The sequence below is a fragment of the Stegodyphus dumicola genome, chromosome 10 (assembly GCF_044657685.1).
Source record: "Stegodyphus dumicola isolate Sdum_Otavi_A_Nest chromosome 10, ASM4465768v1".
In the NCBI taxonomy this organism is placed as follows: domain Eukaryota; kingdom Metazoa; phylum Arthropoda; class Arachnida; order Araneae; family Eresidae; genus Stegodyphus; species Stegodyphus dumicola.
Window position 1 is genome coordinate 87,241,559 of NC_140777.1, and position 144,179 is coordinate 87,385,737.

Here is a 144,179-nt window from a genome sequence, read left to right on the forward strand (position 1 = left end):
CAAGATAAGTATTAATTACAAGCAGACGTTAAGAAATGCTTCAGCTTTGATACTTACATCAGCAACACGAAATGAAAACAATCGATTCAAACATGCAACATGTTTACGTATCAGCATAATGAAACCTAACGGAATATATACCAAGGTTACGGAGTATAAAGACCAAGGTTCTCCGTGACCAAGGCAAAGAATAGACTTTTTTTGACCAAGGTTCACAACAAGGAGGTTAGAATAGAAGGAGGGAAGGTTCAACTCAAACGGTGAAGCTTGGCGGCCATCTTCCTGTTATCACCTTGACTTGTGCAAGGAAGGCTGTCATTGCAACATTTTTTTCTTTTCTTTTTGAAGCATGTCAGCTTGTATTGCATATGGATGCACAAATAGATTCTCGAAAAAAATTCCGGGCATTATTTTTCACACGTAAGTATTAATTTTCTTTTTTTATGTAATATGACAACTATGTCAAAAAATATCACAATGTCATGTGGTTTTCTTTCCAGATGTGAAAAAAAAGGACTTAAAATAGGTTATTTAATATAACTATAATCAAATTATATTAAATACATTTTAATGTTTCTGTTTATAGCTGGTATCTTCGTTCTTTAAGATACAATGCTATATGGTAGGATTTAAATTGTATAATTTGAACGTTTTAGTTAATTCGTTTTATAACTTTCATGAAAAGTAAGAAATCAATTGTTACTATTTTTATTAATTGTAAAGGAAGCAATGCTTTTCTTTATATATTAATTATTATTCATTTTTTAAGTTAAGATAAACTGTTCTGTTGTTAAAAATTTTTTGCATAAACTTACAAATTTCTGGGCAATATAGTGATAAAATTAAGTAAAATATTTACACAATTGAACATGTGGAAAGATGTATCCAAAAACTTATATAGGTGTATTTCTGTAATTCAACTAATCAAAGGCAGTTTCTTTGAGATTAATAAATATGAAATGCGCATAAACTGAAATCAATGAATTCACATAAATCTGTTTTATTTTATTAAGATTTATTTTCTAACCTAAGCAAATCCGTGAAATATGCAGAAACATCATTTTTTAAAGGCTTTAATGTTATGCGCATGCATTTAGATTTCGAACTATTTCTTAATAATTTTCTGTACATAGTAAATTATGGATATCATCTTTATTACTTTAAAACAAAAATTCAACAATAGCGAGGGATTTCATTATAAATTTAACATATTTTTACTGGAAAATAAATGCACGGAACAGCTTAGAAACACGTACATGTCACTGCCGTAATGCAATGTTTTGAAGTCACAAACATGGACGCCGCTTGTTCGGCGGAGTTTCATTCCCCGATAGTGGAGGAAACTGCGAACCCTCCCTCCTTCTATTCTAACCTCCTTGGTTCACAAGTGCTTTTATTTTTCTAGACTTACGGCTGGTTTTGTTTTGCAGTTACTAAGTCTTTTTGCTCAGATATAAAGAGCCAGATAAGTAAATAGTTATTAAACTTCATTTCGTGACTCATTAATTAAGAATTTTCATTTCGTGACTCATTAAAGATTTTCTTCCTTTAGAAAATATATTTTCAATTTTTTTTCTAGTATTTGTACTAATGAATTATGTTTTTAATGAATTACCGCTAGGTTCTCAGCCATTTCACTTAAATTGCTTGCTTACATGTCAAGTCGAAAGTGCGTCTGCATCTGTAAACTTGTGATAGTTTGCATGCAGGGCATAGGTCGTTTTCGATTAGTGAGTCTCGCTGTTTAAATGCCCCTCTGTGACACAGTTTACATTTTAACGAAAAAATGGGAGAATATTTGCGGCAGTTTATCTCTTTATTTATTTCGGATAAGTGTTTCAACGAATTTTTCGTCAAGTTTAATATTTTAGACGGTAAAGCATACCATTAATTTATTAGTTTTGAAAGTTGTTTAACTTGTGAATTAAGAAGACATGTTACTAAATCGTAATTTTTTCCCAATCTGCGTTTAATACCGTTTTGTTTATGCACGTTCACTAAGAAAACCCAATTTTAAAATTTATAAATTTGAAACTTCTTTTTTTTTTTCATGTGTGTGCATACTGGTAACCCACTTTCGAATGTGTATATAGGAATGTTGTATACTTACAAAGTTTATATATACTTTCGAATTTTTATTTTGGGTATTTATTTGAGAAATGCTTTAGGATTTAAGTATAAGTTACTTTATTTTACTAATTTGAAGAGAAAAGTGACTCTTGAAAAAGCAAAAGGAGGATTAAATATTCAACTTTGTACAATCGCATTAGTATTGTATAACTTATGCAATGTATAACTTATTTTTCGTTCTTTTAGCGGATTGTCTGAAACAGACTATCAGCAAGGCTTTAGGAACTGGCATAATTCTTGGCTCTACATTAGGTATCTAAGTTGTTTTATTTATTAAAATTAAAATATGTTTATGGTGAGTTTCTTAGTTCTGTATGCATAAATCAGAGCCAAATGTGTGGCAATGGCAATTTTTATTACTGTATTTTGAAACTGTTTTCTTTCAGTAAAATTTCCACAAATTCTAAAAATCTGGAATGCAAAGAGTGCCGAGGGTATCAGTTTTCTTGGGGTTTTACTAGAGCTTATTGCTGTAACTTCTGCTGCTTCTTACAGTTTTGCAAAAGGATATCCTTTTAGGTATGCATTAATATAATTTTAAATTACATATTACATTTCTTATAATTAATGTAAATTTTATCATAGTGCAAGTTTCTGTGATGATTTTCATGAATTTTAAGGAATATTCTGAAATTTAAATTATTAATACTAAATGCATATTTATATTTTAAAGTCTCTTTATTATTTCATATGTTCAGGCCCGCGCCAATAATAGGTGCATGGTCATGCGGCGCACGACGGCCCCGGGTCAAAAAGGAACTGTGCAATCATTAAAACAAGCAGTTCATCTCACTGCCTGTCTGAACAGGAAAGTTCTTGTCTTATTTGAACGCTCCTCCGGGGATCGACTTGAGTAAAACCTGGGAAGTTACTGATTGGGATCTGTACCTAGGCAGTCTCGGCCATGGGTGTTAAAATCAGTCTCCACAGGACTGGAGTCATTGCTAGTGATGGCTGTTTCAAGCTTGGCAGAGACCATATGGTGTTCTCGTCTGGTTGTGGTTGAGCTATATAGTCAGATATTCATGGTTATCTGGGGCGAAACACCCCTGTCAGTGGAGTTAGCGAATTCTGCGAGCCTTTAAACTGCTTGAGGTTTCCAGTGGGTGCCTGGAGCCTCAATACCGCATATTCATATTCTTCCATGATTTCTCCCTGGAGGTGCCTAAAGCCGTCATCTGCATATGTTGACATAGTGTTAGTAGGCTGGATTGGTCTGTCTGACAGTGTTTAAGTGACTTCATTCTGCTGTCCGGCATTGGGGTCTCTGTTGATGGCAGATGTTTTTACCGTCCCTCCAGAACGGAGTCATGGAATGTGAGTTGCTAAGTATTCCTGTCGACTCAGCTTAGCCTTAGCTCGTCTGCTCGACTGACAGGTAAGCGGCCTCTTGGATCGCCTCTAGGGGTTGGGGCGTTTAACTGTGTTAAGGCAGCCTCAAGCTTACCAGATCTGAATGCCCCTTCCTCCTAGCACACTGTCTTATTTGACCGAAAGTTATAACCAGGGCAGGAGTTTGTCTCTGGTGTTCTCTTCTGTCTTATGTGAACGTGAAAATACGTGATGCCAATGTGTATGTAAGGGTACATGCATTCGACAAATTGCTTAATCCTTATTTTGTGTCTACTGTTGCAAACATAGTAATTTGTGCAATATTTATATTTTTTGTGATTGCTTGTTATTGTTTTTCTACATAAAAAAAAAAAGTAAGTGCAGTTGCATATTATGTTAAACTTAGGTTAACTTTTTAATTCAGAAAATCAACAGTTTGAGCATAATTATTCAGAAACTGTTTACCTCTCATGTTTGAACCATTTTCTTATTCTTGGCCGTATAAATTGCTAATATCTAAACCATTTTCCTCTAAAGTCTTTAATAAGAATGTTGTTTGTCTTTCACCTGTCATATCTGTTGAAACGCAAAATAATAAAAACCTTTCTTCCAAACTCATGTCTGTATTTTCTAAGTTAAGATACCTCATACAAATTAATAACTGCTCTTGATGGGGTACAGTCAAGTAAAATAGAAAAATACTTTGCCTGTTTGACATTACTTAAAATAATTTGCTTTATATTATTTCCTACTCAGCTAATTGTTTCATTTTGGATTTTATCTTCAAGGTAATGAAGCATATTTTTTTTTAGATTGAATTTTATTAATATACAATATAGTGTCAAATTTTGTGATCATTTCTATACATTTTAAAAATTATTAATTCTTTTGAATAACTTGTTACCGGAACCACGGAAAGCTAAGATTTGTTTGGCTAAAAACTGAATGGTGTAGATAATTCTTTCAATAACACTGTACCAATACTTAGTCTCTTAATAAATTTTGAAATTCCAAATGAACAGGTTTATTCTTTCGTAATCGTTCTAAGAAATCGGACCAAAGATGTAGATTTCAGAAATGCATTTTACGGTTGATCTTTGGATTATGGTAACTTGGCGATTTTTTGGGCGAAAATTTGGTGACCAACTCTGCTACAGCAACCCTCTATTTTTTTTTTTTTTTTTTTTTTTGCCGCCATTTTGTTTTCACGAAGTAAAGACATGTTTCTTTTCTTTTTATTTACTGAATACTTTTTCCAACAATCTACTAGCCGAATTACACTTATGCTAGAAATTTTATGTAACAAAACTGCTTAATCATGACAAATATTCACTGCAAAATTGGGAAAAAGTGCACAATCGCAAACTCCATGCACATTTTTCAGAATAGCACATACACATAAACCATGTACACGTCGACTTATTTTTACTTAAAAAAAATCCCAGAATTGCACAAAAAAGGCATTGCGCACACTCTTCACTATATCCATGTACACTGCTTTTTTCTAATAAATTAGAAAAATTTCATGAAAATGCACGATAATTTTCTGAATCTTTAAACCCAGTAAAAAAAACATATATGAAATTACCTGATCGCGAAAAAGTATATACCCTTTCCAAATATGAATATTTCCACGAATAAAATAAATAAAATATCCAAAAAATTTTACCTCTAAATTATCTATTATATTATAAACGTCACCAACAAATTCATACTGCAAACATTACAAATACTTAGTGTCAAATATTTAAATTATTTTCATGCACGTTTACTTCAACTGAAACGTATACCAAATTCCTACAAACATAAAATTCACAAAATAACTATAATTTGATTAAAATATCACTAAACCATGTACAGGTTGACTTATTTTTACTTAAAAAAACAGCCCAGAATTGCACAAAAATGGCATTGCGCACACTCTTCACTATATCCATGTACACTATTTCTCATAAATTAGAAAAATTTCACGAAAATGCAAGACAATTTTCTGAATCTTTAAACCCGGTAAAAAGAACATATATCAAATTACCTGATCGCCAAAAAGTATATACCCTTTCCAAATATGAACATTTCCACGAATAAAATAAATAAAATATCCAAAAACTTTTACCTCTACATTATCTATTATATTACAAACGTCACCAACTAATTAACTGCAAACATTACAACCGCAAACATTACAAATGGTTACAAATACTTAGTGTCAAATATTTAAATTATTTCCATGCACGTTTACTTCCACTGTAACGTATACCGAATTCCTACAAACATATAATTCACAAAATAACTATCATTTAATTAAAATATAATTAAATTCAAAAACACTACTTAAAATATAAATAAGCACATTAAATTAATAAAAATTAGCTTACAATCCTAATTACTTTAAACTAAATCATTGCTAATAACAATTTTCCAATAATACCAAATTCCTTTATTTCCTCCTTACATTTAGAACAATGCATAAAAATAATATCCTCAAATAATTAAAAATACTAACTTACCTAATCTTCTTCAGAATCTTCCTTACGTAGTGGATACACTTTTATAATTGATTCAATAAAATTATTGAAAGATTTTTTCTGCGAGTTTTTCCTCCACACTTCCTCCGCTAAATAAAAGGCAAAATTCTCTTTATCACAATGCCTCGGAATGGCGCTTTTTATAGCACTTCACATGCCCTCTATTGTATTGGTATGTGCACCTGTTTCAAGATCTTTAAAATAATATTTATGGTTCACAGCAAGATGTTTAAAACCTTCATCCTCCAAACATTCGTACGATTTTCAGCAATCAGAAATAATTATAGTACCCGGTAGAATATATTCTTTAATAAAACGTAATAAACAATCTTGACTTCTATCTCGCACAACCTTAAAAAAACACTTATTACTACCCCTTTCAATCCCACCAAACACCCATTTTCCTTCCACTCTCCTACCTCTCTGATACTTCTGCTTCCCAAACCTACTTTCATCAATTTCCACAATAACATTCATACCACCGAGCATACCCATATCATTTTCGCAAAATTCCATGCACACTTCCCTACAAAAAGAATTCCAATGAGCTGCAGTACTACTGCTAATTTCTAAATCCGAAATCCAGTAGTCAACTGGCAATCTATTCACCCAATAATAAGAAATGAATAAAATTTCACCCATACTCAAGCGACTTTCAGCAAACCACGTACCCTTCCTTACACTCTGTTTCACAAAATGTCCATTTTCACCAGATTTCTTGCACCGCCATTCAAACTTATCAGTAATATCCTTCCTTTCACACAATCTCATTTCTTCCCATGTTTTGGACGTTCATACTTATCCGCAATTAAACCTACACTCCTGCACCATTCAACCAATTCTTTGAATTATCAGATAAACGCATTAAAAATCTAGAATTCACTTTAGACAGCGCCATACTATCCGAAAATTAATCAACACTACTTCACACAACACACAATGAAGCTTAATACAAAATAACATACTGCCACAGATATTTTTCTAAATTTCCCCCCTTTTCCGATTAAAAAACTGTAATTCGTCCATTAATATCACATGACATATCTCATGATCTCTGATTTCCCTCACACAAAATAATGCGTAATCGGAACTGAGTACTGCTCACATTATTACCAAAGTCCTAGGTAGTAACCTTTATCGCCTCCAAAATGTCGCCAAACTACCTGTTACCATATTCCAAAGATCAGCCCATTTTACTTTTTTTCATGAAGTTTTAAGTGGTCATTTAAGTGGTTCCAGTCATTAAATTCAGAACTACTCAGTTTTACATTGTTGAAAGTGTTAAAAATTTTGCAGCAAAAACAATAAACAGAATTTAGCAGCTAATCCCTTTTAACTCTTTCATTGTTTGGCAAGATTCGACAGAAGTACATCTAAAAAAACTTACGTCTATTTTTCTCTTTTGGGAAACTGAAATTCAAAACCAGGTTATCCAGGACCATTTTCTATTAAGGCTTGAACTTGGGATGGCAGTAATGGACTTGGGCATAATCTGGAATCATCAGGCACAGGCAAATGTGTATCTACTGCAGAAAGTGTAGATTTCACTACTATTTCATCTGTTTTTTCGACCGGCTGCATTGAAGTTAAAGGTCATTCTCGGGTGGAAACACTTTCTTATTAGGTTTTTTTTTTTTTTTTTGTAATTTCAGTGGTAGCTGAGACGCTGATGGACAACTAGTACTAATAGCGTCACCTTAGGTACTTATTCCCTGGGTTTTGAAAAAACTGAGTAATTTCAAAGTTATGGTTTATTAAGTCTTCCTCTCACTCTCTTTTTCTTCATTGCATTCTGATACTCGGACAGTTTTTTCTGTTTTTCTTCTGCCATCTAAAGAAAAAGGAAAACAGGGAAAAGCAGAAGTAAAAATAAAAGTGGAAAATAACTATCATAAGAACTATTGCGTAAAACACTTCTTCTTAAAAACACTCGGAAAGTCACTGTTTGAAATATTTTCCTATACTTCTGAAAAACCATTGCTATCTTAAACCATTGCTTGGAAAATATATTAACTATTAGATCAGTACCAAATAATTCAAGGAGGTGCTACTGCTCTTTTGTTTAGTAAAGTAAATAAATCAAATTAAAAGTATGTATTTAAGATGTAATGAAATAATGAAACATTTTCCTTTGGATTTCCAAATAGCTAAAAATCGGAGAATGGCCAATTTTTACTTTCAGAATATCTTGTTGAAATAATGAAACATTTTCCTTTGGTTTTCCAAATAGCTAAAAATCGGAGAATGGCCAATTTTTAATTTCAGAATACCTTGTATATTTTAACTTCTTCAAATCTCAAATAGGTATATTTTAAATACAGTGGTACTCTGTAAACATGTGAATCCTTTCTTCTGGAAAGATAATAGTTTTTAGTTTAATAAACAAATGGTTGATGTGGAAAAAAAAAATTTTTTTTTTGAGTAATTATGCTCAAATCATGGCTTTTCTGAATTAAAAAGCTGGTCTAAGTTTAACATAATATGTAACTGCCCTTACCTTTTTATGTAGAATTTCAATAACAACAAGCAGTCACTAAAACAAATCATAAAAAAAGATAAATGACGCACAAATTACTACCATTGCAACCGTAGACACAAAATAGGAACTAAGAAATTTGTCGATCGCGTCTACAGCGCTGGCCTGTACCCGTACATATGCATCTGCATCACGTACTTTCGTTCACATAGATTTACAAGATCAGCTCAACTTATGTCAAAAACTGCAAAAAGCATTAACTGATAAAAATCAAGGCAATATAAACAGTATATAGATCTTATGCATGAACTGCAGTTTTTGCAAACTTTTGGAGGAAATGTAGTATTGCCAGTTGAAACTCTAAGCTATATCATTGTCAACAACTGAGCGGTGTGCAAAAGAGTATTTTGGATATATATACCTAGATATCAACCTTAGAGCATTTTTTGTGCCCTTTTGTAATTGCAGTTCGAATCTTGCCGTAAACAATGCTGCGAAAAACAGTTTATTCAACTTATATCTAATAAGATAGATATTGCAAACTTATTAGATATCGAAATTTTTTTTTAATTTTAAGATAATAGTGTTCAGCAATATATTTGGTATCCGCTTAGGGTACTTTTCCGTTTCGCCGGCGCAAATCTCGCCAAGCAAACTTTATTGGCGACAACATACAGTATACACATAAAAAATGTTAGTTCTAAGAATTCTTTTAAAAAAAGAAGGCATAAACATTTTAATATCGCTTAAAATTTTATAAAAAGCCAATAAATACAATAAATTTGTAAAAAGATATTAATCTAAGAATTTACTATGCTTTCATGGTTTAACATCCTGATTCGCTGGTTCATATCACGTGACCCCAAGCGATCTCATCTCATGTAAATTACTCTACAAAAATCTAATGCTCTCAATAATTATCTACATTAATTTCAAATTAAATCTTAATTTGGAACACAAGTTTAAATGCAAGAAATATTTCAATTCGTACGAATAGCTTACTCAGAAATTATGTAAAACTGTAGTGCTTTACTTCGCTAATGCATTCTCATTAGAATGGATGAATTTAACACTTGATTTTACCTTTTCTATATTTTCGGCTTCAGGTAAGCGCTGTGATTGCATCCTAATTGACTTAATTACCGAAAATGGCCTTAGACATAAAACTGAACTATCTGATAAAAATTCTATGTAATTATATGCCAGTATTGAAAGAAACAATCAATCTGATAAGAAAAAGCTGCGACTTGTTTTGAAAATGAGGCGTAAAAGGTTACCAGCGAGAATATTCCGTTTGGCATCGGTTGTACCATTATTGGCGACTTTATCGCTTGCGCCGGCAAAACGGAAAAGTACCCCGCTTAGTATATTATTTCACTTAGCTTGCAGTGTTACATTTTTATAACATTGTTGTTGACTAATGCTCACTTGTCTGACCTACAGTCAGTCCATGCCCACGAAATTCCTCGTGGCTAGGAGCGCAAGCTTACGCCTGTCGTTGGCAACCGCCTTGAGCACCTCACAGGTGACAGTGCGATTTAGCTCAGTTTCACCCCCAATTTTGATGGAGAGCATAATGGGGTGGACGGGCCCGAGTGTCTCCCACTCCTCTCCCCCTACCGCAAACTTTTCGAGAGGAATTTCGTCTTGTATATTTACAGTGTTCCCATGCAGCACGGACACTATACATTTACAAACACCCATGCCTTCTTTGAGATTCGAACCAGTTCCCTTAAGCACTGCAGTCAGCAACGCTAACCACTATACCGGTTGGGCAGCTTTTTATAACATAAATGTATGTATAGTTCTTCAATAAATATGTTTGAGTGTGGGTTTTAACAAAGCACAAAATATTTGCATATTTAGACAAATTAAAAGTTAAAATGTAATTTAAAAAAATTTTTTTCATATTATTATGTTAATAATACTTCATTTTAAATGTTAACCATAAGCAAAAAGCGTCACTGCATAAAGGCACTCCCTAGACATTTGCACGACGGCGCCGATTAGACTTGGCGCGGGCCTGCATATCTTCGATAGCAAGTCTTTATTTTCCTAATGTGTACTTATTAAGCAGCGGAGCTGTTGAAATGTAGTGCAACTTTAAGAAATACATTTGTTTAGCCATGTCTTTTATTGTTTCAATTTAAAAATGTAATTACAAGTATGATGGGAAAAAAATAACTTTGTTTGATTCTTATTTTATTTCTTTTAGTTATAAGAGTTGTTATTAAAAACTAATTATTAACGAATAAAAAATTTGGTACTCTTCTGTTATCGGAACCAGATTCAGAAATGTATGCTTTCATTTATGCATGTATATATGTGTGTGCTATATACGTGTGTCTATACATGCACACATATATATATACATATGAATGCATGGTATGGAAATGGTCTGAGCATTTGAGAACCATTGAATGTTGATTTAAATTAAAAATTAGTTTCGAAAACAACGGTCTTGAATCTCGAATGTTTCGAAGGAACAAAACATGTATTCAGAACTCATTAATCAACTTGGCTTAGGGCAGCGATTCTCAACCTCTGTGGCACTTTTGTTTGCTGCCAAATTCTTAAAGTGTGCTGCCAAATTTTGAAATGCGTATAGTAAAAATTATAATGGGTTTACTCCTAGCATACAGTAGAATTGGTGAAATTTGGTTTCTAAGACATTGATAAGTACGCCAATTGTGGTAACCAAACCGATTTTGGTGCCGAAGACTTCTGTATTTGAATTAACTTTGAACAAAGAGAAACAACTAATTTTGCTGTCTAATAATTGAGATTTAGTTTTAAAATATTCGGAAGAATCAATTAATTCACTTTGGATTAACATTAGATGCGATTATGCCATGATGGCCAAAAAAGTTTTAAAAATATTATTACAGTTTTCTATATTTTATTTGTGCAAATTCAGAATTTTAGTATTAACCAACATAAAAATGAAAAAACGATCGAGACTGTTAAATGTAGAAAGCGGCATGAGAGCAGCATTGTCATTTTTACGATCAAATATGAATGAAATTATCAAAAACATCAAGCTCAAATTTCTCAATAAAAGTATTCTTATTATTAACTTGTAATTATTCTCTTAATAATAATAATTCTCTCTTAATAATACAGCTATTTTTGTAGTGCATATACATTATTTTATTTTACATTCAAAATCACTATCATAAACTATTTTAAACAGTGTATTATAGGTAAGTAAACAACTTTTAAATCTTATCTTTTTCTTTGTGTGCCGCTAAATTTTGAAATCGTTAAAAGTGTGCCATGGCAAAAAAAGGTTGACAATTACTGGTTTAGAGCGTCAAAGCACTTTTCCCTTGATAAGTTTTGTTTTAAGCATTAAACTGAGATTAATACTTCATTTTTATTTTATTGTGTAATACTTTCAGTATAGTATCAGTATTTGTAGTTTCATTTTTACTTGTACAACCATTGGGTTTGACTATCTTTGAAAACCAAAATGATTAGGGCCTTCATAGGAAAGAAATTGTTAACTTGCATTTAAGCTCTGACTATTCCTATTTTAATAATTATGTATATACACACACTTAAATACATAGATATATATTTTTTTCTGGTCCTGGTAACGGAAGAGTACCAGATTACTAAGATATCATAATTAAAGAAATCATTTAGCAATAAAATTCATCTCATATAAAAAGTGCTACCTGAGGTTACTGCCCCTATTTACTTATCTAACTGTGGTACAACTCATATAATTGAAAGCTATATTAATATTCTCAGATGTTTGTGAATGTGAGATTTGAAAAACCTGAGTACAAACTGTTTGGGTAAAAGGATGTTTATGGGTACCCTTTGGCGAAAATTCGCGATTTTTTGGTGGTACATGGATACTGAGTTTGTGCAATTCATTGACTTGTTACTTTGGCTTGTGTAGTGGCAATTTTTGCGCTAAAATTCGTCGCTACACAAAGCTAAAATAACAAGACAGAATTGCGCAAACTCTGTATCCATGTACACATAGACCTATTTTAACTTTAAAAAAATCCCAGAATTGCCCAAACTTGGCATTGCATACACCTTTGGCTTTATTCATGTACAAATCACCTATTTTCACTTAAAATATATCACAGAATTGCACAAACTAGGCATTGAGCACTCCTTTAACTTTGTCCATGTACACATCGACCTACATTCACTTAAAATGTTAAAGGAGCAGCTAACAAAAAATATATAATCTCAATAAACTACATTTTAAATCAAACAATGAAATAACATAAAAAAGAAATTCTTTTTTACACTACACAAAGGAAATATCCATTTACCTTATTTATCAATTAACATGTCTTCGGTCAAATAAAATTCCTTAACAGCATCCAAAAACTTCTAAAATTATCTGAACTAGAATCTGTATACTGGCATTGCCACATAAATTCACAAAGTAAGAGTCAAAAATATCCTTCGTAGCGTCGTATCGTCTGGCCATATGAATTTCCTTCCTACAAACAGGACACTTAATATAATGGCTACTAAGTGAACCTTCATTTACATATCAGTGAAGTAATGCTCTTTTCCCCTTTCTTTTCAAATCGTACAGACACTTCAAATTAATCTTGCCACATTCAGCTATTTTACCATCTAAACCACAAAACAAGCAGCGTCAATCCCTTACAAATTCACTGAAATCATGCAACTGATTATGTCATAATAGAGTTTCCATAACATTCAACTACTCAGGCTGCCATAAATAAACCACCACTTGGTGATATATGATACAACAACTTGGTGATAAATAAAACAACAACTTGGCGATAGTACAAGTGGTACCCTTTTCTCTACTCTAACCACTGTTTGCTTTAAACATTTAATTGCCTGTCGTAATATTTCCATTTACTCACATGGAAACATATTTTCTTTCCTCAAGAGCTTCATCGTTATCTTCTACATTTCTTCTTTCATAAGCCATGAAGGCTTCTTTCCACAATGGGACTTAATCAGTTTTTAACAGAACATTCCCTTGATGGTAAGTCTGGTGAATTCTGTGACTGTTCTAGAGGGTTTCTAGTCAACAATATTAGACAGTTTCTGAATTTGTTTTACTCTATATTGAATAAGAAATGACCAAGGTTTTTCGACCTGAATCCATTGTTAACTCTCTGATGGTTATGAGCGAGTTCAGCTCGCAATCGAAACCTGCTTCACAATGCATGCAAACGAGTTCCGCTCAGGAGCAAGATTTCGACTGAAATGGTTAGAAACGAGCACTACTCACATAGTGAAATATTTCCCCTATGCATGCTGATGAGCTGAGCTCCTTCGCCATTACTATTCTGCATTGATTATGTTACAAAGGAATCCTACTTGCAAAATTTATTTAGTTTTACTGTCTACAGATGGCAGTATGGTATTCATGAATTTCTTTTCATAATGAAGGGGGAATTTCTTTTTTTTACCTTGTTCTTTTAATGCATATTTTAGGGCGTTTGTAAAGTAAAATGGCTCAAAAGCGAAAGTTAGATAATTATGATGGTGATTATGATACAGAAAGCATTTCAAGTTTTGTGTCTGATGAAGACTTTGTTCACAGTATATCAAGGTCAGAAGACGATTCAAGCGACGAGGAAGATTTTTCGAGTGTTCGACTTGGTGTAAAATTGATTAAATTGTCAAGGTCTCATACTCCTAGCCAATTTAGTTCTACTGGCTAGTTTAGTTTTAAAGTATATCGCACACAAAAAGATGTTTAGGTAATTGCTGTATTTAAATGCTTCATAAAGTTCTAGTTGTATTTATTTAGTCCTTCCAATTTAATATTTGTCTTATACAGGGTGTTTCATAGATCATGGGACAAACTTGAAGGAATGGTTGAGCATACTAAAACGGGCATTTTTTTATAGGAATTTCGTTTCTAAAGTGACAGGTTAAGGCAAGAACGCAAAAAAAAAAAAAAAAAATGACACGAGAGGAAAATGTGTTTATGTACAAAATCAATTAAAAGTGCTTCTTTGTAGCAATACAGAATTCACAATAAATGTTCAATAAAGGAAATACGAACAGTAGTAGGAACTACAGCTGTGATTGACTGGCAATGCAGCGGTAGAGGTCAGTAGTGAGCCGGACAAACCACGACCCGATGCATCAGAGGATCATTTGCAACTCTGATGTCGAGGGTGATGGGTGAGTTTATGCACAGAGAAAAAGCTGACATGCATCTCATGTATAGTGCTGCTAATGGGAACAGCAGAGCAGCGCTTCATTTGTACCAGGAACGGTTTCCAAACAGGCGTATGCCGAAGCACAAAATGTTCGAGAGGTTGCATCGGTCTGTGTGTGAAAACGGGTCATTTGAAGCCACCTCTGACACTAGGAGTGGAAGAAAAGTGCACGACAACCTCTCATTGAAGAATCCATCTTGAACATTGTGCATGAATCACCTCAGATAAGTACAAGAGCTATTGCACGTCGTCTGCTGCTGAGTCATTCCACCGTTTGGAGAGTGTTGCATGAAAATGGTTTGCACCCATACCATTTGCACAGAGTCCAAGCCTTGCAAGAGACAGATTACCCTCTTCGAGTTCATTTCTGTCATTGGTTCTTGCAGCAGTGTGCAGTGCAGGCAGATTTCCCATCGGATGTGCTATTTACGGACGAGGCAACTTTCTCACAGGACGGCATCATCAGTAGCCACAAAATGCATGTGTGGGCAACTCATGCTGCCCTAATTGCTGCAGGATGTTCTGGCTGTCATTTGTGATCGCATGTGGTTCGAGCTCGTGTGCACCAGCTCATAACCAGGTGCGGGTCCGCAATTGCTTGGATGGGACATTTCTGAACCGATGGATTGGCCGTGGTGGACCCGTTCGATGGCCACCCTGTTCGCCAGATTTATCCAGCTTGGATTTTTTTTTATGGGGCCATCTGAAGAGCATCATTTACGAGACTCCCATTGACTCACTGGAGGACCTCGTTGCACGGCTATCCATTGCGGCTGCAAGCGTGCGCAAAATGCCTGTCGTTTTTCAAAATGTTTGTCAATCCCTTCTGCAACGTTACCAAGCATGTATTACTGCTGGTGGTCGCAATTTTTGAATGTTTATTGTGAATGCTGTATTGTACAAAATCAATGCAAAGTGCAGAGAAGCACTTTGCATTGATTTTGTACATAAACACATTTTCCTCTCATGTAGTTTTTTTTTTTGCATTCCTGCCGTAACCCGTCACTTTAGACCCTACATTCCTGTAAAAGAATGCATGTTTTAGTACGCTCCACCACCCCTTCAAGTTTGTCCCATGATCTATGAAACACCCTGTACCCTGTATTTATAATTAACTATTATTATTTATATAATTGATTATAACCTTTTATAATTTACTATTTAATAATTATCATTTATTAATAATTTTAAAGTATGTAAAAACTTTTATTTATGTACTACAAATACTTTAAGAAATTTTTAAAATGCGTGAGGCGAGCTATCTACGACATCGCCAGAGAAGGATGATATTTTCGGAAGAACGGCGGGGGAAAACAACTGCCACTTTTGTCTGCTGTTTACTCGTAATATTACACAAATTAAGTAAACAAAAACTGCTCATTTCCCTAACTGTCAAATGGTTAAGCAATGAAAGAATCTATCCTAAAACATTTTTTGATGTATTGAAAATTTAAAGCTCAGATCTCAAAGTTTGCAAAATGAGCAAGCCAACAGCTCCAACCTAACTACAGTCAAAAGTCGTTAATCCGGACTCGTCGGGACTTCAGCGATTCCGGATTATCGATTTTTCCGGATTATAGATCATCAGTTTAAATCTCGTAAGATGGCATGCAGAAATTCTAAAATTAAAAATATGAAACCGTAATTTATGAAATAAAGAACAATTATGATCTAAAGGGTATCAAAATTTTCAAAAAGAAAAAGCTTAATATTTATTTGTTTACTTAAATAAACATTTCTTTCAATGTAAGTTGTTTAAGTTTTGCTTCGTTTCATGTGATAATACTTTCTCTTTAATTCTATTAAACAGACATAATTTCTTGTTCAGTTACAAAGTTCCGCCGTTCAAGTCCTATAATTGCTGTGTCAAGAACACCGACTAATTTGTCAATCGAAATTTTTTTGTTTTCAATAACCTCTGTCACTTTTGTTCGCTATCGGAAGCGAATTATACTGACGAGGAACTTGTTTTAAATCATATCAAAGACGGAGCATATCGAGATGAAATACTACATTTGGTAAGGAAATACTACATTTGGAATACTACATTTGGTAAGGAATAAACAGATTTCGGATTTCAAAACATACTTTCGCTTTAGATCTTTTATATATTAACAAATATATATCGGAAATTCTATTTGATATAATCGAAAGTTTAAGCTTACTTTTATAAAATTGCTCTTACAGTCTGCAAAAAATAATAAGCCGGATGCAATTCGAAAATTAAGGAACAACGCAATCATCAACATTAACTGAAATAGATAATTAGATAATTTTAGCTTATACGTTCATTATACATAAAATGCGCACACGAAAACGTATTCTGCACTTGCGCACACTCATATGCGCAGTCGTAAAAGGTCTTACGCGCACGCGTGAACGCCTCTGCGCATGTGTCAACGCGGCGCATGCGCAGAAAGTTTTTAGTTTTGATGTCCGGATTATAGATCATTCCGAATTATGGGTGTCCGAATTAACGACTTTTGACTGTATTAATGTTTTCTTCAGTAGCCCTATTCTTATCTTAGCGTGTAACAAATGTACAGAAAATAGTTGATTATTTTAACTTCTGAAATAGAAAACTGATGTAAAGAAAGGCTGGTTAGAGTAGAAAGAAGGGTACCCCTTGTATTATCGCGAAGTTGCTGTTTCATTTATCGCCAAGTTCTCGTTTCATTTATGGTAGTTGAATGTTATGGAAACCCTATTATGACGTAACTGATTGAGTGATTGATGTAAATTCATAAGGGCTTGTGGTGTGTGTTAGTTAGGAAGTATATTGCTTGTTTTGTGGTTTAGACGGTAAAATGGCTGAATGTTGTATGATTAATTTGAAGCTTCTGTACAATTTGCAAAGAAAGGGGAAAAGAGCGTAACTTGTTTGTGTAAATGAAGGTTTACTTAGTAGCCATTATTAGGTGTCCTGTTTGTAGGAGGGAATGCATATTTGTGAATTTATGGGGCAACGCCAGTATACAGATTCTAGTTCACGTAATTTTAGGAAGTTTTTGGATGCTGTTAAGGAATTTTGTTTGATTGAAGACATGTTAATTCGTAAATAAGGTAAGTGTATATTTCCTTTGTGTAGTGCAAATATGAATTTCCTTTTTTATGTTATTTCATTGTTTGATTTAAAATGTAGTTTATTGCAATTATATATATTTTTGTTGGCTGCTGCTTTGACTTTTTAAGAGAGTATAGTTTGATGTGTACATTGGCAAAGTCAAGGGAGTGCACAGTGGCAAGCTTGTGCAATTCTCTGATGTTTTTTTAAGTGAAAATAAGTCAATGTGTACATGGATACCTAGCTTGTGCAATTCTGTGTCTTGATATTTTGGTTTTGTGTAGCAGCAATTTTCGGTGCAAAATTCACCACTACACAAGCCAAAATAACAAGAATTGCACAAACTCAGCATCCATGTACCACCAAAAATTGCCAATGTTCTCCAAGGGTTACCCATAAATATATTTTTACCAAAAGGCTAAATGCTGAATACATGAAGTTTGGTAGATAAATGATACTGCCTGACATGTACCTAGGAATTCACCCAAATTTCAACAGTTTATCAAACTAGTTCATGAATTTCTTAGTAAATTCTTTTGGTATCTCATCATATCAACTTAATTTCAGCTTGGGATATAGTGTCATAGGAAAAGAAAACTTCTGGAGTTGAAATCTTCTGAGAAACAGAAAGCGGAATTCATCTAGTCAATAGCTCTTCAAGTTTTGTTATAGTACTTATATGAACTTATATGACAAACAAGAAGTGTTCTTCCTTATTCTATTATTGTCTCAGGAAGAAGATTGTTCAGATCTGATTAGGAGTGAGATTTGAATAGGTAAACTCCTCTTCTCAAATATTCATGAAGCTACGTCTATAAAATTTTCAAGTTCATTTTTGAAGTCTATTGAGACAACGCGGTTATCAACATAGAAATACATTTTCAATGACATCTCTAATTTCAGGAGTTCCCTTCTCTAAGTTGTTTTGAATAAATATACCCAAGATAAAAGGATTATACATAACAGAAAACACTTATTTTCCATTTTAGTTGTGAAATCTGTTAGCATGTCTTAAGAGTTTTGTAAAAATGATCAATATTTTGTATATTTGCAACTATGTGTTCAGTCAGCATAAATTAATAACCTCCAAATTTTCAAATTAATGCACTCAGTTATACTGAAATATTCAATTCAAAGAAAAATTTCATTATAGCTCTTTACTAGATTTTTGCAAGACTTACTGGAAATTTCTGATTAAGGGACACTATTTGTTCCAAAGGTACAACTCTAATATACGCCCTAATTTCACCAAATGTAGCGATATGTGTTCTGCGCTGGTTTTTGGCACGATTGCGTGTTCTATGGCAACCCTGTTGATGTTGAAAAATCTCGTTGAGTTTGAGTTGAATCTCGTTGAGTCTCGAGCTCGTTGGTTCGCCTCTGTGTCTGAGAAGATGGGAGGGAAAGATAAAATGGTAGTTGTTGAATTGAAGTTCGGCAAAAGGAAATATGATTGTGGCTAACCTGTTGAGGGGTAGTGGGTATTTGAAAGTGTGGAAAGAGGGTCTGGGAGATTATTTTTAATGGCAGTGCATGATAGAAGTAGGGATTTGTGATTTTATTTATTTGTGAACCATAGTATAAATTTTCTGGATAGTGTGTCTGGCTGTTATGTAAATACGATAGTGATTACGTGGCGGCATGTTAAAGGCGGTATGAAATTTATATTTCTGCTATTCGAAAACGCATTAATTCATGGTAAGTGCATTTTATTTTATCCTTGTTTTTATTTTGTAGAATGCTATGTTCATTGGTTCTTTAGTATGGATTTCTGTCGTTATTGTTGTTTTTTTAAAGTGTTTGAAATTTATTTTAGTTTATTTTGTTGTTTAGTGTCTAGACTGTACAATTCGTAGATGTTTTTTAAAGTTGAAACAGAACGCTGTGTACATGGTATTATTTGAAATTTATTGTTGTTATGTTATTTTATTAAAGCGAGGAGTGCGTAGATCGTAGATTCCTTCCTTGCCTAAATTGTGCAATTCGTAGAATTTTTTTAAAGTTTAAACAGGATGCTGTGTACATGGTATTCTTTGAAATTTGTTGTTGTTATGTTAATTTATTAAAGCGAGGTGTGCGTAGTTTGTAGATTCGTTCGTTGCCTACGTTGTGCAATTCGTAGATGTTTTTTTAAGTTAAAACATGTAGCTGTGTACATGGATTCTTGTCAAATATTTTTAATTAGAAACTTTACGTTTTTGCTATCTAAATTTTTTGTTTTTTTTCGGATTTTAGCTAAATTGTGTGTTCAAAACGTAGTTTTTGCATGTGCGAAAACCGCGTTTTTGGAGACATTTTAGGCTGAAAGTTCAAAATGTAGACAAAAAATTTACATAGTAATATGGCAGCGTGAAGTTTCTCGCCAAAAGTATTTGGCGAGAAATTTGGCGACTTGAGGGCGCATATCAGAGTAGTTCCGTTCCAAATGTAAAATATTGGCACAGCAGCATCTGCTTTGTAAATCTTTCTTCTGATGGCACAATTTTTGGTTGCAGTGGCATTTCCAAAGTAAAGCATGGTTTTATTTTGTGATTTTTGAACCAGCTGTTAAAGCATGCATAATGTCTTCTTCTCGGAAGAATTTCATTGTGATAGCGTACCATTTGGTAACTGCCAAGATGCATGATCTATTTCAATGGGTTTTTTTTTAAGTGAGCACTTCAATAAAAAGCAATTGAAAATTTCTAAAAGAAAATAATTGGATCAAGTTCATTTTTTTTATTTGTCATGATATCACAACATAACTGTTCATGAGGTGAAACGGGTTACACTGAAGCAGGCACAGATGCATTTGTTTTCTGAAAATAAAGATACATATCCAACTAGTTTTAAGCTACCACTTTTTTTTTGATTGAGTGTTGCAATACATAAAAAAAAAATACATTTCCAAGTTTCTTTATTTATATACGGGGCCCATCAGTGGCCGAGCGGTAAAGTCGCTGAACAGTGGTAGTTCGGTCCGAGGTTCGAATCCCGCGAACGGGCTGGCTGCATGGGCGTTTTCGTGGTTTTCCCCATGTGTAACGTGAATACGAGCCAGTTTCCCTTAGAAAGTCCTCGACGAAGGCATCCCTCCCCTTAGGCAGATAGCCCTCAAGGCTTTGCCATAATCACACACACACACGCTTTATTTATATACCTTAATTATATCGAGCATTTTATGGGCAGATTGGTCGAGCATAGTCTGTTCACATTTAAAGCAGGCCAGAGATATTGAAAGGTGAACATTGTTAGCTTAGATGTGGTTCTCCTGATACATCATTGTTTTTTTTTTTTTATTTTAATGCAATGTATTTTCGGGATAATGCTGATTTTATTAACAATTTTTGTAATTTGAGATGAATGAGAAACAGCAGATATATGAAGGGACTTAAAACAGAGATTTAAGTCTCTTTATATATCTGCTGTTTAGATTTAAAAAAAAATCAGTACTTTCTGATTATTTGTACCCCCTTCCTGAAAAAATACTAACTGCTGGTGATAAATTTTTTGCCAAACTGAATAGGAAAAGCCAGCAGCTATTTTAAAAAATGGGGGGGCATACTAAGAATTACACAAAACATCAATCAATTAATAAAAAATAAAAATGCAAGAAACATCCATAATAAAACACTTACTCCCCCATTCTCCCTGTGTACACAGCAGTCTGTGTTTGCTTGAAAATATATCAGAGCTTTGCATAAATTGGGTATTGAACACGCTGTACACAACAATCTTTTCTTTTTTCGTAAAAAAACACCAGAGAATTCCACAAATTTTGTAAAATAAAATTCAATCATTTACAAAGTCCAACTTTATGGAAAGTGAGTTTTTGCATTATCTGCTGTTAGGAAAAACTTGATATATTTGAAGAAATACAACATTTTCTTTTTTCATCAGCCAGCAAAGTAACAGTTCCATTACAATACTTTAACTCCCCCTAAAAAAAGGAGCATTCAATGCACCAAAAACAAACACTAAATGGTCATGGTCATTGCGACAAAAATAAACATTAATGCCCATCAGTAAAATAAAAACAAACGTTAATGACCGTCATTTATCTGCTTGTGCATGCATACCAGGCTTGTCCTATAAATACATTTTGGCAACATGCTTTGCCTAATCAAATCACAGAGCACATTACCTTGTGAATGCTTTTCAGAAGCGTGCAGATAATCAGAAAGTAACAAATTTTCTGTTTGGCATTTGTGTAAGAGGGAAAACATGATGGTTATATATTTATGCATTTGTTGAAAAAATTAGGTTGTCAGTGTAAACTATCTACTGTGCTACTAAGTATATCTGTTGCATTACATTTAATAACAGAAATGTAAATTGGTTATATAATATAATTTCTAATACAGTCAAAAGTCGTTAATCCGGACTCGTCGGGACTTCGGTTATTCCGGATTATCGATTTTTCCGGATTATAGATCATCAGTGTAAATCGCGTAAGATGGCATGCAGAAATTATAAAATTAAAAATATGAAACCGTAATTTATGAAATAAAGAACAATTATGATCTAAAGAGTATCAAAATTTACAAAAAAAAAGCTTAATATTTATTTGTTTACTTTATTAAACATTTCTTTCAATGTAAGTTGTTTAAGTTGCTTCGTTTTATGTGATAATACTTTCTCTTTAATTCTATAAACAGACATAATTTCTTGTTCAGTTACAAAGTTCCACTGTTCAAGTCCCGTTAATTGCTGTGCCGAGAATACCGACTAACTTGTCAATCGAAATTTTTTCGTTTTCACTAACCTCTCTGTCACATTCTTCATGTCTTTATCCATTTTTTGCAGCAATTCCACTTTTTGTTTGATGGGCATCGAAACATACTTCGGTGCCCATCAAACAAAACGATCCTTTGGGAGCTACAGAATCTAAAATTCTATTTGACATAATCGAAATTTCAAGTTTACTTTTATAGTATTGATCTTACAGTCTGCAAAAAATAATAAGCCGGATCCAATTCGAAAATTAAGGAACAACGCAATCATCAACATTAACTGATTTAGATAATTAGATAATTTTAGCTTATACCGTCCGTTATACATAAAACGCGCACGCAAAAACGTATTCTGCGCTTGCGCACATGCAAATGCGCAGTCGTAACAGGTCTTACTCGCACGCGTAAACGCCTATGCGCATGTGTCAGCGCGGCGCATGCGCAGAAAGTTTTTAGCTTTGAGGTCCGGATTATAGATCATTCCGAATTATGGGTGTCCGGATTAACGACTTTTGACTGTATTTCCTTTGATAATTTTGACATATTTGATAAACGTCTTACTTAAACTTTCCATCATGCTTAAGCTCCATCACGCTTATTTTTCCATCATGCTTAACATAATTTATCTTCCAAAAAATAATAAATTTTAAATGAATAGCAATTACCAAATCTATGCCCATGACTTAGCTCATTAGTATTAGTTCTAGTTAATTTATTAATTTGTCATTCTTGAATTAATGTATTGTATTTTTGATTTTTTTTAAAAAAAGATATTTCAGAATTCATAATATTTTAAAAATTGAGTTTAACAGTTAGAGCAAAAGAAGTCATTAAATACCTTTTTTCACTGTATGCTTTAAGGCAAGCTGATTATTAAAATGTTGCATTTTATGTTTCTTGAATGTTCTTTCGCATTACTTGTTCAGTACAGTTTGAAATGTTCATAACTAGCTATAACATAGATCATTGTTTTAAGAAATATATTTCATATTATATTTATAATTACATTCTAATCAGTTTTTAATATTAGCTTAATTTTTTATCCACTTATAACTTTTTCAATGTTGAATTAAGGTACTTTCGGATTACCAGCACCTTCACCAAAATCCCGCGGAAAAAGTATTTAGGTAACTCACTATATCAGTAAAAATTATTTATATGGCAACCCACAATAGTAGCTCAAAAGTATTTATGTTGCAACCTTGGTATATGTTTAGCATACCCCCAGATGGTTTCTACTTTGTGCATTTTTGCAGATTATGATCCCTTCTACTGGAATTTCAGAATGCTAGCATAGCAGGAGACTTTGTACTGCAGTTTCCATTGTCTTCAGCAAAATCTTGGACTTAGTTTTTACAGACATTGAGCATAAATGGCTGGAGTGAAGACATCATGCAGCCCTGTTGTGGTTCTCTCTTTAAGATTTTGGTACAGAGATTGCACTATGAAGAGTTTGTGCAAGGTCTCTTTTTTTTTTTTTTAAGACAAAACAGATTGCTGTGTTGAGTCTTTTTTTTTTTTTTTTTTTTTTTTTTTTTTTTTTTAAGCTAAAACAAGTTGCTGTGTGCATGAGCATAACAGGTGTCATTAGATGTGTCACTGATATCGATGTAAATGTTTCTGTTCAGAGTCAGCAGTGAGTTTATGGCTTTATGGTAAGGGTGTGGACAATCTGAAAATAACTTAATTAATTTCTGAATGTTATTATATATTAACTAGCATTTTTCAAATATATTTTGATAATGGTTTTTTTTTTTTTTTTTTTTTTTTTACATTTTAGCTCATGGGGTGAATCCTGTTTTTTAATGATTGAAACTGCCATTATTGGCTTTTTAATTCTGTTGTATAGTAGTCGACTTCGGCAAGCCAATGCATTTGCCGCATTTTACAGTATTGCTATCTACATGTTATTTAATGGCCTCATTCCAATGTCAGTCTTGTGGAGTATGCAGATTGCAAATGTTCCAATTGTTGTATGTGGGAAAGTGAGTGAAATTTAAGCATCTTCTTTTTTGCTTTAATAATTGTTTTATTTTTACCTCTGTATATTGCATAAAATAAGTTGTGCAATTTAGATATGGCATAGAGTATCTTTCAAACAAGTAATTTATTAATGAAAATACTTAGTGCTCTATTAAGATTTAAAAATGTTTTCTACGAGTAATAAAACAGAAGGTTTAAAACTATACACTTCTTGTAGAATGAATAAGCACAGCAAAACATTTATTTTCAAAGAATACAAGTGTGTGTATTCATGAGGTGTATATTATGCAAATAAACAAATGACTCCATAATTTACTCTCTGACCTTTAATTAACTGAACACTGTTTACAAAATCAAGAACATCAAACAACAATCTACCACGTCACCAGAGCACAGAAGACTGTCTGTTTTCCCTGGTAAAGAGTTGAGCTGCAGAAAGGTCTTCTTGTGATATCAATTATTAATACTGATACAATTGCTACAGCATATCTCATCTGTGATTAAAGTAAACAAGACAAGACAAAATGATGCAAAAATTTGAAATTGTACAAAAATTTTGAATAAATATGCAAAAATAGAATTTTCATAGTTAAGCAGAGCCGGTGGTAAATATTTTGTCCCCCTCCCACTACAACCTTTGTGGGTCCTAAATTCTAAAAATTTTGCTGCCTCCCAGGTCCACTTGCTGTCCAGCAACTCCTTTGCCATCCCTAAATTTTGCTGTACATTAATGCTCCAAGTTCTAAAAATTTTGCCACCCAGTGCGACTGCACTAGCTCTTAATGCCATCCCTGGTGATAAATATCTTAGAAGAATGTACACATCATTTACTACATGTTCTGCATGGTGAGTCTGAATTCAGTGTATATGGATCACTTTTCATAACATATGGTGGATGACCAGCAATCAGAATTGGAGAATGTCAGTTCAGTCTACGTGTATGCAACTTTTAAACATTCAACTAACACTATCACATTTTTGTCATTTGTCCTTATCTTTTTCCTTTCTGTTTAGAACAGGATGTGGATAAATGTATGGGGGTATGAGTAATTTTATGACATCCATGCACAAAAACATGCAAGAGTATGTTTGTAATGAGAGATCAGATGAACTAATTTACACTGCTTGACAACTGCTAATGAACAGTTACATTTTTTGGAATGATTAATAATAGACATTGATTGAAGAAATGAAACTAAGTACATACTTAGACAGTATGCATTTATTGTTATGCAAATGGTATAGATATCATCACATCAAAAAATAAAAACAAAAATTATACTCCTTACACGATTCTCAAAGAACACAAAAAAATGGGTAAATGCTTGCCAGAATGGAAAAGATATGTGTACCTCAGTAAGATGTGTGACTACCTCGGACACTAATACATATTTTGCATCTGTGAATATTCCCCAAGGACTCTTCAATAGTTTAGTGGAATTCATGCTTTCCACTAAACTATTGAAGAGTCCTTGGGGAATATTGTGCCACTCCTCTCTCAAGGTGGTTTTTACTCTTGCCTGTTTCGGGGAGAGAGTGTTCTTTGAGAAACACATCTGGCAAGGGCATCTCAGGATATAGGATTTTGGTCAGGGGAGTAAGCAGGCTATTGCATATGGACAATATCTTCACTCTATAGTGTGTCCGATACCTCAGCACTCCTGTGTGGTCTCACATTATCATCCATAAGCAGAAAGTATGAACCTATCGCAACCTTAAAACGATGAATATGTTCCAGAATAATCTCCATGAAATATCGCTGGGATTTTACATTACCACGTTCAAAGATATGAAGTGACGTTTTGCCGTTATGTATGATGCCTGCCCACACCAGCATGCCTAGGCCATATCAATCACGTTTATGGTCATACTGTTGTGCATAACATGTTCGTCTCTCTCTCCACACTAACTGGTGGCTAGAATCACTCGTCACAGTGAAACGGGATCATTCTGGACCACTGTTGATAACCTCAACTAGTATGTTCCTTACATTAATGTAATCTTTCTCGATGGTGACACATTTGAAGCATGATGCATCAAACAGGCTCTCATGCATACAGACCAACTGCATTTTTAATCACTATGAGATGATTCTGACAGAAACAAATACGTATGCAACATATGGTGCTCTTTTGGTCTAGCACTTAATAGCATGAATTTTCGAATGAATTAAGAGCTTGTGTGCACTTCCTTTTATGCAGGTCCTGCTCTATCATGCCCTCTGCACTTGATTTTACTGGTAGGCTGTTGGGAATGCTACTTTGGATAAAGTGGTTGTTCCTTAGCAATTGTCCAGCAGTGTATTATGATGAGGAAATGTTAAAGTAGGTTTCAGAGATTGCATTAGTTGTCTTAGTTATGATACAAACTTTTCAAAGGTGATGATAAATTACTATGCAGATACAATATCAGAGTAATTTAAGATCTATTCTGTATACTAATTCTGCAGATGTAGCATTTATATCAAATTTCACTTCAGATCGATTGCCTAGTAACACAATGGAGATAGTCCATCTAGAATTACTATTGGCAATCAAAGTGCATTTAAGAAGACTATGAAAACCAAGGAGGGTGCAAACAATGAAATGTATCCTCCCAAATGTTTTCTTGCATCAAAAATTAAAAATTAAATGGGGAGGACATTATTTTGTTACTTTTTTTTTATTGAAAGTCTTTTTAAATTGCTTTGTGCTCTTTCTCTCTTAACTCACATAAGCCTATTAAGGCTTATCCCTATTATTCACTAAACAGTAGAAGAACATGTATTCTAATGATCAAGTTAGTGAACAGGTATTGTTCACGTTTATTAAAAGCACACTTGGGGATCTGATGAGATTAAACTAATGATCCAAATTTAACATATACAGTCAAAAGTCGTTAATCCGGACTCGTCGGGACTTCGGCGATTCCGGATTATCGATTTTTCCGGATTATAGATCATCAGTTTAAATCTCGTAAGATGGCATGCAGAAATTCTAAAATTAAAAATATGAAACCGTAATTTATGAAATAAAGAACAATTATGATCTAAAGGGTATCAAAATTTGTAAAAAGAAAAAGCTTAATATTTATTTGTTTACTTAAATAAACATTTCTTTCAATGTAAGTTGTTTAAGTTTTGCTTCGTTTCATGTGATAATACTTTCTCTTTAATTTTATTAAACAGACATAATTTCTTGTTCAGTTACAAAGTTCCGCTGTTCAAGTCCTATAATTGCTGTGTCAAGAACACCGACTAATTTGTCAATCGAAATTTTTTCGTTTTCAATAACCTCTGTTACTTTTCTTCGCTATCGGAAGCGAATTATAATGACGAGGAACTTGTTTTAAATCATATCAAAGACGGAGCATATCGAGTTGAAATACTACATTTGGTAAGGAATTATAAGCCAAATAAAATAAAAACATCTGATCTTCAATTATAAGCCAAATAAAATAAAAACATCTGCTCTGAAGATAAGGATAGTGCTGACAGATCAACTTCCAATTCATTACGCGCCCGCCGCGAGGCCTTTTCCCCGCCGAGCAGCGTGAAATTGATAAACAGATTTCGGATTTCAAAACATACTTTCGCTTTAGATCCTTTACATATTAACAAATATATATCGGAAATTCTATTTGATATAATCGAAAGTTTAAGCTTACTTTTATAAAATTGCTCTTACAGTCTGCAAAAAATAATAAGCCGGATCCAATTCGAAAATTAAGGAACAACGCAATCATCAACATTAACTGAAATAGATAATTAGATAATTTTAGCTTATACGTCCGTTATACATAAAACGCGCACGCGAAAACGTATTCTGCACTTGCGCACACTCATATGCGCATTCGTAAAAGGTCTTACGCGCACGCGTAAACGTCTATGCGCATGTGTCAACGCGGCGCATGCGCAGAAAGTTTTTAGTTTTGAGGTCCGGATTATAGATCATTCCGAATTATGGGTGTCCGAATTAACGACTTTTGACTGTATGGTAGGACACAGTGAGCTAGCTAGGGTCGTACTCCTAACTTGAGTTGAACCCCAAGCCCAGCTGAAATTTCCCTGGGGGGGGATAAGAAACAGGCAGATTGATTCCTTAGGATCCCAGCCCCTGTTATTTCAGTTCTGCTTTTAAAAATACTTTTGACTTGAATCCAGGTACTTCTACAAACCCTATAGCTGGAATTCAAATCTCTCTCCAAGATGAAAAATACAATGAATCAAATTTGGGAATTGTAAATTATCTGTTGAAGGGAAACTTGATTTTGTAGAAAATACTTGAGTCCAGCAACAAAATGCTTGTTTCAGAGGTCTTCATTTGGCAATGAAAATGTAAATTGAAGATTTAAATATACATTATTATTTGATTACACTTGGCCGACTTATTTTAAAATTAAAGATGGAGTATATTGTAAATATTGTGTAATATTTACTAAGAAATATGCAGACCAATCAAACATTCAAGCTTTAAGGCAATCAGTAAGCGAGTTTTTTGACAATTGAAGAAAATTTAAAATAACAGTTAGAGAAAAATTCTGTAATCATTAAGAGAAAAAATATAAAAATTCCTTATTATCTGCTGGTAGTTTAAAAAATATTATCATGGAAAAAGCAGTTCAAAAGTGTAAATAAAATTTGTATTGTCTGTCCCCATCAAGTTAACGAAATTTAAAAGAAAAGTTATTCAAAGATAAAACCAATGATCGTCAGTTGGAGAAAGGGATTTCCATTAAGAGTTCATTGTAATTCTGTGTAAATGAATGTTAATGATGGTATTGTTTAATCTCATCATAATGAAGGAAACTTTCACCAACTACTCAGGTTTCAAATAGATACAGGTATTAAAAAATTATTTAAAGTCATTAGCAGAAGGCAGCATATTTTTCACAAAAAATACAAAATTAAATCATAAATGCCTGAAATAAAATTATTGAAAAAGGTTGTTGCAAAAGTGAATGCAAACAAATGCTTTTCAGTTATAGTTGAAGAAACTACAAGCATTTCGTATCAAGAACGAGTATCTTATTTCCATAAGATAAGTAAAACTTCACATACCCACCCAAAAAAGGAAAATATTTTAATAGAAAATGTTTTAGAATGCATCCCCTTAGTGTCGATGTATGGAGATTTGGCTAATGCTAGAGGTAATTTTAGGTCAATAGCCTAAGATTTGAAATACACTCATGTCCATAAATTAAGGATAATGCAAAATCAGGCAAAGAAAGAGATAGAAGCAAAACAAATTTGACTTATTTGTAAAGCTTATTTATTAAACAAAAGGTAAAGAGCAAAAAAAGATGCTATATGTTTGATATTATTAAAAAAATTAGCGATTTTTTCTCCCTGGAGCAAATTACAAAAAAAAAAAAAAAAAAAAAAAAAACTATTTACAAAAACCAATATTATATGGTTGGTATGATTGTTAATACATTGTATGTCTCCCAGACGATGCAATACAGTCTGTACAATGCCTAGGCATGCTGAATATCAAATTATCGATCTGATCTTGGGGGATATTACACCACTCAAAAAGCAATGCTGTCCAAAGTTCCGGTAGACATGTAGGAGGAGGTTGACGGGCTGCAACTCGTTGGCCAAGCATGTCCCACACGTGCTCTACTGGATTCAAGTCCGGTGAGAATGCTGGCCAGTCCATACGGGTGATATCTTCCGATTGAGTGTCTGTGTGTGATTATATCAAAGCCTCGAGGGCTATCTGCCTAAGGGGAGGGATGCCTTCGTGGAGGACTTTCTAAGGGAAACTGGCTCGTATACATGTTACACACGGGGAAAACCACGAACACGCCCATGCAGCCAGCCCGTTCGCGGGATTCGAACCTCAGACCAAACTACCAGTGTTCAGCGACTTTACCGCTTGGCCGCTGGTGGGCCCCTATCCTCCGATTGAAGGCATTCGCTTAGGATGTTTGCACGGTGAGGACGGGCGTTGTCATCCATAAACACAAATTGTGCGCCCATGGCACCCCGAAACAAACGTACATGTTGTTCCAGAATGACGTCCCGATAGATTTGGCTTGTCATGGTTCCAATTTGAACATGCAGGTCAGTTCTGGAACCCAGAATAATTCCACCCCAAACGAGCACTCCTGAACCACCGTAACGGTGTCGTTCAATGATGTTTTCTTGGTGGTAACGGGTACCTGGAGCACTCCATATGGAAGTCCGGCGAGAATCAGACTGCAATCTGAACCTGGACTCGTCAGAAAGCATCACACAAGCCCACTGTTGCGATGTCCACAATGCATGCTCTCTACTCCAGGCTAACCGCAGGCGACAGTGAGTTGCAGTAAGTGGAACGCATCTGATAGGTCTACGAGCGTATAGATCAATCTGCCCTAAGCATCTGTACACGGTCTGCCTTGAAATTGTCGTACCAGTGGCTGAAGAGAGCCGACGAGACAGGTCTGAGGTTGTGCTCCACCTGTTTCTTTTGGCAGTAACTGCCAAATACCGGTCCTCATTCGTCGTTGTAACTCTGGGGCGACCTGTGCTGTAACGTCTACTCACATTAACATCATCTTGGAATTGTTGCCAAAGCCTGGAGATGACACTTTGGATGCCAAAGCCTGGAGATGACACATGTGTGTAGTGATTTTACAGGTGATATATTTATTTTAGAGTTCGATTTCCGCGTGACTCCGAATTATCCTTTATTTATGGGCATGAGTGTACATGAGAGGTCAAGGCTGTGACCACAGCCACAGCTGTGTGTAGGGTATTCAAGGGCATAGAGTATAAAGTGAGAAAAGTTTTTATTCTATGCATATTGTGCTTCTGATTTCCTCAATTTGGAAATTTCTGATGCTTGTCACTTTAAAGATATTCATAATTACATGAGAGTGATAGAAAAATATTCTTTTATGAATGCTCCAAAAAGAAATTCCATTTTACAAAAACGTATATCAAATTTGTGTCCTTCTTCAAGAAGACAGTCTCTGGAAAACATCGTTAAACTCACTGAACAGAGAGATTTAACTCTGTTAAGATTCTGGATAAATGATTTGAACCGAGATTTGTGGTTATCGTGAAACCTTTGGTTCATGAACTAGAAATTATAGAGAACTGGTGTGATGAGGAATCATCTTTTGAGCTCATGTGTTAGCGACTTCGCTGGAAATGTCCTGCTTTTGTGATTGCAAAAATATTTTCATATATGTTGCCAGTGAGTAAGATTTTACATTCAAAACAAACAAATCTCACAGCAGTATTTCATTTGTTTGATGATATTTTAAGACAACTGCAAGAAATTTGTTAAATTATGAAAAAAAATTTTAGTGCAATTTATTCTGAGTCTACCCCAGTTGGGAAGCAAATGTTGAGTTTGAAATTTATTTTCCATGTATTCCAAGCAAGCAAACGTGCCATTTTTATGTTGTAATTGAATCCATCAAATCCTATTTTCAAATATCAATTTTTAATCAATGCTTGGATGATGTGATTTTGCAGTTGAAAGAAAGTTTTATAAATATAAAGAAATAATGAATTCTTTTAATATTTTATTTTAACGCAAAATATCTTCGAATGCTTCCCGCCTCTTGGAATAGATTTTCTAGCGTAGAGGTAACCGACTACGGCTACGACCGAGGTATACGTTCGACTCATTTTTGTGGCGGTCGCTGCAGTCCATTGAATTTAGTCAACTTCCAACTTTCTTATGGCGCCAACCTTCTGGAAAATTGGGTTGATTCAGCATGTTAATATGAGATAGACGCGGCAAACAGTACAAGAACAGTATTCCATAGAAACACCCGTTTTGTGCACTCATGCGCAAAATCAAGAGAATTTGCACATTATGTCGAACTGCCAAAAAACTAATGGACATATTTTAAAGAATATACGTTTGTAACAAAGAAATGTGACATTCAAGAGTCATTTTATGTACGCATGATTATCAGAAAAGCTCATCAAGCAGGAATGTCCCAATATGCAGCATGTAATATCGAAATGAAAATGAATCTAGTATGAGGTATAGTCCTCTCTCACAGATAGATCTTCCAGCGTGACAGCATAATAGATAGGATGCAGTTGAGGAGTTCATGCAACAACGCAGTTTCAACTCTAAGATGGTTCTCGGAGGAGGATGGCGAGATAATACTGCCCTCCCAAGAACGTCTTAGACATTCTGTATAGGATTGACGTTAGGAGATTTGACTGACCAATTCATGCGGCGAATATCCTCATTTGCCAGGTAATCACCGACCAGCTGAGCCTTGTGTGGACGAGCGTTCCCGTCCATTAATGGGAACCCATGAACAACTGCGCCCCTGAGAAACTGAACGTAGTGCTCTACCATCTCCTTTCTATACAGCATAGTAGACAGGGAGCCTTTGTCAAACATATGCGCCCTTCCAACTTGAATGAATGCCTTCCCAAAACCATTACAGCTTCACCACCGTAATGATCCTTTTTCCTGATGATGAAGATAGTCCCAAGTTCCAAGCTCTCTCCATATACGGATACGCTGAGAATCAGTGTCCAGACTGAATCTGAGCTTATCTGTAAAAAGCGCGATGCGCCGCTGAAATCTGTTGTGAGATACATGTCTGTACCATGCTAAACGCGCTTTCTTGTGTGCTGCAGTGAGCCGGACTCAAACAGCGAGTCTTCTGGCATACAGCCTTATCTCATGAAGCGTTCAGGCAACTGTTAACCGTGAAACTCTGGTTCCAGTGGCAGCATGCAGCTCAAGTGAGAGCTGTGAAGCTGCAGCAGTCCTGTGTCGTTGCGCTGAAAGTGCCAAATAACTATCCTTGTTCTTCATTTTGGATCTTAGTCGACGTTGTCCAGGTTTTCTCGATATAGATTCAGTCTCCTGAAATCGTTCCCTCAAATTACTGACGACACTAAGCTTTACATTTATAGCCACCTGCGCTTGCATTGGGCTGCCTCCGACCCCCCCGGACAGTTCTCCATCTTATTCCATCATCTATACTTTCGTGGCTAATAATTTTACCTGATACCTTAAAAAATTTATCCAGCACTTGCGATAAACTCGTCAAATGTCGTGAAGGAGTAAGAGCGCACAAATTGCCGAAAATTCCTTGTGCTGTTATGTTCCCTTCACAATCAATCGGCGGCATAATTAGTACCTTTGTTTCAATACTTTTCATAAAAATAGACATGATTTGTAAGTTGTCTTAATTTTGCGCACGAGTGTACGGATTGACGTAAATGTTTCTAATTTGCACGTCGAGCTAGCTGCTTTTTGTCCTTTATTTAGAAGAATCTTTTGATAGTTGATGGCACTTTATTCCAGTGCATTAATAAAATCGTTTAATGAGGATGCTGCTTTCATTTGGTGGACTAGTGTAGTTATTTGAGTTATTTTCATTACCATTTCATTCGTATCATTTCTGATGGTGTTACTTATGCCTATTTATCTAACAGTAACATCAGCCCAAACCCACGAAATTCCTCATGGCACGGATCGCAAGATACTCCAGTCGTTTGGGCACTTTACAGGTGACAATGCAATTTAGCTCAGTTCTGCTCTTAATTTTGATGAAGGGAACCGCGGGGGCATAAGGCCGAGGGTCTTCCACCCCTCTTTCCTTCCACCAAGGACACTATACATTTACAAACACGCATGCCTTCTCCGGCATTCGAACCCAGGCCTTTCGGCACGGCAGTCAGCGACGCTTATACTGATTGGCGCCTGTAGTTGGCAAGAGCCTTGAGCTCCATACAGGTGACAGTGCGACTTTACTCAGTTAACGTTGCCCAGCACGAGGATCGACCCCTGGACCTGTGGTACTGCTGCGCGACGCGCTAGCCACTGCGCCACCGAATCAACTTTTCTGGTGTAATTTCATTGACATGTTCTATTAGAAAATTAAAATTTTCGAGTTCTTTGACCCACAATTAAGTATTTCGCTGAGAATCTGATGATAAAATTATTCATATTTAAGAATCTAATTATAATTTCATCAGTTATGTTTTTATAATTGCTATATGGATCCTTATTAGTGTCAGTTCATAAAAAAAATGTGTTAAAAGAAAAGAATTGTGTTTTTATTGTAGGGAACGTGTTCACATGGAAACTTGATTCTTAGGGTTTTTTATATCCGTGGGAAAAATGGGATTAAATATCCTCAGAGTATGTTAAAAACATTTTTTTTGATAGGAAATAAACAAAACTATTTTACTTTAGAAAATTACATTAGTATTGCAGATGTCTGTGTTTTAGAATAATTTACATTTAATATTTTTTCAGTTGCAAAAATGTACAGCACTAGTTTCTTTGCAAGATGTAATGTTATAAATGCGACGAATACCAAGAGTGAGTCAGTGTTTGAGTTTAGATAATTTGTGATGTATTTTTTTATGAATTATTTACTTCTTTGCTTTCCTCATACTTTTTTTCTTTCCATTTTTATGCAAATTCAAGTTTCATAAATTCCAAATGTTATACAAATTCATATTTTAGCATTATCTGCAGAACTTCTATTTTGCGTAAAATCTTGTATATCAAAAATTGAAGTAGTGTTGAATTATTTCGAAATCAATTAAATATTGAGTAAGTAAAGCTGTGAAGTATTTTAGTATTTTGGAAAGCATTTTCTAGCTCCCATGCCTTTCCTCAGAAATATGAAATGTAATATACCTTAAAAAAGCGATGTGGCTTCCTTCCTGTGAAACTTTTCTAAATGTGTATGTACACTGCTCAAAAAAAAAGGGGGGGGACAGTTCTATATTTCCCGTTCTACTGGGCCGATTGACGAAATTCAAATTCTTCATGTCTCGAAAGCGCGACTTAGGATATATATTAGATTGATATATAGCTCTACTCTAACATAGTTATTTTGACACGAAATCGGACTTTTTCTGAAATAACATACCAATTTTTTTCTATATTTCGATTCTACGACTCAAATTATGCCTAAATATTAAATTTTGTAAAATTTGATGCGAAATTTACTGAGAAATTCAACAATTTATGTTGGCGCTTTTTATTCAGTTTGCGCCAAAATTAGTTCACTTGGCGAACTTCTTAAAATATGGCAACCTACAGTAAGACCCCGCTTAACGCTGTTTCGTTTAGCGCTGTTTCGGTTTAGCGCTCTTTTATTTCAACCCGGGGATTCCACGAAATCGTTCGCAGCATACGGGGATTCCCCGAAATATTATGCAGCGATAGGTTTCAAATACATATCCGAAAGAGTGTACTTGTATTTCTTGTTCGGTGCGGTATTGTACAGACATATTTTGAAGGGGTAAATGTGGAAGATGTCGAAGAAATAATTCAAGAAGCAGCGGCTAGTCTTTCTAATGATGAGCTCAAGGAATTAACTGAACAAGAAGAAAACAAAAATGTTGACAGCAGTGATTCAGAAGAAGAGCAAAAAGAACTTTCGATGGCGTTTGTAAAAAGGAGTTTGTCTACCATAACTGAAATAATGGATCAATTCATTGAAAATGATCCGAATTTTGACAGGAGCTCAAAAGTAAGGCGTGGTGTTAGAGATGCTCTATCCGTTTATGAAGAACTTTTAAGAGAACAATGCAAAAGAAAAAGGCAAACAACATTGGATGCTTTTGTCACAAAAAGGCAGAACACTGAAAACGCGGAAGGCTAACTAAATATGACTGACTTAGAATTTTTTTTTTTTTTTTTAAGAATATTCGTTTTGTTATTTATATTTTGTTTTTATTTTTGCAAGAAATAATAATGTGGTATTAATTTGGGCTTTAAGAAATAAATGTTTGGTTTTATTTTTATTAAAAAAACATACTTTTTAAATTTAATACCTAACCAATTTCCTAGCCATCTTCCCCTAACCCCAATATTTACATGTAAAGATAGCCTCGTTTAGCGCTGTTTCGCATTACGCTCTACTTTGATGGAACGTATCCCCCGCGTTAAGCGGGGTCTTACTGTATTTTCATTTCCACTTTTACATATTGCGTGAGAGGAAAAAAAACCCAATCGTTCCTCTTTCAAATAATGTTCTTTATATTATATTTTTAATTATAATTGTTATTAATTTTAAGCAATTTTTTTCTTTTCCGAATTTCATTTTAATTGTTTAAGTTGCATGGTTTCTTTCGAATAACTGTTTCATACGCATTCAGAAAAAATTTAAATTTTGATGTGTTGTAAGATTATGCGATGTAAGCAGAAACTTGGTTCTAGCAGAAGAAAAGTCCCCATCCAATTTCGAAAATAATTTTATTATTGTTGTTACATGGCTGCATTTTCTAATCAGTCTGGTGTTTATCTGGTTTTATGTGGGTGGATGCAATATGCTGTACATATTTCACTATTATATAATATTTGTTTATTGATTAAATATGAGGGCTTTTCAAATATCCTCTCCGTTTCTCGAAGGAACGAAGGGGGGGGGAGGGGAATTTTCCAGTGCCAGTTTCGGCAGTGAATAATTGTTTAGTAATGTGTGTTTCCTAGATGACATATTCATTTTATTTTCTTGTTTACACGATCTTTTTCTTTTTCACTGTATCGAAATAATATATCATCGTCTGATGTATCTAGACCCTGCTCTCTGTTCTTTTCTGTATATATAATATAAACGAAACGTGACAGTCCCTACTACGGTCGCTGCTCTGAAAAGGATGACATATTATGATTTGTTGTCGCAATCAACTTTCTGTTATAAATGAATCTTCATTCCTCTGGACGGGAGTAAAAAAGTGCCATTATAAAATCAATTTTGAAATTTAAAAATTCCTTTAAATTCGTGGCAGGGTGGAAAAGGGGAAAGTTTTGAGGGAGGAGGAATAATGCAATTTTCTTCCCATGATGAATCGCTTGCAATCCCTTATTTTTGGTTTACGGATGACAATGATATTACCCGATAAGGTTCGTGCTGAGCGATTATAATGGATGTAGACAGCTAAACATGGTTGCGAGAAAAAGAACAAGCTTAGCTCTAAAATAACTATTCGATTTTGAAGGTTTGCGAAATCTAAATGTTAATGGAACTGAAATGGCAAAATTAATATGAGGTACCGTAAAATATATGACTATTTATGGCATGTGTTTTGACAGGAAAATTATTTTTAATCTTTTGCATTATGGAACCCTGCAAAATATACATTTGTAAAAACGTCTGAAAGTTTTCAGATTTTATATTACGTCCAAAGGGGCCCCCTTTTTTTTTTCTTTTCTTTCTTTTTTTTTTTTTTTAAACGTTTTGAGTGTTACCTTTATTTATTAACACGTTGAGGACGGCGCAGATTTTGCTATATCGTGCCACCGGACGGCAGTGCCTTTAGCTGAAGAACTTTTAGATAAATCAACGAAGTTATATGGTGCTGTAAAAGTAAATAGAAAATTTCTATCGGCAAAAGCAAAACTAAACAAAAATGAGGTATGACATTGTGAGTGTTGAAAATCCTAAAGGAGTTAAATTTTTTTAATGGACAGACAAGGTCACTAAATTTTTTAAATGGACAAACAAAAGATCACTTTGCACGTTAACCACTTGCAACAATCCTACTTGTACTATGATTAAAGGAACAAGTGGTAAACTAAAACCTGATGTTATTTTTGACTAAGGGCCCACCAGCGGCCGAGCGGTAAAGACGCTGAACACTGGTAGTTCGGTCCGAGGCTCGAATCCTGCGAACGGGTTGGCTGCTTGGGTGTTTTCGTGGTTTTCCCCAATGTGTAACGTGTATACGAGCCAGTTTCCTTAGAAAGTCCTCCACGAAGGCATCCCTCCCTTTAGGCAGATAGCCCTCGAGGCTTTGTCATAATCACACACACATACTATTTTTGACTAAAATAATGCGAAAAAGGACGTTGATATATCCGATCAAAGTGCATCATATTACAATTCCTTACGCAAAACTGTTTAAGTGGTATGGAAAACTTATCATAGAATTGATTTGCGCAACATCAATTGTCAATGCATGGTATATTCACAAGAGATGGGGTACCAAGCATTTTAATATTTTAAAATTTAAGGAAAATATTATTGATCGGCTCCTGGATGAAATGCCTACAGAACTACAAACACCTAAAAGAAGAACTAACAAACATTCTCTTTTCGTAAAAAGCAAATTTAAAGTTAATTAAATTTTAAATGAAATAGATTTACAAATAAATGATTAATTATTGCTGCGAACTAATGTACAATATTATTAAAATTTTGGGAGCATACGTAAATAAAAAACATGGGAATTTAAATGGTATTGCTAATTAAATTCACCAAAATTTAAATGAACTATTGTATTTAAACAGACACTGTAAGTAAAATTTAAATAAGGCTAAGTGCAAAAAATAATTCATAAACTAAAAACCAAACCATTAGAACTTGAAAGTGAAGTTTTGAAAAAAATTATCAGAGAAAATACTATGTAATTAGCGCTAAAAGCTGCTAAGTACAAATAAAATTGTTTCATAAGAATATAGTAAACTTAAATTACACATTTTCTTGAGAAGTATTTCGGAATTGCGAGAAAGTCGCGGAAACAATGAATGTTATAAATCCTTATCTGCTCGACGAGGTAGAAACATTGCTGTAAATAAATCGAAAGGGGTTACAACTTTTCGCCTGTTTTGCGCAGGTGAACCACCACTATGCCTAAAATATATTAAAAAAAAAAAAAGAAAAGAAAACAAATATGTAAATACATTAAATCTAACAAATATGTAAATACACTGGTGTGCAAAAATTAAGGACGAGACGGTTTTTTCAATATAACTTTGTACAAAAGCTTTCCAAATCAACACATTTAATACCGTAAGATCCCCAATACGTAAGGACATGAGTAATGTAAGCAACACTTACTAAAAGAGAAATCAGAGGGATAAAAAGAAGCTTTATTGAAAAAGTAGCATGGAGCGCAATGCGACTGAAGGCCGAAACATCCCTGTGATGGGTGTATGGGTGTCCAGCAAGAAACATCCGGTCTTTAATAGGGGATATGATCTCCCCTGACTGCTAGGCAGGTTTCACAGCGTCTGCCCATGCTGAGAATGAGGGTGTCCATGAGTTGTTGAGGCATTGCTGCCCATTCGTCTTGCAGCGCCAATCGAAGCTCCGGAATCGTTACTGGTGGTAAGGTACGAGCTGCCAAGCGTCTGCCTAGAAAATCCCATATATGCTCGATGGGATTGAGATCCGGAGATCGTGCCGGCCAATCCATACGTTCAATATCCTCACTCTCTAAGAGCTGTTCGGCAGCTACTGTGGGATGACATGGTCGTCCATGAAAAGGAACTGCGGACCTATAGCGCCTCTAAAAAGACGCACATATGGAAGAAGAATCTCGTTACAATAACGGGTCCCGTTACTGAACCTGCGTCGAAGATGTGAAGGTCTGTACGACTACCAAGCATGATGCCTCCCCAAACGAGAACACCGCCACCTCCATACCTGTCCCTTTCAATGATTGCGGCTTCCCCGCTCTCTCCAGATGAGTATGCGATGAGAATCGCTACTCAGACTGAATCTGCTCTCATCTGTAAAGAGTACTCGTCCCCATTCATTGTCTCTCCAATTCCGGTGTTCCCGGCACCACAGAGAACGCCTTCTCCGATGGGCAGGCGTTGGAGGTACACACCGTACAGGGCGTCGTGCAAACAGACCACCACCGTGCAGTCTTCTGGCCACGGTAAAACGCGATATCGGTCGTCCAGTCGCCTGTGTCGTGTGTCTAGCGATTTCTCCCGCTGTCTGCCGCCTGTTTCTTCTGGCCTGTAAGGCAATATATCGGTCATCCGCGGGTGTGGTTCCTCGTGGACGACCACTACTAAACCCACGGATAGCTGTTCCTGTAGTTTGAAATTGTCTCCAAAGTCGGGAAACGATGCTGTGAGCAATTCCGAACTCTGCAGCCACACTTGTCACACTGCGGCCTTCCTCCAACTTCCCAATGATTCGACCTCGGGTAAAAGCATCCAGATGTCATCTAACAGATTGATTATTCGCCATTTCTCGCTGAGGCAGCAACTCGGTGTGATTTTAACTGCTATACGGCGTGCAATCTCTTTGCCAGAAATACTGATCTTACACCGACAACATGCTTTATGCTACTCAGACACTCCCCCATTACGTCTACCTGCATATCTGCGCATGTGCTACCGTACATCACCTTACTTAATCTCCTGATTGGTCTTTCTTTCCGCTCTGCCTCTTCGTTCAGCTGATATGCTAATTTTTCGACTTCGTCCTTAATTTTTGCACATCAGTGTACATTAAATCTATTATAGTCTACCTATAAAGATAAGCTTTTCTATTTTTCAATAAAGTTATTTTCAACCACATGAAGTTTTTTTCATCTAATAAAACTGTGTTATAAAACTATGGCTTATGTGAGCCACTGGTGGTACACGCCGTCAGATGAACCATTCGCGTGTGAGCCACCCGTGATACATGCCGTCCTCAACGTGTTAAATATAATTTTCTTCACGCTTAAACCACAGAATTCAACTTTTTTTTTTTTTTTTTTTTCTGGTCGTACCATTGCTTTCTTTGAAATCGTTGAGTCTGTTAAACAATAATTCATTAAAGTTTTCCAAAATATAAAATCTCTACATATAATAAAAGAAAGAGTCTGTGTGTCTTTTCGTTCGTGCTGCGCGTAAGCTAATAGACCCAGTGCTACGAAATTTGGTAAACAGGTGCATCTAGACAACAGCCAGTGCACCTCGGAGCGATTTTTTTTTTTAAAAATTCGAATTAGATTTTATTATTATTATTACTATTTTTTATTTTATCGCATCATTTTGAATAGTTTCATTCTTTTCGAAACGTGGTTTTGGCAACAGTTTTTCATTCGGTGCTTTGTATACTGGACTGCTGACTGTTGAAAGTATGAGATAAAATGCTCCTTTTTTTCTTTTGATTTTTGGACACGCACATCACTATCTTCTTATTCTAACGCCCATGTGTCTCGCGAGGCACAGCAGAAAGAATTTCCTCCCCCCTCTCTCTTTATTAGCTAATATTAAAGAGGTTTGTATATTTTGAATTATGCTGTCTACAAAGCACAGTTTTGATTGGTTATTGCTTTTTCATTATAGTTTCATTCTTTTAGAAATGTGGTTTTTGTCAACAGTTTTTCATTCATTTCTTTGTATACTGGACTGCTGACTGTTTACTCTTGAAAATATGAGATTTATTGCTTATTTCATTGTAAATTTTTTATATTGTGTTTTAATTATATATAATTTTAATTATGTAAAATGTTTTGCACGATTTTTTAGGAAACAAAGTTCTTAACTTCTTTTATACCATTTGAATTCGTAAGATTTTGCAACGGGAAGTTGGTTAATTTATTTATTAGGATAATTAATATTCCTGTTAAGGGATATTGCTTATTTCAGTGCAATTTTGTTATATGTAATACATTATTTTTTGATAATGTTGTTCTGCAAAGTAAAATTCTGCGCAGGTTTTTAATTTAACGTTTGCTGTTCCTTTTAGGCATTTTCCAGGTACATTTAAAAGCCAGACGAAGACTGGCCGCGTAGCTGCTGGTAGGAAATAAAACAAATTCCAGATTCCAAATTTAGGCTCCCAGATGCTTATATTGGAGTGGAGGACTAGGTTATTCAGAATGTTATGTCTCTAGGTACCATTGTTTTTCCACAATGCGAGAAACATACATACATTCATGCAGATTCTTCGTTATTTAATTTCTTTAAATATAATGCAGGGCTCTAATATTCGGTGGCAACAATTTGAAAAGTGAAACGCCGTTTTATAGTGAACACAACGCAAAATGCCAAAACGAAATTAATAGCCTTTTTGTTCTTCACAGTTTTCAGTCACCTTTTAGTATTTATAGAAATACAAGCCGATTTTTATTTAAAATATTTTCCACACATGGGAAAATATTTTCCGTATATTTCGTCATGATGATGCTCTGTCGTGATTACTTCTTATTGCTCACTGTTAGCATTCGATTTCCATTGACGTGATTCTTTTAAACATACTATTATTAAAATGTCTCGAAACTGTACTTACGCTTTATTCCGAAGATCGGAGTTGTTTAGCGAGTTCTAGATGTGAATTCAATAATGAAACTTTTTAGAATTCCGATTTGCGGTTCATTAACTCGTGTGTAACAAATGATAAATTGCAAACCAAGCTCAAACGATTTCCCTTGTAAGTAGCACTTCCCACTTAACCAGTTGACTACGAATTAAAAAAATCTGAAAGTTTTCAGATTTTAAATTACGTCTAAAGAGGCGTTTTTTTTTAACGTTTTGTATGTTACCTTTATTTATTAAATATCATGTACTACGTACTCAAACCATAAAATTCAATTCAAGAGCAATTTCGCAAAATAATTTTAAAGTGAGAATATCTTTAGAATTCCTGATACAGAGTCTCGCGCGCTGGAGATCAGTTTTTTTCCAGTGTTGCCATTGCTCGCTTTGAAATCGTTGAGTTTTTTAATCAAAATTTCATTAAAGTGTTAGAAAATAGGAAATCGGTAATAAAACAAATTTTAAATTCAAATTAGGGCTTCCACATGCCCATATTCTATGGAAGATTACGTTATTCAAATTTCGATGGCGCTAGGTACCGTTGTGTTATCACAATGCGAGAAACATACATACATTCATGCAGATTCTTCATTATTTAATTTCTTTAAATATAATAAAGGGCGATAATATTTGGCGGCAACAATTTTAAAAGTTAAATCGCCGTTTATAGTTTTCAACGCAAAATGCCAAAATGAAATTAATAGTCCTTCAGGGCAAATTGCCCCTTTGGACTGAAAATTACCCCGGTTTCCAGCCAAGTGAACAAAACATATCGTAAATAAGGTAAATTTAGCATTTGGGATTTTTTTGACAAACGCTAATTTGTCACACATATGTCCCAGCCGTAGTTAATGGTGGGATAGATATGTCCCCACGGTTACAGCCGAAAACATCGCGGCAAAAACATCGCAGACGAAAATGTCGCGGAGAAAACAACGCAAGGCGAAAACGTCGTGCTACAAAACATCGTGGGAGAAAACATCGCAAAGAGAAAACATCGCAGTTCTAAAACATCGTGGTACAAAACATCGTCGTCGAAAATAAAGCGGTTCAAAAACATCCCAGTTTAAAAACATCGTCGTCGAAAATATCGTGGTAAAAAATAAAGTATCTACAAATCATCGCATGACGATAACATCGCAGACATGCTTTTTTCAGGCATGCTTTAATAAGTGTAAATGGATATTCCTATAATGATTTGTGAGCGCAAGATGGAAAGAAGGATAATTTTTACTTTCATATTTTTTATTAATTAATAAATTTTTGCTGAGAAAATAAAAAGGAAACTTAAGCATAAAAAATTAATGCAACTTATAGCACTTAATAGAATTTTAAACAGACATAGTTAACTAACAAAGGCCCTTAATAAATCATTTTTATAAAGTTTTTACTGGTAATATTTCATGAAAAGTATAAGTGACATTTAATTTTCTATGCTTAAGTTTCCTTCTTACGTTTTCAGTATAAATTTATTAGTTAATAAAATATGTGAAATTAAAATTTATCCTTCTTTACACCTTGCGCTCACAAATCATTATGGGAATATCCATTTACAATTATTAAAACCTGAAAAAAGCATGTCTGCGATATTATCGTCATGCGATGATTTGTAGATACTTTATTTTTTACCACGATATTTTCGACGACGATGTTTTTAAACTGCGATGTTTTTGAACCGCTTTATTTTCGACGACGATGTTTTGTACCACGATGTTTTAGAACTGCGATGTTTTCTCTTTGCGATGTTTTCTCCCACGATGTTTTGTAGCACGACGTTTTCACCTTGCGTTGTTTTCTCCGCGACGTTTTCGTCGACGATGTTTTTGCCGCGATGCTATCGGCGGACACCGTCCCCACCCCGTAGTGATCGACTTTCTGTAAGCACACCTCTTATTCTGGGAAACTTCATTACATGAAATAGATTTTACATTGTATGGTACAAGGTAAAGCATTCTTTGTATAACCCAACATTACACATTGAGCAACTCATATTTGTTCTTTCCTCTTTCTTCAACGAGCGCAGAAGCGTCTTGATTTTCCAGCTATTGGAAGATGGTCCCCAAAATTTAGGAAACTTAAGTAAGTTTTAAATTTTTTAGTTGGACATATATGTTCCGTTAGTAGTCAAAGGGTTAAATATATGCAAACATTTTGTTCTGTCTAAACCAGCAGAAAAATTTTGGGATAGTTTAATAGTTTGAACTTTGTACTGCAAATATTCTAATTCTCCACTTTTTTAAATATTTGTTCCTAGAAAATATTACAAATTTATTAGACTTCGTTGAACATCGCCTGGATATAGGCATTTAAGCATACTGAATCTATTAGTTGCATTCAACTGCGATTTGCAGCTGTTTTATGTTGTATACTCTATAATATAGTGACTTGTTTAAATTTATCTTCAGCGTTGTCTATGGTTTAGTCGTCACAGCTGAAAACGCTGTGACGTTACAGCTACTAGCACCCCCCCGCGGGCACAGGTGCTGAATTATAACTTCCTGTTTTGTTCGCGGATGGAATGGACCATACCTGCAAAAAGCAGGACTGCAGAAAAAAACCCCTGGGAGTTTCCGGACACAAGGAACTAATTATGTTTCTCTTCGCAGATAACAAAACGAGTGAAATCTTTGTGTAAGAGTTCTTCTTGTGATTTTGAGGTGGCAGGACGCCTCTTTTACGTTCTAAACCACGCCAGTGCTTTCTGTAGAACAATAGTTTTTTTTATGCTGTAACTACAGTAAAAAGGACGTCTTTTTGCGTCCAATCTGCGTTAGCGGATGATCAGTTTATTTTTATGTTTTAATCAAGAAATCTATTTTAGTTTATCAAATAAATAATTTAAAAGACAACCTGTCTTTCTTTCACCCGACACGGGTGTCCTGACGTTACAACGCGCTGTGTTGATTTAATGAAAGACACTTTTACTAACGGACATAATGTGGTTCCGTAAAGTGAGGTGATAGGGATTTATGAGTTCATAAAGCTCCGCATTTTCAGGCTTTGAGCAGACACTGAACATTTTTCAGACTTTTAAAGTTCAGTCAAAAGTATTCTTTTTTACATAAGCTTTCTTACAACTCTGCGAAGCCCCTGCGCATCCATTTCATGGTGTCTGAAACACTTTCTTTATCATCATATAATTTTGAAAGAAGTTCTGTTTGTGTCTTAGTAATGTAGCTTGATAAAATAAAATAGGTAGGCAGTATTTTCATTCTGGAGTCTTTTTGCATTTTCCCGTTATTTAGAAACTTCTGGTAGGGGCCATCTCGTGGCTAATGGACCATTTTTCTAAAATTTCAACGTACATGGTATAGCGAAATGTTCGTGAATTTTACACATGGGATCATCTTGAAGGGCAAACGTTTCGTAAGATCTGAAAAATATTGTCGTTAATAAATAACATCTCCCTTGCTTTGAGGACCCCTTGGTGAGACTCTACTGTTTTCGTATACGAACTAACGTTTAAAAATAGGGGATGGGGTGGCAAATTGGCTGCACTTAATTGCTCAGTGGCCGTGAAATGGAGTTAGGTTCAGATGTGAAAGGGAAAAAGTATAAAAGCGTTCGGTGATTATGCCTCCTTTCTTTTTATTTTAAGTTTCATCTCATCCCCCGCTGCATGGGCCGGCGTTATTCGTCCCAAACGTCTTTCATGTGCCAGGGAAATCTTTCCGCCGTCCTTTTGTTGTGTGTAAAGGATGAAAATTTGAAAGAGGCTTCCTTGTGCGTTGGGTTCCGTGGGCGCTTTTCCCGTCCCCAAATCCTTCTTTACTTCTCCTCCTCCTCCTCCTCTCTCTCCTTCTTCTGCTACTATATCCTTTCCCTTTTTCCTCATCTTCGTTCAGGACAACAAAAGAACGTTTTAAAACTGTTTTCCGCAGAAAAGAGGAAAGAGTAATGAAATAATGAACAGGATAATAACAATAATAACAACGGCGATGAAATATTAGTGAAGAAAAGTCTCCCCATTTTGCTATTGTGTTGTAGGAGGAAACAATTTTCTTGGCTGGTAGACAGCATCGTGAGCAGCAAGGCTTCGTTACAAACCGAGTCACGTTTCGCCAACGACTATCCAAATATTCCTAACGGCGAACAAAAATTAGTGTACGAGAATGTTTTGGTTTAGAATGGCTGGAGGTTTTGAAATTAACGTTGCTTGCTATATTATCGTCTGAGACTTCTCTCCGTTTCAAAGATTTGAAATAAATTCTCAATTTATAAACTTTATGTTATCCAATAACAAATCTACCGCTGTCTTCAGAATATCTAAGGTGTAGTATTGTTACTTTTTTTATTCTTCTGACACCAGTTGTTACGTTATTTTCTTCCTTCCCGTTCGTACAGGGTTCGTATGGATTTGGAATGAAAAATGACGACTCTTGATGAAGTATCGAAACACGCTTTATTTACCAATATTCATCAGGACAGCTCCACAACACTTTTACAGTCGTCGAAGATCTACTATACACTCGCTGGAACAATCAGCGACACAGCCTCCAGGTTATCAGGCTATCGCGGTGAAGACAGCTTCACGACAAAGCACTACAATACAGCTCCCAACTATGCTTGTTTGTTCTCGGAACTCCACGTACTCTCAAGACTCTCCACGCAATGCACTCGACGATACACAAGAGTATAGCTCTGCTAACTCAAAACTCGACGATGCACTAAAAGACTCTCTCGATGCACTCGACGACCAACTCGGCGCTAGATTTCGAGACACTCGCTCAATGACTGTCTATCAGCTCACTAGACGAGGCGCACACACACACCAACTGACTGCGGACCAGCAGGGTTTATATAGCTTTCGGCTTGTGTTCGAGAACATTCTGGGCTAAACCGGTAAGAATTCGTTCCAGAAGGTTCTCCAACCGTCCATGGTATATCGCCAATTTTGTCGCCAAATGGGCGATTTCTCTCCAAATATGGGAACCCTGCCTTCCCTTGACATTTTATGGCAACCCTAAAGCTGCTTTGCGGGGAAGCCATCTTACCGCGCCTGTACATTTCGTAACAATATCTTTTTGTGCCTAACGTTTAAGTTTTCTGATTATCTCCATTCCCGCATTCATGACTAATAAAAGCACTGAATAGTTTACGGCATAGTGGTGTTTTCGTCCATGGTTCACTTCCTCGAGAGAATAGTCTACGTAAATATTTTCAGTCCTTCATAATGTGCAACTTGACTTTCAGTGCTTTCGGTTTAAAAGTCAGTAGTCGAAGACTAAAGCTACGAAATACTAGATTCGGTTCTTATTGTCTGAATGGGCTAATTCCATGTGATATTCTAGGATTTTCTTCTTGGGTAACGTAAATGCGAGCCGGATTCCTTTAATAAGGTCTTCTCGAAGACATCTTTTCTATCAGGCACTTGAGTGCGTTACTTTAGGCAGTGAAATTAACTTAAGGGATCAGGTACTTTTAGCCCAAATTACAAAAGGGGGGCAATCTGTATCTCTCGTTCTACGGGGGGGGGGCAATTAACGAAATTCAACTTGCGTTTTTCATGTCTCGAAAGCGCAATTTAGGATTGTATTAGATTTATGTATAGCATTGTTCTAACATATGCAGTTAGACAAAAGAAAAAAAAAAAACTGATTTTCCCCCCATTTTCTTATTCTACCGCTCGAATTATGCCAAAGTGCCAAGTTTCGTAAAAGTTGCCCGAGTAATTTTTAAAAAATATGATATCAAAATTGTAGATTTTGAATGCTAATTGAATTTGGTATATACACTTATGCGCAAAATTAAAAGAATTTTCACATTATGTCTATTCTTACGAAAAGTATTCAACTAAACGTACTAATTATGCCGCCAAAGAATTATGCAAATATTCAGAGTGTAATATGTAAGCGTATACGTGTGTGGCTGCGAAGCTGTGATTGTAGTGGCTATATAAGCACACGAGGGATTTTAGGCGATTTGTGTGCTCGTACTCCACTATACTCGCCGTATTTCTCGCAAGAGTTGGGCTAATTTTCTACGATATCAAATAAAAAGAGTAGCCACGAACGTATTGATGACTGAATCAGATGGAGAATTACCGGAGCAGACCAATCACAAGCGCAGGTGGCTACAGCGCTCAGTATAACGCCCATTGTCGTCTGCAATTCATGGAAACATCTTCAGAACACTGGATCCGTTTCGAGAAGACCTGAACCAAGATCCACAACGACGAATGGGCATCATTATTTGGTACTTTCAGCGGGTCGACGCAGGACTGCTGCAGCTTTGCACCTCTCACGTGAGCTGTATGCTGGCATTAAAAGCCGAGTTGCACGGTCTACCGAGGCGCAGTTGGTCCTGAATTCCTGTTAATAGATGACCACCCTTGTCCACACAGGGTTTAGCTGATCGACGGTTACCTGGAACTTGAGGATATTTGCCGCATGGATTGACCAGCCAGTCTCTTGATCTGAACCGTGTAAAGCAAGTATGAGACGCTCTTAGGAGGGCAATATCATCTCGTCATTCCCTTCTTAAGACCATCCCAAAGTTGAAAACTGCTTTGTTGCAGGAGTGGGATCCATTGCCACACGGTCTCTGTCCAATATGCCATCACGCTGTGCGACTGGTCTGGATGTGAGGAGGGGACCATAACTCCATATTAGACTTATCTTCAGTTCGATAATCACTACGTGGATTTCGGACATCCCTACACTATGAGCTTTACCGACAATCTTGGGCATGTAAAATGACTTTTGAATGTAGGACATCTCTGTTAATATGTCCATTAGTTTCCGGAAATTCTCTTAATTTTGCAAACGAGTATATTCATTAATATTTTTTTTAATTAAACTTACTTGATTCTTTCTTTCAGAACTTGAAACTGGGGTTCAGTTAAAATAAAATTAGTCGTCGAGACGAGTTTCCGGGTGATCAAAGTATTATTTCGAAAGAAATGCTATGGAAATAAATAAAATGAAGTTTTTTTAAAAAAAATTATATAGATAAACATTCTTAAAATACACAATGCTAATGAATAAATAGAAATTTTGGAAGTAGCTACTTGAACTGTACTTCAACCATGTAACTCAAATAATTAAAAAGAAATTCTAAAATAACAGATATGATTAAAAAAGATACTATTAAGTAAAAATATATGCAAAAGGAGAAAAAAAAAAAAAAAAAAAAAAGAAAGAAATAGACGATACTTCTTTTCCGCTGGCGCACACAAAAAGAATGAAGGAGAACTAGGTTGCCGTAAACTGGGGGGGGGGGTTCGCCAAGTGAATGATTCTTGGAATTAAGTAAAAGTGCGCCAAGGTAAATTTTTGAATTACTGATTAAACTTGACACTAAATTTTAGAGAATTGGGTTTTTAGGCATAATTTGAAGTCTGAATAATTTGAGGAATGAATCGTAATTTGAATCGAAATATGGAAAAAAATTTGGCATGTCATTTCAGAAAATAACCAGTTTTGTGTCAAAATACGTATGTCAGAACAACGCTATGTACAAATTTAGTATAAATCCTAAGTAGCGCTTTCGAGATATGAAAAACGCAAGTTTAATTTTGTCAATCGGCCGAACGGAATGGATGGACGATACAGAAATGTCCCTCCTTTTACCCCCGACTGAGTGTACCTTTAAAACGTTAAAATATGTGATAAAAATTTTAACACACTTTTAAAACTCAATATCAATCAACTGACTGAATTATTATCAAAAGATTTTATACACATGTTTCGCTATCTTTTATTTGCTGTTTTCAGAAATTAAGATATTTTAAATGAAATAAAAATAATATACTGTCGTCATCATCGGCATAAAATTGTAATATGCTCTCCGCACTGCATAATGAATAAACAAATCACTGTATTTAGCTTTTTGCCCTTCAGATTAGAAAAGTAACGTATAAAAAATGACCTGTTTAAAGATGAACGAATTATATTTTCTTAAAAAGTAATTTTTTTTTTTTTAATTTGAGAATATAAAATCGACTTTATTTTTAACATACAATTAAACATAATTTCTAAAATTCCCAAGCTAGAAGCATAATAAGTCGGCATTTTTTACTCATCTAAGATTTAACAATTGATCAAAATATCTTGAAATTTTGACCAATGGCTTGAGAGAAATCATATGCACAAGCAGGAAAATTTGACTTTTGAGAGGTCTTATCCTGTAAATGCATGTTACTTCCTTAATATTTATGGAGAAAGGTAAAAATCTGCTTATCAGTTAAAATTTAAAATATGCATAATTATATTTAAACAACATCGCATACATAATCATCCTAATTTTGTGTGAAACAATGCAAAGTGGCGAAATTTTTATAGGACTTCAAATTTAAACATAGGAGTAATTCTCAAAGTTCTTATTTCAGAAGTGCAACAATGGACCATTTGTACAGCTAGAGTGTTCCCACAATTAATCAAAATACTTGATATTCTAATTAACCAGTTCAGAGAAATCATGCATGCAAGGAGGAAATTCACATTTTTATGAAATCTTAATAATTGACTAAATACCTTGGAATCTTGTAAACAGATACGTAGATAGATATGCTAATAAATTAACTTTTTATCTTGCACAACTGTGTAACTCTGTAAGCCGTGTACAGAAGAATTTAATCTATAGTTCAGTAAATTTAATACAAGAAATATGCTAAAATGCAAATGTAAACAACTAGCCATTTAAATTGCAGTAATTTAGAATTATTTTAACCATAATTTGGGTTCTAGATGTAATTTTTTACCTGGGGTTTGTTTTAAATGATTGGAAATAATCATATTTTAATATTAAACGCTTAAAAAGTTTGTTTTTTACTTCCTTGTACGAAGTAAAAAGGAAGTATTGTAATCACGAAAAGTTTCAGGCAGCATATTTCAACGAAAATATCCCATTTTGACCTCTTTCAAATGCAATTTAACGATGTATTTACGTGATATCTGTATGTAAGGACAGAATAAAACACTCTTTTCCTCCAAAAAAATTACAAAACTGCTTTAAAATGAATTCTTAAGAGAATTTTTCGTGGCGTCTGTACGAACGTATGTATCTCGCATAACTCAAAAACGAGTAGCCTCAGAACGTTGAAATTTTGTATATAGGATTGCTATAACATGTAGATGTGCACCTCGTATTTTGTTTGCAATTAGCCGCACCAAACTTATATAAATATATTTATATATTATATCCACTCTGTTACCCGGCTCAGTGATCTCAGTTTCTTTACTCTTATATGTTTGTAAATTGTACATTTTTTGCTTTAAAAATGATTGTATTATGTTGTTTTTATCTTCCGGTTAAGGTTTTTATGCCTTTAGTAAATCTGTATGCAATATTTTTAGAATTATCAACAATTTTAAAATTCTTTAATTGCCGCTAAGCCTAATAATGTTTTTGATGGCGGCCATTGCTCTTTTTTACATTTGAAAGAGCAGGGTGACGGATTTGTTGCCAATCTAGAGAATCTTAGCTACGCAACAACAAGGATAACGCCTTAATTTATCATTTAAATCATGCTTAATCCTTTCTGGAATTTTTTCCGAGGAAATAAGCGTTTAAGATTTACTTCGTAATTTTTAATACAGATATTTTGAGTTTTTATGTATTTTTGCCTTGTCGCGAAGTGAAAACTGAATTAATTGAATGAGAAATACTCAATCGTCTGTAAAAAAACTGTTTCTTTTTGTTTGTTTTTTTTTTTTTTTTTTTTTTTTTTTGTTTAATTTCTTTTATACATAGTTCTAGCTTTATTATAGTATTTGAACAGAACATGTGACAACGATTAGGTAATTCTTTAAATGATATAAGTTTTGTGCATTCTGAGTAATAATATGAACGAAATATAATACTGTTAAGTAAACCTAGCGCCAGAGTGTCGCTATGGTAAAGAAAGTGAATTTTAAAGAATGCATTCATTCTGTTGTGGTTTATGCGCTGTCGGCGAAGTAGGTTTAATTCAATCTAATAAGTTTAAATGAAATGCAAGAAAAAATGCGTATAATTTAATATTGCGTACAAGGAAGTCATGGGGTGTACACATCAAATTTTTTTTTAATCAGTAAAGATACCTGATTCCTTAAATCGTTTGTAAAACTTCACGAAAGTATCCCCTCTAGAATATATAACATTTGTCTTCTGCACCATAATTCAAAATCTAGATTTTTACTCATTCTTGGTATTTTTACTTATTTATGGACATGCAGAAAGGAACTGTGCCACTTGGTTAAGTTGAAAACAATTTCCCTAATTCTAGATTATAATTTTTTGTATATTTATTAATAAGATTATTGCGCTATGAATTGAAACTGAGCAATGAGACAGCTAACTTGTCATTTTCCTAAAAAATTGCTTTATGATGTGCATTTTTGGTACATTTTAATTTGTACAGAAGTCGTTCGTTAATCGCGATTTGCATCTCTAGCTTTTTCGTAGTTAAAGCGAGCAGTTTAATAATGATTTTATTTTGATAAAAATGAAGTCTAGGATTTTGGTTGACAGATATCGAAAGATTTCATGGAACATGTTTCATGAATTTAATACTCTGTTATTTATGATTGACGAATCGAATGAATGAAAAATTTAACTTTTCGTTAGAGTTTTTTAGTGTATTTGCTCTTTGAAAAAGAATGGTCTATCAGATATTAACCCTTTGGCCTATAACGAGTCAGACTCGTGGTAAAGAATTTGTGCCATAAACAAAAGCCACGAGTCTGACTCGTGGTAAAGAATTTATGTCATAAACAAAAGCCACGAGTCTCACTCGTGGTAAGAATTTGTGTCATAAACAAAAGCCACGAGTCTCACTCGTGGTAAGAATTTGTGTCATAAACAAAAGCCACGAGTCTCATTCGTGGTAAGAATTTGTGTCATAAACAAAAGCCACGAGTCTCACTCGTGGTAAGGAATTTGAGCATAAAATGCCGCGTATTATTATTAGAACAAGCGCTTGGAGTTATTCTACATCGAATATTTTTCCTTTGATTGTAACGTCAGTATTTTGTTTTTTTCAGTTGTTTCTGACGAAACTGAGTGATCTGTTACCTAAGTTCCCCGTACGGAACTTTAGTCTGTTACTTTAGTTTTCCGTACTGCTTCGGTACGTTCACATGTTTCAAATATAATTTCGTATATAGAATTAAAAAACTCTTATACCGATCATGCCAAGAAGAAGGAAATCTAATGTTGATGGTAGTTGAAAGATGTGTGGAACTATTGCCGATTCTGATTCCATAGATCCTGTTCAATACGATAGTGAGGACAATGATATTATGTTTCCTGTAAAGATGTTGTACCTAAACGTTGTTTATTATTTCACAGTTCCTTTTGTTACACTGAAATATTTCCGACCGACTTTCTTGTTTACCATAGCTCGCGCAATTGGCAGATATCGTGTAGGTCAAGGGGTTAATTCTGATTTTCAAAGTGATTTCTAAGGAAGAAAATCTGAATTAATTACGTATGTCGTTAATCTAATACTATAATGTTTATGGTGAATTTTCCATAACACTTTTAAAGAAAATATTGCAGGATATGAACAATATTACAGGCTTCTGGAATCTAAAAAGTGCTATTTATTGTTTACATTCTCCTTAGCACATACATGTCAAGATTGATAATAGAGTGCTGTGCCGTTTATTCTAAGGTAGTGCTTTTCGAACCTTTTCGTGTATGTAATTTTCATTCACATAACATAAGCAAATATATTATGCTGTTATGATACCGGGAATTTTATATTTGTATTTTTAGAATACATAATGCTCTAACTTGGAATTTAAATGTTTACAAAGGGGGAAAGGAGATAGATATCAGCACGCATAAGTAGTTAATGTTGATGCTAGAAACTTTTTCAAGTTCAGTGGATTTATATTTTTTTTCACATTTTTGATGGCTATTCGTGTTTAAGATTTGAAGCTAAGCTCAGTTTTATGTGTCATTCTCTTAAGCGTGGGCTTTAGCGTGGGGCTTATGAGCCCCACGCTAAACTTTCCGTTCAAGCCATTTGGTATTATCATTGTAAAATGAAGAGTTTTTTAAAATTTCATTATGCAGTCAGTTATGGGCATCTTAATACTACTGCTGATGCCCTCATATAATCGTGGGGCATGTGCGCCCCACGCGGCGTGATGGGCAATTTTTTTTTTTTCTCCGTAACTTGTTTCAACTGCATTCCTCGTATTTCGATCAGTCATTTATTCGCGTGTCGTTGATACACTTACTGCTTCACTGAAGCTGGGATTGATTTATAGTTCAGTGTGTTTCTTCAGTGTGTTAGACGAAGGAAATACGGTACGTACATATTATTTCAGTGTTATAAATTCGGATATTTTGCATTTAAAAATGGTTGCAATTTTTCCCGCCTCTTCTTCTTCAGACCTTTTCCAAATTTTACAACAATTACTCCTTATAAGCAGATATGGCATCACACAGAAACTGTTTTTCTAATGATGATTCTGACGACGAGGAAGGCCACTTTAATTCGATAAGAAGGCGCTGTAAAATTTGTTACGAAAGAAATGTTAAAAATTTGGGTTCCCAATCGGCAAGAAACTGTACTGTAAAAGTTGTGACTTTCTGCGATAGTTGTGTGGATAAACCATACTTATGTTTGCCATGTTTTAATAATAATGTTCATCGTAACATCCCTTTGTAATTGCATACAAACTTGAATTTAACTAAAATGTTATATTTAAAGCTGGTATACGTACGATAAAAAAAAATTATATGTGAAGATGCAACTTGCTTGGCATAGTAATGTTCAGCCAGGTATTTGTTAAACTAATTCCTAGAAAAATTAATTTATTGGTTGTGTTATGCATGTTAAACTATACAACCTTTCCTTAATAATTATGATTTTTGCGCTATTTTAATTATTGTAAGGCATACGCCAGAAACAAAATAATACAAATGCAAAGTCTTCAAAAAAAAAAAAAAAAAAAAAAAAAGCGCGGCCAAACGGGAAGTCTGTCAGGGAACGTGTTAAATTAAGCCTACCAGCAGGTAAAGTCTGTGAACACTGGTAGTTCAGTTCTGGTAGAACACTGGTGGTAGTTGGGTTCGGGGTTCGAATTTCAGCTGGCTCCATGGGCGTTTTCGTGGTTTTCCCCATGTGAAACGTGTTTATGGGTCAGTTTCCCTGACAAAGTCCTCTACGAAGACCTCCCTCCTCTTGGGCAGAGAGCCCTACCGTGTTTTGTCGTAACCAAAAAATTCAAACCAAACCAGACGTTCTATTAAATTTGTGTCTTCATGAAGTTTCAGAAGATATCTTGAAGAGTGGAATATATTTTGTTTGCTGTATGTAATATATTTATTTTCGCTTAGCCTCTGAATATATTATAGTAGACACTTCTCTGGTGGATTCAGTGCCGGCTGTTTCCAAAGCTTTGTACACTGCCAAGATGACATCCGTCCTAGGTTGAGCCATGCGGAATTGAATGTCACCCTAGGGAGAAATTTTATAAGAAAATAAGCTTGCATAATTTAGTTTAATATATATTTCACTATTATGTAGTCGCTAGATTGTGCTACTGTGTTTCCATCACGAAGATGAATTTCATAGTATTTTATTGTTTTTGCTTTTGTTAATCTATCATAAAAAGTAAGAACAAAGATTGTCTTTGCTCTTCCCCCCCCCTTTTTAGTCCAAAGGGGCTTTGTCCCTGAAGGACTATTGTTTTCGTTTTGCGATTTTGCGTCGGACTCATAAACGTCGGTTCACTTTTCAAACTGTTGCCACAAAATGTTAGAGTCCTGCATTATATTTGAAGAAATTAAATAATGAAAAATCTGCATAAATGATTGTCTATTTCTCGCATTGTGATAAAACAATGGTACATCGAATTTTGAATGACGAAATCCTACTGCGAATATGGGCATCTGAAATCCCAAATTTGGAATTTGTTTTATTATAGATTTTATATTTTGTAAAACTTTAACGAATTTTTGATTTACAAACTCAATGCTTTAAAAGCGAGAAATGGCAACGTTATATAGAAAAAAATACTTTTATCTCCAGCTCGCGAGACTGTGTATATCGGAAATTCTAAAGATATGCTTAATTTAAAATTATTTTGCGATATTGCTCTTGAACTGAATTTTATGGTTTAAGTGCAAAGAACATGATATTTAATAAATAAAGGTAACACTCAAAACGTTAAAAAAACGCCCCTTTGGACGTAATTTAAAATCTGAAACATTTCAGATTTTTTTTTTTTTTTTTTTTTTTTTTTCGCTGGACTTACACGTACGCGTCTTTTAAAAATAATCATCAACTATAACTTCTGATTTTGTAAAATAAATTTACGAATGATACGTGCTTTTCGAAAGGTTCTAAAGGATGTCATACTCAAAAGTAATGCGGTAAAAGTAAAAGCAAAACGAAGGAATTGCAGAATAATGCCAGTATCAGTATAAAATATGAATTTACGGCACATTACTTGACTCTATGATTAAAACTCGATTTTTGACAAAAGTTAAAAATTGGCAATAAAATAACGACTTTTTCAGGTAATATACAAAATATGTTTTTTTTTTTTGGATGTTGTGTAATTTCTAATTCAAAAATGTCTGATGCGTAAAAGTTTGTGATTTCTTTTGAAATGGTTATTTATTAATCAGATTTTAAAACTCGTGTGTTCGGTACATAGTTAAAAACAAATGAGTGTTTTGGTGTATTGCCCTTATGCGCATCAGCCACATCCAAATGACCTTTCATAACCTGTAAAGTGTTTTCGAGTGCAGCAAAATTAATTTCACCGTTTGAATGATTATGACAATGGGAATCATGTTTACTCCGTTTTTACTTATTTTCTATAAATTTCCTTGAAAGGAGGAGAAAAAATTTTTAATTTCGTGTAATTAAAAAAAATAATTATTAAAATAATTATAAATAATTACCATATATGGGTCTTGCAAATGCATGTTACTGTTATTATCAGAACGATTTAATGCTTTAAATTTCAAAATATAATTCAATAACAGTTAAAGTGAACCGGGTGTCATTGAAACAGACAACTGATGCGCCGCGACTAGGGAGTGATACCTTATCTAAAAAAAGATATTTTAAAGCTTTCAGACGTAAACAAAATTAATTTCCATTCATTATTGTAATGCCTAATATATTATCACCTGAAGCATTTTCTCGCTTTCGTGTTTTAGAGTCAGCTTGCCATAATATACACTCATGTGCACAAATTAAGGTTAATGCAAAATCAGGCAAAGGAAGAGTTAGAAGCAAAACAAATTTGACTAATTTGTAAAGCTTATTTATTAAACAAAAGTAAAGAGCAAAAAAAGATGCTATATGTTTGATATTATTAAAAAAAATTAGAGATTTTTTCTTCCTGGAGCAAATTACAAAAAAAAAAAAAAAAAAAAAAAAAAACCTATTTACAAAAACCAATATTACATGGTTGGTATGATTATTAATACATCGTATGTCTCCCAGACGATGGAATACAGTCCGTACAACGCCTAGGCATGCTGAGTATCAAATTATCGATCTGATCTTGGGGGATATTACACCACTCAAATAGCAATGCTCTCCGAAGTTCCGGTAGACATGTAGGAGGAGTTTGACGGGCTGCAACTCGTTGGCCAAGCATGTCCCACACGTACTCTACTGGATTCAAGTCCGGTGAGAATGCCGGCCAGTCCATACGGGTGATATCCGCCGATTGAAGGCATTCGCTTACGATGTTTGCACGGTGAGGACAGGCGTTGTCATCCATAAACACAAATTGTGCGCCCATGGCGTCCCGAAACAAACGTACATGTTGTTCCAGAATGACATCCCGATAGATTTGGCTTGTTCCAATTTGAACATGCAGGTCAGTTCTGGAACCCAGAATAATTCCACTCCAAACGACCACTCCTGCACCACCCTAACGGTGTCGTTCGATGGTGTTTTCTTGGTGGTAACGAGTACCTGGAGCTCTCCATATGAAAGTCCGGCGAGAATCAGACTGAAAGCTAAACCTGGAGTCGTCGGAAAACATCACACAAGCCCACTGTTGCGGTGTCCACTATGCATGCTCTCTCTTCCAGGCTAACCGCAGGCGACAGTGAGTTGCAGTAAGTGGAACGCGTCTGACAGGTCTACGAGTATATAGAACAATCTGCCCTAAGCGTCTGTACACGGTCTGCCTTGAAATTGTCGTACCAGTGGCTGAAGAGAGCTGACGAGACAGGTCTGAGGCTGTGCTCCGCCTGTTTCTTTTGGCAATAACTGCCAAATACCGGTCCTCATTCGGCGTTGTAACTCTGGGGTGACCTGTGCTGTAACGTCTATTGATATTACCATCATCTTGGAATCGTTGTCAAAGCCTGGACATGACACTCTGGGCAATTCCAAGTTCGTCTGATACTTCCAGTTGGGTACGCCCACATTCCAGACGGCCGATAATTCTACTACGTAAAAAATCATCCAAATGCGTCCTTTGTGTCCTAACTATTCGGTTATTGCACTGAAATGCGTATAAAGCGCCTGCGAACAATTTTACTTCTTTGCCTGTATTCCTTATATATCACTGTCTTACACTCTCGTCATTGTGACGTAACATTCGGTGTCATCTGGTTACTTCCTGAAATTTGCATATGATTCTTGAAGATGTGTGTAGTGATTTTACAGGTGATATATTTATTTTAGAGTTCGATTTCTGCGTGACTCCGAATTATCCTTAATTTATGGACATGAGTGTACTTTATTTAGTAGGCTTGATATTTACCTAATTCATATTGTACCATATTCTTCTGCGCGGATCTCTATTGCGGTTTTTCCTGTAGTCGAAAGGGGCAATTTACCCAGAAGGGCTGTTAATTTCGATATAGCATTTTGCGTTGATTTACTATAAACGGCGAATCACTTTTTAAATTGTTGCCACCAAATATAATCGCCCTGTGGCATATTTAAAGAAATTAAATAACGAAGAATCTGCATAAATGTAAGTTTCTCGCATTGTGATAAAACAACGGTATCTAGAGCCATGCAATTTTGAATATCGTACGTCTCCACCTGAATACGGGCATTTGGAAGCCCAAATTTGGAATTTGTTTTATTATTTATTCAAATTCTGTAAAGCATTTATGAGTTTTTGTTTAAGAAATTCAACGATTTCAAAGCGAGCAATGGCAGCACTGTACGGGGGGAAAAAAAAAAAAAAAATTACATCGTGCGCGCGAGATAGTGTATCGGAAATTCTAAAAATAAAATTATCTTGGGATAAAGTTGTTGAATTGAATTTTATGGTTTAAGTGCGAAGAACCTGATGTTTAATAAATAAAGATAACACGCAAAACGTTAAAAAAAAATCTGATGTGTACACCACATGACTTCCTTGTACGGAATATTAAATTATACGCATTTTTCTTGCATTTCATTTAAACTTATTGGATTGAATTAAATCTACTTCGCCGACATCGCATAAACCACAATAGAATAAATGCATTCTTTAAAATTCCCTGTAGTATGTGTTTACCATAGCGACATTCTGGCGCTAGATTCACTTAACAGTATTATATTTCGTTCATATTGTCACTCATAATGCACAAAATTTATATCATTTAAAGAATAGAATTATCTAATCGTTGCCACATGTTCTATTCAAATACTATAATAAAGCTAGAATGATGTATAAAAGAAATTAAGCAAACAAAACAAAAATGAAACAGTTCTTCACAGACGATTGAGTATTTCTCATTGAATCAATTCAGTTCTCACTTCGCGAGAAGGCAAAAATACATAAAAAGTGAAAATATCTATATTAAAAATTACGAAATAAATCTTAAACGCTTATTTCCTCGAACAAATTCCAGAAAGAATTAAGCATGATTTAATTGGCAATAATAAATGAAGGCGTTATCTTTGTTGTTGCGAAGCTAAGTTTCTCTAGATTGGCAACAAATCCACTAGTTTGCTGTTTCAAATGTAAACAATCAATGGCCGCCATGAAAATAAAGGCTTAGCGGCACTTAAACAGCTTTAAAATTGTTGATAATTGTAAAAATATTGCATACAGATTTACTAAAGGCATAAAAACCTTAAAAGGAAGATAAAAACAACATAATTCAATTATTTTTAAAGCAAAAAATGTACAATTGACAAACATATAAGAGTCAAGAAACTGAGATCACTGAGCCGGGTAACAGAGTGGATATATATATAAATATATTTATATAAGTTTGGTGCGGCTAATTGCAACCAAAATACGAGGTGCACATCTACATGTTATAGCAATCCTATATACAAAATTTCAACGTTCTGAGGCTACTCGTTTTTGAGTTATGCGAGATACGTACGTACGTTCGTACAGACGCCAAGAAAAATTCTCTTCAGAATTAATTTTAAAGAAGTTGTATAATTTTTTTTTGACGAAACGAGTATTTTATTCTGTCCTTACGTACAGATATCAAGCAAAAACATCGTTAAATTGCATTCGATAGCGGTCGAAATGGATATTTTCGTTGAAATATGCTGCCTGAAACTTTTCGCGATTACCATACTTCCTTTTTACATCGTACAAGGAAGTAAAAAAGTCCCTTTTGGCGTAATATAAAATCTGAAAGCTTTCAAACTTTTTACAATTTTTTTTTTCTTATCTTACCTTGTTTAGATTATGCAGAGCATACTAGAGCTACCTCCCGAAATGCTTTCATGAAGAGCTTTCTAAAGAGAACTGGTTTGTATTTAGGTTATACATAGGAAAACCCTGAAAATGCCCATGCAGCGAGCCCGTTCGCTACTATTTTATACCCGGATCGAACTACCGTGGTGGTTAAGCTTCTAGGGAATGTATTGAGCACAACTATTTCATTTCATTGAATTTATAGTCAGAACAGTATGAATTGAAATCTTGTCCTCAGAAGTTTTGGTTAATACTTCTAAGCTAAAATATATCAGAAATTTTGTATGTAAAATATATATGAGAAATCTAAATTTAGCCTTTCATAGTGCGTATGGATTTCACCCGAATGCTGTGCGCATTAAATAATTATTATTCAGACGTAAAAGTTTCTAAACTAGTAAAAATCGAGTTGTAAGAACTCATAATTTTAAAACAATGTCGATGCATTATTGCAGTCCCGGAAAATACCGTAACTACCCAATTGTGGAAAACCTTTTAACGTTAAGTGTTTTCATTCCCCAAATCTCTTATTTATATGCAGTAACATAAAACGTGAGATGATGGAGTTGGGGTGGGAGTGAACTAGGAACCGATGCAACTTGAGTCCTCAAGTGGAATTAATTTGTGTGTGCCCTTCTGCTTGTGGCAGACCCCACCCTCGGTAGTGAGGCGATGAGAGAGCGAATGCTTCTTAGGGAGGGAGGAGAATGCCTCCTGTTGATGACTATGTTTGACCTGAACAAGTGGCAATTTGGCAAGCGCACGTCTTTTCCCTAATTGCAGGCCCCGGCGAAGGGTGAAGAGATGCTGCGGTCACGCACGTCTGTTTACGCACCCCTTGTGGTCGACCCCCTTGGTTTTTCAAATGTGCATGCGGATAACATGTGGACAGTTCAATTGGTTGCCCGCTTCTTCGAAAAAGATCCCTAATTTGATAGTTCTGTATCTTCCTTTTAATATTGTCGGATTGATATTTATTAGAATTTTGTTGTACCTTTACAATTTTTTCGTTTTGGGTGGAATGTTTCTTATGAATAAAATTTGACCAAAGTTTATTAGTAAGTATTGATTTATAATTTATTTTGCATGGAAGTTGTACAGGAAATACTATTAACTCGTTATACATTTTGAATGTATTTTTTACATGGCACGTAAAAAAGATACGTGCGTGATAACATGGATCAAATGTTTTTGTCGTTTTTTACTTCCATGTACGAAGTAAAGGAAGTCTTGTAATTGTGAAAAATTCCGGGTATCATATTTCAACAAAAATTTGCCCGCTTTCAAATTTATTTCAGTGATGTTTTTGCATGACATCTGTACGTACGGACAGAGTGAAGGACTCTTTTTTTTTTTTTTTTTTTCCCAAAACGGATTGTAAAATGGATTTAAAATGTATTCAGAACAGATTTTTTTGTGACGTCTGTATGTACGTATCTCGCATAACTCAAAACCGAATGGCCTCAGAACGTTGAAATTCTGTATATGGGACTGCTATGGCATGTAGTTGTGCAACTTTTTTTTTGGTTGCAATCGGCCTCACCAAAGTATAAATTGTTACCCACTCTGTTACCCGGCTCGCTTAGCTCAGATATTTTTAGACTTTATATGTTGGTTGTGCAATTTTTGCTTTAAAAGTGATTGAATTATGTTGTTTTTATGTTCCTGTTAAGATTCTCATGCCTTTAATTAATCTGCATGCAGTACGTGTAGAATTATCAACAATTTAAAAGCTATTTATGTGCTATTAAGCCTAACAAAACCGTATTTTTAGTCCAAAGGGGCTTTGTCCCTGAAGGACTATTGTTTTTGTTTTGCGATTTTGCGTCGGACTCATAAACGTCGGTTCACTTTTCAAACTGTTGCCACAAAATGTTAGAGTCCTGCATTATATTTGAAGAAATTAAATAATGAAAAATCTGCATAAATGATTGTCTATTTCTCGCATTGTGATAAAACAATGGTACATAGATCCATCGAATTTTGAATGACGAAATCCTACTGCGAATATGGGCATCTGAAATCCCAAATTTGGAATTTGTTTTATTATAGATTTTATATTTTGTAAAACTTTAACGAATTTTTGATTTACAAACTCAATGCTTTAAAAGCGAGAAATGGCAACGTTATATAGAAAAAAAATACTTTTATCTCCAGCTCGCGAGACTGTGTATATCGGAAATTCTAAAGATATGCTTAATTTAACATTATTTTGCGATATTGCTCTTGAACTGAATTTTATGGTTTAAGTGCAAAGAACATGATATTTAATAAATAAAGGTAACACTCCAAATGTTAAAAAAACGCCCCTTTGGACGTAATTTAAAATCTGAAACATTTCAGATTTTTTTTTTTTTTTTTTTTTTTTTTTTTTTTTTTTTTTTCATTTGAAGCTATTAGTAGAATAGTGAATTAATTCAGTTTGTGCACCTCAGCAAAAGTAAACTTAAGTTTTGTGCAACGAAGAATCTGTCTTCATTCCCGCCGGCCGAATTGTTTGTTTTTGCGTAGAAACTCTAATTTTAATTGTAGAAACTTTTTTAACTATATTTGTTGCTTTATGTTTTTCTGTATTTTACTATTTTTAATGAAGATGTTTTGAGTTTTTGTGTGTTTTTGCCTTTCCGCGAAGTGAGAACTGAATTAATTGAATGAGAATTACATCTCTATTGAAATTCTCTATTGTTCGCGGAAAAGTACATCGAAGCACGTGTTTCTTCGGATTACTGTCAGGTGGCGTAGTGGCGTTAGAAGAACGCAAGACGGTCAATTCCGAATGGTACACGATCATTTGTTTTCCAGAAGTCGTCGGAGAAATTCTAAAAATGCAGAAGAGGGGATCATTTTTCATCATAGGACAATAAGAGCTCTCACACATCGGCTCAAAGGAATTTTTGACAGGCCAAAACATCGAGTTGCTGAGTCATCCGTCGTACAGCCCTGATTTGGCACCCAATGATTTTTTTTTTTATTCCCGCACATCAAATATAAAATTCGTAGTCAGCGATTTGCTACACCCGAAAAAGCGGTTGATGCATTCAAAACTCATGTTTTGGATTTACCTCTCAACAGGAGTTGGAAAAAGTGCTTCGAAAATTGGTTCAAACGCATGTAAAAGTGTATTCATTTTAATGGAGAATATTTTGAAAAACAATAAATCCAATTTCGATCATAAACATTTGTTTTTTCATTATTAGGCCAGAAATATAAATAGTAACCTGCGTATTACAGTGTCATTGCGGAGATGAGGAGTCCGATATACCACTGGATGCCAGTCCTGTGCAGTGCTACAGTAGGCGCCGTTTTAATGTGATTGCTTTTGTCCACCGCTATTTTAACAACCTTAAAAGATGAGGAAACACATCCTTTTAAATTGCAGTGGAATTTAATTAATTTAATATAATTATAACTAGAAAGGTATAAATAGATACTTTCGCAACACTTTGATTAGGAAAATGTAAATGTTTGTTTATGAACTATTCATAGCAAAAGTTTATATATGAACTGTTCTGGAAATTATTTGACCGATGCTGTACTTTTAATCTTAATACTCGGGGTTATGCCTCACTGGACGAGGATTGGCAGATGTAAAGTTTAAAATTAGTCAAAAAAGCAAAGTCTGAGGTAGATGTTTTCAAATAATTTCTATTCCAAGGGGAAAACTGCAGAATTTGTCTTTACTCCTGAAGAAGAAAGGCCTGTGTCTTATTCATTCTCAAAATTGATACGCTTTATTGAAAATCTACATCAAACTAAGTTGGTTAAGTTACTCAAGGTATTTTTCGGTACAATGTGATGCTTGTGTGTGGATGGATACCTACCTGTCTTAGCAGTCCAGAATTAATGCACTAATCGAATACATTCCATTCCAACTGTAGAAATATCTCCATGAAAACATCCTTCGCTTTACACAGATAACCCTGAATGTTTTGCTTCTCCCGCCTTCTTAGCGTGCCTTCGTGGTGTGGTGGTCTGCGCGCTGGGCGCGTTTTCCAGAGGTCCGTGGTTCGATTCTCGGCGAAGGCATTGCTCATTTTTCACTTCTTCCTGTTTCAAAAATAACCTAATATCTCTACAAATTAACCAATGAATCAACCGTTTTCATATAATGTGTTAAACTCTCATGTTTTCCATTCAATTCATAACGTACAAGCATAGGTCTTGTAGGGGTTAATTTGATGCTGAAGACGTGAAAGATAAGCAATACCCTCGCCGGGACTCGAACCTGGACCTCGCGATACGCGCCGAATGTGCTACCGTTACACTACGAAGACATGCAGAAAGGTGGGAGAAAATACCTTAGTTTTAAATTGGATTATTGCGATTAGAGTAAAGCTCTCGAAGACTATCTGCCTAAGGGAAAGGGTGCTTTTATGAAGGACTTTCTAAGAGAAACTGGCTGGTATTCACTTAGATGTGTGGAAAACCACGAAAACTCCCATGCATCCAGCCTATTTGCCATGATTTGAAAACCCGACCAAGTCTTAATTTCTATTTTTAAAAGTTGGTGTCAGGTTTAAACATGTACTGTGGAGTAAGCTTAATGAAAGATAATTTGTTTTATTACTAATATTAATTTTGTAGCTGTTTTTCTGGAGGGAAGAGTAAAATGCATTCTCTGCTTTGCGAAGGATACATCGTCCTTTGCAGGTTATATGACTTACCTCTGAAGAGATATCTTTCTACCATAGTAACCGGCACCATCTGCTTATAACTTTGTCCAATTTGGGGTAGAAGCCAACGGTGTGTGAAGGAACAAGACCTTATACATCATTATATTCAGGAAACGTGGTGAAGGCTTCTCCCTAATTAGTCGTCTTGGCATGCCGTTAAACTCTGAGCCCAGTCGGAGGATGACATCGACATATTTTCGATTGACTGCTTTTCGATTCGGGTCTTTTCAGATGAAGGGAGCTGGTGATTCTTTTGAAGTTCCGAACGCAATTAAATTATCGAACTTCGCTGAAAAGAGACTGACTCTACTCCGATGGACTGTGATCCTCTTTTTCCATCTGAAAAATGAATTTGTAGGAGGTAAGCCTAATATTATGCTACTTTCTCGAATGATGAGAGGACTACTTTTTGATGAATATTGCTAATATTGTTGTGGAATTCATTTGCGAGATTCTTGCTCAGGTCCCGTACTGTTTAGTGGTTGAAAGGTTTTAGAAATATTAATTACCGTATACACCCGCGTATAAGTCGAGATATTTTGGACAAAAAAAAAAAAAAAAAAAAAAAAAAAAAAGACTTCAAAGTGGGGGAGTCAACTTATACGCGGGGCCATAAAAAATTAAAAGAATCGGAAGCTCAAAAATTTCTTTATATAATGTAGTTGTTTTCTTCCCGCACTCAAATTGGACGACTTATCAAATAAGTCACTTACTTGAAGTAATTTCATGACTTAAATTATGTGACGAACTAATCACAGAGTTTCATACTTTAACTGGAGTAAGTTTCGATTAAACCAAAGAATTTTCGGCACCCGAACAACCGATCAATATCGAGCAATAAAAAAGTTTCGCCAACACTCCAAGAAAAGAGAAATGCAGATAGTTTTTACGCACGTATAAGTCTTTATAATAGTTATTGTTCATTCATGAAATACTTTTGTTAACAGGCGTGCAAGTCAAAAACACCTAAAACGACAGTGGCCATAATTCCGGGAGGATTCACATACGTCATTCAACCCCTAGATGTCTGCCTCAATAAGCCCTTCAAAGTAAATGTTAGAAAATATTGGTCAGAGTGGATTAGTTCCGGTCGACCAACATTTACAAAGGGAGGCAACATTAAAAAGCCCGATATTACATTAATTGCTCAGTGTGTTAAGGATGCTTGGAACGAAATACCGTCTGAAATGATTATAAAATCATTTAAAAAATGTTGTATTAGCAACGAACTGGACGGCACGGAAGATGATACTGTTTTTGAAAGTGAAAATGACGACGAAGGCTCTAGTAGTGATTGTAACAATACAGAGTTCGAGACTGAAAATATGTATGATGACGAGCCAATGACTACAGAAGAGTTCTATGGAATGTTTGGCGAATTTGACCATGAATCGGATGTTGAAGGATTTTGATTATTTACCAAGGTATTTTTTATCGTATATTTACTTTTTTTTCTCAGATGATTTTGAATAAATGTAGTACTTAAAAAAAATTTTCGAAGTTTCTCGATCGATTTCGGAAGTGGGGGGTCGACTTATACGCGAGTTTCTTATTTTCTACGAATTTTTTATGTCAAAGTGGGGGGGACGACTTATAGGCGGTATCGACTTATACGCGGGTATATACGGTATATTAAAAAATATTTAATGATAATAATCACGAGTAGCTTGTTTTTTTTTTTTTTTTTTTTTTTTTTTTTTTCCCGTTTTGATGTAAAGAGCATAAAGTCATGCGCTACATCTTTTAGTATCAGCATTTATACTGTATTGTGTTTAAGCACATTACATGTAATCAAAACGCACTTCAAGAAGCAAACCAACGAATTGTTTTTGACATTTTTCAGATTTTTACGTTTACTGGTACGAAGTAAAGGAAGTACTCTAATCGCGAAAATTTCCGGGTTCATTATTTCAACGAAAATATCCATTTTGACTGCTATAGAATGCAATTTAACGATGTTTTTGTATGACATCTGTACGTAAGAACAGAATAAAGAACTCTTTCCCAAAAGGCTAAAAGGGTTTAAAATGGATTCAGAGAAGATTTTTTTTTTTTTTCTTTTTTTTCCGTGACGTCTGTATGTACGTACGTTCGTATGTCTGTATGTATCTCATATAACTCAAACACGAGTTGCCTCAGAACGTTGAAATTTTGTATGCAGGACTGCTATAACGTAGTTGTGCACCTTTCTTTTTGGTTGCAATCGGCCTCTTCAAAAATATTGTTCTTATCTTTCAGGTTAAGGTTATTTATGCCTTTATTTAACCTGCGTGGAATAGTTATAGAAATAACAACAATTAAAAGTTGTTTATGTGCGGCTAACCGTAATTTTTATTACCACAGCAGCCATATTTCTTTACATTTGAAGCTTAGCAGAATAGTGAAATAAGTCAGCTTCTGCACCTGTATTGTCTTTTTGCCGAGTGGCACCAAAAGTAAACTTTCAGTTTTGCGCACCGAAAAATCTGCCTTCTTGCCCGCTGGCAGAATTGTTTGTTTTTGCGTAGAAACTCTAATTGTAAAAATTGTTTTTTAATTGTTTTAACTGTATTTGGTTTTTATATTTTTCAATTTTTAAGAGAGATATTTTTATGTTTATGTATTTTTGCCTTGTCGCTAAGTGAGAACTCATTTAATTGAATGAGAAATATATCTGTTATGAAATTCGAGGAAATAAGTTTAAATGAATTGCTGGAAAAAATGTATTTTATGTATTTTTGCCTTGTCGCTAAGTGAGAACTCATTTAATTGAATGAGAAATATATCTGTTATGAAATTCGAGGAAATAAGTTTAAATGAATTGCTGGAAAAAATGCTTATAATTTAATATTCCATACAAAGAATTATGTGGTGTACACATCAGATTTTTTTTAATATTAAGGTACACAAAAATGATATTTCTTCCCGTAACAAAATGTGGGCTATGCATTTTGTTTTACGCAAATTCAGAATAATTTCTTTGAAAGGTAATTTAACTGCAGTAAATATAAGACTAATATTGTATTTATAGTTTGGGGGCTTATGTAAATGAAAATAAATTTCTTTCGTGTAATTTTAAATTTTAATGGGTGGTATATTTTCTGTTTAGTTTTTAGGCTTGCGTAAGTATTAAAAATTAATTTCATTGTTAAACTGAAATCTAAAATATTTGTGTTTAGGCAAACAAATAATAATTTTATCATATGATTTTATCTAGTAAAACATATTCACTCTGCTTTATATTTTTTGTTTTACGAGAGAGACAATTTTGCTGTGTGATTTTTGTTGAAGTAAAATACAATAAACGAAAAAGTAAAATTTCCTTTCTTGTATGACAAATAAATATACGTATTTTAGCATACAAAAATAATGGGAACTTTGTAGCTGCATTGCTGGAATATTCGCATGGTTTGTAGAGTTTATTTCAGAACAGGAAATGCGAAAAATTAACTATATCCTCTTCGGAATATGAACCCGGAACTTCGGATTGCTAGCTGGACGTGCTACCATTTACACCACGAAGGCACGCTGTGGGGAAGATGAAAATTCCTTTTATTCTTTCCTAATTAGAAGGCGAATGGAAGAAACCGAGACCTAGTCGGCTAAGCCCAAATGGGGCATATTTTCGTAGACTAGATTTTAATCAAGCGCCTATTGTAGAACTGCTAGGTATTTGGATGGAGGACATAAAAATTTACTTATGCACCCGCAGAGATTAAAATTTCGGAATCTTTTGATTGCTAGCTGGACGTTCTATCAGTTAACCATTCAGGCACACAGTGGGATAGCTTTAAATTCCTTATAGTCTGAATATTTGGAATTTTACTGGATTATTTGGAATTTATTTTTTATTGGATAATTGAAAATGATTATAGCTCTTCACACTGGTACGAAAGCTAAACTTATTGTAATTTGTATTCACGGAAACAAAGAAAAATCCTAATTAGAAGTAAAGCTAGCTTAAGACTTACAACTGTAGTCATATCTACTCATTGTACCTTATTGTTTTTTGTAATGTTTTTTCACATTCTGTATTCGCTACTGCTGGTATTTCCACTGCTGCTTGACATAAAATAAATTAGGATTGCCCGTTTGGGAGGAGATGAAGAAATATTGCTGCTTTCACGTTCTTGTTGTAAACTGGAACTTCATTTTTACTTCCTAATACAAAGTAAAGGAAGTTTTGTAATCGCGAAGAATTTCGGGATACCCGATACCTTGATGTTTTTGCATAATATCTGTACGTACGGACAGAATAGACTCCCTTTTTTTTTTTTTTTTTTTTTTTTTTTTTTCAGAATAAAGGATTGCTATAACATGTAGTTGTGCACCTGCCTTTTTGGTTGCAATTGGCTGCACCAAACCATAAATATGCGTATATGTATACCCACTCTGTTTCTCGACTTATTGAGCTGTTTTTTTTTTTTTTTTTTTTTACTCTATATATGTTAGTAAATTATGCATTTCTTGTTTTAAAAGTGATTGAATTATGTTGTTCTTTATGTTCCGATTAATATATTTATGCCTTTAGTTAATCTGCGTGCAATAGTTGTAGGTGTTGGTGTGTTGGTGTATTGAATTATGGCAAAGCACACTAGGGCTATCTGCCTAAGGGGGGATGCCTTCGTGGAGGACTTTCTAATGGAAACTGGCTCGTATACACGTTACACATGGGGAAAACCACGAAAACATCCATGCAGCCAGCCCGTTCGCGGGATTCGAACCTCGCAATAGTTGTAGAATTATCAACAATTTAAATGTTATTTAAGTGGTACTAAGCCTAACTAATCCGCCATTTGTTTACATTTGAAACTCTTAGCAGAAAAGTGTATTAAGACAGTTATTGCACTAACTTCAATCTAATTTTGCCCAGTGAGACCGAAAGTTAACTTTCAATTTTGTGCATTGAAAATTTGGTCTTTCTGTCATTTGTGTGTAAATATCCGATACCTTTTGATCGCTTTCCACTCCATTCGAACGATATTTTTGCATGTTATCTGTACGTATGAATAGAATAAAGGGCTCTTTTTTCCCAAAACGATTGTAAAAGGGATTTAAACTGGATTCAGAAGAGATTTTTTTGTGACGTCTGTACGTAGGTGTAAATGTACGTATCTCGCGTAACTCAAAAACGAGTGGTCATTTGTTTCGGACGAACGGCTGTTTCACAGACAGCACATCCGTATGTTTCCGACGAACAACTATTTCAAAAAATTTTTCCACCCGGCTTATCATTTGGGAAGAAACGCGCAGTTTTTTCCCTTCTCTTAATATATATATATATATTTATATCAGCTATCAGCACCGAATCCCTCATTATCAGCTATTATTTGTAATAGAAAGTTTCCCCTGCTAACCCCAAAGTAATCTGTGATGATTTGTGATTTCATATCTTGCAACATTTGTTGCCTACATTGAAAAATAATGATAACCAGAAAAGTTGTACTTAATTGTACTAAACAGTTGTACATCCCAAATGTTTTGAATATATGATACGAACGTAGAAATCTACGTTTTGGAGTCTCTAGATTACTTTCAGGATACATTGAGTTTTATATTTCGAGTCTGGTCCCGAAACCTATACACTGAGTCCTTAAGCACTGTACACTGAGTCCTTAAAACTTAGCCGAAACAAAGGTTGGTTTTAGGAATTATTACACGAGTTGACGGTCGTTGTTCCCATATAAAAATTAATTTTCAGGTATTGATGAGTTTGCTTTGGTAGAATGAAAATATGTTGGATGCAGCGATGTTCCATGCTGAATTTGATTTATGGGTGCGAAAAAGTTTCCATCATCATACGTGGATTGTTCTATTTCGGAAAATAATTTCCTCTTTTTCATGGGTGGAGTATCTCTGTTGGATCTAAGCTCTGTTTCGTAGCTAGAAAGAGCTTCGCGTATCAACTGACTCAAAAAAGAGAGCGTCCTTTCGCTCGCAGTTTCTCATTAAAACTGAACTCCCTTCATGTCAGCCATGATGGATGCTTGCCTTAGCTCTTGGCGTTACAGAAAAATTTCCCGCCGAATACTGTTCCTACTCTTCCAGAGAGAAAAAAATTAGAAGGAAACAGGAATTGCTTTTTGCCACGTAGTTAGGGTGGTTTGTCAGTTGAATTAAAAAAGGGGGTTGCTTTCATCGAGTCGATAGTCTCAAATTCAGGCACCAATTTATTCATTGAGACCAGCAGTTTTTTTTAATTCTCTCGGAGAATAGTGTTAAACTCTGTTGCAGTTTCGGAATTTAATTCTGCAGGAAAAAATTTATTTTTTAAAATAGAACTGTGGTGTTTTTTTATTTTTATTCTTGTGGAAACTTTATGAAAAAGAATCCATTCATAAAACGTAATCTTCCGCACTTTTTTTTTTTTTTTTTCTCAAAAGTGGCAGATAGTAAAATGTCAAGTTCCAGGTTCTGTATATAGGGCTGTTATAACATGTAGTTGAGGTTCAAATCGGGCGCACCGTGTAAATATATATATACCCACTCCATTACTCGGCTCCTTGAGCTCAGTTTTTTGTATCCTTATGTTGGTAAATTGTGCATTAATTGTTATTATGTTCCGTTTAAGGTTTTTATGCCTTTAATTAATCTGCATGCAATAGTTGTAGAATTGTCAACAATTTAAAAGTTATTTAAGTGAGGATAAGCCTAATTTTTGTTTACCATAGCAGCCATATTTGTTTACATTTGAAACTTTGCAGAATAGTGAATTAAGCCAGTTTCTGCACTTTCATTGTCTTTTTGCCGAGTGGGTCCAAAATTAAACTCGAAAAATCTGCTTCCTTGCCCGCTGGCCGAATTGCTTGTTTTTGCGTAGAGATTCTGATTTTAATTGCAAAAAAAAAAAAAAAAAAAAATAATAATAATAATAATAATAATAATAATTTTTTTAACTGTATTTGGTGTTTATGTTTTTCTGCATTTTTCAATTTATAATTGAATGAGAAATGAGAATGTGGTGTCCACATCAGATTTTTTAGATTTAAGACCAACAATAAAGTTACCTGTATGAACTTTTAAGTAATTTGTTTATGGCCAGTTCGGTTCAAAAAGAACTCCGCTTTTGTATGACGATTTTTGGAATTGACGAAAATTGCCACATTTCATGGTTATTCAAATTGATAAAAGAATTACTGCGCGTTGAATGTAACAACCATATTATCAAAATTTTAATTTTGTATCATCTTATACGATATATCTTTATACGAAACTATGGACGCGGATCATTTCTAACTCGATACTGTAGCAGTATTCCGAAACCTTCGTCACTTTACTAGCGGAAAGTTCACACAACATTCTACGGCTGTTTTGCATGATGGTTCTAGAAATAAATGATTAATATCCAATCTCATTTGACCAGTTTCCCACCTAGTTTTTATCTTTGAAATTCGGTAAATAATACTGCATTTTTTTAAAGAAAACCTTCTGAGCTAGTTGAATTGAAGATTGCCATTGCGCGACATGTAAAGAATTTGAGTTGTATTTTTACTGTGATGCGTTTTTGAGTGAGTGTATGTGCGTGTCAGACCACTTTTTATGTTTTATCATTAACTTCTGTGTGTCTTGTAGTTGCTAACTGTTAAGCGCTGCAAGAAAAGCGAAGCTGTGTCGGAAAAATAAGACATCATAATTTTCTCCCTCCTTTTCCTCATGTCTTCGTCGTGTAATTGAAAGCATACTCGACGCGTATTCAAGTGGTCCAGGGTTCAAGTCCCGGAGAGGGCAATGCACAATTTTCACGTCTCCTACTTTCAGATTTTAAATTACGTCCAAAGGGGCATTAACATTTTTTCTGTTACCTTTATTTATTAAATATCACGTTCTTCGCGCTTAAATCATAAAATTCAGTTCAAGAGCACTATCGCAAAATAATTTTAAATTGAGCATATCTTTAGAATTTCCGATACAGTGTCTGGCGCGTTGGGGATAAAAATGTTTTTTCTGTACAACGTTGCCATTGCTCGTTTTGAAATCCTTGAGTTTGTTAATCAAAAATTCGTTAAAGTTTTACAAAATATGAAATCGATAATTAAACAAATTCCGAATTTGGGCTTCCACGTGCCCATATTCGTAGGAGGATTACGTCATTCAAAATTCGATGGCTCTATGTACCGTTGTTTTATCACAATGCGAGAAATATACATGTATATATGCAGATTTTTCATTATTTAATTTTTTCAAATATAATGCAGGACTCTAACATTGGGTGGCAACAGTTTGAAAAGTGAAACGGACATTTATAGTGAACCAACGCAAAATCGCAAAACGAAAACAATACTCCTTCAGGGACAAAGCTCCTTTGGACTAAAAAAAAAAAACCTAATGACTCTACAAGATAAATTGCTACTTCTCTAGACTGCCGAGATATCGCCAAGCTGGCGGTAGTTTTGGCGTCTAATTTTCATTGGCAAATTTGGTGAGAAATCTCCGTAAGTTGCCAGACTTGGTGATCATTTGGCGACATTTTGGTCCGCTCCGTATAAATTAAGTAAATGTAAATGTTGTAACATATTTTAATTTTATATAAAAGCAAAATAAGATTAAAATTTATTTGATTTTATTGCTAAATTTAACATTGCTTTATATACAAGTGTTATATGATTTGCCATTTCTACGTAGCTCGTCAAAATTAAAGAATAATCTGAAAAAAAAAAAAAGGTTCACTGATCAACGCTTTCAACCAATCGCCAACTGTGTGATAATTACAAGGGTTGGAACTTTAATAGTGGCAACTATTTATTTACAAGGAATACAAAAGTGATTCATGTCACCATGTTTTACAGTCCTTCAATATAGTCGCCAGCATTGTGTACAACCCGTTTCCAACGATGTGGAAGTCTCAGAATACCTGTAGCAGCGCCTGTTTTGTTGATAGTTTGAATGGAGCGGTCTACTGCCGCAAGAATCTCAGGAACAGTTTGGAAGCGAGTGCCACGAAATCGTTCCTTCATCTTAGGAATTAAGTCATAGTCACAAGGGCTTAGATCTGGGGAGTATGGGGGATGGTAAAGCACTTCCCAGCCCCATCGCTTGAACAAATCAGTTACAGCTTGCGCTGCATGCGGCCGAGCATTGTCATGCAAAATGAGAGGAGCGTTCTGCAGAAAGTGTTGCCATTTTTTTCTCAAAGCTGGTCGGAGATTGTGCTCCAAAAATGAGCAGTAATACTGCGCAGTGACAGTCTGCTGTGGGGGAACGGTATGCGTTAGGATGACGCCATCACAGTCGTACAGGAGAATCACCATAACTTTCACATTGCTGGGGTTCTGACGAAATTTCAAACGTCGTGGTGACCCGTGATGACGCCATTCGTTTGATTGGCATTTCAGTTCTGGCTGGTACGATCGGGCCCAAATCTCATCCAGCGTAATGATACGACGTAAAAAAGCATCTCCTTCGCACTCATAGCGCTCCAGGTGGGTTCGGGCAGCATCGTATCGTAGCCATTTCTGCATTTCCGTCAATTGATGTGGAACCCATCGTGAAGCAATTTTTCTCATGGACAGGCGTTCCTTCAGAATGTGCAGCACAGTCGTATGCGCTAATCCTGTTTGTCCGGCCAGCTGACGAATCGTTTGGCGGCAATCACTGTCCATTAGTGCGGCAACAGCTTGCACATCTGCACTCGGACGACCTGGCCGCAGTCCTTCATTGAATGCTTTCACCCATCTTGCTATGGTTCTGTAAGGCAATGCAGATTCCCCGCAAGCCTCTTGAAGCCCTTGATGACACTGTTCTGCTGTACGACCTCTGGCACATTCAGTTTTTATCCAACATCGTTGTTCTTGTTTTGAAAACATCCTAACAACACTTACTTTAGACCGCGAACTAATACAAGGATTCGTTCTTCGCGTCACTCCGCATGTGCATGACGTAAGCAGGACGAGTCTTTTTGCTAAGAGGTAAGGTAGGTATGTAGTTTACGTGTGGTATACGTGATATTCTTTGGTTTTGTTGCGTAGCGTTTTTTCAGCTGTGTTGCCACTATTAAAGTTCCAACCCTCGTATTTAGGGTAATTATCTGCAACTAAAGGAAAGTTAGACTTCTGTGCATTGGTTACCACATGAAATACATAAATTAGGATCGTCAGTATTGGCCGAGTGGTAAAGTTGTTGATTTAACAGTTCGCTGACAGTTCGATTTAGGTTGGAATCCCCTCTTTGCCATAAACAAATAAACCAAAAAATAAAAATGCGTAAATTAGTTGCGCGGTGGGCGTGTGTTGGAATTCGATACAAGTTAGTCTTGTTTAAAATCTGTGGGATTTCTGAGAGTAATCAGTATTCATTAGTCATGACTCAAAGGCATCATTTAAGTGAAGGCCAAAATGGCTGTAGATACAAATGGAGGTCGCCCAAGTTTGAATCTCTCTCAACATACCTTATCAAGAACTGTGAACGGCTTTTTAAGAAATGAATGAATAGACAGAGAATTTAAGGGCGGCCAAGAGCAATAACTGCATCAGATGACCGTTTTCTGAATTATCTCGAAGAACGTTCAACGACTACAAGGAAGTTTGTTTCGGACCTTGAAGGCTTCTTTGGAAACTGGAATCAGCCGTTCGCAAAGATGGACGTTTTGCAAGAAAACCAGTGGCTTGTCTTCCATCTTCCAAAGGGGCCATTTAAAGTCGTGTCATGCTCAAACAAATCAAGAAGAATGAGATCCTGTACTCTTTAGCGACGAATCCAGATATAGCCTGAATTGTAATTTTAGACGTGTTTTGTTGTGGACTAATTCGAAACTTGCATCCTCGTTTTCTGAAAGATCCCATTTCCACGGAAACGTTTCTATGATGTGGAGTGGAATCATCGAAAATGGCCACACCGTGTTGTATATCTTTGATGGAGCCTTTGTAATCGATCACAAATACAGGGTGATTATAATTAAAGTTTAAGTTTCAAAACGCTATAAAAAAAAGAACCACTCATGAAAATGACGTCAAATTTGAAAGGAATGTTATTGAAGAAGGCGGAAAGCGTATGGCAGAAGAAAAAATTTAGTTTCAAAAGTTAGCAACAGATGGCACTGCAAGCGGAAGAAGACGTAAATTAAAATTTTAGTTAAATTTCAGTGTTATAAAGCCGCCAGGTACCAGGCTGTTCCTCATTTCGCGTCTCAGACGTTCGCCATGGGTATTTCACTGCAGGATCGCGTCTGCTGGTAAAGCTGTATTACAAGAATGATGATTGTGCAAGAGTAGCTCTGCAAAAATTCAGGACACTGAAGGGTAAAAAAGAAGGCGTTGGTCCAATGAGTGTCGTAGGTCTAAAGAAAATGAGGCAAAAATTCGAAACAACAGGTTCGTTTGATGTGCAATCTGGTAGAGGGAGAAAACGAGTGCATTCGAAGGTAGTTGAAGAAGTGGCCACAGCATTACAAGAGGGGTCGGCCGGTGGTGTGCAACCGTGCAGTGCACGAGAAATTGCCTGAAGATTGGACAGGCCTACGAGCGCGGTGCTGAAAATTGTACGAAACATCCTGCAATGCTATCCGTACAAAATTGGCCATGTGCAGGAGTTGCTTCCGTCTGACTTGACAGCTAGGGAGACGTTTGCGTTAGAATTCCTGGCTCGCATGGAAGTGGATAATGAATGGCCGTGGAAAATTGTGTGGACAGATGAAGCCCATTTCCATCTGATAGGATACGTGAATACCCAGAATTGTCGAATATGGGCAACAGAAAATCCACTGGCAACGCACCCCGTACCACTTCATCCTGAAAAGGTCACGGTATGGTGCGGCTTTACGGCATCATTCATCCTACAACCATATTTTTTCGAGCAGACGGGTGCTTCCGGTCCTGTTATCGCAACCGTCACTGGTCAGAGGTATGCGTCGATTTTGCTCAACCACGTGATTCCAGCTCTGCAACAGCGTAGATGTGTGGATGAAATCATTTTTATGTAAGATGGCGCTCCTCCGCACATTGCACATCCCGTGAAGCAGCTGCTGAGGCGCCATTTCGGAAATGCTCGAATTATCAGCCGTCATTTCCCTACAGCCTGGCCGTCCCGATCGCCTGATCTTACTCCGTGTGATTTCTGGCTGAGGGGATATCTGAAGGATGTTGTGTTCCGTGCTCCAACTGCAAATTTAGCGGAATTAAAGGCACGCATTTCGCAACACATTCTGAACATCACCCCGGAGACATTGCGATCCGTTGTGGAACATGCTGTTTGTCGCTTTCAACTTGTTGCACACAACGGTGGACACCATATTGAACATGTTTTGCGCCAGTCTCGCGACAGTTCCGAACTGCTTTGATGAATGGTTCTTATGCGGTATGTCGCAGCAAAACTCTTGAAACCGATTTGTTCCTTTCGATGTAATATGTACAGTCATGCAAATAAAAATATTCAACAATTCTAATTTGTCAATGCGTTTTAATGTGTAACTTCCACCTTAGCCGTTGTTTTACGAATCATTTCTCGTTTCTCGTCGTGATTCTCCCGCTTACAGCGCCATCTGTTGCTAACTTTTGAAACTAAATTTTTTCTTCTGCCATACGCTTTCCGCCTTCTTCAATAACATTCCTTTCAAATTTCACATCATTTTCATCAGTGGTTCTTTTTTTATAGCGTTTTGAAACTTAAACTTTAATTATAATCACCCTGTATATGAACGAAGTCTTGGAAATATAATAATAAGAATGTTTAGGAAAGCTGTTGGCCTAGATTTTTTTTTCTAATAGATGATAGTGCTCCTCCGCCTCGTGTATTTCCGGTGTCAGAATATCTGGTGTCCGCCGATAACATCGCGGCAAAAACATCGCAGACGAAAACGTCGCAGCGAAAACAACGCAAGGCAAAAACGTCGTGCTGCAAAACATCGTGGGAAAAAACATCGCAAAGAGAAAACATAGCAGTTCTAAAACATCGTGGTACAAAACATCGTCGTCGAAAATAAAGCGGTTCAAAAACTTCGCAGTTTAAAAACATCGTCGTCGAAAATATCGTGGTAAAAAATAAAGTATCTACAAATCATCGCGTGACCATAACATCGCAGACATGCTTTTTTCAGACTTTAATAACTGTAAATAGATATTCCCATAATAATTTGTGAGCGCAAGATAGAAACAAGGATAATTTGTTTTTCATGTTTTATATTAACTAATAAATTTTTGCTGAGAAAATAAGAAGGAAACTTCAGCATAGAAAATTAATGCAACTTATAGCACTTAATAGAATTTTAAACCGACATAGTTAACTAACAAAGACCATTAATAAATATTTTTTATAAACTTTTTACTGGTAATTTTTCATAAAAAGTATAATCTAGAAGTTGCATTTAATTTTCTATGCTTAAGTTTCCTTCTTACGTTTTCACCAAAAATTTATTAGTTAATAAAAAATGTGAAAGTAAAAATTATCCTTCTTTACATCTTGCGCTCACAAATTATTATGGGAATATCTATTTACAGTTATTAAAGTCTGAAAAAAGCATGTCTGCGATGTTATCGTCACGCGATAATTTGTAGATACTTTATTTTTTACCACAATATTTTCGACGACGATGTTTTCAAATTGCGAAGTTTTTGAGCCGCTTTATTTTCGACGACGTTGTTTTGTACCACGATGTTTTAGAAATGCGATGTTTTCTCCCTCGATGTTTTGTAGCACGACGTTTTCGCCTTGCGTTGTTTTCTCTGCGACGTTTTCGTCCGCGATGTTTTTGCCGCGATGTTTTCGGCTGTAACCGAATATCTGGACAAAGAAGATATCTTTCGAATAGATTGGCCAGCTCATTTACCAGATTTGATTCCGATTAAGCATGTGTGGAATGCCTTGACCGCCGAATGACCATTCTGGGCTCTTCAGGATCGTAAAGAAGCATTTCCAGAAGAATAGTGGGCTGTTTCATAAGACTTAATCAACAATTTGATACATTTTATGCAATGAAAAATGTGAAGTTTGCATTTCTTAGTAATGACCATACATCATATTAACGAATGATTTGTTGGAAAACAGAAAAGATCATTTTTCTTTCATTTTCAAATTTATATATATGTATTCTTTTACTTAAAATTAAGTATTTTGAGATTAATCAAGCGGCAAACATGGTAATTTATATTAAATAGCACTCCTGCAACCTACAATTTATTTTTCATCATTTTTCAGTAAATACGTTTTTCAATAATAATTTTGACGAAACATTTGACGAATAATAGTTGACGCCAGTTTTGATTCTGACGTATAGTAAAAAGTTTTGTTTATGTAGTTATTGATGAAAAAGGTTTATTCGTTGGTATGTTTAGTTTATGAATATTTGGCTTAAGTTATCATTTCTGATATTTTACTTTATGTAGTTATTAATGCTATATTTTATACTTAAAGAGATTACTTTGATTCCCCCCCCCCACCGCTGAATATATTCTTTGCAATTATAAATTTTACTTTTAAAACTTTCTTTTACATTATTTTTAAATTTAGAAAATAGAATTTTTAAAAAAGAAATAAAAATGCAATTCGGACATTATATCACGATTATAAAAGGAAACGAAATTGAAATAACTGAAACCTGTATCTAATCAAAACTGAATTTGTTTAAAGGAAGTATTCTTACCCCCACCCCAAACTTTATACCTCTCGATAATTATAGGTATTATGAAAGCATGTTTGGAAATTATAATGCGTGTTTGGATTGTAATTTTGGAACATAATACGAAGTTTGGGATTATTGCTTATAATATTTTATGTTTTTATTTTAATTGAGCACGAAACAGAAAGTATTACAAAATGTTTATCGTTCGTGTGAAAGTTACCATCTGTAATGTTTAAACAAAATATTCTTGTCTGTCAAAATAGATTATAAGACAATATAAAGTCCCCCCCCCTAATATTGGATCTTCAATTATATGATCGTGTGCAAAGCCGGTGCGAAGCGGAATTTGGAGACGACAATTTTTTTTTAAATTTAATAAAGGTCCTAGCAACGAAATAAAGGAAGACAAAATTTTTAGAATTTAAGCGCTAGGCGCTGGTTACCGAACTTTAGGGGCGACAAAAATTTCTTACAATTAAGTGATGCTGCGGGCAGCAGAATTTAAGACCCTCAGCTATTGCACCGAGCGGCAAAATGTCTGGTGCCGGGCCTGGTCGGTATATCAATAATAAAATTTCAAGAAAATTGAAAAGAGCTCATTTCCCGGAAAGAATTTTCTCTTTTTCCGTTAGTTACATATACGATCAATAGATGGCGCTAGCAGTCTTATATGAGCTTTGTGCATTTCAGATTGTCTCTTCGGAAAATGATCTCGATCATTGTCGATTTAAGGAACCCAAGTTAAGTTTTATGATCTCTCCTCGCTGTCGTCCTCCAGAAAGATACAAGTGAAAAGCTTTGAAAATATATCATTGCTCCGTGTATTCTATGTGGAAAATAAGAAGAAAATCATTATTTCATTATAATTTTTTTTTTCAGAAATAGATCTTTTTCATATAATTAACAATAAAATTGAAGCAGACATTCTTTAAGTAATTATTTTAGATATTTTACGATCCTTGTGGTATTAAAAAATTCTTTCATATTTTGACTTTTACTTACGGAACCTATGGAGAATTGAAGACCATTGACATAACAGTGAAATAAATCTTAGTGAGACGATCATTAACCGTTCTAAATGATTTTTTTATTCTTGCAAAGAAAGTTTCCTCGAAAACCACAATTGTAGCTGAAATTCTCAGTATTATTTTCTCAGAACTATTAGTTATTTTTAAATGTGATCGTCTTAAAAGAGATAATCACTGCGAGAGGTTTCAAAGTGTGTAGATTTTAACTATTTTTATAATAATAATCAAATTATTTAATCTTTTACTTACATACATCGTAAATAAAAATATATTCAGAAAAATTGCTTGGTAGGAAATAAGTAACATTTTCTCACTTCGGAAATGTACAAATTTCATTCCAAAATAATTGGATTTGAAAAGGCAGCTTAAAAGTATTATTGACTGAAAATTATTGCGGTTTTTGATCCATCTCTGTTTTATACAACTTAAAGTATATGTGATTTAAAGTAATTTTCGGGGAGATTGAATCAACTGTTCGTTTCTTGAACAAATTCTCGAAAACCAAAAGTCTACAACTTTTTGCCTGTGCATGTATGCATGCCTGAAAATTTGATTGTTTTAAAAAACATGTATATGTTAACGCAACAAAGTAATAGGATTTTTTTTTATCTGTGTAAATTTCATTTTTCTGCAGTGTTAAGGCATCTTTGTACTTAAAATTATTTACTGTAACATTAAGTGTATACAGGCTTTTCAATAAAACTGGAATGGATGAAATAATTCAATTAAGGAAAGAGCTAACAAGACCTTTTTGTAGGAAACCAGTTAAATGATAGAGAATCTGAAAATCACGAACTATTTTTTTTTTTTTTTTACAGTTTACATTAAATGTAATTGTGAAATTTATTATCTGTTAATAAAAGTGAAATTAATTAGAATTTTAAATGTTACTGAGGTGAATGTTTATGCGTTCAGAATATATAAATATATTTTTTAAATCTGGAAATTACATTGTTGAAAATGCTAAAAAAATTCCAGTAAGTATTTAAGGGGGAAAAAAAAAAAAAAAACCTCCCTAATGCGTTAAACTTTGGGAATTGACGTAAGTAACTGACGCTTTAGTTACATAAAAGTTGAGTAAATAACGTAGTTTTCTATGATATATGTATTAAGAACAGAAATTTGACGTGAAATTGTTAACCTTAACAGTCTTCACTTTTTTATCACTCGTAAACCTGACTGGTCTTTCAGATCTGTCGCTGGTTGTATGTTTCGCATGAGAATTGTAATATCTTTGAACATATATTCATTTTATATCTGGTGTGTCAATCCTAGTTACTATAAATCTGCTGGTTCTTATTATACTTAGGTGGTGGCATTGCCTAAGTGTTTTCGTAATTAAGTGGCATGCAGCTGCATTGGTTAGTCATGCTCCTTTGTATTATGTGTAATATTTGTAATACCGTAATTTGTATATCATATTCGATACAGAGAAGATTAGCATGGCTCCTGCGCAAGGAAGACACGCGAAATCGTGAAGCGTTCCACGTTTTTTTATCCGAAACCGAGCAATAGACTTCTTTTGGATATATATATAAAAAAAAAAAAAAAAAAAAAAAAAAACATTTATAACAAAATAAGAGAAAAATGGTATATATTTTCATTGAGTCAAGGCACATATTGGTGTTACCGGGAATGAGAGGGCGGATATGCTAGCTAATGAAGCAGCCCTGGAAGACGGTGATATTTATGACGATAATTAATGATTCCATAAGAATTACCTTGAGAAAAATGAAAGCAAGTATAATTAAAAAATGGGCTCGGGAATGGAATGGTTCAAATAAAAATAAGGGTTACTTAAAAATTTTGACCATTAAAAGAAAAATGGATCTATTTAATAATATAGATACTATTCAAGTTATCACTGATCATGGTAGATTCCCGGCCTATTTAAAACGTTTTAATCTCCAGGGCAATGATCAATGCTTGGCTTGTGGGAAGTACGGAAATGCAGCTCACTTTATGGAAGAATGTAAACTGACCGAGAGTGTGAGGACGAGATTTGGAAAAATGAATGAACAGAATGTAATTGAAAAAAGAAAATTCTTGAATAGCTATGCAGCAGAAATGATGAGTATTGTGAATGAAAACAAAACTATCATAGGAATAGGACATTAAATATTTTAGTTTTTCTTTTGGTTACGAGTTTATGTTGGGTGAGTGAGTTACGTGTCGTTTTACTATTTTTTGTTTTCTAACCGATTATGCTTATGATTTTCCTTATTTGTATTGTGTGAGTGTATTATTAAAGATACACAATCTGTGTTAATCTGTATTTTAATCTTTTGTTTTTATCTTTTAACTGTATTTTTGCTTGTCTGCGTCGGGTATGCTGCACTATCCATAAGGCCGATTATTATCAGCAAGGAGGGTTGCAGCATACTCGTAAACTAAACTAAACCAAACCGTATTTGTAAATGTGAAGTCTGCAGATTCATTTTATCACTTGCTTATAAGTTTATTATGCGTTTAATTTTCGTCACAAAAATGAAAATAAACACAAATGAAACTTAGATACAAAAATTGAATTATCATTTTATTGTAACTAAAAAGTGAAATTTAACATAAAACTGCATTTAACATACAACAGTATTTGAATAAACGTTTGCAACTGCTCCAAAACTAAAATTCAAACAGAAAACTACCATATACAACCAAAATTCGAGCTGCCTGCGTTGATGTTTTTCGAGACGCATAACTTAAATACATTACATGATATACAACTAACTATTCTTCATCAAATCCAGTTGAACGCAATTATAAGTCGCTAGAATAGAATAAGGAAACCAAATCCAGCTGGAGCTACAATTCTAGCCTCAACCTCGTTACAATTAATCTTTTTTTTTATATCTGGCTTCCAAGACTGCTAATTAATTTGCATGCTTTAATTAGAGCGAGCGTTCTTGCATAAAAAATTAGAAAGAAGTAAACAGACGAAAAAGTGCTGGTTAATAATTTAGAGTAAACGAATTTTTTGTTAAAATAAAGCATGTTTACTTAATTTTACCTAAACACATGGTGGTTCTACCATTCAATTATAGCTTCCTTAAAAAATGCCTACAACATATCAAGTTCTTGCATGTTCCATGCCATATTCTACTTTTTTTTTTTTTTATAAAGAATCACCTTGAAGCAAGCAAAATCACCTATGAATAAAGGCATTTTGGGCCGATGTGTTACTTGCTTCCCAAGCTGGGGCACTAGATTGCATGGGCATCTTTTTTATAAGTCACATATAGTTGGAACCTGATTTAGATACTGAAGCTATTTATAGCGTTGTACATGCATAAGGCCTTATATTAAGTAAGCAGTTATTATGATATTTTTTTTTCCCTGTAGTCTCACTAGGGTGCAAATTAGTATTTCGTGTATTTAATTCGAAAGTTTGATTGTTAAAAGTCAGAGCTTCTGGCAACCTTGTATTGCTGTTACTTACTATGGTGACTGTGTCAAAATTTGAATGCATGTGTTACAAAAAATACTAAAAAATCATTAAATTTTAAAACGCCTAGCTTCAGATTTTTCGAGTTTTTAGCTTTTTTATTTTTTAAATATTTAAATTTTTGTTTACCTTTTTGAAACTTTAACGGTAAACATTTCGAGGTGTTATACTATAATCTGAAACCTCCAGACTGCAGTTTATTTATCTTGGCTTCCTTTGTTAATTCAGGTTGCAAAACGCTGTTATTTTTATTAGTCCAAAGGGCTTTGTCTCTGAAGGACTATTGTTTTCGTTTTGCGATTTTGCGTTGCTTCATTATAAATGTCAGTTTCACTTTTCAAACTGTTGCCACCAAGTGTTAGAGTCCTGCGTTATATTTGAAGAAATTAAATAATGAAAAATCAGCATCAATGTATGTATATTTCTCGCATTGTGATAAAACAACGGTACATAGAGTCATCGAATTTTGAACAACGTAATCCTCCTACGAATATAGGCATGTGGAAGACCAAATTTGGAATTTGTTTTATTATCGATTTCATATTTTGTAAAACTTTAACGAATTTTTGATTAACAAACTCATCGATTTAAAAGCGAGCAATGGCAACATTCTACGAGAGGGGGGGGGGAACCTTTTTATCTCCAGCGCGTGGAACTGTGTATCGGAAATTTTAAAGATAGGCTCATTTTAAAATTATTTTGCAACATTGCTGTTGAACTGAATTTAATGGTTTAAGTGCAAAGAACATGATATTTAATAAATAAAGGTAACACACGAAACGTAAAAAGAAATGCCTGTTTAGACATAATTTAAAATCTGAAACCTTTCAAATTTTTTTCCGTTTTCTTGGAAGATTAAAAACGCTGAAGTAGGATATATGTTCTTAAGTACTTAATAATGATGAGATAAAGTTTTTATTTTATTTTTAAAAATTATTTTATAGTCTTTGAAATGTTGCCTCTTACTATCAGTTTCCAAAATTTATTGCTATTTAGAAACGGTGAGAATCACTACCGAATAACTAAATTTTAGTCTTAACTATCCAAATGAGCTGATACTGAGAAATGATATAAGCAATAGAATTAAAATTTAAACTCAAAATCATCATGAGCAGCTGCTTGTTGTCACCCAACATAAAAGCAATATAAAAATCAACTTTAGCAAAACGTTAAAGTTAATTTTATAGAATAATTAAACTCGTGCAAAAATGTAAAATACTCGAAATCAAAAATAATTATTACTCATAACTAATAACTGAGCCACAACAGAATAAACATTCACTGAACTTTTATTCTGTTGTGGCTCAGTTATTAGTCCAACGTGTGTCCGATTTTTAAGAAAAACGTAACATAAATTCATGAAATTAACAAGCATTAGGGCTCGAGACTGCATGCACCTTGAATCTCTTACAAATGTATTAAATTTTAAATTATGCTTTTAGATTTTCAGAAGTTAGTGAAGACTGACCGTGAATGGAAAATTTCAAATTTGCATGTAGTAGTTTGCGTAAATTAATTCTGCTTCGTTACCATCTTAGTGTAAAAACTGGAAGCTACAATACTGAAGAATTTAAGAAACCTATTAGAAAAGGCCCGAAAATGGAGGCTTACAGCGACAACTAAATCTGTTGGCTTTGAGGGGCATAAAAGAAGATGTGGTAATTGAAAATAACTTCAAGCCAGACAGAAAATCTATCGTACAATTTGTGAAAATGTTTCTCTGTAAAATATATCGGACTGAAAATTGAAGAATCAGTTTGTAATATACATAATTTCTCAAGCTTTATTCCTATTACTAAAAGGAAAGGTACAGTGGCTAGCTAGAGAAATTCATTTATTATTAATGAAGCTACAATGAAATAATACTGCAGACAATACGGATCAATCAATAAAAGTGTTAAAAGCGTGATTAAGAAGTGTGTGAGTGTTGATATGATGTAGAAATGACTTACATAGTTCTATTATAGTTCTTCTCATTGCGTTGAAATTCGAGAAGCGGACACATAATTCACAATCTTCCACATATAAAAAAAAAGGTTTCATTATTACGTGGATTTAAATAACAATTTTCCACTGTGAGTTTTAATCAGAATTTTCTTTGACTAGTCTCTTTAACTCCACTGATCTTTTGTGCTTCGCGTGCCTATTTTTTTAACTCCCGTATCAGTCATAAGCTTTAGAAACATGACTAAAAATTATGAAAAGGCTGTTGATATGCTCAAGGATTTTATGCTTCCAAATAATGTGCTACTTAAAGTTTCTGACCTTTTACTACAAGAATTCAACAAAGGTTTGAGTTCTGCATGTTACAATGGACCAGTCGTTAAGATGCTTCCTACATTTGTTAGAGATGTTCCAGATGGTTCCGAAAGAGGAAAGTTTCTTGCCCTTGATTTGGGAGGAACTCGTTTTCGTGCTTTATGCATTGATTTGAAAGGAGACAAATGTACTATTAAGGCAACTATAAACTATGAAATTCCTGAGTCGATAATGGTTGGCTCAGGTGAGGAACTATTTGATTACATTGCTGACTGTCTAGGACGATTCTTGATTGCACTTGGTAATATGCACAGGACTTTACCTCTTGGATTCACATTTAGTTTTCCTTGTACACAGAAAGGTTTAGATAGTGCATTTCTTGTTAACTGGACCAAAGGATTTAATTGCTCTGGTGTTGAAGGAAAAGACGTAGTTCAATTACTGCGTGAGGCAGTTGAAAGAAAAGGAGGTAGCGTAGAAGTGGTGGCTGTTATAAATGATACTACTGGTACTTTGCTGTGGTGTGCTCATAAACATCGAGACTGCCGAGTGGGATTGATTGTTGGAACTGGAACAAACGCTTGTTATATGGAAAATTTAGATAATGTTGAAACTTGGTCAACTGATAGGGATGAACCTAATCAAGTCATCATTAACACCGAATGGGGAGCGTTTGGTGATAACGGATGCTTAGATTTTCTGAGAACTGAAATAGATCGCCAAATTGATGAAAATTCAATAAACAAAGGAAAGCAACTATTTGAGAAAATGATATCAGGAATGTATATGGGTGAAATAGTACGAAGAATTGTTGTTAAACTTGCAAATGAAGGTTTGATGTTTAAAGGAAATTTATCAGAAAAGTTCAAAACTCCCAATGCCTTTAAGGCTAAGTACGTTTCTCATGTTGACAGAGATCCAAAACATAAATTTACAGGAGCAAAGATTGTTCTAAACAAGATGGGTTCTGAAGCATCTGACGAAGATTGTGATATTCTCAAGCTTGTGTGTGAAAGAGTATCACTCCGAGCAGCAAATTTAGTTTCAGCTGGTGTAGCAACAATATTAACTAAAATGAAGCGGAATCAAACTACAATTGGAATTGATGGCTCTGTTTACCAGTATCATCCCCACTTTAAGGATCTAATGATTCGCAAAATTGAGGCGTTAACAGACCCTAGTTTTAAATTTGAACTTGTATCTGCTGAAGATGGAAGTGGCTATGGAGCTGCAATAGCAGCTGCTGTAGGTGTACGATGGAGTCGATAGATAATGCATCGATTATAATTAAAAAATATATAATGTAATCTATACGAAACGTCTACACTGAAAATATCAGATGTACTTCATTATGGAACGAGGAGCGCATTTAAGAGATCACTACATTATGTTATTGTTTTAAGACTGTCTTTCATATTATTCATCTTCTTTTAATAGATTTATACCATTTATTAAAAACTACTTGATTCATTAAGCATTTATTGTTTCAATATACGGTGCTACTTTGGTAGACGGTTGCACGGATTTTGGCGATTTTTCTTTGGCGAGTAGTGCAACTTATGGTAAACCCATTGCTGGATTAGTTATTTATGGTAACCGATACTTTGTTGTCATTTTATTTAAAAAATAATGCGTTTTATTGTGCATAAATTCCGTGTTTAAAATATTATTTATGGCTTTTAAATATTAAAAATCAATTTAATTTTGCATTTTTATTTGAAATAAAAATTTTATTGTTTATCATATTTTATGAAATTTTATGTTGTAGATGATGTAATCAATGACGTCACCTTACTTTAAAAGTAATTCGTTTTAATATTATAAATTTAATCTAATGTTTTAAACATTATTTATGGCTGTTCAATATTAAAATACAATTTAATTTTGCATTTTTTTAAAAAATGATTTTATTATGTATGAATTTTTAAATAATTTTAATTCTAGCCGTGATGTAATAAGCTCTCTGATTGGTTATAGAATATTTGTGCATTAACGAGCTGTAATCAGCTCCCTGATTGGTTACTGACAATTTGTGCATTTCCGCGCCGTTTTAAAATTTAATTTATATCTTCGAATTCCTTCAAAGATGTCTTCAAAGATGTTATCTAAATTATGATTCTGATTTTTTATTGTGGTACTTATCAATAAAGAACAGGTTAAACACTCAAAAAAATGTAAGTACATATTTTTCTTTTATTTTATAATTGTATACTTCAATTTTTGTTAAAAAAATTAATACACTATTTTCAGAAATTGCTGAGATAATTATTGTCCATATGTTTTAATGTTAATTATATTCTATATAACGTATTTTAAAGTATTTGAATTTAATAATATTCTAATTCTTTTAAATGTTGGTATGATGGTTTTTAATTCGATATTCAATTTCAGTAATATTTTAATCTAATTAAACGTTGGCTCAATGTTTTTATAGCGGTGTTTTTATTCTCTTCTTTGCTATATGAAAGTAATAATAACCTTACTTTAGTATTTTATACTCATAGTAAATGTATTTATTTACACTTGCCTGCCATCTTAAAAAACGAAATTTTCAACAAAAAATTAATCCATTACTTTTAACGATATTTATTTATTTATTTTTTAAGTTTTGAATACTTTACTATGCGTAAAAACAGCGTTTTTCAAGATGGCTGACGTTTGTAAAAATCGCGCCAACAATTCGGCCAACGTAAATCGCCAAAAATCCGTGCAACCGTCTACCAAAGTAGCACCCATCTTAACTCCAACCATGAAAATTCAATAATATGTGTTGTCAAAGGTGAATTAATGCTGCTAGATCTTGTGTTCAAAGCCTGGTAAGTGGAACTTACTGTGTGTTGAGACTTATTGAACTTTTTTTTTTTCGGGGGGGGGGGGGAGGAATCGGTAAAATCTTAATATATGTACGGCCTTGGTGCGATTTTGAAAATTGTCGCCAACACCAAAATGACGTGTTTGAATCCATCTGAATATATCATCAGTCGCCAAAAAATTGCCAAATTTCGTGTGTGCCGTATACTAAGATCAGACCAAAAAATCTAAGAAAAAGAAGAAGGGGCGCTGAAATGCTAAAAGTGCGCTTGGAAATTTCAAGCCATTTAGTTATACATTTCGATCATCGCTATGATCTTTCATCGACCAGGCTGAACTCCGGAAATTATCACTTTAAAAATCCTTACGCATTTGGTCTGCTTGGAACTTGTAATAGATCTATGTTGCCTGTGGCTCGATGAAGAACTAAAAGCAAAATTTCGCAGTATTTTTCAGTTGTTTCTTTAAAAATTTAGCAAACTCGATTTAGCGTCCTGCTGATAAATATTTACTTAATAAACTAAGCGTAATTTGAAATTGTTAAAGTAAACTACAGGTTACACACCACACATGGCCGACGAGTATGCTTTGAGGAATTAAAAATATCAATTAAAAAAAGGTAGGTGCTGATTATCGAGTGCGTTAATTTATTAATTAGATCCAATGTATTAGCAGCGTGCACACACATTCCGCTAATGACGCTGTACCAAAGAGGTATTTTTGTTTTTCGGTTTCTGTCAAAAACGGGTTTGCTGAAACTTCATCATTCGCAGACCATGTTTAATTACTTGCGAGCCACATTAACTGTGAAAATTATCTTTCGCTCCCTCCCTCCATCCATCCTCTTTTCGAATCCTCATCACGAAATGAATATTCAGATATATTTAATTGTATTTTTTCCCTCTCCTTTCTGGGTGGCATCACTGCTCGCCTTATTCATCAGCCACATATTTCCGATCCGTGAAATGTTGCTAGCTTGCGGATTTAGATATGGCCGCGTGTTTGTAAGCGTTCGGCGTTATTGATTGGCTGACGAGTGCAGGTAGGTAGGCTGGTTGCGATTTCTATTTTTTTTATTATATATATATATGTGTGTTGTGTGTGTATGGTTCTGCTTCGCATTAGTGGGAATGCTAATGAAGTATAAAAGGGGAGGGGGGTATTATCTTGGAGATATGTGATTGGTTCTTTATCTGTTGCTTTAATTAAAATTGAAGTGAGTAACTGTTGAAAATTAATGGAAAAGTAAAAATCGTAGCGAATATTGATTATGCTTTCCGACCGCGAAGTAACTCCTGTGCATTTTTTTTTTTTTTTAATAATTATTTTGTTCAGTTTTATTCCGGCTTTGCTGTCGTGCTTGTAATTTTTGACTTTTACTTCCTTCTGTCTGTCTTCATTGTTAAAATTATTTCGTAGATTCATTTCAGGAGCTCGCGGAGGGGGGACATTTATTCGTAAATGGCGTTTCTCCTGAGGAAAAAAAAAAAAAAAAAAAATGAATTACAAGTAATAAGCAGAGGCTCAGTTATTACCGTAGAAGCTTGAGAATACTTAGTGGTCAATGACCAGTTTGTAAATAAATCGAGTTTTCTCTAATTCTGTTGCTAACAAAGGGTATTTTACATCCGCTTCTTTTTAATATTATAAAGTACCCCCTGCGGACGGAGCCCGACCCAAAGGCGATTTTAATGGCCATAGGACTCCAATTCTTTATGACATAGAGCTTCAATCAGTAATATTATAAAGTATTTTCTCTCTCCTTTCCGGCATGACTTTGTGGTGTTTAGCACAGTCCGCGCGTATTCGAGTCCCAGCGAGCGAATTGCTCATTTTTCATGTCTCATTCATCAAAAATCCTAATGTCTCTGCAGTGGTTACCAAACTAAAAAAGTGGTGGTTAATTATTTTTTACCACCAGGATTTGGGTACCTTAATCCCCAATTGCCTTTTTAGAAGCCGTGCAGAAAGGAGGGAGAAAAATTTTTTTTTTTTTTTTTCCTCCCCTCCTTTCTGCATGCCTTCGTGGTTAACGGTTAGCACATTCGATGCGTTTTCGAAAGGTCCAGGATCGAGTCCCAGCGAGGGCATTGCTCATTTTTCATTTCTCCTTCTTCAAAAAAATCCTAATGTATCTACAGTATCATATCTGATATCTAGAACTATAAAGTTACTAATATCGTTAGTAACTTTATAGTTAGCTACTCGGTTTTCTAGTCTTCTTAGCTCAGAAGTGTAGGCCCACCAGTTGCCAAGGCGGCTATATGCGGTTAATTCCACCCGATTTCATATCTAGGTCAGATTATCAGGACTGGTATTCCTCTTTACTTGCTTTGGAAACATTAACTGTCCCGACTCGGAACAGGGAGCTTACTCAAGCTATGTTCGATAAATTGTGAAGTAGACAATACACACAGGAAGGGTATACGAAACCCTTTATTTTTCTTTCTTTACAGAGCTTTCCGGAACTTCGGAATACAGAGACCAACCACTTGTGGTCTGAACGTAAGAATATAAAAATACTAACTAAAACTCTAACTAAACTAACTTTGGATTAATAAACAAGTGCCTAACTCCAAGATTGGCCGTTAATTAACAAAAAGCCGTATGTAGTACAGACAGCTGCTAACACTACGATACGTTTAAAATTATCAAGAGGATTAAACCTCTGGCCTTGAAGGCAACCAGCAACCGAGTAAAACTACTATGGCAAGCGGCCTGCTTCTAATAACTCCTTCCTCTCCCTCGCTTGGCAAAAAGCCACAACTTAAGTACTTGCCGTTAGCAAGAGAAATTTGCATAAATAAGTTAAAGCTTTTAATTCTGTCCGGAAGTAGAAAATAGGAAGTGATAGTAAAGATTTAAAGTAAAATAAACGTTAGTAAAACTTGGGATCCTTACAAGATGAACTGGCTGATGATGTAGTTTCTTCAAGTGTAAAGTAAATGCGAAACATTTTCTCTTAAACAGTCCTTTACTAAGCCAGCCGGCCAGCCTTCAGGGAGATAGCCCTTATCCGCTTTGCCTTAGTCCAGTGAACTAAGTCTAACTGATTGGACAGCTAATTAGACCAATAACTTATTGTTATCGATTTACCGCCAACGCAGGACTTAGAACTTAAGATTATTTTAGAAGTAGAGAAATGTGCATAGCAAATGAAAGCAATTAAGATATTTATTAAAGTCTTTTGTCTGTGGAAAATAAAAACTGAAAGTAACTTCAAGTTCTTATTGCAAGACTTAAAGTGTCTGCAATAAATACTCGGTGCTAGAGTTCGGATTGTAATCGAAGGGAAGGCTAACTAAAAGACTATCATCAAAACTTGGTGTTTCAACTATCCATGAAATTATAACGAAATTAATTGCATATTCATTGATTATTCTATAATGGGTATTGTTAGACGCCATCGAGTAAGACAGTGATGGCGAACCTATGGCATGCGACTAAAATATTACTTTCTTAATCAATAATCACAGTAAAATGATACTATGTAATCTAAATAAGTGTTTTAGTCTGTTCTTGAATCTTTCACTTACTTATTTATCTTTACTTACGGCTTACTTTTCAGCTAGATTATTGCTGAACTTGGTGAAGCTGAACGGAAGGTGTGTATTGAAAGGAAATTGAGGAATTATAATTACCAGAAAGTTGGTTTTTGCAATAGCTTTCTAAAAGATATCATCTAACCAACGGCCAGCTTTTAAATTTCACTGTGCCTGGCAAAACATGGTAAACCGCTCTCCGATGGGGATTTAATCAAAGAGGTTTTGGGCACGCCGGCCCCCCAAAAAAAGGTTTTGGGCACGCGGCCCAAAAAGGTTCGCCACCATTGGACTAGGAACTCTGGTGATGCACCAATCGAACCACATTCAACTGTTGCAACTAGTAATCCTTTCAAGTTCGATGTGAACTTGTAAGTTAGATCATCTGCCAAGGAGTGTTGGGATGGTGAAAAATCGCGAGACTAATACAGTTCGCACTCCTGCTTGCTGTTTTGCGATATTTCGACACGCATTACGATATTTCGACACTCGCATGGCTAATTTGCATGTTTTTTGGGAGTTGGCGTTGAACTGTAGTCTAAGCAAAAGCTAGCGCAATTTAAAACTATTTATTTAAACTTGAAAATCTTATATAAGTGTGTATACATTTATGCGAATTGATGAAATGCACTTAAGAATACAAAATGCATTTTACGCATATGACGATCCCAACTTGCTGGCTGAACTGATCCCAACTGGCTGAACATATACAATCTTTCAGCCAGAACGTAGCCGCGTGTGTATGTGTGTGTGTATTTAATTATGGCAAAGCACGCTAGGGCTATCTGCCTAAGGGAAGGGATGCCTTCGTGGAGGACTTTCTAAGGGAAACTGACTCAGAACGTAGCCGCATAGAAATGTAATAGAAGCATTGTGAGTAGTGCAAACGTCTTTACTCGTAGCAGAAATAAGTTACACTGAAAGAAATTAAGTGTATTATTTAAATATGTTTAATATAATATCGAAGAAAAGGAATAGGAGCAAACCAAAACAGGATATAAAATAATTTGATAAAATACTAATTAAAATTTGATTTAAAAGAAAAAAAAAAAGCAATTTTAGCTTGGTGTATAACATTGACGGGTTTCTTTCCCATTTAAGACTGTTTTTATTCATTTGCATAATACAACCTTATGTAAATTAATAACTTAAAAAATTCACAAGCAGTAACTGGGAATATTCATTCCGTGTCATAGATTATATTATTAATTTTTAATGATTTTTTATGGATTTTTCTTGGATGAAAATACAAAAAGAACATTTTGTCATATTTTGTTATAATGTCTCGTAGACTTAGGTAGCATAAATTAACGGGACCTAGAAGATTGTGTGAAGAATTATCCTCAAGAGTAAGTTTAGCCTACAAGATACAGGATAAATTTAACGCGCAGAAAGGCTCTGACTCGTAAAAGTCGGCGTAAGCAAGCTTAATGACTAGAAAGACGCCACAGAAAATCTAATCGCTTGTAATTTAAGGTAGCAACGTGGCCTTTACGCAGGCACAACACGCTCTAAATTCACCTTCCAAAACCATCCCTTAAATACCACTTTTTTCTACCTCGTTTTGAATACACGCGCGCTAGCTTATTAACATTTGGCAAGGAAACGTGGATGAAAATAAGAATTAAAGGAAAGCTGTTTTAAAATAAAAAAATTAACTATTAGATAAATTAAATGAATCCCCACATCTTCTATTATTTAGTAAAACGTTAAAGAATTAAGTTACAAAGGATCAGCATTTGGCTGTGATTAATATGTGATTAGTTTATGCACATTTCCTGAACAGAAATTAAATTGCGTGAATTATGATTCATGTTAAATATTAGTAAAGGTTCTGGATGTCTTGATTTCAATCAAAACGATTTGTCAGCTCAGAAGTCTTACGCAGATGTCAGAAAGGTATTCTGTGTCTAACAATCACTTTTTAAATTTCCATTAATTTTTTTTTTTTTAACCTTTCGTAGGTTATGGGTAGAACTCACTATTTTAAGGTTAAATGAGATTTATATACATATATATAAACGGATGTATTGCACTGTTTGTTAAAAAATGCTCATAATAAATGTTTCAAGTTCATGCCCGCTGACTAAATGTTTAGTATGTATGCTATCACACGTGTAAGTTTTGAATATGCATTTTACAATTAACTTGTGAATCGTCACATAATGAGGTAAAGAGTAGCATTTATTATTGTAAACCTGAAAGCCGAATAACATATTGTATTCTCCAAGTTCCGGCTAGAGAACCTTAATTAGCATATTTTCTATGCACGCGTTTGATGGATTCGCCCTTATTGACTTTAGTATTCTCAGATTCTTAAAGATAGCTTTTTTGTATACTGTGGTTTGGTGGATTCGCCCATTTTCACCCTCAACACCTCGAGCAAGCATGCATATATTGCATGATATGCGAAATTTATGTTTATGGTTTATTTATTTATTATTTTTTCGCATAATTCTCTCACTTCGGAGAGTTTCTGTGCAATAAATGGTCACATTTTGAGATGTCAATACATATTTTACTTGTTTTCTTTAAAATTAAAGCGTCCATCTTAATTAACTCAGCAGTTTGTACAATTATTTTAAAGTCAGCATATCTTAAATTCATGGCGAAAATTAGGATATTTATTTGGATTACTGTGATACGGGGCTTCTTCGTTTTTGCAGATCCTTTGTCACTGATCTGACGCTGTGTCTGTTCTAGGGTAGTTCATATCTACTTATTTCCTCTTCTATCTCAATCCGTCTCCATATGGTTGTGAAGGGGCCACCGCGGTTCGCCCAGCCCCTGATTAGCGGCTGCACGGCGCCCCTCCCCGCGAATTAGGGCCGTCCTTTCATGTGGCCGCTGGTGCCTGCCACGGACATGGACCGTAAGGGGGTGTAGTAGTTGGGTGGGTAGGTGTTCTCCACATGACTCATTAAGCCCAGTTGTCGAGACCTCTCTTCAACTCTGTCGCTTCCCTGCGATGTCATCCCCTCTGCATCCTTGACACCCTCCCCTCCTCGTCGGTTGATTAGGCTTCGAAACTTATCGAGAACGTCAACCCGTTGCCGGAGTAGCCCTCTGTTTTGCAGGGCAGCAGCGGCGGTACATTTGTACTGACCGCATTTGCAGAGGCTTCTTGGATCGACGGAGGATGGCAATTGTGTGTGCGTAGGGCGATGATTATAGAACAGCATTGCGTCATCAAACCTATCCCGCAGACCGCCAATGTATCTCAAAGAGATAGCAAATGAATGTGCTTGATTACAGCCGATCCGGACAGTTGGAGGGCAGAATTTTGTAAATATTTCAGGTTTTCTCATCAAGATGAGTAAAGGTTACCGCCCGCTAGGCTTAACGTATACGCAGTTAATGAACATATCTGTTTAGAAATAGCAGATTTGTAAATTTTGTATCGTTAACAGGTGGGACAGAGGCAAAATATTTAATCAGCTTAACTTTCCTTTTTTTCGTTGCAAATATTCCGTTCAGTCGTTGGTATCTTATTGTACTGATCTAATACCTTAATAATAACTAATAAAGCTCATTAGTTTAAATTAAAAGTAAGATTTTAATTTCAATATGTGAGTCGTCTAATAGATTCTTTTATTTATACTTTTAATAATTTTGTAAATTATGAAATTCATTAATTATAATTAATTCTGCGGCTGCCATTTAAATTTCTCAGTAAGTTCTCTAGTGAATCCTTTCTTCAATCTTTTTAAACTCCTCTTCCAGAAAAGGATAAGGCAGAATGTCGTTAGATAGGAAAATAAATAAATAAAAATTATAAAAATAATTCTGAAAGCATTCAGATTTTAACGTCGCACCAGAGGATTCGTTAAGGTTTTTTTTATGCTGTCGCTTAGCATAGCAGTGCTGTTCTTGGACTCGTTCCTGCTGACAATCTGCTCTTGGACTCACTCCTGCTAGCAAACTTTTATTGTCATTTCAGCTTTATCATTAAGGGGGCTCATACACCTTAAACCCCTCATGAGCTTCGAATATGTGACTGTTGCAAGAATCGGGATATTTTATTTATTTTAAAAGCAATTACTTCCAACCTTTTACAGCTGACTACATAATATAGCTGCTTTGGAAACTAGTAACCAGAAAGTTTGTGTCGCCACAAATATTTTTGTAATTTAATCCTCTTTGTGACAAAATATTTCGCCATGTTTCCACCTTGCGCGCATGATATTTTAAAAATGGCTAATGGTACAATACTTGAAATTTGATGGAATTCTTTTTATGAGCACTATCTTCTAACTGAACCAAAAATCTGATAAATATTTTAATATTAAAAACTTTTATGGACGAAAATATTACAAATTTTTTTAATAAAATACATTTTATAAACTCGACTCCAAATAAAATAAAAATTTAACATGAAATTTTTAGAATTTTAGGTTCACAGTAGTTTCCAAATGTTATAAAAGCTATATATTAAATATGAAATTAAATTATGGGACAGAATATTTTAAACTTTGCGCGCAAGGTGGAAACATGATGAAAAATGTTGCCACAAAGCGGATTAAATTATAAAAACATTTGTGGCAACACACACTTTCTTATGACTATTTCAGAAAGCGGCTATATTATGTAGTCAGCTGTAAAAGGTTGGAAGTAATTGCTTTTAAAATAAATAAGTTATCCCAATTCTTGCAACAGTCACCTATTCGAAGATCTTATGGGTTTTAAGGTGTACGAGTCCCCTTAAGACTTGCAAAACTTTTTTTTTTTTTTTTTTTCATTATTTGCTTTCTATGTGTTTAACTTTATTTCTTGAATATCACGTTCTTCGTACTTACGTTGCGTAAAATTCAGCACCAAATAAAAAATATTTTAAAACAGCATATCTTTAGTATTCTCGATAAAGCGTTAGGAGTTGCCCATAGATTTCTTTGTGCTAGTTACATTATTTCTTTGAAAACGAGCTGCTCGCACAACCAGCCACCAAAACAGTAATCATAAAAAAAGTATTTAACGATTTTGAGTCCAACTAGTATAATATCATGAAAAATAATATTTCTGTTTGATATCTCATTTTATTTATTTAAATCAAACATATTGAAAAGTAGAAAAAATATTAAGAACTGTATTTATTGCTTTTAAATCGCTTAGTTTGTTACTCGGTGACCTTCCACATTAAATCTGAAAGTTAAGTATCTGAGGCTTAATTAATTGAATGGCAACTCTCTGAGGCTTGGAAAATAAAAATCTTTTATTTTCGCCAGAGGCAACACATTGCTTACGAATAGCTGCATTTGTTGATTAAAACTGAAAGATAAATATTTTACATTTTGCCGAGTGGAAATAGTCTGGTGCAGTGCAGATAAAAATGATTCATTTCGAACTGTGTTGTCACTTCTTGCTTTAAAATCGCTGAGTTTGTTAATCAAAAATTCATTAAATTCGTAGAAAATATGAAATAAATGAAAAAAAATTGAAATACAAAATACGGGCTTCAAAATGCACATGTTCGGGTGGAGGACTACATATATGAAAAATCTGATGTGTACACCACGATTTCCTTGTACCAAATATTAAATTATACGCATTTTTCTTGCATTTCATTTAAACTTATTGGATTGAATTAAATCTACTTCGCCGACAGCGCATAAACCACAATAGAATAAATGCATTCTTTAAAATTCACTCTAGTATTTGTTTACCATAGCGACACTCTGGCGCTAGATTCACTTAAAAATTATTACTGTAACTAAATTTGTATTACTCTCAGTTTGCGCGCAGTGCTTCAGTACAAATTTTAAATTTTCGAAAAGTACTGTTAGTTTCTTCTTTATAAAACAAATTCTTATACACTATTAAGTAAAAAAAATAAAGAAAGATAATCATCTATGTATAAAGATGACACACTGAAAATTTCATATATGTATGACAAAAACAATTTGACTTATTAAAACTCGAAAATCGGCTAAAATTCTCACTTTTTGTGTTGCGCAAAAGTGATGACTCCACTTCAGTATTATATTTCGTTCATATTATAACTCATAATGCACAAAATTTATATCATTTAAAGAATAGAATTATCTAATCGTTGCCACATGTTCTATTCAAATACTGTAATAAAGCTAGAATGATGTATAAAAGAAATTAAGCAAAAAAAACAAGAAAAGAAACAGTTTTTCACAGACGATTGTGTATTTCTCATTTAATTAATTCAGTTCTCACTTCGCGAGAAGGCAAAAATACATAAATACTCAAAATATCTATATTAAAAATTACGAAGTAAATCTTAAACGCTTAATTCCTCGAAAAAATCCAGAAAGGATTAAGCATGATTTAAATAATAAATGAAGGCGTTATCTTTGTTGTTGCGAAGCTAAGTTTTTCTAGATTGGCAACAAATCCACTAGTCTCCTATTTCAAATGTAAACATCAATGGCCGCCATTAAAAAAGGCTTAGCGGCAATTAAACAACTTTAAAATTGGTGATAATTCTAAAAATATTGCACACAGATTTACTAAAGGCATAAAATCCTTAACCGGAAGATAAAAACAACATAATTCAATCATTTTTAAAGCAAAAAATTTACCAACATGTAAGAGTAAAGAAACTGAGATCACTGAGCCGGGTAACAGAGTGGATATATATATAAATATATTTATATACGTTTGGTGCAGTCGATTGCAACCAAAATACGAGGTGCACATGTACATGTTATAGCAGTCCTATATACAAAATTTCAACGTTCTGAGGCTACTCGTTTTTGAGTTATGCGAGATACGTACTCACGAACGTACATACGTTCGTACAGACGCCACGAAAAATTCTCTTCAGAATTAATTTTAAAGCAGGTTTATAATTTTTTTTGAAGGAAAAGAGTATTTTATTCTGTCCTTACGTACAGATATCACGCAAAAACATCGTTAAATTGCATTCGATAGCGGTCAAAATGGATATTTTCGTTGAAATATGCTGCCTGAAACTTTTCGGGATTACAATACTTCCTTTTTACTTCGTACAAGAAAGTAAAAATACAGACAGATACAGGCAGAAAAATAGAGATTCTTCAATATTTAATTTAAAAAAAAAATAATAATATATGGCGATAACATTTAGTGGCAGCAATTCGAAAAGCGATTCGGACAAAAAGTGAGTTTTGAGAATAATAACACTCGTGGAGCTAATAAAGTAATAATAATAGCTAATGTTTTGGCAAATTGTATACAGTTTGACATGAATTTTGAATAAAGATAATAAATTTTGAATAATTTGATAAATTTATAAATTAAATAAATTTTGAATAAAGATATTTTTTCAGTGAATATTAATAATTTTATCACGATCATCATGAATTTAATTTTCAATGAAATAAAAATGGTGAAATGCGTTTTTTTTTTTTTTTTTTTAGTTCTCCTTGCGTGTATAATAGAAATCAAATTCGCTTAAGAAGGTTCCCATGCTAATCCTTTGTTTCTTAGGCAAACGATACTTGCATTATATGTTTGATAAAAAGTAAGTGGTCAGTTTTGATATTCAGTTAGCTCCACGGGAGAATATACTTTCGTACTCGGAAAAGTACTTGGTGTACTTACTGCTAGGTACTAAATGTAATTATATCGTTTCTTTTTCATCTTTTGAAACATTTCTACTGTTTTTATCTGCTATAATACTGTTCGCTGTTGTATTATTATTATGTTATGCACTACGAAAAAAAGGGGGCAGTTGTATATCTCTCGTTCTATTGGCCGATTGACGAAACTCAAATTGCGTTTTTCATGTCACGAAAACACGACTGGGGGTATGTATTAGATTTATATATAGCATTGTTTAAATATAGGTATTTTGACACAAAATCTGACTTCTTCTGAAATGAAATGCCAATTCTTTTCCATATTTCGATTCTTCAACTCAGATTTATGCCAAACTGCCCAAGTTTTGTAGAAATCGCGTGAGTAGTTTTTAAAAAATTAGCTTTCAAAATTTTAGCTCCTCCATGTTAATTGAATTTGATTTATATATTTATTAATATCTCTTTTTTTTTATTAAAATTACTTGATTCCTTTTTCTAGAAATCGAAATTTAGGCTTAATCCATATATAATTCGTACATTTTTTATGATTTATTTAAAAATATTATTTATAAATTTTTTAATAAAATTTGTGTGTAACCTGTAAAATTTTTAACATCGTCTTAAAGTAGATGTATTTCTAGTCAAACCTGCAAAAAATTAGTTTTTTTATTCAAAATTTTTTGTGAAATTATATATTAAAGCGTTTTGAAATTTGGCATACTTGTTCTAAGCGAATAATAACGCCAAATGTGCTTTACGCGCTTTATTAAAATTATGTGAAAGGATGAAGGATGGACCTTTTATCCCTCTTGTGCACAGAAAAAAAAAGGCAAAGGGAAATAAGTTGCTATAAATTAAGAAGTTCACAAAGTGAAATATTCTAGGCGCAAAGAAAAAATTGCGCCAAGATAATTTTGTAATTTCTCCGTAAATTTCGCACCAAATTGTACAAAAGAGTCGTAGAAACGAAATATGGCAAAAAAACTGGATGTCATTTCAGAAAAAGACCAATTTTGTGTCAAAATACCTATGTTATAACAATGCTATATATAAATCTAATACATATCTCAAGTCGCGCTTTCGAAACATAAAAACGCAGTTTGAATTTTGTCAATTGGTCCTGTAGAATGGGAAATATAGAACTGTCCCTTTTTTTTTTTTTTTTTTCTGCGCAGTGTACATCTATTATGATATTGTTTGCTGTCTGTTATCATATTGTTACGAATTTGGTATTTAAAAAGCTAATGTTAGTTCAATTATAAATTAAATGGTTTTATTTCTCGCGCAGTGCAGCGCGTGACGAATATTAAAAGAAAGCTAAGCCGGAAAATTGAAAATAAAAGAGCGCGTGCATTAAATAAATAAATATCTCTTTTTGATTTCGAGAAAGTACTGGAAAATTCTAGCGCGTGATTTTAAAATCTTATAAAAGGAGGAAAACATCTCAGTTTGTAGTAAGTGCTTAGTTTGTTGTTGTTTAGAAAACTACTGTTGTTGATTGTAGCGAATTCGCGGATTAGCGTTCTTTAGCTGTTTTGAATTGCGTTCTATTGGACATTTGAGTAGTTAAAAGAAAACTACTGTGAGATATTGTAATACTGCGTGATAATTTGAGAAAATTTAAGCATTTTTGTTGTGATAATAATAAATTTTTGTTGATTTTTTTTATCGGACTTGTGCATTCATTTCATAACGAACCCGTACGCACGCAACAATTTTTGGTGTCAGAAGTGGGATTTGAATGCCAATAACAAGAGCGATGGAAGAACAATTCAGGCAAATGATGACTGCATTTGCTGCTTTCCAAGAAAAGATGGAAGGAGCCGTCAACTCCGTTAAGGAAGATATAAAAGCTGTACAAGAAAAGACGGAAGCTGGCCAAACATCTTTTAAAGAAGAAATTAAAGAGAAAATGGATGCTGGTCAAATATCCGTTAAGGAAGAAATGAAATTGGGCCAGGAATCCGTTAAGAACGAAATGAAAGCCGTTCAAGCTGGTCAAGAAGAAATGAAAAGAGAAATTACTTGCATAATAGAAAATCAATTTGAAACTATGGAAGGCAGAATTGACGCAGTTGAAAATAAAGTTGGACATATTGAAGAAAAAGTTTCTTCCGTAAAAGATCATATTGAAGAAAGAGTTTCTTCGGTGAAAGAAGAAATAGAAGAAAGAGTTTCTTCTGTAAAAGAACATATAGAAGGAAGAGTTTCTGCTGTGGAGGAACGAATTGAAGGAAGAGTTTGTGCCGTCCAACACCAAATCGAACAACAAATTGATGAGAGAATTTCTGCAGTTGCCAAAGAAATGGATACTTTAAAGAAATTCGTAGCGTCGGCAGGGAGCAGGAGTGATGATTTTAAATTCTTACCAATGCCTGCTCGTCCACCTCTGAAGATATCCACATATGATGGGAAGACCTCCTGGCAAGTGTATAAAACACAATTTTCTATCGTTTCGGATGCGAATGGATGGGATTCCCAAGCTAAGGCCTGTCATCTCGCCGCTTCTCTAAGAGCCGACGCAGCGGATATCCTTCAGACTCTTCCCGAAAACAAAAGGTTAGATTTCGAAGCTCTGTCCGGCGCCTTGGAGTTGCGCTTTGGGGAGAAGTGTTTAAAAGACTACAGCAGGCTCCAATTAAAATCTCGTCAACAGAAGCCTACCGAAACACTTCAGGAGCTCGCCGCGGATGTTGAAAGGCTGTCCCATCTCGCCTTTTCGGAATGCCCGACAGAAACAAGGGAAATCCTGTCCTTGCAATACTTTATCGACGGCATCCGAGATACTGAAATACAGAAAGCTCTACGAATGGCGGATGTAAAAGATTTAAAAAGTGCTCTAGTGTACGCCATGAAATTTGAGGCAGCCCAGCAAGCCACTCGTCGAGACCGCCACCCAGTCAGAGCTGCTCAAGTCCAGGAGCCAGGGGATCAAGTCACCGCTCGACTTGACGATTTAACTAGACAACTGAACGCCTTGAGACGGAAAATTGGTGAGAAGAAACCGACCGTTAAATGCTGGAACTGCGGTACTGAAGGACACATACGACGAAACTGCAAAACACCCCAGGGTACTGATGTTAAGACCGCTCCTAGCAAGCAGCAGGGAAACTAATTAGTGGCCATCTCGCGGGGCGGATGTTGCCAGATAATGAAAAGACCCAGTTTAAAGCGCTTCAGATTTCTGCAGTGAGAGGCGGCAGTAATGGACTTTTCATAATAGGACATGTTAATGGAGTTCCCTGCAATATGACGATAGATACAGGAACCAACGTTACCATCATCCGAAAAGATTTGGCTCAACAACTAGGAAACAAACTTTTCTGGACGCCGCGCTGCTTTACACTCCAGACTGTGTCCGGTGAGAAGATCGACATCGATGGAAAAATAAACGTTAACATCACGTTTGGAAGTGCCGCTTACCATCACACGGCATATGTAGCAGAGATCACTGATTATTGCATACTCGGATTGGACTTTCTAAGGAAATACAATTTTTCCTTGGACTTTAAAAGTAACGAATTGCGTTCTACATCTGAGGACATAGCCCTATTCGGAATTAATGATGGAGTGAAATCTATCCACAAAATTGAATCTATAGCTCAAGATGATATCACGATATCCGCAAGAACCGAGTTTTTACTTCCTGGATCCATAGCCGAAAATAGAAATTTCCGCTACGGCATCATAGAATATCCCAATAACTGTAATATCCCAAAAGGAGTACTAGTAGCCTCAACACTCGTCGACCTATCCAGAACGGTTATCCCGGTGAGAGTCGCCAATGTAACTGAAAAGTCGAGAGTTATTAAGAAAGGTGAAGTGGTTGCAACATGTACTCCAGTAACCAGCGTTGAAAGAAAGAGTAACATCCCAGAATCCGTGTCCTCAGAGAGCATTACATCGGAGTTATTGCAGAATGCACAATTAAACGATAAAGAGAAAAATGCTGCCGATCGCGTCATTAAAGATCTTCAAGTTGTTTTCTCCCGCTCGTCTTCTGACGTGGGTCGAACTAGTTTGACACAACATAGAATAGATACTGGCGATCATCCCCCGATCAAGCAACATCCAAGACGTCTACCGTTTGCTAAACAGGAAGAGGTGCGAACACTGTTAAAAGATATGGAAGAAGGCGATGTCATCGAGCCTTCAGTAAGTCCATGGGCATCTCCCATCGTCCTAGTCAGAAAGAAAGACGGCTAAACAAGATTTTGCGTCGACTATCGCCGGTTATATGAGGTTACAAAGAAAGACAGTTCCCCTCTTCCTAGAATTGACGACATTCTAGACACTCTTTCTGGAAGCAAGTGGTTCTCAACACTTGATTTAAAGAGTGGGTATTGGCAGGTAGAAATACAGCCTGAAGACCGAGAAAAGACGGCATTTACTACGGGACAAGGGCTTTGGCAATTCAAGGTGATGCCGTTTGGACTGTGTAATGCGCCGGCAACATTCGAACGTCTTATGGAGACTGTTTTGAAAGGCCTTTCCTACGAAGCCTGCCTGATATACCTGGACGACATCATCATCGTCGGAAAGAGTTTTGAAGAACATTTAGAAAATCTTACTTAGGAAGGTGCTTAAGAAACTGAAAGAAGCCAATCTGAAGCTGAGTCTCGCTAAATGCAAATTGTTCCGAAAGGAAGTGACTTACCTGGGACATGTCATCTCTGCAGAAGGTGTGCGCACGGATCCTGAAAAAGTATCAGCGGTTAAATCCTGGAAACGTCCCGAAAATGTCCATCAGCTGAGAAGCTTCCTACTATATTCCTTGCACCTACTATAGGAGATTCGTGAAGGACTTTTCTTCCATCGCAAGACCCCTTCACAAGCTGACAGAGAGCAACCAAAAGTTCTTGTGGACAAAAGAATGCGAGGATGCATTTAACAACTTAAAGGAGGCTTTAAAATCTGCTCCAATCCTGCCGTATCCTCAGCACGACCGACCATTTATTCTCGATACCGACGCGAGCAATGAAAGTGTCGGTGCTGATTTGTCCCAAGAAATAGACGGCCAAGAACGTGTAGTAGCTTACTGGAGCAAGTGCCTGTCTAAACCGGAGAGGAATTACTGTGTCACAAGGAAAGAGTTGCTCGCCATAGTCAAAGCTGTAGAACATTTCCATCATTATCTATACGGGAGAAAATTCCTCCTTCGCACGGACCATGCCACGTTGGCCTGGCTTTTAAATTTCAAAAATCCTGAGGGTCAAAAAGCCAGGTGGATACAGAGACTCCAAGAATATGACATCACTATCCGTTATCGTAACGGATCATCACATGGAAACGCCGACGCCCTGTCTAGAAGACCTTGCCAAGAAAGCTGCCGATATTGTTCCAGGGTGGAAGCGAAATACGAGCTGCTGACTCCGGTCGCAAGACAAATTACAACATCAACATCGGCTGATCGAGACCCGTGGAGTGATGATGAAGTCAGGAAAGACCAGCTGGAAGACCGCGACATTAAACCCATACTTGATTTAATAGAGTCATCAAACAGAAAACCTACATGGCAGGACATTTCTATCTGTAGTCCTACAACAAAACAATCCTGGGCACTCTGGGATTCACTTCACATTCGAAACGGCGTCTTATACCGGAAATTCGAGTCGGATGATGGGAAGACGTTCCGATGGCAACTGATACTTCCAAGATCCCGGATTCCTGATGTCCTCAAAGAACTACATAACAGCCCTACAGGAGGTCACTTTGGAATTATGAAGACCTTACAGAGAGTTCGTGAGCGCTTTTACTGTAATAATGCAAAGAATGACGTGCAAAAGTGGTGCCGATCTTGCGATGCCTGTGCAGGTCGGAAAGGACCGAGGAAACGCAGCCGAGGCAGACTGCAACGTTACAACGTAGGTGCGCCTTTTGAACGTATCGCCTTTGACATCCTGGGACCTCTGCCACGAACTGCTGATGGCAACAAATACATACTCGTTGTCATTGATTACTTCACCAAGTGGCCTGAAGCTTATCCTATTCCTGATCAAGAGGCAGTCACAGTAGCTGAGGTAATGATACAGCACTGGATTTCCAGGTTCGGAGTGCCTCTTCAGTTACATTCCGATCAGGGAAGGAATTTTGCCTCGGCAGTAATCAAAGAACTATGCAAACTACTTGGCATTGACAAAACCCAAACGACGCCATTGCATCCCCAGTCGGACGGCATGGTAGAGAGGTTCAATCGAACCATCCTTAATAACCTCTCATTAGTGGTTTCCAGAAACCAACAGGACTGGGACAAGAAATTACCACTCTTTTTACTGGCTTACCGCAGTGCTGTCCACGAGACTACCGGCTATTCTCCATCACAGATGCTCTTCGGTCGTGACCTTCGTCTGCCTTGTGATCTATTGTTTGGCCGCCCTACGGATGCTCCTTCATCGTCTGAGGAATATATTCAAGATCTCCAGGCCCGGTTTGAAGTGATGCACAATTTTGCACGAGAGCGAGTCAACTTGGCGACGGAGAAGATGAAGACCCGATACGACACAAGAGCTAGTGAACATCAGTTCCACGAAGGAGACAAGGTGTGGTTGTGGAATCCGACTCGACGGAAAGGACTTTGTCCGAAATTACAGTCACCTTGGGATGGGCCGTACACAGTCCTAAACAGGCTGAATGACGTCGTGGTTCGGATTCGTAAGTCTTCGAACTCTAAACCTAAAGTCGTTCATTACGACAGGTTAGCTCATTACTATGGCCATAGTACATAATGTAAATAATTGTAAATAGTATAAGACCATGGTCCATTTTGTTTTTAAATGTGTATTTGATTTGTATTTGATAGCATTTGATTTGTTTTATGTATTGCATTTATTGTTCATGTTGTTTATTATTGTAATGTAATGCTTATTAATGCATTTATGCCACAGTTGTAAGTTTAGCTTCCTATCCATGGATTGTACTGCCCGGGACGTGCAGTCCTTGGGAAGGGGGCAGTGTTACGAATTTGGTATTTAAAAAGCTAATGTTAGTTCAATTATAAATTAAATGGTTTTATTTCTCGCGCAGTGCAGCGCGTGACGAATATTAAAAGAAAGCTAAGCCGGAAAATTGAAAATACAAGAGCGCGTGCATTAAATAAATAAATATCTCTTTTTGATTTCGAGAAAGTACTGGAAAATTCTAGCGCATGATTTTAAAATCTTATAAAAGGAGGAAAACATCTCAGTTTGTAGTAGTTGCTTAGATTGTTGTTGTTTAGAAAACTACTGTTGTTGATTGTAGCGAATTCGCGGATTAGCGTTCTTTAGCTGTTTTGAATTACGTTCTATTGGACATTTGAGTAGTTAAAAGAAAACTACTGTGAGATATTGTAATACTGCGTGATAATTTGAGAAAATTTAAGCATTTTTGTTGATAATAATAAATTTTTGTTCATTTTTTTTATCGGACTTGTGCATTCATTTCATAACGAACCCTGTCCAGGGATAGACACAAATAAAGACTCTCCAGGGACTGTCCAGGGATAGACACAAAGAAATAGAGCATGCAACAATATATTGAACTCTTTCTCTTAAATTTTCAAACTAGATTCATTTTGGTCCACAGTAGCTGAAACGTCAGAACAATTAAACCTTGAGTTCGATTTATGAAAGTGCTGTAACGTCTGATCACCCGTGTTGGGTGATGGTCGCTGGATGCAGCCACGACGCTGGTTGCGTCTTCTTCGAAGTCTTTCATTGCATAAAAAGCTCACACAAAACCCCATATCTTTCGATTTGTTAAATGTCTTGTCGGAAATACCTGGAATGGGGTAATTACTGAGTCCCTTATGTCCGGAAACCGCACCAGGGGATTTCCGCAACACCTTTCCTCAACGTTCTAACTGACAATTAGTCTCTGGACAAAACGGGAAGTTCTTCTCGTTAAGCAAATTTTCGACAGAGGTGCATATTGTCACTATGCACAGACATTTTGTGCATTTATACTTTCGTGTATAAGTGAGCTGATGAAATAAATGCCTAATAACCTTTTGAATACTTTTTAGTAGTCGTAGAAATCTACATATCAAAATCAGGTTTCAATTTTTTTTAATCATTTAATTTTTGTTTTTAATTTTTAATGTATGTATTATTACGTGTGTACGTGTTCGTAATGGCTTGAATGCACTCAGAACCGATGAAAACTTGATGAATTTCTTAAAAAAAAAAAAAAAAAAAAAACTTTATAGTTCTAGAACTTTTCAGACAAAAGTACAGCTTTTCTGAGTGTAATAGAGCACAATCAGTAGTAACCACTTTAAACTGCAAAGAACGTTGAACGCAAGCCAATGAAAAATACTTCAAATGCGTAAGCTTGCGCAGTGATCTCTCAATATGCTTTGAGCTGAATTGAAAACTGATGCACACAACGGTCTTATATAGTTTTCCCCTCCCGCCGAGAAAGTTTCAGTACTTTCGATTTCTCGAAATTGCTGGAAGGCATACACAGTTATATACGGCCGGATACAGTTACATACAGATCAGACCAGTTGCAGTTACATAGGGATTAGACCAAAATGTCGCTAAGAATTAGTAACCAAAACCGTTGCCAGTTTGGTACTTAATTATTTATCTCAATGTTAAATGGACTTACTCCTATAATCTTATTTTCCCGGTGATGAAACTTGTCCTGAGACCTTTTGTATTATATTATACTAATAATTCATGTTATATTATACAAAAGGTAATAAAATTTACATGTAATTTCACAAGAATTATTTACATATATACAAAATTCGTAACAATATGTATATATATAAACTTTTTTAAACTTTTAACTGTAAACTCTTTGAGATAAGAGATTATAATCTGAAGTTTTCAGATTCGTTTATGTATGTGGGGAGAGGATAATATTATACAACAGATTTCGCATTAATATTGTTACGTGGGTACGGGTTCTTAAGAGATTGAATGCACAAGTCCGATAATAGGTTAATAAAAATTAATATTTTTATCAAAAGAAATATTTCATAACTCTGAAATTTTTCACAGAGATATTCGTACAAGTGTTCACAGTATCACACAGTGTAATCAGCAGCTACACTTCAAAATACTGAGAACGTTAAACACAACGCAGTGCAAAATGCATCTAAAGAGAAAGCTAATCCGATCTCATGCTGAACTCGCAACAATAACAACAGCAGCTAACTAAACAACTGAGAGCAGATGCTCTCTATTTGGCCTTAAATAGTTTTCAACCGGCCGCGAGGTATTTCTAGTACTTTCTGCTTCTAATTACAGGAAAGCAATATGAGGGTGCAATTACAGTTACAGCTAACAGAGTAGTCAATTATTAATTTATTCAATTTCAATACAAATTACCGAGATACTTACTTACTCAAAGTTAATTGCACGCGCCTCTGTATTCTTACTTTTCCGGCACAGCTTTCTCATAAAATTTGTCTCACGCTACATTACACAGGGAAAAAATACAAGTCTACTAAAATGACCTATCTAAGTACAAAATTCGTAACAATATTTTCTTTAAAATGCATTAATTGTGGTGCAAGTGTTATCTTTAGTAAAGTGTTTGAACCTTCTTCTCTCCTTTTCAAAAACTGTGGAACTTTTCATTTATTTCTTACAAGGGTTCTTTGCATCTGACCTTCAATAAACCTAAAAAAATCACATGAAGGTGCAAAATGTTAAATTCCTTTTAAGCTTTCGTTCTTCAAATCCTCTAAAGCGTTTCATCTGCTTGAATGATGATGAGTGAGTCACGAGAAAATGAGAGTCACGAGACCATAGCTTGTATTTCTCTGCTGCGTGTCCAATGAACCTGGTAATTTCTCAAACGAAAAATTGAAATCTTAACGATTCGACTTTGAAAATTGCTCTATTTGGGACAAATTAAAAAAATTTTGCGAGTTTATGTACGTAAACACCCGCATAATTTACTCGAACTCCAAGATATATTTTTTTTAATCATTGTTTTCAATATTCTTATTTAGAAACCCTCAAGCATTACAGTTACTATTTTTCCTAACGTTTTGTCCATGTACCGCGCGAGAACTTCTTAATTATTTAAAATCTGTCTGAGACACTCCCCATCGAAAAAGCAGTGCCATAAACTCGGCTTTCAGTGATTAAAAAGTAAAATATTCACCGTGCAGAGTTGTAACTTTGTGTAGCGAGGGATATATATTAAAAAACACTTTTTTTGTAGCAAATTTCACCCATTTGTTTTTTTCTCATTGAAGAAAATTGAACATGAGAAATACGATTACCTCATTTCTCGTTGTAAGATGTCCAACTCAACCCTTTCCATGAAAAAAAAAAAAAAAAAGGGTAGACCAGGTAGTATTGCTATTTTGCCCGTCTTAAAGTCGGTAGGCGGTGCCGGATCTTGGTAAAAGATAGAAGTCTGAACTCCCTCCTGTTTAGGTCACGGAACTTTCTAGAAGGGATGATTTATGTGCAGTAGAAAGTATCGGACGCAAGTGTGCTCTTCTAGGTTGTGGCGGTTGCTGCTGTTGCCACGGATGCAGTCGAAATGCTGTGTAATTACTTAGAGTAACAAACAAATAAAACGGACGGTAGTTAGACCCTTTTTTTTTTAAGAAGAAGACAGTTGATTGTCCCGACTTCTCTTTTCCACCCATTGCTAAAAGGATCTTGTCTGAAATTTTTTGTTGTTGGTAGTTTCTCTTGGGGTTTTTGCTGTCATAGAGTGAGTCTTATGGGATGAAGCTTTGGTTGCTGAAGTTACTGGTTTTTCTGGAAATGGCGTCTGCGATATTTTTATGTATAACTCTTGTCAACGCTGATAAGATCTTCATTCCTGCGGCATTCTAGTTTTGTCCTTTGCTTGTCTTCTTCGGCGATGCATTGTAAGCTCTTAATTTTGGACAGCATTTTTCGATGCCAATGGGCTCGTTTTATTTCTTTAATCCTTTTTTTCGGCCATCCTATTTCTGCTTAGATTTAATTAAAATTTATGTTATTATTTTTTGGAACGTGTCTGTTTAGGATAGTCCGTCTTTCAGGTCTTTGTGCGCTATAAATATTTTAATTAATGTTTCTATAATTAAATATGGATTTTTAACTAGTTGATTAGATAGCAGATCACAGTATTGCAGTCTTTATATTATAGAACAATTCTGATTTTGTATAAGACAATGTGACCTAGTAAATAATTACCTTGTCAATATTCAGTAACAGTTATGAAACAAAGAAGCGTATGTATGTTTTGTTAGGTTAGGTTAGGTTATCTGAATATGGCAAAACGCACGAGGGCTATCTGCCTCAGGAGACGGATACCTTCATGAAGGACCTTTTAAAGAAAACTGGCTCCTATTGACGTTACACATGGGGGGAAAACATGGAAACCAACAATGCACTGAATTCGTTTGCTTGGGTTCGAATCCTGGTCGAGCTACCAGCATTCAGGGGCATTAATCACTCGGCCACTGGTGGGTCGATATGTACGAGACATTTTAATATATACAGGGTGATTCAAAAATGTCTGGCAAAGATGTAAAGGCAGGTAAAACAACCGAAATTAGTAAATTTTATAACTGAATGAATGTGTGGATGTGACGTGTTTGACGGATGTAGGTTAAAACGTCCTGCTGGCGTAAATCATTATTCCCTGCGTGAATTTCGAGCGGTGTACGTCGTTACACAAATACGTAGCTCGACGGTATGCATTTTATCCATAGAACTGTGCAGGGAAACGCAGCGGCTTCCCAAAGGAGGTTCTCGCAAATTGTTCATTTTATCTCCTCTGAACAGCTACTCTGCTTTAGCCGCGGTCCTTTAGATAAAATGCGAATTGGCAAGCTCCGCTTACGTGTAGCGATGCATATCACTGAGAATTCGCTCGAGAAATGACGATTTGCTCAAACAGAATGCTCTTAGCTACCACTCAACAACCCCCTCTGCCACCTCAATGCGCCATTTCCACATCATATTCCGTAATTAAATTTATTTCTTTTGGTCCCTTCTACCTGCTTTTTTTTTTTTTTTCCCTATATATATTTTTGAATTAGCTTGTAGATATACGTTATTTAAGCCTGTCTTATATAACTAAGTTATGTACTGTATAACCAAGTTATGTCTTATTTAATCAATTACATTGTTCAGAATCTTTGTTGAATTGTCAAGAATAATGTTCAGCGTAATGTGTTGCAAAGAATATATAGTGTATTAAGTGTGGCATTGAGTTGTAAATGTGCCTTAACCCCTTCGCGCCGACTGTCACGTATACGTGCCAGCAACGAACGCACTTACCTACCGGCTGACACGCAGGCGTGCCAGAGGATTGTTCCATTCTCTACCGACTGTCACGTATTTGTGCCAGTACTTTGGAACGTTTTTCAAACTATAATTTCTGCCACAAGATGGCACTGTGTGTCCATATGGTTTCAGTTACATTAGACCTTCTACTCGAAATGAGAGAAGCATGACTCACATACACGTGTTTTTGATTATATAAACAAACGGGGAAATAAATGTTTCCGAATGGCGTGATTTATGACGTCTCTTTAAATCGCACTTTATTCGCACGTGTTTACTATAAGTAGAGAAGTTTTATTTGCTCTAAAGCGTTGGGTATTTCGGTTTGCAGTTCAGTTTTTAGAAAATAATTAGATCTTGTTAGACGTGAATTCTTTGTTTTTACCGTTGCAATGTCGAAGCGTCGAAAATGTTTAACAGAGCATGAAATAGCAGAAATGATGCAAAATATTTCAGATATTGATTCTGAAATTCTGATATTCTGATATTGATTCTGAAAGATTAACTGAAAGACATTTTCCAAAACTTTGTTCAGAAGAGACTGATAAGAAAATGAGATGACGATGCTTCGTTTGTTCACATTCCCGGAAAAATCCTCCAAAACGGCAAATGAGTTATTATGAGTGCAAGGAATGTAACGTAGGACAGTGTGTAGATCCCTGTTTTCAAATTTTTCATACGAAAAGAGAATTTTAAATAATATATTTAGTTTTCAGATGTATAATGTTAAAATTCATAAAATGGTGAGTAATTAAAATAAAATGTGTAAAATATGCATTTAAACAAGAAATAAGGTAATTAAAGTATATATATAAAAATATTTATAAAGCATAAGCCGTTTAAATACTCTATAGAGCATTATTAAATAATTCGTTGATACTTCGGAAATTTCATGGATTTAGGCTTAGTAGCAAAAAAGCCCCCGGCCCTGGAGAGACGCTCGCGTAAGACACTGCCGGCCTCAGCGATAAGCGCGCGTTTTCGCTACCCGGCTCGAAGGGGTTAAGTACAGTGCAATGATCAACGCAGTGCATATTATGAAATGTGTAGTGTAGCGAGTATGTGTAGCGATGTGTTAACATGCGATGTAGCCAGGAAAATGTTTAATTCGCATGCAGAAAAATCTATATTTTGCCCTTGTATGGCCATGTAGTTTGCTCTTGTGTGGCCATGTAGTTTGCCCTTGTGTGGCCATGTAGTTTGCCCTTGTGAGGCCATCTAGTTTGCCCTTGTGTTGCCATGTAGTTTGCCCTTGTGTGGCCATGTAGTTTGCCCTTGTGTGGCCATGTAGTTTGCCCTTGTGTGGCCATGTAGTTTGCCCTTGTATTGTTTTCGGAGTGTAGCTTCAGATAGTTTCGGGATCCGGACGATACCCAATTAGTCTATGTAAGCCGTCCGGGTGTCCGGACCGCGTAATGGCAAACCGCACATTGAGTTGATCAGTGTTAACGAATTTCGTTTACTGCGCATGCTCAGTGGTGTACCGTTGGTGTGGCAAGGAAATGCTGGAGACTAAGCATAAGTAACCGTTACACAAGCCTGTTCATCATGTAGGTCTTATCGACTATTTACAATTACAATACTACCGAAATTTATTTATGCTTAATGCATTTGCTTCTGTTTCATTTCATTTTGGTTTATTTTGTTCATAAACATTATATTTAATATCAGTTATTTATAATAATTTCCTTGACTTTAATTCAGTAATTTAAACTGCGAACTGTTTACGCCCAGATAACAGAACCACACACCGCATTTATCTTCTTTTAAAATTGTACCAAAGTCGTAATTACGCCAAATTCTCTTCTGGGCATGCGCAATATGCGAAATTCGTTTAACATTGATTAACTGAATGTGCAGTTTGCCATTATGCGTCCGGACCTGCTTTTACCTGTCACCTGTAGATATACGTACTAACCTAGAATTCTAAAAAAAAAAAGTCCTTACCTAACAATAAATGAATTTAATTACGCAATATTAAATCATCTTTTACACAACAATAAAAAGTTCAATAGCTAATTTTTTTAATGTTGAGTTTCTCAAAAATATACCTTTTTCCCATGCCCTTGTTGATTTGACCATTTTTTTAATATTGTATGTGAGCCTTTGTATATTCCTATATTTTTTAAAGCTTCATAGATGAAACTTTGTAATTTGTGAATTTTAAGAATTACTTGATTTGAAATAATATAATTTCTAAAACTTGAATTTTTCTGATCATATTCTAAATGGATTCAGCATTAGCACATCCCGAAGTTCAAAGTTCCAAGCAACAAGAGATTCTAAATATTTTTATTTTTTTTACTCATTCCACGATATGAAATAAATCGAGCGTTAGTTTCCTTGTAAACATCTTCTGTTCTCTGGAAAAAGAGAATTTATATGCTCCAGGGAAAGAAAGTCCTCATCCTTCCACCCTGTTTTGAGAATAATTTGGTTCGAATGGCGCATGCGTGTTTGCATTCATGGTCGCAGATGAGGCGGCTGAACTATATCACCAATTCTAATAACTTCTGTAACTTTATTTTAAATAAGAGTCAATAATCTCATATTATTTTTAAATCTTTTGCAGTAGGTAAACAGACACAGCTAAGTATGGCATCTAATATTGAGAGATCGCTGTCAATATTAAGGTCATTACTCTTTCTGCTGTATCAGTCATCCATACTCGCGCTTATTCTTATCCCTTTTGATTTCCTTCTCCATTCAGATGCTTCTGGAATGAGAAAGAGATATTGGAAAGTAAATTTTAAAGAGACTAACTTGTTAGCAAAATTGTAAAATCTTATAAGTTTGTTTTTCCATGAGTTATTAATTTTTTTTGTTAATGCCTTGACTAAAAATCTCCTATTATTTTTAACAATCCTTAACGGAATAGTTTTTTTAATTTAATTATTTCTTCTGTATTTTGTAGATGATCCAAGCTGCCAAAAACTACCAAAATGGACATACTGGTCAGCTCTCTGCTATTACAGTATTCTTGCTGTTTCTGGGAGGTTTGGCAAGAATCTTCACTTCTATTCAAGAGACAGGTGATCCAGTTATAATATTTACCTTCATCATGGCTTCCTTATCCAATGGTATACTTGCTGCTCAAGTTTTTTATTACTGGAAAGCGACTTCTGAGATTCTTATGAAGGCTGATAAAAAGAAGCTATAAAGCTGGTTGCTTGCTGGAAATTCACTGTGATGATATCCTGACAATCTCCATTCCATATTTGATGTCAGTTTACTTTTACAGAAGATATCTCGTGACATTTTATTGATGTTTTAATTATTGCTCTAAAATAATAAATTTCCAGTATTCAGTTTAAATCGAAGTAATTGATTATGGTAAATTTTTAAAAATAAATTAAGAATCTTTTATTTCAAAATATTTTAATTGAAGCATTTACAGTGTGGACTAGCTTGTGGACCAGCTAATCAAACTGAAAATAGTCTTAAAGTCGTAACAAGATTATATTTTTGCAGTTAGTCTTAGTAAGATTATATTTTTGACAAAGTGTGCATATTCAGTATAATTTAAAGATCCGCTTGCAAATGTAAAATGAAATGTAAATTATATAGCATATTAATGTAAAGGCAAGGCATCGTAAGTACCATTATCAGTATCTTTTGACTGATATATATATATATTGTTTCAAAAGAAAAAATAGTAAAGTTAAATTAAAAAATTCTCTTGCGCCATTGCTGCAAGGAATGAAATTCAAATATATATATATATATATTATGTGAAAAGAAGTCTATGGATTAGTATCCTACAAAATTTGTAAAATCAAACAGAAACGCTATTCAGTTTTATTTTTTATCGCTAGATTATTGTTTTCATATCTGAGATAATGTGTTTAATACTGTAAATCATGCTGCTCTAAAAGGTATAATCATCTTACAACTTGTGAGAATTATATAATAGTTCTCATGCATCCATATGAAAATATATGTAAAATTATTTGAAGTGATAATACATCATGTAATAAATATCTGCTTTTTGAAAGCAGAGCTCTGACTTTTGAAGTTACAATGTGGTCTTCAAAATACTACTATAACGTAAATTTTTTTAGAAAAAAAGAGTCTGTGCCATATAACTGTTATATACTAAACACATACCATGCATTCATTTAAAGCTCGTATGCTTGCATTACATTTCTAACTAATGCAAACTAACATCCTTATGTAATTAACCAGTTTTGCATGTGGTTGCATTACACGTGTAGCATATACATAAAACAGAAATGTGACATTGAGTGAAAACAGGCTTATGAATATGTTACTGTTGCATCACTTATTAATGGTTATGTTTTATTAACATTTGGTTTTGGTCTATTATTAATAAATATCTTATGTTTCAATGATATTATAACTTTTTCTGGGTATAAAACAAATATAAGATGCTGCATTAAGTTTGTATGAAAATTGAAATTACTTACTGTTCTTTTTATGCAAGACTTTTAGGCCTAGTGAGAAAAGTTGTTGAAATATCAAGTATTCCTAATTAGAATTAATTTTATTACTCCCCTTCCTCCTCCCTCAGAAAAATTCTACTTAATTCTTCTAATTGGATTTATATTTAGTTGTATAGAAAAATCATAAATCAGACAATTTTTATTTTTCTATAATTCACAGATTTTTGCCCTCTAGTGATCTATCACACTTTAAGATTCACTTAATACTAGTAAACATTTTATGAATTTATATGTAATTTAAGCCATGCATATTATTATTACATAAAAAGTATTTAATATTATAAGTTTCATTAGAATCTCAACTATGTTAAAAAAGCTGACAATTGTGCCCGTATTAATGCTGCCAGAACATTTCCGTGTGTCATTTTTAATACAAATATGCATTTGTAAATAATCTGCATTAAATTATACTACGTATAAATTACTTTATGCTTGCTTTAATGAACAATATGCTAGTTTCATAATTTCTTTGTTTGAATTATAAGTAATTAATTATTTTGTGCAGCTATAGTACATTTTTATGACTGATGACATTTTTCTTTAGATTAAAAATTATGCTACTTAAGTTAGGCTTAAAATTGGGTACATTTCATTCTGTTTAACTGTATATGTTGCTCATTCTATTAAGGTTGGTAATAATTTATAGAATGTAAAATGTTATTTAATATTTTAAATCTCTAATAAATACATAAGTTTTATTTGACATTTTAATCTTTTTTGATGGCATTAAATATTTGTATGACTGTAAGTGTAAAAATGTTTATGAATACTTTTCTAGTTTGTAGCTGGAGAATTTTGTATGTGAATTCATTGGAATAAAGTATGGTTTTATACAGTTTTGCTGTTATTCATTTCTAACATTTTTTTAAGTTTAAACAAATTAATTAATTAATTGGAATGACTCTTATTTAGTATTGAACTTTGAATTGTGTGACAGAAAATTTTGATTAATTGCAAAATTTTTGGTTGAAATACACATTTTTCAGTGTAAGCTAATTGATGCTATGTTGTTGTTGCTACATGATTATGGAAACATATTTTGTAGATACAGTTCCTTTTATGCTAGAGTGTTAAAGTTTGAAAAGTCCTTGATAAGGTAATAAAAGTGATTTCAGTGATATTTATAAAACCAATTAAAATTTTTACATAAATAGCCACCTTAAATAGTTTTATAAGGAAGTATATGTAATGATTTTTAATAAATTCAACTAATTTTGTAATTCTGTAATTTCACGCGTCCAGCTAGTAATAAAGAGTAATAGCGATGGAAGAACAAAGTTTACTGCTTTTAAAATCGCCTAGTTTGTTAATCAATAACAGACTGATTAAATTCGAAAGAAAACTCTTTCGCTTTTCCAAATGGCAACACATTATTGCGTGGAAAATAAAAAAAATATTTTATTTCGAACAGCGGCAACTCATTTCTGTTAAATAACTTGATTTTTCACGGGCACGACGATTAAACCTCTAAATAACGTAAAAAAAAAAGGTTATTTTTGCAAATTTGACAAACCACAGGATATTGTAAGAGTCTTTATTTATTTATTTATTTAAACATTGTTAAAAAGTGTTGATAATAATTTTTAATTTACCGAGGAGTGAGGAAGATGCGATATCGTTTTTTCAGGAAAAAGATATATTCCCTCACAATCGAATATGCGTAAAATGTGAAATATAATTACATGTAAACCGAAGTAAGTGGAGGTGCAAAGTAAAACGTTGTTTTATAAAAAAAAAAAAAAAAAAAAAAAAAAAGGGAGGCGTTCGATCCGACAGCTGGTTTAATGGCTCCAGAATACCATTCGTAACAGCGATCCGTTTTATTTACTGTTGAACAGAGGAATTAACGTCGTTTAATTGGTGCAATAAACAGCTCAACACCTTAACAGTTAAGGTAAAAATCTAATCTATCAAAATACCACGATTGACTGGAGCAATTTTAATGAGAGAGGTTTGTTTCCTAGATTTACTTCGACAACCTAAAGAACGAGTAGTTGGCACTGAAAAAATAGTCGAAAATGACGAGAATTTTTGAAAGGATCGATGATATATTCAAACTGTTCGCAAGACTATTCCGCCCCCCAATGGCGGGCACTTGCCTATAACGTCATTGGCCTTTACTAAGGCCAGAAGTGGTGGCCATTTTGTTGTGGAGGCACCTAAGGCCCATATCATAATAAGGCCAGAAGTGGTGGCCATTTTGTTGTGGAGGCACCTAAGGCCCATATCACACACGCATTTGTTTCATACGAACAACTGTTTTGCAGAATTTTTCTGCCTGGTTTCCTATTGAAAGAAAGACTCGCGATTTTTTCCATCTTTTGGAAAAAAATTTCAATTTGTTCGTTTTCAACAAATCAGCGACCAATAGTAAAAATACATAATTAGAGTAAATATCGATATTGATAAATTTTTAAATAATACCACTATTACTATAATGGTTTGAAGAATAATAAATCGCAAAAGTTTAAATAATAAATTGCAAAAATGGTTTACAGCACCTAGGGGGTTACCGGCGACCCCCCCGAAGAATGCATTAAACGCTATTATATAACTCATCTTCTGTAGCTAATATTTCAACATGATATGCATTGCAAAATAAAAAATTCATATTGAGCAATGGGTAACCACCTAAAGGGAGCGCGGCAGTCAGCGTGTTAATATGAGCCAGTTGCCCATAGATTTGTTTATGACTGGCAACTAGCCATTTTAGGCTTTGGCCAATACTAACAAGCGGTGGCCGTTTTATTATGGGGACACCTAATAGGCGATCATCGTTACCTCCTATGAAGGGACAGACAGTTTACATCCTTTCCCCCTCCGGGATTTAAACCAAGGTCTTTCGGACAGCAGTCAGAGTTTCCTTTAGATAGTCGTCCATGAAGACATTCATCCCCTTAAACAGATAGTCCTCCTGTGCTTTGCCATATTCAAATAACCCTAACATAACCTTTAGGTCAGCTTATATTTCATTTACTACATGTGAAACAAATTTATGTTTGCTTTATTGCAATAAACGATAAATAGACTATCACCTGCGTAAATTTTATGCGCTTATAATTAAAACAAATGATCTGGGAAATTTATGATCCTTTTTTACTTCCTCGTACGAAGTAAAAAGGAAGTATAGTAATCGCGAAAAGTTTCAGGCAGCATATTTCAACGAAAATATCCATTTTGACCGCTATCGAATGCAATTTAACGATGTTTTTGCGTGATATCTGTACGTAAGGACAGAATAAAATACTCTTTTCCTTCAAAAAAGCTATAAAACTGCTTTAAAATTAATTCTGAAGAGAATTTTTCGTGGCGTCTGTATCTCGCATAACTCAAAAACGAGTAGCCTCAGAACGTTGAAATTTTGTATATAGGACTGCTATAACATGTAGATGTGCACCTCGTATTTTGGTTGCAATCGGCCGCACCAAACGTATATAAATATATTTATATATATATCCACTCTGTTACCCGGCTCAGTGATCTCAGTTTCTTTACTCTTATATGTTTGTAAATTGTACATTTTTTGCTTTAAAAATGATTGTATTATGTTGTTTTTATCTTCCAGTTAAGGTTTTTATGCCTTTAGTAAATCTGTATGCAATATTTTTAGAATTATCAACAATTTTAAAGTTGTCTAAGTGCCGCTAAGCCTTTTTTTTTTATGGCGGCCATTGATGTTTACATTTGAAACAGCATACTGGTGGATTTGTTGCCAATCTAGAGAAACGTAGCTTCCCAACAACAAAGAGAACGCCTTCATTTATTATTGCCAAATTAATCATGCTTAATTCTTCCTGGAATTTTTTCGAGGAAATAAGTGTTTAATATTTACTTCGTAATTTTTAATAGAGATATTTTGAGTTTTTATGTATTTTTGCCTTCTCGTGACGTGAGAACTGAATTAATTGAATGAGAAATACTCAATCGTCTGTGAAAAACTTTCTTTTTTGCTTTGTTTGCTTGATTTCTTTTATACATCGTTCTAGCTTTATTATAGTATTTGAATAGAACATATGGCAACGATTAGATAATTCTATTCTTTAAATGATATAAATTTTGTGCATTGAGTTATAGTATGAACGAAATATATAAGTTAACTGTTATATAATTATTGGATTATATAACAGTTTAATCCAATAAGTTTAAATGAAATGCAAGAAAAAGTGCGTATAATTTAATATTCCGTACAAGGAACTCATGTGGTGTACACATCAGATTTTTTTTATTTTCAAATTACTCTAAATCTTAATATATTTTCTGTCTGATTCTAGCAAATCGTATTTTTAGTCACTTAGCTGAGGATCGACGCAAATACAAATTAGGTTTTTTAAACGTGCGCTTAAACTTCACTTGGAGTTCTAACGGCGCAGATGTTCATTTGAGGTGTGCTTTGAGGTAGCAAGGTGGAATTCGAGTTTTTCGCCGTTCTTCAGCCTTCGTGACGTCTGAAAGAAGAAAATAAATGAAGTTCGGTCAAGATATCGTGATTTCTAGACGGAAGATGTACGACAACAAGTCTACAGAATACAATCTACTAAATTTTAATGAAGGAACATACAGGCGTGTGGTTCTTCGAGTACGAAGCTGCAGGGCAGTTGGTGAGTCAATACATTTCTATATCTTTTGTGATTACGTAATGTAATTTACAGTGCTTAAGACAAAGAAGCATGTAGCTAAAACTAAGTTACCTGCACTAAGAAAAAAACTGTGAGTTACGACTGTGCTGATTATGCTCAGTTAGAACTTTTTAAATCTACATTAAGTAATTTAATGTCTGAAATTTTGAGTATTTTTAGTAACATTTTTGTAGTTTGTAAAAGAAAAGATACTGCATGAGTTTATTGAAGAACAAGGTAAGCAAGTTGCTATTGATGAGTTATTTTTAATGCTATCCATAGTTAATGTTAAGAATGTCAAAGTTGTCAGTGTGGAGGTTAAAACATCGAGCATTCTCTTTCCTAATGTAACTCTTCCTATATTTAGAGGTAGTGCTGCAGAATCATTAAGTGACTTAATTAAAACGGCGATAGTCGATAATGACAAATTATTGTGTGCGCAAAAATTCCAATATTTAAAATGTTCTCTAGAGGGAGACGCGCTCATTGTCATTGTTCATTTTTTAACTATTTGTGATAGAAATTTTAAAATGCGTGGAATTTACTGCGTCCAAGATTTTCACATAAGACACATTTACTTTCATCATTATGATAGAAAATCTTATATTTATCAAATTTACAAACTGAAAATCCCAGTCAACAATTCGCTTTCGTAGATACCATGAGAGGGCTAATCTTTGGAATTTATGGTAACAGGTAGTTTGGCGACATTTTGGAGGCGATAAAGGTTACTACCTAGGACTTTGGGAATAATGTGAGAAGTACTCAGTTTCGATTACGCATTATTTTGTGTGAGGGAAATGAGAGATCATGAGATATGTCATGTGACATTAATGAACGAATTACAGTTCTTTAATCGGAAAAGGGGGTAAATTTGGAAAAATATCTGTAGTACTATATTATTTTGTATTAAGCTCCATTGTGTGTTGTGTGAAAGAGTGGGCTAATCTTTGGAATATGGTAACAGGTAGTTTGGCGACATTTTGGTAAGGCGATAAAGGTTACTAGCTAGGACTTTAGCAGTGTACATGGATAAAGTCAAGTCAAGAATGTGCGCAATGCCATTTTTGTGCAATTCTGGGATGATTTTTTAAGTGAAAATAGGTCGACGTGTACATAGATGATACCGTGTATGTGCAATTCTTAAAAACGCGGCAAGCAGTGGGCGATTCTGCACTTTTTGCCAATTTCGCACCTAATCTTCGCCGTGATTAAGCACTTTCGTTCCATAAAAGTTCTAGCATAAGCGTAATTCGGCTAGCAGATTGTTGGAAAAAAATGAGTAAAAAAAACAACCAAAAAAAAAAAAAATAAATAAAAGCCTTTACTTCGTGAAAACAAAATGGCGTCGAAAAAAGAACTAGCAGGTTGCTGTAGCAGGGCTGGTCGCCAAAAAATCGCCGAGTTACCATAATCCAAAGATTAACGAAAGATTTTATTGGCAATAACTGAGACAAGCGATCACGTATTGTGTTGGAAATCCAAATCGTATTTAATTGAATATAAAAGTAGGTTGAAAGAATTGTTAAAAATTCTACAAGAAAAATTATAATTACGTTTTGTTACAAAATGTGGAATTTGAATGATAGGAAATAGCGAAAAATGTTTGGTTGCATGCAGACAAGTGCGAAGAGCAAACCTTTTTTTTTTTCTTCAAGTTTCAGGTTTCGTATATTGTTTCGTTTGATTTTAATGTTATACGTAATTTTACGCTTAACTTAATTTTACGCTTCTGTAAATGAAAATCTGGGTACTTACGAAAAATCTCGTCGACCATTTTTGCTTAAAGAAAAGACGCCAAACTACGCAATTTTCGCTAAAAATGGAAAAGTCTTCTTCAAACACACTGGGTTTTGTGTAATCTTGATTACACGTGCCGTAATTTTTGCGAAGATAAAGATACCGTGATTTCGCGAGTTGAAATTTTCGCGAAACTGAAAAATTTCTGATTTTTTATGATTATTTGAGACGAAAAAATTGTATTTCGTGAGACTTATATTTTCTCGCGAAAATTAAAACCTAGCGAAAATAATTGCTTTTAGAGTATATCTCCTTAATAAAAAATAATGGAAATCTTTAATGAAAAATTAAATATAAATAAATGATAAGAAAAATAAGATTAAAACGTTTTTTCTTGTATTTAGTAAACTTTTTTTTGTTTGTTTGGCGCGATTGGAGCCGTCTCTTGTGGTCGACGAGATTTTCCGTAAGTACCAAATTCTGTCATTTGAAATCTCGTGCAGTTCTTTCCCTTGCGTGAATCATGTATGAAAATGTTTAGTGAATTTTAGTATTCAGAGTCCTTAAGTAAAATTCTGAATTTTAGCGAAATAAATAAAACCATGCAATTGTTTTCTATTTTTTCTGATGAATTATCTTCGGGAGCTAATATTTAACCCATCCTGTAGCGGTAACAGCGGTGTCCATTCCACAGGACACAGCTGGCCCTATCAATGCGGCCCAAGAAGCGAGTGTGAAGGCAAAAGAAATGCCGTCGATGTGAAAACCTCTCCTCCTATGAAGTGCCATTGTCTAACATTCCAAGAAAATTAATGAAAAAAAAAAAAGTTTTTAAAATGGTTTATGTTATGCAAATCGTCGTCAAGTTTGGGAATTTTACAAAGGCTTGGGGGATTGAATCATCTCCAATTCTAGGAATTTCTAAAAAGTTTAGATGCCGATTATGGCGATATTGTATACTTTACTGAAGTACGATAGCTTAGTCGAGGCCAAATATTAAAATGATTTTATAGCTTGCTTAAATCGAAATTAAATCATTGATGATATCGAAATCAAAATCTGGGCCAGGACTTTACGATGCCAACTGGCTTGCACGTTTAGCATTTTTGGTAGATTTGACTGCTCATTTAAATGACTTGAAAACACGTCTTCAAGGTAAGAAACCAACTTATCAATACAATGTTTTAAACAATAAATGCTTTTCAAATGAAAAAAAAATTATGGAAAGCCCAAATAAATGCAAACGATTACTTGCATTTCAACACGTTGGACAAACTCCTAAAAACGGGAAAAGGTACTATTCGGTTTTGAGGGCCGTAAAAATTGCCAAACAATTGTTGATGCCAGTGCTGCCAAAAATAATTGCGGCAACCCTAACGCAAGAAAGGAAGTATAATAGTAAATAACTAAGATTGATGTTTCAATTTAGATGAAAGGTTAATTTCATATAATACTCTTTTATTATTAGAATTTATATAAAAAAGGCGAAAGATGACTGGAAGCATAAGTGTAAATAACTATTTCAGATCATTATTATAATTTATATAAAAATTGCTAAACATAACTGAATGGATGCCTGTATGGCTATTTCGCTCCCGAGTTATCGCTAAAGTATAATTTCATCTCGTTGGTTGTCCAAACATAATTTTCTATAATGAATGATGCTTTTTCTTTGAAAAAATTCTCGGTAAAGTGCAGAATCGCCCACTTATTTGTTTGCCCTCTTTTTACAACGGTAAAAACAATTGCATTTTTGTCAATTTTCATTTACTTTTAAGTGAAAATAGGTCGATGTGTACATGGATAAAGGCAAGGGTGTGCGCAGTGCCATTTTTGTGCAATTTTGGGATATTTTTTTAAGAGAAAATAGATCGATGTGTACATGGATACCGAGTATGAGCAATTTTTAAAAACGCTTCAAGTAGTGGGGGATTCTGCACTTTATCCAAAATTCTATTGCAGACTTTTCGTCATAGGCAATTCCCAAATTGTGAAATCCATAGGATATCAAAAAAGGATTTAAAAATTAAACTACTAACGCAATCTGGAGTGTACGCTAGATTTGGCGCGCTGTTAAATGGGCGCGTTTGCTAGATTTGGCGCTTTTGCGCATACATTTTCGCTGCAATTTTTTTACGGTCCTCAAAACGGAATAATACTCAGGAAAAATACGCAATCATACTTTTGCAAGAAATTGAAAGTAAATTTCGAGATTTGAGGAAAAATAATTAAAATTTTTGCGTTTTTTTCGACTCTGTTTACAGTCGACAGAGAAATGCTACTAGCAAATTTTCGAACAGAATGCGTAGAGTTGCAATCTGGCATTCAACTTAAGGAAAAATTTTGTCACTTGTTGGACTTTCGTAAATTTTACACACTCAGAAACAAATATGTCTCTCTGAACAGTCATGCGTTAGCATCTCATGTTTATTTGGCAGCATGTATATTTGTGAACAACTAATTTCAAGAGTGAAGCACTTTAAGAGTAAAATTAGAACCAGAAATAGAACTCAATGTTTGCACCTGATGAAGAGGGACAGGTTTGCCCTCGAAATCGATTTAGTTTTTTGTCTAAATCTACGCCAAATACAAAAAGGTTTTATAAAAATAATTTTAAGTAGAACCGGACTATCGAATGATACCTTGAGAATTCGAATTTTAAGTAGAACCAGAATATCAGAAGGACACCTTGACGACTCGAATTTTAAGTAGAACCAGACTATCAGAAGGACACCTTGACGACTCGAATTTTAAGTAGAACCAGAATATCAGAAGGACACCTTGACGACTCGAATTTTAAGTAGAACCAGAATATCAGAAGGACACCTTGACGACTCGAATTTTAAGTAGAACCAGAATATCAGAAGGACACTTTGACGACTCGAATTTTAAGTAGAACCAGAATATCAGAAGGACACCTTGACGACTCGAATTTTAAGTAGAACCAGAATATCAGAAGGACACCTTGACGACTCGAATTTTAAGTAGAACCAGAATATCAGAAGGACACCTTGACGACTCGAATAGCTACCTCTGGTATAGTAATAATGGTAAAATATCTCGTTTTTTTCCAGTGTAGCCCAGGGTTAGATAAAAGGGTGGACACCTTTGCTGTAGAGTATTTATAATGCAATACATCTTTAAGTATGTGAAATGATATTTATTTCCCAGTGGATAAAGATCTCATTGGATTTCACCATGTTCTTGATCTGGTCGAAGCAAAAATAATTTTAATGCAACATAGATACAGAGTGACCCAGAATAACGAGAATTTTTGATATGCCTCATGGCAGCCATGAGTTGGTGGCAGTACTGCCTGACAGTGACCTTGAGCAAGTAAACACTCCGCCATTTAAATAACCATTGATCAGTGGAACGAGTAACAGACACAAATCCTAATTATTCACAAATCACACAAATCCTAATGAAGTTCATGAACGCCCTTGAGACGCTAGTAAGGTGACGGTATGCTGTGTTGTTTCATTACGTGGGGTCATCGAAACCTATTTTTTTGAAAATGAATAAGGGATAAGAGTAACTGTCAATGCGGATCATTACGTGGATATGTTGCAATCTTTCGTTACACCTGAATTGAACAATTTTCCGCATGATCAAGAAACCTGGTTCAGCAAGAAGGAGCAACATCACACACTGCACGACAATCAGTGGAAGTTGTGCGAGAATTGTTCATTAACCGTGTGATCTCATTCGGTAAGGTTCCCTGGCCCACTAGATCACCAGAATTGTTCGTTTGCGATTTTGTTTTGTGGGGGGCTTATCTCAAGAGTAAAGTGTACACGACTCGGCCAAGAACTCTGGCTGAGTTAAAACAGTGAATTCATGATGAAATCTCAGCTGAGATGTTGCATCGGTCAATGAAGAAACTCAACAGTAGATTTCAAGAATGCATTCGTATAAGAGGACGCCAGCTAAAGGATGTAATTTTTAGAAAGATTATAAATCCACTAATGTTTCTTAAATGGTAAGTTTTAAGGTTTCAATTACTAGGAATAAAATGTTTTCTACCATCACGCTTGATTTTATTGGATTGTTAAAAAGTTCTTTTTTCTTTATCTCACCTTGTATATTTCGGACACTCTTTGCTTCCAGTTTACAAAACAGTTATTTCTTCCATTATATTTATATGGTGTTGTAGCTTAGGCTTCCAGGGCTGCCGACCTGCAGCGAATCAGAAATCAATTAGGTACAACGCAACGACCCTGGCTGCTGCTTCTGACCAGATGCTTAAAAAAGTTTCGATGGAAGTCGTCTGCCTATAGGCCGGTACGCCACCCTTCTCGATATTTGATTATTATTATGGTAAATTTAAATTACCTTCACAAAATTTTGATTTTATTATTTACGGAGGTTTTAGATAACACAGACCTTGACGGTTTCACGCCCAGTATCTAATCTGAAGCGTCACTTACTTCTCACAGCCATCTCCTTGTGGCAAAATGCATGGAGTTCGGAGGAAACTGGTCGCCGAGCATTTGCCCATGTCCCTAAAGTAGATTTAGACCGATTAATCATGCCACCACAGCTGATCTTCTACATTACGGGCCACGGGCCTTTTCCCTTATATTTCGAGAGACATGGACTCTCTTCCTCAGCACTCTGTAGTTGTGGACAACTGGGCAATCCAGAACACTATCTAATCGATTGTCCACTTACTACTGAATTCCATATTCCTTTTCCACCAACGGATAGGACTGCCTTTAGTCGTTTTTTGATTAAGCAACGGCATCAAGTCAAAAAGATAGTCCGTTTAATTGACAAACTGATGAATCTGGGACTTGATCTTTGTGCCTTATAATATCGACATATGATTCAACTTCTTGTATATATTATAACCCATCTACTTTTATGCTCTGAAGTGTTTGTAACCATTGTAATCTATTGTAATCCATCTGTTATAAGTCGCTGTGTATAGCAGCAGTCAAATATTTGTATATTCTCTCTCAGAATCTTTTTCTAAGTGCAACCAGGTAATATTGTCTATAACAGCTGTCCTTGTACCTATGGTACATTTAATACCAGGTGCTGTTTAGTATCTGTATATCTTGCATTTGCCTATTTACCGATGAATAATAATGTTATCTTTTGCATATGCACATTTATTATCAAGTGCTGTTAAATATCTGTATATATTGAATTTGCATATTTATCTGTTGCATATGTATTGTCCTAATAGTCTCTTTGTTGTCCATAGCAGCTATCAATGTACTTATGGTACATTTTATACCAGGTGCTGTTAAATATCTGAATATATTAAATCTGTATATTTACCTATGAATAATAATGTTATTGTCTTTATTTTTATCTTTTGCCCATGTATTATCAAACATATAACTGTCTGTATTCCCTCATAATGCACTATGATAATATCTACATTGAACGTATTTTGCGTTTTTCACTGTATAATAGTATAGAATATCTTGGCATATCTAGTTGGGCGTATTAATGGTACATTGTTTGCCAGTTGCTGTTAAATATCGGTATACCATATACTTGCATATTTGGCTATACATTATACTGTTACTGTCTTCTTTTCATCAATTGCCCATGTAATATCATACATTTAATTCTCTGTGTAATAATAACACTGAATGTATTGGGGTCGCTAGAGATTTTCATTGTATAATATATCCAACCATTATCCATTGTTTTAAATATATCCATTGTATTTATACCAACATTGAATGTATTTTGTGTTTTTCACGGTATAATATATGTTCATAATTTGTGGCATACTTAAGTCTATATTTCATCCTTTGCAAATGTATAGTAACACATTTAACTGTCTGCATCAATTTATTTGCTGCATAAGGATCACAAGTGTCATGATAATTTTAAATGTATATTTGTGTTACCAACACTGAATGTATTTTATATTTCTATTGTATAGTATTGTATAGTATCTACTGTATCGTATCGTATTATGGTATTGTTTTGTATTGTATAGTATCTTATATCAGTTGGCTTTATACAGGTTAAATATGTTAATTTTTATTCATTATAATCGTTTAATTAGCTTTTGTATTGTATTGTATTGTAGTATTGTATGGTATCTTATATAAGTTATCTTTTATGCAGGTAACTGCATCAATTTATTTGCTGCATTAGGATCACTGGTATCATGACAATTTTAAATGTATTTTTGTGTCACCAATACTGAATGTATTTTGTATTTTCATCACTAGTGTCATGACAATTTTAAATGTATTTTTGTGTCACCAACACTGAATGTATTTTGTATTTTCATTGTATAGTATTGTATAGCATCTACTGTATCGTATTATATTGTGGTATTGTATCTACTGTATCGTATTGTATTGTGGTATTGTATAGTATTGTATAGTATCTTATATCAATTGGCTTTTAGTACAGGTTAAATATGTTAATTTTTTTTTGTATTGTATTGTATTGTAATATTGTATAGTATTGTATAGTATCTTATATTCGTTAACTTTTATGCAGGCTAAATATGTTATTTTTATTCCTCATAATCGTATAATTAGCCTTATTGCATGTTTTTCCCACAATACCACGTGATCAAGTGTATTGTACCGCTATTGCATTCTGTTACATTGTATTCTTTTATTTTTATTTCTTTTGGTATATCCTCTGTGTATTGCTGTAATCATTTACATTCATTATTTCACTATGCTCTCTATTTTTATGTTATATTGTCATTAAGTCTAATTCTACTGTCTATATTTATTCATTGTATATTATTGGGCTGCCCAACATCAGACTGTACTTTAGCTTATGTATATTCTATATTTGTGTGTAATACACCTTTGTAAAATTTTTGCTTATTGTCCAAAGTCGCCCTTTTTGGCCCTGCATGCTTTTGTTATTTTATTTAATAAATGTGGGGCCTGGGCGGTTGTTGGGACTGTCTTTCGTGGGCATTTGGTCTGTTGGACTGCCCCCGGGTTGAATTTGGCTCTGGTTTTGGGCGCCCGGCGCGTGGCGTCTTGTAATTCCTCTTTAGGCTCTAGATATAGGTGGACGTGGTGCTATACCGATTAACCTTTTGGTAAAGGGACAGTGCCCACGTCCTCCGTTGCTTATCGCTTATCGCTTGCATATATATATATATATATATATATATTTTCCTTGGGTGAACGCGGTGCTATACCGATTAACCTAATGATAAAGGTACAGTGCCCTCGTCCTCCGTCACTTGTCACTTGCATATATGTTTTTCTGTCTTTAATATTAACAATTACATCCTGCATTAAGAAAAGCGGTGGAATACCGGAGACCAGATGCTTGCGTAGGAGAAGTGGATATATTTACTGACGGTTCGAGTAATGACAATGGAATTGGTGCAGTATATGTGGTTTATTTGTTTAGTACAGAAATAGACTACGGTAAAATTAGACTTGAACCTTACAATTCAGTTTTCAAGCCAAATTGGCTGCTATCATGTTTCATCTTAAATGGATTAATGAAAATCTGTCTGTAAAAGCATATATTAATATATATATATATATATATATATATGTGATGTACCAGCTTTTGTCAGGAATAAATAGATTGTTGAAGAATCATAAATGTAGTCGTAGCTTAAATTATCAGACGATAAGTTTAAAAAAACAGGATCCATTTATTATTGGTCAGGAGAAATAGCAGTTACAAAATCAGATATCCGGAGTAAATAAAAAAGAACTACTAATAACATTTTGTATGAAGTTTACTGCATCGTGACATTTAAGAAAAAGCCCCGATATTCTTTTGCGAGTCTTTTTATAGCCTTTGGAAAGGCGGAGCTTCCAAGAAATGACGTCAGCCTCGTCAGCCAATCCAGTTCGCTTTAAATATTTCCAGAACATTCTATAACTGTACGTGTAGAAAAGGCGGGAAAAACAACTTGACTACGGGGCTGTAGATTTAATTCCACGTGCTTTCAAATAAGAGAACGTCACCATTAAAAATGAAAAGAACATACAGTTAGAAATTTAAGTGTATTCTTGACTATGGAATTTTATTATTACAAATATATATCTATATATACAGACTTATTATCTGGTTTGAAAGCACTAGCATATATTGATAACACCAATATTTTGATCTCGTATATAAAAGATCTCCTTGTAAAAGTTAAGAAAATATATGAAGTGAAAATGAACTGGATGAAAGGCCATATTGGTGTGAGAGGGTCGAAGTGGTTGCTATGGGTAATGCCTGACATGCGTTCGATATTCAGTTATAAAAAAGAATCGTTATTGGTAAAATCGATGATTTCTATTACGATTGCTGAAAGAAGAAATGGAACATTTCGGGAAAACGAAAGATTATTTGTTGAATTTTGAAACTTCTAATAATATGAGAATGATACGTGATTCTGATTACAATGAAATAATTCTGTACATGGGGTCTTCTCGACCTACCTGAATAGATTTAATTTGAAAAATAATAGTCTTTTTAGTTTTTGTAGTGTTGAAGGCAATGCAAGACATGTCGTCGAAGACTGCGAATTATTGCGACATGTTAGGGAAAAACAGGCTAACATAAAAGAATTCTACGGTCGCAATAAAGAGTTTAGATTTGCAAAGGATTTGACGAGCTTCATAAATGGCAATACAACAATACTGGGAATTTTGGTTTGATGTTTTTAACTGTATTTTAATTTTTTTTTTAACTATATTTTTGTTTTTCTTTGTTGGGTGTGCCTCGTTAACCATCAGGCCGATTATTATCTGCCAGGAGGGTTGCAGCACACTCGTTACATTATTACATTACTATTTACTTATAAAAGCTAGCTAGGCTTATATGAATAAACTGCAAAAGATTATTAATTCCTTTTGACTTAACTTATAAAATACTATCATTACTGACGCTGAATAAATTTTGGTGAAATTCGTTTAATTTGAATTAAGCTACACAAAAATTTAACTGCATTTGTGCAGCGATAGTTAAGTGTAATTATGTTACTGTGAGAATCTTTTGCCCATGTTGCCAAATACCTACACGGCATTCGTGTTCTATATCAATCAAATGGGTTTACCTTTTCAAAACTATGCAGTATCAAGTTATGCGTCGTCTCATCTCGTGTTCAAACGTCCGAAGACATCGATTAAAAGCTTCTCCCATCGCTTATATCGATTCACGCGCGTAAAAATCGCACATTTAATGAGATCCTACAGATCGGATGGATATCGATCAAACGGAACATGCATCTGTACGATTTCGATAATAATTCATTCTTTATCTTCTTGTTACTTCTTCCTGCTCTCGCACCCAGAGTGTTATTCCCTCCGAAAACCCTCATCACTCAGATAGAAATTGGAGAATTAATAAAGTGTTCGAGGGAGGGGAAGAACCTAAGGGGGTAAGGTACAGTTACTCCACCCCTGGTGTGGAACAAATACCTGTCGCTTAACAATGGAAATGGTGGGAAGAAGGAAGCCTGGTACAGTATTGGATTTTGTGCGGCTGCTTTTCTTGCGATGATATTCATTTTACCCTCTCACCCCGTCTCCATTTTCTGTGCTTTGTAAGCATAAGATGCGGTGAAAACGAAATGATGAGACGCGGAATTCCGCTCGAATTTTTCATTACGGGTATAATTGATCTTCATGCTGTTTTGATTCCGATAAGGTTATTCAGAAGTTTTGGCATAAAGTGTATTTTTAATTGAACTAACTTCGCTTGCTCAGCAGATTGAAAATGTAATTGTATTCATTTTCGTATGCTCTGCTCTTACTTCTGAATAATTGACTAATTTTGTTAGTTTTAAGAGTTAAATAACCGAATGCCTGCTTTACGTTTTTGCTTGCAAATTGCTGTTTGCAAGTTTACCTGCATGAAACAGATATTAAGTAGTAAAATTGGTAAGTTTAACTGAGGTAAGGCTAGGATCGGTAAGTTACCGCTAGCAGCCGAGCGGTAAAAAAAAAATCGCTGAATAATGGTAGTTACGACCTGGGTTTGATTTCAGGCGAACGGGCTGACTGCATGGGCGCTTTCGTGGTTTTCCCCATGTATACGAGCGTTTACCTTAGAAAGTCTTCCTCGAAGGCATCCCTTCCCTTAGGCAGATAACCCAGTATGCTTGCTTTGCAGTAATCTCAATAAACCAAACCAACCTTATACATGGAGTAAAACCATGACCACTTCGTGTAGGGAGGCTATTAAACTGTTAGCTCTAATTGTTAGTAATTCGTCCTAAGCCAAATACAAGACAGCTCATTAATGTTTCATATCTTGAGTAACTCGATCACGATTGGAATCTCGTGTGTTAAGTATGTCTTAATGTTGTACAATTCAAAACTTTCTCACTGGCTTTCCCTTTTATTAAAGTTAACAGAACTTTAGTTAATTTTGTTTACTTTTATTTTTGTAATTGAGATTCCATTAACTTTAGGCTTCTCAATGGTGGAGTCGATAAAGATGGCTAAATACTTCTAGCTTGACTCAGATTCACATGCTACCGATTGGGTTATCTGTATGGAATTTTTGTGGTTTTCTTTATCTGTAACATGAATACGAGATAGTTTAATATCCTCCATTAAGGCATAATTTCCTAGCTAGATAGCTGTCGCTTCTGTTCACTTTGCTTCAATAACTTAAACGAACAACTAGTAAAAGAACCATCGATTAACATAAGATATACAGTAATGATTCAACTTTATGTGCGAGAAAATTAAGTTTTCCAGAAACGAAGAGAAAATGTTTGTCGCTGATTGCATAATGTATGTGTTACCGTGAAAGACCAAAATTGGAGAATGTCAACATTCACCAAATACGTCGGTGAAAGATCGAATATTTCTTTACATTCTTGCACATTCAGACCCTCACCGGTGTATATCGACAATCACAGATATGCCCTGGTTGTAGGTCGAAAAGAGAGGAGTGTATGTACACGCTGCCATTGCAAAAGGAAGTATTCCACAAATAAATGTAGTCGTAAAAGCAAGGCCCTCTTGTGCAATTCAAAGTGTTATAATAGTTTAAGTTGTTGCAATAAATAAGATTTGAATCACATAATTTGGTAAGTTTATAACTTCTATTATTTTCCTTTCTCCTTTTGAATGTACTGTGTGTTTTAAGTTCTTATTCTGAGTCTCAAGTGCGTTTTTTCTGGAATGAATTACGGAGAAGGAAATATAATATTCTTATATGTTCAACATTCACCATTAGTACATGGTGAATGTCAACATTGACCGGTGTAAGTCAGAAATATGAGCATTTGGAAAATATTTCGGACATACACCAAGCGACTATGTGAATTTTGAGATTCACCGGTGAAAGTCGACATTCTCCAGATTTCGGTGTTTTACCGTAACATATGTAAACACCTTTCAAAGCCAGCTTAGTAGTGGTGGTAAACATAAATACTCTGAACTATATGCTGTTTTACTCTGTATGTTGGCTTCAAATTATTGAATAAGTATCAGAAAAAGAATTTCTTCCATACCAGATTAGTTTGTGAATATTTACGAGAGAAAACACTGGTTTTTTTTTTAACTCAATGAATAAAATAAATAAAAAATGCATAAATAAACGGACGAAAGCCCCTCACTTTTTTTTAGCAAATGAAAGATAAGTTAAAATTCTATGCTCCTTCAACGTTATTTCTGTATTCTTAGAGTGGGTAATACGCACACTTAAATTACCGGAACAGCAGGTAATGTCTTAAATTTGGACATGGCCTAGTGGCTTCTTGAATATAAGGGTCCGTAATTTGTCAAATCTATCGTTGTTCTTGAGGGAATGTGTGGTAAAGACCTCAGAACACAATGAAATGCTACAGGGCTATAATTCTGTTAAGACGGTTTTGCCAGTAGGAGAAATAGTATAGATTTCCCCCAGCTTCCATTTCCGGTTACGAAATAAATATCAAGTGGTTAATTAATTATTATATTATTCATTAATCATAGTTTTTTGATTTGCACGAAGTTGTTAATGAGAGCATCTCTTTGGGTACAAAACTTAAGACAAATATTGCGTTCGGTTCGAGGTTCGAATCCCACGAACGGACTGTCTGCATGGGTGTTTTCGTGGTTTCCCTCATGTGTAACGTGTATACGAGCCAGTTCCCTTAAAAGGTCCTCCACGAAGGCACCCCTTCCTTAAGGCAGATAGCCCTCGAGTGCTTTGTCGTAATCTAATAAAGTAGAAACAAATATTGCGTATGTATGCCGAAAGTTAATGTAATTGCTAATTCAGAAGTCAACCAACAAAAATCAGCGTTATATTTACAAAATTTTCACAGAACTTAAGATAAAACTTAAGACAAATATTGCGTTCATTCATTTGCGGTTTTGCAGCTGAAGATGATGATTCGGTAAAACCATCGAAACTAGTCCTGTGAAAATTTTGTAAATATAACGCTGATTTTTGTTGTTTGACTTCTGAATTAGTATTTATTCGGCGTGTTATTGTGTCTTAATTAATGTAATTGGTTTGATTTGGTTTCTTTAATTATAGCAAAGCACGCAAGGGCTACCTGCCTAAAGAGTGGAGAACTTTCTTAGGTAAACTAGCCCTTATATACGCTACACATGAGAAAAACCACGAAAACGCCCATGCAGCCAGCCCTTTCGCCTGGAATCGAACCCAAATCAGAACCACCAGTGTTCAGCTATTTTATCCCTCGCCCGCTGGTGGGCCTAACATTATGAAGTGAAACCTGCGTATACATATGTCTACGTAGAACGTTTGTGGGCTGATATTAGCTGATATTCTTCGCTTATTACACTTGATATAACATATAGTTTCATTTTCTAATTTTCGGAATGTGTTCTATTTGTTCTATTTTACTTATTTTTTTACCTCTTTTTTTAATGAGAACTAAGAACATGTGCTTTTTGAAATGCAAACATTAGTTTAGATTTATTGCTGCTCGCTCCTTAAAAATTCCCAGTTTTTGTTTCATTTAAGCTGCAGAATTTTCAAAATAGTTCAGCTACTAATGTTTTTTTAGATATCGATATGGCCATAATTTAAGATGAAAACAACAGTGAATTGTAATAAAATAGGTTTTTTTCGTGTTTAAGGTGTTCAGCATCATTATTGTGTGTCTAAATGTTGATTGAACGCGAAGATTAAAGGACGGGGCGTCATTGTGACATACAGTGGATGGACAAAAATATGGAAACACCTTGTGAAATGCATATTTGAAAAGAAAGATTGATTTTAATGAAATATGTAGGTGGCGCTGGCGTTTTAGACTACTGACGCCACCTATACAACTCGTAAATGTGCTAAACAGTTCAGTTGTTGTCGGAGTACTATTATGTGAGGTTGTCATTGCATTATGTCAGAGTTAACAGACTTCGAACGTGGGCAAATTGTTGGAGCACGTATGGTAGGTGCTTCCGTAAGCAAGGTAGCCGAGGTGTTTAGTGTTTCAAGAAATACTGTATCGAAGATTTATTCCGCATATTTGAAAAGCGGAAAAACATCATCTGCTAAATCACAGCGCGGACGAAAGTGTGTCCTGAGTGATCGTGACGGATGATCATTAAGGGCAATTGTGACGAAAAATAAGAAGACCGCAGATGCAAAAGTTACTGCTGAAATGAATGTTGTGTTACCGAACCTTGTGAGTACCAAAACAATTAGAAGGGAGCTTCATAAACAGGGAATTGCTGGCCGTGCTGCAATTGAGAAGCCACTCATCAGTGATGCTAATGCCCGTAACAGGAAAAGGTGGTGTTTAAGTCATAAAGCCTGGACTATAGAGCAGTGGAAGCGAGTAATATGGTCTGACGAGTCTTCTTTCACATTGTTTCCCACTTCTGGCCGAGTTTACGTCTGGAGAACGCCATCTCATGCCTATAATACAGACTGCTTGTTGCCAAGAGTGAAACATGGCGGGGGTTCTGTTATGGTTTGGGCAGCCATATCGTGGTTCTCTGCTAGCCCCATGATAACTGTGTCAGGGCACATGACTGCCAAGACTTATGTGAATATTTCGGCCGATCAAGTTCATCCCATGGTATAAACTTTGTTCCCCTATGGTGATGGTGTCTTCCAAGACGACAAAGCCCCTGTTCACACAGCTCACATTGTCCAGGACTGGTTTTCTGAGCACGAGGATAAGTTGTCCCACCTCCCCTGGCCACCACAGTCACCAAACCTGAGTATTATCGAACCTTTGTGGTCTACATTGGAACGGAAAGTGCGTTCTCGTTATCCACCGCTAACATCGTTATCTGAACTTGCCACCGTTTTGCAGGAAGAATGGTATAATATTCTCTTGGCAAACATACAGGAACTGTATTTATCTATTCCGAGAAGACTGCAACCTGTTTTGGATGCCAACGGATTTCCTACACAATATTAAGCAAAGAAACATGTTTTTTAAAGGTGTTTCCATATTTTTGCCCAACCCCTGTAATTTCACACATATTTAACAGTTATGGGACCTCCTATCACATTTCCGGGACCTTGAATGAAAATGCTGAAATGAAAACTCTGATAAAGTACCCCAACTGAAAGCCTGAAATGGGAAAACCTGAATTGGGACATAAACATTAATACCGCCAGTTCTGAAAGAACTTTTTAATCAATGAGCCTAATACTTAAGAAATTACTTAAAAAAACATTTTACAAGGAATCTGTATCCTCACCCCCCTTTTTTTTTTCAGCTTCGGAAATAAGTTCTTCCGATATATTGCTCTAGTTAGATTTTAAGTGCATTTCAACTATTATAAGCAATATTAATTTTTTAAATTTTTCAAATTTAGCCTGGAAGAAGAAAAAATTATGCTTACATTAATAAACAGAGCAATTAAGATTTAAAGAAAAGAAACAATTATATAAGATTTAAAATCTTTATTTTTGTTTCCGGTTTTTTGTAAACTAGGCTTAGCAATAAATTTTTTCTATCCATTTAGACAGAAATCTTTGCGGTAAGCTCCGTTTTCAGAATTCTATAAACGAAGCTCCATTCTGGACCTTAAGTGAGGTCGAGAAAAGAGTTCCCCTACGTAACCGACGTTTCATAACGTTCTTTACGTTTTCGTTCTTTCAAGGGTTCAAGAATTACTGTTACTTTATTAGAAATCATGTACACTGCAGGGGGGGGACAGTTCTATATCTCCGTTTCACTGGGCCGATTGACGAAATTCAACTTGCGTTCTTCATGTCTCGAAAGCGCGACTTGAGATATATATTAGATTTATATATAGTATTGCTCTAATATAGGTATTTTGACACAAAATCTGATTTTTTCTGAAATGAAATGCCAATTGTTTTCCATATTTTGATTTTACGACTCAAATTATGCCAAACTGCCAAGTTTTGTAAAAATCGCACAAATAGTTTTTAAAAAATTAGCTTTCAAAATTTTAACTCCTTCATATTAATTGAATTTGGTATATATTTATTAATATCTCATTTTTTATTAAACGTATTTGATTTTTCCTTTCACATTTCAAAACTTAGGTTCATTTCAAATAAAATTCAATCATTTTTTCCGATTTATTTCTAAAACTTGTATTTTTAAAATAATTTCTAAAAATTTTTCGAAAAACATTTTTGAATTATATATAACCTATAAAAGTTTTACCATCACCTTAAAGTAGATGTATTTCTAAGCATACCTGCAAAAACTTAGAGCTTTTTTATTCAAAATTTCCTAAGATATACATAAATTCAAATATTGGCGCGTTTTGAAATTTGGCATATTTGTTATACGCGATAATAACGCCAGATGTGGTTTACGCACTTTTTTACATGTCTTATAAGGTCCATGCTTTGTTAACATTCGGTAAAGTGTTAAAATTATTTGAAAGTATGAATGATGACTTTTTTACCTCTCGTGTACAATGGAAAAAAGTCTGATGTGTACGCCACATGACTTCCTTGTACGGAATATTAAATTATACGCATTTTTCTTGCATTTCGCTTAAACTTATTGGATTGAATTAAATCTACTTCGCCGACAGCGCATAAACAATGAATAAATGCATTCCACAATAGAATAAATGCATTCTTTAAAATTCACTCTAATTGTTTACCATAGCGACACTCTGGCGCTAGGTTAACTTAACAGTATTATATTTCGTTCATATTATAACTCAGAATGCACAAAATTTATACCATTGAAAGAATTATCTAATCGTTGCCACATGTTCTATTCAAATACTATAATAAAGCTAGAACGATGTATAAAATAAATTAAGCAAACAAAACGAAAAGAAACAGTTTTTCACAGACGATTGAGTATTTCTCATTCAATTAAGTCAGTTCTCACTTCGCAAGAAGGCAAAAATACATAAAAACTCAAAATATATATATTAAAAATTACGAAGTAAATCTTAAACACTTATTTCCTCGAAAAAATTCCTGGGCCCACCAGCGGCCGAGCGGTAAAATCGCTGAACACTGGTAGTTCGGTCCGAGGTTCGAATCCCGCGAACGGGCTGGCTGCATGGGCGTTTTCGTGGTTTTCCCCATGTGTAACGTGTATACGAGCCAGTTCCCTTAAAAGGTCCTCCACGAAGGCACCCCTTCCTTAAGGCAGATAGCCCTCGAGTGCTTTGTCGTAATCTAATAAAGTAGAAACAAATATTGCGTATGTATGCCGAAAGTTAATGTAATTGCTAATTCAGAAGTCAACCAACAAAAATCAGCGTTATATTTACAAAATTTTCACAGAACTTAAGATAAAACTTAAGACAAATATTGCGTTCATTCATTTGCGGTTTTGCAGCTGAAGATGATGATTCGGTAAAACCATCGAAACTAGTCCTGTGAAAATTTTGTAAATATAACGCTGATTTTTGTTGTTTGACTTCTGAATTAGTATTTATTCGGCGTGTTATTGTGTCTTAATTAATGTAATTGGTTTGATTTGGTTTCTTTAATTATAGCAAAGCACGCAAGGGCTACCTGCCTAAAGAGTGGAGAACTTTCTTAGGTAAACTAGCCCTTATATACGCTACACATGAGAAAAACCACGAAAACGCCCATGCAGCCAGCCCTTTCGCCTGGAATCGAACCCAAATCAGAACCACCAGTGTTCAGCTATTTTATCCCTCGCCCGCTGGTGGGCCTAACATTATGAAGTGAAACCTGCGTATACATATGTCTACGTAGAACGTTTGTGGGCTGATATTAGCTGATATTCTTCGCTTATTACACTTGATATAACATATAGTTTCATTTTCTAATTTTCGGAATGTGTTCTATTTGTTCTATTTTACTTATTTTTTTACCTCTTTTTTTAATGAGAACTAAGAACATGTGCTTTTTGAAATGCAAACATTAGTTTAGATTTATTGCTGCTCGCTCCTTAAAAATTCCCAGTTTTTGTTTCATTTAAGCTGCAGAATTTTCAAAATAGTTCAGCTACTAATGTTTTTTTAGATATCGATATGGCCATAATTTAAGATGAAAACAACAGTGAATTGTAATAAAATAGGTTTTTTTCGTGTTTAAGGTGTTCAGCATCATTATTGTGTGTCTAAATGTTGATTGAACGCGAAGATTAAAGGACGGGGCGTCATTGTGACATACAGTGGATGGACAAAAATATGGAAACACCTTGTGAAATGCATATTTGAAAAGAAAGATTGATTTTAATGAAATATGTAGGTGGCGCTGGCGTTTTAGACTACTGACGCCACCTATACAACTCGTAAATGTGCTAAACAGTTCAGTTGTTGTCGGAGTACTATTATGTGAGGTTGTCATTGCATTATGTCAGAGTTAACAGACTTCGAACGTGGGCAAATTGTTGGAGCACGTATGGTAGGTGCTTCCGTAAGCAAGGTAGCCGAGGTGTTTAGTGTTTCAAGAAATACTGTATCGAAGATTTATTCCGCATATTTGAAAAGCGGAAAAACATCATCTGCTAAATCACAGCGCGGACGAAAGTGTGTCCTGAGTGATCGTGACGGATGATCATTAAGGGCAATTGTGACGAAAAATAAGAAGACCGCAGATGCAAAAGTTACTGCTGAAATGAATGTTGTGTTACCGAACCTTGTGAGTACCAAAACAATTAGAAGGGAGCTTCATAAACAGGGAATTGCTGGCCGTGCTGCAATTGAGAAGCCACTCATCAGTGATGCTAATGCCCGTAACAGGAAAAGGTGGTGTTTAAGTCATAAAGCCTGGACTATAGAGCAGTGGAAGCGAGTAATATGGTCTGACGAGTCTTCTTTCACATTGTTTCCCACTTCTGGCCGAGTTTACGTCTGGAGAACGCCATCTCATGCCTATAATACAGACTGCTTGTTGCCAAGAGTGAAACATGGCGGGGGTTCTGTTATGGTTTGGGCAGCCATATCGTGGTTCTCTGCTAGCCCCATGATAACTGTGTCAGGGCACATGACTGCCAAGACTTATGTGAATATTTCGGCCGATCAAGTTCATCCCATGGTATAAACTTTGTTCCCCTATGGTGATGGTGTCTTCCAAGACGACAAAGCCCCTGTTCACACAGCTCACATTGTCCAGGACTGGTTTTCTGAGCACGAGGATAAGTTGTCCCACCTCCCCTGGCCACCACAGTCACCAAACCTGAGTATTATCGAACCTTTGTGGTCTACATTGGAACGGAAAGTGCGTTCTCGTTATCCACCGCTAACATCGTTATCTGAACTTGCCACCGTTTTGCAGGAAGAATGGTATAATATTCTCTTGGCAAACATACAGGAACTGTATTTATCTATTCCGAGAAGACTGCAACCTGTTTTGGATGCCAACGGATTTCCTACACAATATTAAGCAAAGAAACATGTTTTTTAAAGGTGTTTCCATATTTTTGCCCAACCCCTGTAATTTCACACATATTTAACAGTTATGGGACCTCCTATCACATTTCCGGGACCTTGAATGAAAATGCTGAAATGAAAACTCTGATAAAGTACCCCAACTGAAAGCCTGAAATGGGAAAACCTGAATTGGGACATAAACATTAATACCGCCAGTTCTGAAAGAACTTTTTAATCAATGAGCCTAATACTTAAGAAATTACTTAAAAAAACATTTTACAAGGAATCTGTATCCTCACCCCCCTTTTTTTTTTCAGCTTCGGAAATAAGTTCTTCCGATATATTGCTCTAGTTAGATTTTAAGTGCATTTCAACTATTATAAGCAATATTAATTTTTTAAATTTTTCAAATTTAGCCTGGAAGAAGAAAAAATTATGCTTACATTAATAAACAGAGCAATTAAGATTTAAAGAAAAGAAACAATTATATAAGATTTAAAATCTTTATTTTTGTTTCCGGTTTTTTGTAAACTAGGCTTAGCAATAAATTTTTTCTATCCATTTAGACAGAAATCTTTGCGGTAAGCTCCGTTTTCAGAATTCTATAAACGAAGCTCCATTCTGGACCTTAAGTGAGGTCGAGAAAAGAGTTCCCCTACGTAACCGACGTTTCATAACGTTCTTTACGTTTTCGTTCTTTCAAGGGTTCAAGAATTACTGTTACTTTATTAGAAATCATGTACACTGCAGGGGGGGGACAGTTCTATATCTCCGTTTCACTGGGCCGATTGACGAAATTCAACTTGCGTTCTTCATGTCTCGAAAGCGCGACTTGAGATATATATTAGATTTATATATAGTATTGCTCTAATATAGGTATTTTGACACAAAATCTGATTTTTTCTGAAATGAAATGCCAATTGTTTTCCATATTTTGATTTTACGACTCAAATTATGCCAAACTGCCAAGTTTTGTAAAAATCGCACAAATAGTTTTTAAAAAATTAGCTTTCAAAATTTTAACTCCTTCATATTAATTGAATTTGGTATATATTTATTAATATCTCATTTTTTATTAAACGTATTTGATTTTTCCTTTCACATTTCAAAACTTAGGTTCATTTCAAATAAAATTCAATCATTTTTTCCGATTTATTTCTAAAACTTGTATTTTTAAAATAATTTCTAAAAATTTTTCGAAAAACATTTTTGAATTATATATAACCTATAAAAGTTTTACCATCACCTTAAAGTAGATGTATTTCTAAGCATACCTGCAAAAACTTAGAGCTTTTTTATTCAAAATTTCCTAAGATATACATAAATTCAAATATTGGCGCGTTTTGAAATTTGGCATATTTGTTATACGCGATAATAACGCCAGATGTGGTTTACGCACTTTTTTACATGTCTTATAAGGTCCATGCTTTGTTAACATTCGGTAAAGTGTTAAAATTATTTGAAAGTATGAATGATGACTTTTTTACCTCTCGTGTACAATGGAAAAAAGTCTGATGTGTACGCCACATGACTTCCTTGTACGGAATATTAAATTATACGCATTTTTCTTGCATTTCGCTTAAACTTATTGGATTGAATTAAATCTACTTCGCCGACAGCGCATAAACAATGAATAAATGCATTCCACAATAGAATAAATGCATTCTTTAAAATTCACT

General features: G+C 34.9%; 1 protein-coding gene, 1 non-coding gene and 1 pseudogene across 2 annotated transcripts; all 3 read left to right on the top strand.

Annotated features, from left to right (window-relative positions):
* Nucleotides 1-1,673: 1,673 nt before the first annotated feature.
* Nucleotides 1,674-118,295, top strand: LOC118194412 (mannose-P-dolichol utilization defect 1 protein). Its single transcript, XM_035365573.2, has 5 exons — nucleotides 1,674-1,874; nucleotides 2,317-2,382; nucleotides 2,517-2,649; nucleotides 24,208-24,412; nucleotides 115,910-118,295. The coding sequence occupies exons 1-5, from the start codon at nucleotides 1,787-1,789 to the stop codon at nucleotides 116,153-116,155; spliced, it is 738 nt and encodes a 245-aa protein (XP_035221464.2). The 5' UTR covers nucleotides 1,674-1,786; the 3' UTR covers nucleotides 116,156-118,295.
* LOC118194437 (U6 spliceosomal RNA) lies at nucleotides 82,573-82,676 on the top strand. The gene has a single exon (XR_004759094.1). It is a non-coding gene; the product is annotated as a U6 spliceosomal RNA (small nuclear RNA).
* On the top strand, nucleotides 86,100-88,318 carry LOC118194403 (hexokinase-2 pseudogene; annotated as a pseudogene).
* Nucleotides 118,296-144,179: the final 25,884 nt, after the last annotated feature.

Excerpts from the sequence above, each read along its gene's own strand:
- LOC118194412 (XM_035365573.2), top strand. The coding sequence starts at position 1,787 with ATGGGAGAATATTTGCGGCAGTTTATCTCTTTATTTATTTCGGATAAG. Across the intron at positions 1,875-2,316 it reads CAAGTTTAATATTTTAGACG|CGGATTGTCTGAAACAGACT; the intron begins GTAAAGCATACC and ends TCGTTCTTTTAG. Across the intron at positions 2,383-2,516 it reads AATTCTTGGCTCTACATTAG|TAAAATTTCCACAAATTCTA; the intron begins GTATCTAAGTTG and ends GTTTTCTTTCAG.